This window comes from Podarcis muralis, chromosome 2 (assembly GCF_964188315.1).
Source record: "Podarcis muralis chromosome 2, rPodMur119.hap1.1, whole genome shotgun sequence".
NCBI classification, from domain to species: domain Eukaryota; kingdom Metazoa; phylum Chordata; class Lepidosauria; order Squamata; family Lacertidae; genus Podarcis; species Podarcis muralis.
Genome location: NC_135656.1, coordinates 53623829 through 53735553, shown reverse-complemented (window position 1 = coordinate 53735553; position 111725 = coordinate 53623829). Strand labels below are relative to the sequence as shown.

The 111725-nt window shown below is 42.0% G+C and overlaps 3 protein-coding genes across 10 annotated transcripts; 1 reads left to right on the top strand and 2 right to left on the bottom strand.

Moving 5' to 3' along the window:
* Positions 1 to 6555: 6555 nt before the first annotated feature.
* On the bottom strand, positions 6556 to 18092 carry PLAC8L1 (PLAC8 like 1). The gene is made up of 4 exons (XM_028721134.2): positions 17976 to 18092; positions 12191 to 12327; positions 11081 to 11217; positions 6556 to 6733 (listed from the first exon to the last, which is right to left on the bottom strand). The coding sequence occupies exons 1-4, from the start codon at positions 17981 to 17983 to the stop codon at positions 6581 to 6583; spliced, it is 435 nt and encodes a 144-aa protein (XP_028576967.2). The 5' UTR covers positions 17984 to 18092; the 3' UTR covers positions 6556 to 6580.
* A 9551-nt stretch (positions 18093 to 27643) lies between these two features.
* LARS1 (leucyl-tRNA synthetase 1) lies at positions 27644 to 72514 on the bottom strand. Of its 2 annotated transcripts, none has more exons than XM_028717910.2 (32): positions 72329 to 72514; positions 66052 to 66170; positions 62337 to 62424; positions 61240 to 61320; positions 59952 to 60086; positions 59586 to 59747; positions 58975 to 59087; positions 58166 to 58229; positions 57596 to 57663; positions 57010 to 57235; positions 56398 to 56485; positions 55095 to 55171; positions 54347 to 54400; positions 52810 to 52950; positions 50563 to 50640; positions 49166 to 49251; positions 49019 to 49084; positions 48847 to 48929; positions 48034 to 48172; positions 44484 to 44696; positions 43365 to 43422; positions 43037 to 43100; positions 41916 to 42099; positions 41659 to 41749; positions 40475 to 40615; positions 40116 to 40256; positions 39913 to 40023; positions 37756 to 37866; positions 35043 to 35147; positions 33824 to 33919; positions 32161 to 32293; positions 27644 to 28023 (listed from the first exon to the last, which is right to left on the bottom strand). In XM_028717910.2, exons 1-32 carry the CDS (start codon positions 72329 to 72331, stop codon positions 27818 to 27820), a joined length of 3525 nt encoding a protein of 1174 aa, XP_028573743.2. In that variant the 5' UTR covers positions 72332 to 72514; the 3' UTR covers positions 27644 to 27817. The 2 variants fall into 2 exon arrangements, with proteins under 2 accessions (XP_028573743.2, XP_028573742.2); XM_028717909.2 differs by lacking the exon at positions 72329 to 72514 and adding an exon at positions 69011 to 69154.
* A 263-nt stretch (positions 72515 to 72777) lies between these two features.
* On the top strand, positions 72778 to 107222 carry RBM27 (RNA binding motif protein 27). 7 transcript variants are annotated; one of them, XM_077924478.1, is made up of 21 exons: positions 72778 to 73020; positions 76090 to 76208; positions 77734 to 77858; positions 82173 to 82264; positions 82886 to 83097; positions 83754 to 84014; positions 84236 to 84466; positions 89151 to 89306; positions 90425 to 90574; positions 91911 to 92058; positions 93526 to 93676; positions 95207 to 95470; positions 95587 to 95727; positions 97209 to 97331; positions 98164 to 98238; positions 98414 to 98578; positions 100352 to 100456; positions 100559 to 100750; positions 102082 to 102168; positions 102882 to 102992; positions 103863 to 107222. In XM_077924478.1, the coding sequence occupies exons 1-21, from the start codon at positions 72962 to 72964 to the stop codon at positions 103947 to 103949; spliced, it is 3054 nt and encodes a 1017-aa protein (XP_077780604.1). In that variant the 5' UTR covers positions 72778 to 72961; the 3' UTR covers positions 103950 to 107222. The 7 variants fall into 7 exon arrangements, with proteins under 7 accessions (XP_077780604.1, XP_077780603.1, XP_077780608.1 ...); XM_077924477.1 differs by having other exon boundaries at positions 76075 to 76208; XM_077924479.1 differs by having other exon boundaries at positions 72779 to 73020; positions 76075 to 76208; positions 89172 to 89306.
* The last annotated feature ends 4503 nt before the right edge of the window (positions 107223 to 111725 follow it).

The following is a 111725-nucleotide window of genomic DNA, read 5'->3' as shown; positions in this document are numbered from 1 at the left end:
GCTAGGTTGGCAGGAGCTGGGACAGAGCAACAGGAGCTCACCCCGTCGTAGGGATTTGAACCACCAACCTTCTGATCGACAAGCCCAAGAGACCACAATGCCACCCTAGCAAAATGATAAATGGGGCTGATGATTCTAGCTAAGCAACATTTGTTTCAGGTCTATTTCGCGCACGCCTTTCATATGCAGCTGTGTTTGGCAGGAGAGCGTATATCCCTCTACAGCAGCAGGGAGGTCCTCGAATGCAACCCTCTAAGCCTCTCTATCTAGCCCTTCAGACTCTCCCCACACCACATCTTCTCCTCAGGCCACACCTCTTACCAACTCTGCTTTGCACCCTTGAGTGATTTCTCCTGAGTGGGCTGTGTCCTTGAACTCTGATAATGACTCTTGCTTCTCAGGAGGCTAGAGAGGGGTGTACGTCAGAACTCACCTACTGGGCAAAGTTAAATGGGGATGAGGCTGTAGCTCAGTGGCAGAGCATCTGCTTTGTATGCAAACGGTCCCAGGTTCAATCCCCAGCATCTCTACATAGGGCTGGAAGAGACCCTGAAACCCTAGAGAGCTGCTGCCAGTCAGAGTAGCCAGTACTGAGCTAGGTAGACCAATGGTCTGACTCGGTATAAGGCAGCTTCCAACGTTCTTCATGTACATTTGTTTCCTTGTCCATTTTTGCCTCTGGCCTCACCCAGCACCGGCATGTGGCCTTGGAAGGTTGACCACAAAGGAATACAGCCATCAGGCTTAAGAAGGTTCCCTCATCCCTGCCTTACAGGATCATGTATGAGGAGGAAAGGTCTGTAATCCCCCGCCTACTCACACCAGGATGTGGACTGGGGCCCCCGTCCCTGCCATTTGCTCTTTCAAAAACACACTCACAGACTTGTTAACTGGACAAAGGGTGTCACAGCCCAATTGCTAAGAAATATTTTGGAAGCGGAATGTATCTCGGTCAACCTAATAAGAATAAGAATATATTTCTGCACCAGGGATACTCAGCCTTCACTCTGTGTCCACAAAAGCATCCAACTCTTTCCGAAACCGGGTCTTTGGGAGAGAGGGTCACTTTGAGTTCCTCACTATATATAATGTGCATACACATTCATGAGACTCACTTAGGCCAAAAATATTCACCGCTCAAGAAAAAAATATGCAGATGGAGCCACTGGCAAATGCTCTGCTCACTGAAAATAGTGGTGGGTAGATGCCAGCTGCGGGAAACCAACAAAAATACATGGAAAAGTGGGGCTGGCATTATTATTATTTTTTTTTGGGGGGGGGAGAATCCTCTTTCATCCATTTGCATTAGTGTGCTTGTTTCAAAAGCCAAAGCTGGCTAATTCGGCAATGTCGGGGTTTGCGGAGCTGGAAGGGCAGTTTTGCTGCATCAGATGAGGCCCATGGGCCAAAGATCTGACAGGTCTGATGCAAAACCATGACAACCTTATGATTGCTCGCCTTGAAGCAGCAGGAGCCCTGGCACTGGGAAAGCTTTAGCTTACTATATGCTACTGTAATTATCCGCCAAGAGGAGTCATTTGAAAATAAAGAAAAACCTTTCCAGTTCATCGGAAGCAGCTGCTCAGTGCTGGTGCTGTGGCAGATATGAAAACAAAGCTCATTGCCTTCCCAAATCAAGCTTTCCCCTGAATATAGAGCAGACTAAGGAAAGAGCCGCACCATGTCGATTCAGATTACTGAATTGCTAGAAGAAGAGGAAGAAGAAGAAGAAGAAGAAGAAGAAGAAGAGGAGGAGGAGGAGGAGGAGGAGGAGGAGGAGGAGGAGGAGGAGGAGGAGGAGGAGGAAGAGGAGTAGTAGTAGTAGTAGTTTGGATTTAATATCCCTCCTTTCACTCCCTTTAAGGAGTCTCAAAGCGGCTAACAATCTCCTTTCCCTTCCTCCCCCATAACAAACACTCTGTGAGGTGAGTGGGGCTGAGAGACTTCAGAGAAGTGTGACTGGCCCAAGGTCACCCAGCAGCTGCATGTGGAGGAGCAGAGACGCGAACCCGGTTCCCCAGATTGTGAGACTACCGCTCTTAACCACTACACCACACTGGTGCCATGTATGCCCTGTTTTTCACTCGCATGGTGCTTTACGCTCAGTATCTCACTTTCCCAACACGTAAGTTAACTCATGATTCTTCCCATTTTACAGAATAAGAAGGGAGGATGAGTGTGACTTATCCTAGCAGAGCTATTTTCCATGTTGAGGCAGATCTAGAATTATGAACACAGGTTTCCTAAATCTCAAACCCAGTTCTTGCAACTGGACCTGGATGGCTGCCTTCACAAGAACCCAAGGATGCTGAAAAAGTCAAAGATTAATGGTGCTTAATATATAATTTGGACCAGCAACACCTCCACACATCTTGAATAAGGATGGATGGAGGTGTTGCTGGTCCAAATTATATAGTAAACACCATACATCTTCTACTGATGGGTTACAAGCCACAATTGGGTTGCGCCTTGACCTAGAGTGAGTAAACTAGGGATGAAAGATTGTGTCAGCACATATATAACCAAAAGATCACTGTGGTCTGCAGGTGAGGGCTTCCTGCAGATATCATCTTCTCAATATGTCCCTTCTGCACAGCATAGGAATTGGGGCCTTTAACATAGTAGCACCTACCCTTTAAATTCCCTCCTGTTAAATATTAGGGGCCTCCTCTGTTGATATTTTGGCACCTACTGAATACCTTCTTCTAACAAGCCTTTTAAGCCGAGATTTTCCCCAGTCTGCATCTGTATAAACATAGTTTTTACATGATTTTAGACATGTGTTAATTGTTTTAGCATTTGTGCAGCTGCCACCCTGAGCTCCTTCGGGAGGAAAAGCGGGATACAAACTGAAGAAACAACAACAGGTCAGGGAGGAAAACTGGCAGGGGGTGTTCTTTGGGCTTCTCTTCCAGCAGGAAAATATTTTGGGCTAGTACCGTTTTTTTGCTGGGCAACAACATTCCTGACACTTGTGCAATCCACATACAGGCTGCTCAACTCTGCTCAGTAATATCCATACGATGGAAGCAGCAAGCATGGCTCAAGAACAAGCAACTGGCTGTGTTGCCAAGCCCTGCCTCCCCTCCGTCCCAAGATGGTATCTCTTTCATGTAGTACTTTCCACTGACAATTGGGAGAAGCTAGAGCTGGGGTGATGGACCTGGAGCCATCCAGATGTTGGGTGCTTGATCATTGGTCATGCTGCCTAAGGGGCTGGATGAAAGTTATAGTCCAACAATATTTGGAGGGCCACAGGTTCTCCATCCTGGAAAGGAGAGGGGGAAAGCAGCTTCTAAGGCCGCCAAACAATCCTGAGGGATGTTGTGAGGGACTCAACAGAAAATTTCTTTCCAGTATCTTCAGGCAAGCAATAATAATAATAATTGGAAAAAAGTTAACCTTCAGATTTATCCTCCAGGAAAAGAATCAGGCCAAAAAGGATTATGGGAGTACTTCCTACAGCAACATACTCATTCCAAGGGGTTAAAATAAGATAGCTAAATAGAAATATACTAAGCTCTCTCTCTTTTTCTCAGTTTTAACCACTCCTGCTGAGAGATTTCAAAGAAGCCCCTGAGGACTTAGTTTTCAGAAGTGTTGAGAAACTTCTAAGCTCTCAAGGACAGATATAAGGTTTGCAGGGAACCAGAACTCCTAAAATAGATATCAAATATAAAATCAGAGCATATCCAGCTAAAGCCACACACACCCCAACCCATGAGTTTCATCTTGCTCATCTTTATTGCGCAGACTTGCTAAATCTCAGGTAGCTATTGAACCAGTTCTCAGGACTTCAAGGTCTCTACAAATTCTAGCCTAGGTGTGGGGACCTTTGGCCTTCCAAATATTGCTGAGCTACAACTCCCACAATCCCTAACCCTTGGCTATGCTTGCTAGGGCCGATGAGATTGGAGTTCAGCAACATCTGGGGGGTTAAGGATCCCCATTCCTACTCTAAGCCGACGTGGTGGTCCCCAGCTGTGTTGGATGACAACTCCCATCAGCCACAGTGAACATGGCCAAGGGTCAGAGATTATGGAAGTTCTCATTCACACCATCTGGCAGCTACCCTGCACCTACAGATAATAAGCTACATTAAATCACCAGCAACACCCTAAAGGTGTTCCGGTTCAGGCACAATGTTGCGAATACACAAAGAACATGCCTGCACTGGCGCTGGCTGTTTCTGCCATTGTGATGACACCATCTGCAACAAGAAAACAGGCTACTATGCTGATTACATGGATCAGAAATGCCTGGGGAATTCATTTATGATTCCAGTTTGACCACCACACTTGCACTTAGGAGCACAACCAAGCAAAAAGCTCTTGCACTCCTGGTTCAGCACATTGGGCAGTAACTTTCTGGTGCCTCATTTCAGAACTGCTTCCTGGACCCAAAGGATGCATGAATAGATAGTGCAAGATGAAGTTACAGAGCGTGGGGCTGCGGTCCATAGGGGTGTGGTGTGTGCTGGATGTGTATTGGTTCCTTATCTTGAAACCAGTACACAGATGCACTCTGAAAGATGAGAGACATTTCATACGGCCTATAGGACAAGTGCCACTTTCCGCTGTCAAAAAATTCAACTGGATACTGAAACTTTGATGAGTGCAGTCCAACCGTCACCCATATGATGTGAACGCCATCGAATGTGTTCCCACCCACTGCCTTATGACAGCAGGCAGCAAGAGCAGAATCAGGTGGGAAAGAAAATGCTTGTGGTTTGGGGGGTGTTTGTTTTTTGCTTACATCTAGTCATATGAATTTAAAAGCAGGAAGAAGGGAAGAAAATGATGATGAAATAGCTCCATGCTGTTCTACAAAAAGCATCTATTTTGAGGCAGGGCAGGAGATATCTAAAGCCGACTACATGTGGAGGATGCATCAGCGCTTTGATGCCATGGTGATAGGTTCCTTAGAAAGACCAAAAATAGAGCAAGATGGATGAGAGGAGTTCAGAGAGGGGGTGGACACGTTTTACAGTGATGGATCTTTTTTAAAGACTGCAAAATACACCCACTTTCCTGGTTTAATAACTGCCTTTTCCTCAAAGAAGAGAGAAGAACGAGGAACAGTGACTACTGGACCTTTGGTGGAAAGGAACAGTAATATGTTGAATGAAGGTGCCACCCACTAACCATTTGGGAAGGGCAAAGTCACATAAGCAAGGCCTTGACCTCTGCTGCTCCCCTGCTTGAAATGAAGCTGGTGTTCAAATAATCACTGAAACAGATATAATCAAGCTGGCACAGAATTCCACAAAGCTCAGAGTTAACCCTTAGCTAGGTCATATCCACACATTTTGGGAAGAAGGGTTATGTCAGGGAACTGTCATCAGCTCAGAGGCGAGAGGTGGAAGGGCAGTTGGGTTACAGGGAGCCTCCAAAGATCATGAGAATCAGCACTTCCTCCGTGGAGGAGGGAAGCCACGCCTCCAGTGGGGAAGGGGTCAGTGGCGTAGCGTGGGGGGTGCAGGGGGGCCGGCCGCACCAGGCGCAACATCTGGGGTTAGGGCAAATCCACAGGTTAGGGGGCGCAAATCCACGGGTTAGGGGGCGCAAATTACTTGCCTTGCCCCGGTGCTGACAACCCACGCTACGCCACTGGAAGGGGTGCAGGGCTCGGAGGATGCAATGGAGAGCCACAGCACCGAGCATGAACAAAGCGGGGGGGAGGCAGGTCTCCCTCTGCCCACGCCCTCTTTGCACAGTCAGTTTACGCGCAGAGAGGGGAGGCATAGGATGGGGGTCAAAAGACTACTCTGCTGGGGAAAGTTTAAGGACCGCCCACTCCCAGATTCTGCTAGCGACTGAGCAGACATGGAATTGAGTTGATCTGCATTGTGAACGTTTTGGACAGATAATAAAGCCTTGAAAAGACCAACGGGGAGTCTTGCCTGTTTGCTCTCAAGCAACCATGCCGGCACACATAACAGGTTACAAAACTCTTCATTCTCTCTCTCTGACCATGTGAAACCTACCAGGAAGGAAGTCTAAGCTGGATGCTCCAAGGTTAGACCGCATGGCTTAAGCAAACTATATTGTGTTTCTATACAAATAATTTAGAAATATTTACCATTTTGGAACCTAAGTTATATTGCCTGTTTTTCTTGCTGCTGTATGGAAAAGAACATGAATCAGACCTTTCAAGAGTTTGTAAGTAAACCATTTTTAACTTAGCAAATGCTATGCTACTTTGGAAGCAACTTAGAAGGGGATATTTTAAAGGTCTAACAGCCTATATTTCCACACATTGCTGTGCTGCATGCTTTGTGATATTAATTCTCTGCTGGAGCTCTCTCACCAAAGAATACTTATCCCAAAACTGGATCTTAGGCATCTGGGGAATATTTTATTTTATTTTACCATGTCTAGTATATTTTTCCTTTTCAACCAAATATAAAACAAATTAAGACCAACAGTTGGAAGTGTCTCAGTGTCTCTCTCATGGAAACACAAAGGCGAAAAAACTTGATCTGACACATGAATGCATTATTTATTTAACAATATAACCAATTTTGTCATTGCAAGGGGAAGAGGAAGAAGCATCATGAGCCAATCACCTCTGAAGGTTTTCAAACAAGGGCATCTTCAAATGGAGGAGGAGGAGGAGATGTGTGCATTTCGTAGACCTGGAATGTAGGTCTCCTCTTCATTTCCCGGGCCATTTGACAGACTGCAAAAGGCCAGCAACAATGAACTGCCATCCAGTCTTCACACAGGGTTCCCTGCAGGGGGGGAGAAGAAGAGAACCTTTCCACACAAGGATGACTGAGAAACCATTTTTCCATGTCACTAAGCACTGGTCTCATTAGGCTCTCTGTACACTACCTCATCACCCTGATTCCAACCCTTTTTTAAAAGAGAGAGACAGAAATCATGGGTTTCTTCCACACTAAACAATATCATACATCATCCATTTACTCCATTTATACATAAAATCCAGACCCCAATGTTGCCAACCCATTACATTCCTCTGTGACAATTAAAAACTACAACATTAAACTGCAGAGCCCTCCTGTGAGTGGGGACTAGCAAAGTGCTGTTGAGGCTTCCCAGGGCTACTGGCCTTTTCATTTTCCAGCTTGACACCTGCTTCCCAGCTCCTGACATTTCAACTAGTTGCAGCCTCTTCACTTGAGAAGCACTGGGGATACCGATATCAGCCAATCATTAGCCACATCCTATTCCCTGTGAGGCAAAAATGTTTGTTCATTCATCTCTCTTTTTTATGGTTATAACTATGTGATCTTCCCACACAATAATGTTTTGTCTGATCATGTGCTTTTCCCACCCCAGCTTTTCTTTTCTTTTCTACCTTGGGATCAAGGCTTTCCTCACATTTTCCAGCACTGAAATGAAGATCACACCTGTGTTTTTAATGGTAGTCAACAAGCCATTTCCCTATTTCCCCACACCCTGGCAGCACAGGTTTCTGAACTGCATGATGCTACCCCTGCCCCACAACCAGACACTGTTGACTATAAAAACAGCAACCCTGCAGCACAATTCTGTGTGTGTCTAATTCAGCGCTAAATCCCACTGTGATCAGTGGGGTTTATGCTCAGCCAGGTAAACCTGAAGAAAACTACAGCCCTTGGTCTCACAGACAAACACTTATAGTGTGCCTCCTTTTCAGTGACAGAAAAGTTGAGCTGGTTCTCCCCACCCAGCCTAATGCAGGACAGATTGGTAAGTTAGATTTCCAGCCTCATGCTGCTGGAGAAAAAAGTGTGAGAGAATGTATCTTCTAAACCACAGAGAACATACTGCTGAGGGTGGTGTCGCATAGTATATATCAGGCTTCCTCAGCCTCGGCCCTCCAGATGTTTTTGGCCTACAACTCCCATGATCCCTAGCTAGCAGGACCAGTGGTCAGGTATGAAGGGAATTGTAGTCTCAAAACATCTGGAGGGCCGAGGTTGAGGAGGCCTGGTATATATACGCCAGGGGGTTGCCAAAGCAGGAATGTCTGCTGATTTGGTTGCCATTTGCTGATTACTGGCTGATGGCTAAAGGGGGAAGTGGTTGTGCAGAATCAATGCCATGCCCACATCTACCTAGGAGACATCTTCTGTTCCACACTGCTTTTCTCTCACCACCACAACCCCAATTTCCTGAAATGTACATTGATGGGAAAGAAGAAGAAGAAGAAGAGTTTGGATTTGATATCCCGCCTTTCACTCCCCTTCAGGAGTCTCAAAGCGACTAACATTCTCCTTTCCTTTCCTCCCCCACAACAAACACTCGGTGAGGTGAGTAGGGCTGAGAGACTTCAGAGAAGTGTGACTAGCCCAAGGTCACCCAGCAGCTGCATGTGGAGGAGCGGAGACATAAACCCGGTTCACCAGATTACCAGTCTACCGCTCTTAACCACTACACCACACTGGCTCTCATTTTGATGGAGATATTTCCCTGTGAAAATATGCACAGCGACCTTATCAAGTCCATGGCACAATATGGTGGGTGCTGGTGGTTCTACCTCATTCCCTGGGGTGCAACCTTCTGTTTGCCACATACTCGTTGTTCAGGAGCGCAATGGTGCAGCTCCAGGGTCATTTTTCTTTCAGTGGAGATGTGCTGCTCCTTCATGCAGCACATGTTGCGCCTACATTCCACTACTTCACATGCACTCAGTCCTGGCACTCCAGCCTTTAGCCCAGCCTAAGATACACTGCCAAGGAAATGCTCCTGTTTCATTGGGTAGATAGCCTTTTCTGAACTTCCAAGTTTATTTCGCCAAAGAGTAGAGAATTTCCACTACAGACACATCCTAACTAAAGTATCCCACAAACATCCCAGAACTGGTTTACTTTCAACCTCACAATGCACCCAGTGGAGGCAAATGGAGGCCTGCCCCACCAGCATCAGTCTGCTCTCAGCTAGCCCCCACCTGGCGGCCATCTTGTCAGGGGCTCTGCCTGTCAGTGGCTCTGGCTCCACCTACCCTCCCTATCTTCTGCCCCACCATCCAACAGGCACCAGGCACCACAGAATACACTCCCACAAAATGTTAAATTAATATGACAACGTTTGCCTTTTGCTTATCAGGATAAAAGCTATGTGAGAAAATACACCACGTTTCCTCAATTCCTTCTGGCCTCTTTTCCCTTCCTTCTTCCTGAATATGGGGCAAATGTATATTTCACCCTCAAAGGGATATTTTAAAATGGGTCGTGCAATTTTGAAGCTACAGCAAAGAAAAACAGAGCTGCTCTTCCCCATTACTTTTAAAATATGGGTATTGGCTTGGCATGCCATTATAAACATAAGCACTGCCTTCTCCTTAAGAAAAAAAAGGCTATTCCAAAGGTTTAATGCATTTGCTTGGCTTTAAGGAGGCACCACACCAGCAGAATAAGAGATATTTTCCCCATAAAGAGTGGAACAGTGGTGGTTTTGGAAAGGCGAGGGATGCGTACTATGAGGCACAGAGATTTTATGCTGAACTTTTCACCCTCAAAAATATTTCAAGTCATTCATTAGCAAACTAAAGATCCCCCTGCCATGCCAACAGATTTTAAACTACAGCTATGGCCTCCAACAGTGGGGAGAGGGAGAAGTGTTGATGCCCAGATTTGGCTTTCTTTCAGATTGTGAAAGGTCATAGCTCAGTGATAGAGCATCTGCCTTGCAAGCAGAAGGTCCCAGGTTCAATCCCTGGCATTTCCAGGTAGAGCAGGGAGAGACTTTTGCCTGAAACCCTGGAAAACCATTGCCAGTCAGTGCAGACAAACTGAGCTAGATGGACCAATGGTCTGATCCAGTATAAAACAGTTTTCTGTGCTCCTAGATATTTCTTAGCCGCCTTTCAAGACTAGAACCTTGCCAAGGTGCAGTGGCATTGCATCCTTTACTGGCACCTGGGTACACACACACACACACACACACACACACACACACGGCAAGGCCAGGGTCTGGGAGCAGAAGATGAACAAAACCTGTCGCACCAGCTGAACCCTCACTGCTGCTGGGCAGGCATGGGGCATGGAGGGTTCATGCTGTGCCGCCTACTCACACAGTTGGCCTGGTCAACCAACGTGGCCCTTGGTGGGTGCATCCCCCCAACACTGGGCAGGGGGCCTGGGTGCAGCAGCAAGGCCAGGCTGGGCTCTAGGGCCCAGAGCAATGGTGAAGCTGCATGCTCCGACACTGGGAGCAGAGAGCAGGCAAAGGCGTGGCTGGTGCGTGTCCCATGTGTGTGGCTGGCGTGCGTCCTGGGGGCGTGTCCCAGGGCCGTGGCACGCCGCCCACAGGAGCGTGGTGCCTGGCACAGTAGGGGGGGTGCAGCACATGTCCAGGGGGCAGCTGCAATGGTACCCCCTCCCCGGTGGTGCCGGGGTCGGTGCGCTCCCGCCGCCCCCCCTTTCCTCTGCCAGTGGCCCAGAGACCCTGAGTAGCAGGCAGGGCAGGGATCCCTGCATGGGTGTGCCTGGCTTGTGCCCCCACAAAACCATGCACCTGGGTCTATGGCCCCCCGGCCCTCCCCATGCTACGCCCCTGCCAAGGTGACTTACAATTGTGCATACCTATATATATTTGTGTGTGAACATTCTTATGAACACACACAAGTTCATTCATAATAATTTTTAAAAACAGGAGCGTAGGAAGTTGCCTTATATGTTTGGTCCATCTAGCTCAGTATTGTCAACACTGGGTGGCAGCAACTTTCAAGGGTTTCAGGCAGGGGGCATTCCCAGCCCAACCTGGAGATGGCAGGGATTGAACTGGGGACCTTTTTCATGTATGTACTCTGCCACATGATCCATGGTCCTTTCCACAGTTACAATAAAGCAAGCAGTTTAAGAGAAGCCAGCTATAGGAAAATACAGGTCGGCACACAACAAAACCCAGAAATCTGAGGTAAAACCAACAAGAACCCAGGAGCGGCAAATGTAGCAATACTTTTCAGTGAATATCCAGAGAAAATGGGTTTTCAGAGATGTCTTAAAGGCCATGATTGTTGGAATCAGATACATACACACACACACACACACACACACGGAATTCCATGGGGTAGGAAACACACCACTCCTACACTGTGCATTGTGGGTGCTGGACTTACATGGACTTACACGTATTTTGTGACTCTCCCTGGTGCCGACTCTCAAGGCCAAGGTGGAACCCAGCAGCAGAGGGAAACAAAAGCACTCCCCGAATCGGCTTGCAACACTGCATTCCAGACACAAGCTGCACAGTGAACCACACACACCTGTCATTAAGCACAACCACAGGAAGGATGTGATCACATGACGAAAGCTGTATGCGTTAACTGTATGCTCATACTATGAAGTTAGAAGGGACCCACATGTCACTATGTCCAAATTCCTTGTCTACCATAGGGTGGAATCCTCCATACACCAACCATCTTAGCAACTCCACTCCAGATTTGTGTAGGCTTTACTCCTTAGCCATTTCTTCTCCTGAAGATATCTCGCAAGGCAGCGGAGGTTTAAGATAAGAGTTTTCCTTCTCCTTGATGGGTTACCTTCCCAGGTTGACAAGACCCATCTGCCCCTCATTTCCCTCTACAGCACATGCAGAGACCACCTTCTTGACCATTGGACCCACTATTAGTCTTGTCTGCTCAATCTGCCCGTCTCCACACGCAGGGGAAGTCCCTAACTCACTGAGGGTTTGAGACCCATCAGCTACCCTCACCTAGTTTAGTCAGCTAGTCAAAGCCATTTCCCAGGGTGTAGCCGCTGTCACATGCTGATAGCTCCTAGGAGCCACAGGTGAGAGCTGAGTGCAATGTGTCCCCCACCATTAATCTATGGATAACCCACATGATTTGTACTCCACAATCATTCCCCGGAGTTGCAGATGGTTGTTAAGGAAACCTTAATGTGACCTTCTCTATCTCTCAGAAGCATAGTAGTGAAAATCAGGTTTAATATTAATACAACAATATCTTGATAAGAGAGCAAGCAACCTGCTTCCTGATGGGTAGTTTGTTATAAAACACAGTAGATGAGGATACAGGCAGACCTGGGTCAAGGATCCAAGGACAGCCCTTTACTCTTTTTTCCTCCAATATCATCTCAACTCCATTAGCTCAACCGCAAGTTTTATGGGATGAAGCTCTTCAATCACCAGTCTTGAAGTAAGTCTATTAAAAAGAACCTCATCTCTCCCATGCACACCTGGGATACAGCTTTGAAAAAAGCAATTGAAACTCTTACAGACTCTTTTGTCGCTGCAGACATCAAACAGGCCAGTGGACCAGTTGCCTCCAGTACGCACGATGGTTGTGATGGTGGTTGTGACACCACTAGCGCGAGTTGGTTGTGTTGTCACAGGCCCTCTTGAGTTTTTGTTCCTGATTTTTGAAATAAAGAATAAGATGGATGTATAATATATACACAAATAACAGGGACCCTGGGGTTTAGCAGCAAGGTAGCTCATAAACCTCACCATCTTTAGTCTGAAAGAGGCAGGAGGAAAGAGATTCCTTTTTTTAGTGCTACCCATTTGCTTTGTTTTATAGCAATCACCCCCCTTTTGCGAATTCAATTTCTTCCTGTTTGTGTCAATACTGTTTCCCACCCTCCGCTCACTACAAAAGACAAAAATAAATAAATAAAAGTGCCTGATTGTCGGTGCCCTTTAGTCTCTAGTGAAGAAAGAAATCACCCGTGATCAAAGCACTTGAAGGACAAATATACAAACTAGGTACATTTTTCTGTATTCACCTGCCTAATGGTAATTTTCCTTTTCCATGCTAAAAACAACAGCCAACTGTTCAGAGCACAAATCTAGCAACACAGTGAATGCGCTAAATGATTTATAGTTTTAAAAGGTAGGGGAATGTGAATTGCCCGTGTGGATTTTCTTTCAAAGTTGCATTTTTACCCTTCCCAGCTTATTGGCATCATTCTCTGTCTTTCAAGAAATTCGTTTTAACTAGGATTGAGGACTTAATGGTATTTTGAAAGATGTGTGTGTGTGTGTACACACAGATGTGACTTATCTACTGGGCTTTGTTCTGTTGCTCAGTTTTGCCTCCAAAGAAGGGCCTGGGCATCAGAGAGGAGGGGGGTGCTGACCCCATGGGGCATACCCAGCAGGCCTTTGTAGTTTTGGAGGATTTTTTTTGTCCTAGACAGTAGTCCTCCATGTTACACAATCAATCTATTCTGAAACTCAGGCGTGTATAAAAAGCAATTTGTGATATGTCACATAGATTTGCTGTTAAAATTGACTTATTATTGTGACGCATCCTGGGAATTTACTTGAATGGTACGATTAATATATGTATATATTCCATTCTATATTCCTGAAAGATTGGGGAGTTGGACAGGAGAGGGTGCATGGGCCTGCCAGAATGATTGCAGATGTTCTTCAATTGTCGCTCTAACTGGAATCTTCCATTAGGGAAACAACAGAGAAATGGCTCAAGAAGCGTAGATGATAGCTGAAAATGGCGACTCCTCTTTAATCTTCACTGCAGTCAGAGTGAGGGGACAAGGTAACTAGAAAATAGCAGAAGCAGAGAGCAGAGGGAGCCACCAAATTGGCGCATTTTTAAAAATGGGTGCATTCTTCAACATGTCATTGACACAATAATAGTGCATTGGTGATGGATTTTTACAGGACTGGCCACATATCATTTCAGTTTTGTTCTCCCCAATGTTATAGCATTATTACCACCTGGAGGAGCACCATAGTGTAACAGAAGCAGGACAAAAATTAAACTGGAACATTTGTGGGGCAAGCACGGATTGGAAATGAAGCAGCATGTTCACCCTGAAACCGCTGCAGGTGCAAACAGTATGGAAAGTGGGGTCACATATACCTACCCCAATACTGTCATGAACACAAATCATCACAAATGCACAATATAAATTCTGACAGGGCCCTGAAAAATTGCATTCCCACAGATTGCGTTACCAGTATCTGGAGTTGCATAGGCAAATGTTTTGCCCTCTCTGTGTGTTCCTGCTCAGTGGCTGCCATTAACCTAATGAAATGAAGGCTCCTAGCGCAGAAAACTGCTCCCCACCCAAGATACTGGGGTCAGTAAAGACTACCCCTGCAGTTGCAAACTTTTCCTTCCCAGTAAAATCACCAAAAGCATTTTTTTAAAAAACTGAGGCACCCAAATTCTTTTGTGAGTGGATCGTGGAGGTGCAGAAACTTCAAGGAGGTTAATAAAAATTGAGATTGAACTCCTCTGGCATTCCTGCAAAATGATCTCTCTCTCTCTCTCTTTCTAGTTTCTTCCCCCTGAATTGTCTTTTCTGGCACTTTTGTACAACTGCAGGATCTCTGTAAATCACAATGGTTAAACTGACACTCCAGTGCCCTGCAGGGACTATTTCCCCCACCCTCCCACCACAGCAGAAGAACAGAGTCGTCCCAAAGTAGCACTAAATCAAGGTAGCTGCCTCATGTGCCAATACCAATAGTTTTCAGTCTTAAACTATAACACTCTGGAGGGAAGTCCTGTACACAGACCTTGGTGTTTTTGAACATTAACTTTGTGCAAAACACTGCAGCCTGATAATGACTTGACTTATATCCTGGCCATCTGTGAAAAAATGTGTATGCACTAAGATAAGCAGAGGAATCTTCTGGACAGGGACTTTAAAAGGGTAGCTGGAAAAGTTACAGAGGGCCATATGATGCCACAACAGATGTGCATATGTGGCATGATACATATTACTATCAGCATCCACACAGTCGTCTCAAGGTGACATACCATTAAAAACATCAAAAAATGCATTTTTAAAAATGCATTTAAAACAAAAGTAAAACACTACAAAATAGACCCCCATGGTCAAGTTCCATTTATCCAGTTAGGAAAGCCTGCCAGAAAAAAAATGTTTTCAGTTGTTTCCTGAAAGCGCAGACATTCCATATTTTGACAAGAATGCTATTCCACAGAGCAGGGGCAACTACACTGAAGACCCTGCTCACAGTTACTGCAGAGGGAGCTTCTGGGGTCTTTGCAACTTGCAAGAGAAACTCTCCTGCAAGCCACCATGATCTACCGGGTATACAGCACTGGCACATATTCCCAGTGCTCAGAAACCTGCACTGGTTGCCCGTATACTTTGGAACTCCCTTCCAGTTGAGGTCAGACAACCGCCCTCCCTGTCGAACTTCCGGCACTGACTGAAAACTTCTTTATTCCACTGAAGCCTAGTTTTATGGTTTTCACCAATTATCTTTTCTGTCTTTTATCTCTAGTTATAGAAATTGTTTAAATGAAGGGTGAATACAAGAGAAAAGGTAGTCTCTCAAATAATAAAGAGTTTTTGTCAGAAACCAATTAGCCATTTTCATATTTTTAAGGAAGTGTAGCCTTTTCAGACATTGATAACCCACATAGGGAATGTAAACATGAGCAAAATGCACCACCACTGACTGACCTTGCATGTATCAGCCACTGAGCATTTCACCTCCGAACATCCAACATTGTACAAGGTTTGAATGGGAATTAAAGGTAAAGGGACCCCTGACCATTAAGTCCAGTTGCAGATGACTCTGGGGTTGCGGCGCTCATCTCACTCTATAGGCCGAGGGAGCTGACGTTTGTCCGCAGACAGCTTCCGGGTCATGTGGCCAGCATAACTAAGCCGCTTCTGGCGAACCAGAGCAGCACACGGAAATGCCGTTTACCTTCCCGCCGCAGCGGTACCTATTTATCGACTTGCACTTTGACGTGCTTTCAAACTGCTAGGTTGGCAGGAGCTGGGACTGAACAATGGGAGCTCACCCCGTCACGGGGATTCGAACCCCCGACCTTCCGATCGGCAAGCCCTAGGCTCTGTGGTTTAGACCACAGCGCCATCCATGTCCCTTGAATGGGAATTATAAGTGAATAAATTTACCAGGGTTCTTGATTTAAATTTGTTTGACATCAAGGCTTTCGATTCCATGAAGGCTTCTAAGTGCGTTCAGCTGAATGTGCTCAACATGTGAATGTTGGAGGCTGTCATGGGCCAGGAGTCAGCTTCACCTGCTGAACAGTACCCTGAAGGGGAAGAAGGCGGAATGACTCCACCTGCAGCTGATCAGCATTCAAGGACACAGAGGAGAAGGCACTGATGAGAACCAGCTGGCTCCAGCCTTCTTAAGCAGAGCTTCCAGCAGCAGTCAGATGCTGGAAACAGCACATGTATTTCCTATCTTGCCGCTTCCTGTTCATCTTTACCCTTGATCCGTGAACCTGTGGATTGCAGTCCACCTGACCCTAGGACTGGACTGGACTTTGGATGCTGACTCTACCTCCAGGCAAGTACACCTCAGAGACTCTTCTGATTGGCTGGCCTCCCACTCCACTGAGCTCTGCACATTGTTGCTCAGCAACAAGACTATGGCAAGGATGGAGTATTCAGGGACCAGGCAAGTGTGGCACCTCTACTTGTGCTCAGAGTCCTTGTTCAGGCATAGTTTGTCTAGTGTAAAGATGGACATCCATTGGCCCTCCAGATCTTCTTGGGATGCAACTCACAGCAGCTTCAGCCAGCGTGGTCAACAGTCAGATGATGGGAGCTGTAGTTGTGGAAGGGCCCCTCTTTGGTTTTGTCCTTGAGGAGAAATGGTTGGAGAGGAAGGGGTTGCTTGCGTATTGCAGGTGTTAGAAGGACAAGAGAACCAGGGTGATGCAGGTTCAAATCCACACTCTGCCACAGCGGCGTAGCGTGGGTTATCAGCACCCGGGGCAAGGCAAGTAATTTGCGCCCCCTAACCCGGGGCAAGGCAAGTACAGTAATTTACTCTCCCAAGCAGCAGCAGCGAGGCTTCTCTTTCCCCCACGCTCTCCTGGAGCTGCCTCTTTTCTTTCCTTTTTTCCCTTTCTCCAAGGCTTTTCGCTTTCTCTCCTTAATTGATTCCTCCTCCACACCGCGGCGTTTCCTGGCTGCTCCCCCCCCCCTTCCCCTCTCTCTCCTCCTCGCTCTGCTTGCCTTGCCTTGCCCTGCCCTGCCTGAGGGCGCCCTGAGGAGACTCCGCTCTCCTTTTTGACCAGGTGAGGTGGAAAAAAGGGGGGAAAGTCTCTTCCCGCCCCCTCGCCAGACTCCCTGCTCGGCTCGGCTCACTACCCAGGCAGCCAGTGGAGAGAGAGCTGCAATTACCATAAAGCTCCTCTCCCTCCGCTTCGCCAAGCTGTCAAAGCCCGGCAGCAGCGGCAACGGCAGCAGCAGGCGCAGCCAGACCCCCGCCAGCCCGCCCGCCCGCCCGGCTTCCTCTCCTTTTTTTGCCTGTGGCAGAAGGCTTCGCTCTCCCCCTTCCGCGACCTCCTCGCCAAGCCGAGCGAGCGCGGGCTCCCTAACCCGTGGGTTTTAGTAGGGGCAGAGAGCTGCTAGTGCGAGCGCGCCCCCCGCCCATGTTGCGCCCGGTGCGGCCGGCCCCCCTGGCACCCCCCACGCTACGCCACTGCTCTGCCATGAAGCTCACTGGGGCCATTTGCTCCCTTTTCGGACTAACTTTCCTTAGAGGTCTGCTGTGAATCTAATGCGATTGTGGTGGGAGAATTTTGATGAAAGGTGGCATAAAACTATACCAAATAATCCATTAGGAACCTGACAATATATGATATAACCTAGCATTAATTTGCTTTAAATGCTTTGTGTAAATTAGCCTATTTTTTTTATACAGAATTAAGCATTTTTAAATTTTAAGTTTTGTTTTGAAAAAGCTTTGATTTGTGTTAAAGCTTTGATTTCACAAATAAGAAAAAGCATTTCCATAGTATTATACCAACAGTTTCAATGTACGGTATTTATCTTAAGAACTGCTCGAGCTCAGCAGTAGAGAGGATGGAAAGGAACAGCATAAATGGTTTTAGCCCAAACCAGAACGTTGCTCCGTCTGGTTCAGAATTGTCTACTACACTGGCTGGCAGCAGTTATCCAGGCTTCAGACAGATTTCCACATGTAATAGGGAAACCAGCTGTGACCATCTCAAATGCAGGCCCAACCGTGCTTCCCAAACAAATAAATAGCTAGTTTATTTCTTACGGCATCATATGCAAGGAGCCATTCCAGCTGTCAGATGCTGGCAAAGGAAGAGCCAGTGAGGAGGGTAAAATCTCAGACAATGGGGTTTTGTCAGCTGTAGTAAAGCAGTAGCCTACAAGCTTGTCCATTGGAAATAAGGAAGTAGGCAGTAGCTTTGACTGAACAGTGAAACGGGAGTTTCTAGAATGTTTGCACAAGACTGATGACATCACAGCATTCTTCATTTTAGTGTCACAATAAATTAACTTTTTATAGATTACTGTTGTGAACTGCAAACACCCCAGTAACACCCATTTTACTGCATGCATTTTTTGCTGATTTAAAGATAGATAGACCATCTTTAGAATATTTTAGAAGGATATACATGGGAAATGACGTTCTGTCAAATCTGTTTGGAACAATCGGCTGCAGCAGATAAGAAATAGGGGAGAATGTGGTTTGCTTCACATTAAAATGTGATCATATCTAATTTTCAGTTCCCAAAACAATATATAAACAAATACATCCTCCCAAATTTGTGCTTCTCTAAATTTTGCCATGCAGTTCTCCAACCAAATTATATTTATTGCATGAAAACACAGATCCTAGTAGATTTACATAACACTAAAATATGGAGATGCATGACAGAAGATTGTTTTCAAATAGGGCCCTATCTGCACTATGCATTTAAAGCAGTATCATAACCCTCTAAACAGCCATGGCTTCCCCGAAAGAATCCTGGGAACAGGGGTTTGTTAAGGATGCTGAGAGTTGTTAGGATACCCCTATTGATTGATTGTTAAACCACTCCGACTGCTCAAAGTGGTATGATACTCAGAGCCAGCCCATGACATTTTGGTACCCAAGGCAGACTCCAAAATGGCACCCCGCTCCCTGCCAGGGAAGAAGGGGTTAGGGAAGACCTACAGCAGGAACAAGGTGGGGAAGAAAGGTGAACATTGGGATCTGCTGCCCCAGTGGACCCTGCCGCCTAAGGTGGTCACCTCGTCTTGCCTCATGGGTGGGCCAGCTCTGATGATACTGTCTTTGTCTGTAGTAGAGATGGTGTACATTGTTTGTAGAAATGCTAAATGTTCCTTCTCATGGTGGCAACCACCGCCGGATGAAATTGGATTGATGGCTACTAGAGATTTTCCCCCCAGTGTTGACTCTATATCTACCAGTGCATCTCATCTGCTGCAATCTTAAATATCATTTGGTGCTTCTTGGAGCTATTGTGTCGTTATTCTGTGCTGCTGGTTTCATTTTGTTTTGGGTTTAATTTCCAATCAAAATAGTGCACATACATTCTTCCCGCTCAAGCATTCCAGCCTGCCAGATGGAAGAACCCCCTCTCCTCCCCGCATGTGAGATGCATCTAGAGATTGTCCTGACCCGCACCCCAAAAAGCAATTATGCCAGGGGGTATTGCAGGGGGGTAGAGAGGGAAAGCCCAATTGCTGACATCCTCCTGCAGGGTTTCTGCTGGCAAGACTCCTTAGGCATTTTTTGCTGGTAATCTGCCCAGAGAACATTTGTTCTTGAGCAGCATGGAAATATTGAAAAAAGTATTGCATAAATAAGGGAGATATATATGGCACTGTAGTTAAAGTTTTGTGTTTTATGTTGTTGCTTTACTGGTTTTAGGTTGTGTTTTTGTTTTAAGTGTTTAATAACTCCCACTTGGAGGTTTTTGGAATATTAAAGTTTTTGACACCTGAGCTAAGATTAAAATTCAAGGTAAGACCACGCACTCAGCAAGGTTTATTTATTGTTCTGCCTTCTAATCTTTAAAATATAAAGTTGCAAAATGTTGAAAATCAGGCTTAATATTAAAATGTCAAAATTGTGGAAATGCAACTGTGTGAAGCTTCAGTGTTTGGCTAAATTGAGAAACTTTTTCAATGTGGTGTTTGATCCAATTTTAGGACTTGCAGCTTGTTACCAGCCTTTCAGAAGCCTAATCAGAGAACTCTAGAAAAGCAACATTAGAAAACCAAGTTAACAAAGCCATGAAGACAAGATAAAATTTCATATTAAGGAGGGAGGAATTGAAAATGAAGAAATTAAGGGGGTGTATATTAAGTAGAAATGGCAAGCCAGCTTCTCTTTACAGATGACTCAAAGCTAAACTGCTAGCTCAGGTATCCCTGGAATAACTCCATTCAGTATGCCTGAACCCTTCTATATTAGGAAGAGCTGTGCCCCAACTGGGGAGCCTTAAAAGAGCCCAATGTTCCCATAATAATGTGTCCTACCATTGCATAATTTAAAGGAGAAAATAAGATAATATAATGTAATTACATATCCACTAATGTTTCAAAGATGACAGTAGGGGCATCTCTTTATTTTCTTACTTTATTTCACTGCCTGAACCTGCCCCCATATCATGACTCATTAGCTCTCTTGAATGTATGTGTGGGACATGGAACTTCGTTACTGGGTCCTGCCTCTAATATGATGCATGCACAGCCCCTGTGTCCTCAACCTCTCTCTGTATACAGCTAGCAGACCTTGCAGCTTGGGCGAATTGTATTGGAATCATTTACAATTTATGGAGTTTAAAGGCTTTATGCATGCAGGAACTATTTACAGGTTTAGTGGGGATAAGAGAGAAAATAGCAGACACCTTGTCTGGAGAGGACAACAAACCAAGATGGCCGAGCTGGAATTAACTTAAACAGAGAGGCATAGAAACAAGTGTTGGTTTGATCACTACAGACACAGTGCCCTCATGTGGTCTAAACTGACACATGCATTAACTAGAAGTTCAGGAGAAGGAAATGTACCGGTATTTGTTTTTCTTCAACTTGTACTGCATGCTGTATGCCAAGGGAAACCTGTGCAAGGTTGGCTGAATGCCTTTAGGCACCGCACACAATCAGACTTTCTGTGAGATTGCATGGAACACCTATACACATCCAAATGAACATGCATAAGTGCTGCTTCACAGACATCACACTGAATTGCATAGATATCCAAGAGGAGGGTCAACATGGTCTTCCTCTCTTCTTCACAAATACTTTGTATACATGAGCCCCCTTCAAGTGTTATCACGGTGTACTAATCAAATAAGCAAGGGGAGGCTGCAGAAACAAGCATGCTAGGTCTGACCCCTCCTCATTATTGTCACACTCTATGAATGGGAAAGAGGCTGTCTGTATATGCATGTGCGCTAGAGTCAGTGTTCCTACCTACCATTCAGAAATTTAGGTCACAAGCACACGAGGAGTTAGTGGCAATCAAGTCACATTGAGAGCAGTGGGATGGAAATTAGCCACAACTTACTGAAATCCCATTCATTGCAATGGGGTTTCCCTGCAATTCATTGCTTTGATAGATTGTATTCCTTGTTTATAAAACAAGGCCTAGAAGAGAGGACAGAAACTAGCGCACATGTGCACAATTCTTTTTTTAAATGCAGCCCCCAAAAAAGACAAAAAGAGAAAACAGGAAAAGTACCAGGAAATCGGCACTGTCACTGCCTATTCTTGCCTGCTGCCACTATGTCAGAGCCCATCCCTCTTGCCTCTGGACTTTGGCTGCTTCTTCCCATTCAAATAGTTCTAGAGTATAAAACAAGTTTGTTTCCTCATCCACTTCATTTTACTTTACATCAGTATGTATGTATGTATGTATGCATGCATGCATGCATGCATAGACAGACAGACAGACAGACAGACAGATTGTTGTTGTTGTTGTTTAGTCGTTTAGTCGTGTCCAACTCTTCGTGACCCCATGGACCAGAGCACGCCAGGCACTTCTGTCCTCCACTACCTCTCGCAGTTTGGTCAAACTCATGCTGGTAACCTCGAAAACACTATCCAACCATCTCGTCCTCTGTCGCCCCCTTCTCCTTGTGCCCTCCATCTTTCCCAGCATCAGTGTCTTCTCCAGGGAGTCTTCTCTTCTCATCAGGTGGCCAAAGTACATATTGGAGCCTCAGCTTCAGGATCTGTCCTTCCAGTGAGCACTCAGGGCTGATTTCCTTCAGAATGGAGAGGTTTGATCTTCTTGCAGTCCATGGGACTCTCAAGAGTCTCCTCCAGCACCATAATTCAAAAGCATCAATTCTTTGGCGATCAGCCTTCTTTATGGTCCAGCTCTCACTTCCATACATCACTACTGGGAAAACCATGGCTTTAACTATACGGACCTTTGTTGACAGACAGATTATTCCTTGTTAAAAATGAACCTACTCCAATTTCTTCCGACAGACCAATAGAGTGTCAATGGTTTTGTAAACCGCATGGAGATTTTTATCCCCAATAAATATCGCTCTTCTCTCCCCACCCCCACATCCTTAGATCTTATCAGTTCCAAGGGGCTAAGTTCCTGACTTACAGTGCCACCTCCTGGACATCAATAAAACACACAGAGAGCAGTCCATTTAGCTTCTCAGTCGCTGCTCAAGCATTTCAAGAAATGGTCCATTTCAAATGGGTCTCCCCCCCCCCTTCCCCTGCCTAGCAGCAGACGTGCACAACACGGATTTCTCTTGCTAGGTTGGGTCCAAAATGAACAGAACAGTAGATAACAATCCTTGGAGCCTTTACAACAAGTACTAATTTCCCTTTTTAACATCAATACAAACCCATCCCTTTATTTCTATGTGTTAATCCAAAGACAGGTTCTTCAATGACAAAGATAAAGCAGCCCGCTCTGCTGCCAGACGTTGTCTAGTCTGCCCCTGCTTATCTTGTTGACTCTAGACTTTTTCTTGCTGGATTCCAATTTTCTACAGGAAGCAGACATCAAACAAGGGAAAGTGTTGCTTCTAGGGAGAGGAGAAACTATCTACAAACCTCAACCCATAAACACTACAGCTTAGAATTCAGTTTATTTGTGAATAGATATTGATATTGCTACAAATGTCTATATACTTGCTATGATTCCAAAGTAGAATGAAGCCTGATCCAGTTTCTGGGTCAGGAAATGGTTAAGTAGCAGGAAGCAGAGAGCAGGAATAAATAAATAGTTCTCCCAATGGAAGGATGTAGAAAGAAGATTCCCCAGACTCCGTATTAGGACCTGTGTTTTTAAGTGATCTAGAGTCAGGGGTGAGCAGTGAGGTGACCAAGTTTGCTGTTTACCGTATTTTTCGCCCTATAGGACGCACTTTTTCCCCTCCAAAAATGAAGGGGAAATGTGTGCGTGTCTTATGGGGCGAATGCAGGCTTTCACTGAAGCCAGGAGAGCGAGAGGGGTCGGTGCGCACCGACCCCTCTCGCTCTCCAGGCTTCAGGAGAGCCCCAGCGCCAGCCCCACAAGGTCGGGGGACAGAGGGAGGCGGAACGCCGCCATCCCGCTGTCTCCCGAAGTGGTTTGGAGGCTGGCGGCGGGGAGACCCCGCCGCGAGCCCCGCAAGCTCCGGGGACAGCTGGGAGACGCAGCGCGTCTTCCTGCTGTCCCCGGACATGATCTGAAGGCGGGCGGCAGGGAAAAGAGCGCTTCTCCCCGCTGCCTGCCCCGCAAGCTCCGGGGACAGCAGGGAGACGCAGCGCATCTTCCTGCTGTCCCCAGACCTGATCTGAAGGCGGGCGGCAGGGAGAAGAGCGCTTCTCCCCGCTGCCTGCCCCGCAAGCTCCGGGGACAGCAGGGAGACGCAGCGCGTCTTCCCGCTGTCCCCGGACCTGGTCTGAAGGCGGACTGCGGGGAGAAGAGCGCTTCTCCCCGCTGCCGGCCCCACAAGCGCCTGGGGGGGAAATAATTTTTTTTTCTTTATTTCCCCCCAAAAAAACTTGATGCGTCCTATGGGCCGGTGCGTCCTATGGGGCGAAAAATACGGTATATTAAATTGTTCAGGACTGTTAAAAGAAATTGTGAAGAGTTCCAAAAGGGTGTCTCCCAGCTTGGTGAATGAGCCATAAAATGGCAAATGTTACTCAGAGTAAACAAGTGGTTCATGTTGGGGCACAAGAGACAGGGCCTTCTCTCCAATGAAATGCTTTATTGAAATGTTTTTGTTGCTGCTCATTGCTTTTGCTTTTATATCCTTACTATTTTTATGCCTTGTAATTTTTAATTGCTTTCTTCATTGCCACAGGCTTCATTAAGGAGCAGTGAGAAATGGCAAAAAGCGAGGGCAGGGAACCTCCGGCCAATCTTCCATGGGTCACATGACAATGGTGGACACAGTGAGCCAAGCAAGGATTATAAAATTTACAGGTGAGCTATTTCCTGGCACTCACATGCCCCTCTCCATATTGCATTGAAGCAAGCAAGAGGCATTCTCAAAGATCAAGGGCACATTCTAGACACACAGAATTTACTATTATTCCAACTAAATGTTAGGAAGACATTAAGATCTGTGGAATGAACTACGGCTTTTAAACAGAGGTTGGGTGGCTGTCAGGGATTCTTTAGCTGTGATTCCTGTATTGCAGGGGGGTTGACTCTTGGAGGTCCCTTCTAACTATATAGTTCCATGGAAAACAATTGAGGGCGTGAAATAGGGCTGGTGAGGGATGTGACCAAGGGCCAGGCGGAGAGACCCAGAGGTCCGCACTTGGCCCCTGCTCTAATCATTCACATTTTTAAAAGTTGCAAAGGCCAGTAATTGTTCTGTATGTTAAGGAAAACAAGCAAGCCATTTGGCAGTAGCACATATTGTTTGCTGTAAATATACCATGTCGACTGTTCCCACCGGCCACTGCACACCGCAGCTACACAACAGGAACGCGGTTTGCACTATGACCCGTTAATGACTTACAGAACAGCTCTTGAGCTGGCCTGGCCCCGGAGGAACTGGGAAAGAGAGAATCAGGAGTAACACAGGCTGCGCAGGAATGCTAATGCAAACAGAGAGGGACTGACACCATTCTGACAAGGTCAAACTTCAGAGCATCCAAAGGTGTAGACAGGCAGTAGTGGAGTGGTGGGTGGGGGGCAGAGACAGTGCAGGAGTCTAATTAGATATACTGTATTTTTCTGTGTATGTTTTTTGCTAAAAAAAAATATAGTAAAAAATTGGGGGTCATCTTATACACAGATGGTGAATGCATACGGGTTCAGGTGTGGGTGGCTGGGCTCAGGCTCTTGAAATATGGCAACCCTAAACTTGGCAACCCTATTTTAAAATATTGATTTAATTTTGGGTTCAAAAAAATAGGGTGTCTTATACATGGGGGCATCTTATACACTGAAAAAAGCAGTAATTTTCACAGCCACAATTGTACATATTGTAATACCTGTGGCTACTAGGTTAGCACATTGCCACCCTTTCCCTCCTTTTAAAAGTATTTCCCTCCCTTGCAGACAGCATCATCTGCAAAACAATGGTGCTGCTGCCTGTTGGTTCCCTTGGCTGGGTTGACAATCTGTGCTGCCTTTCTCCGAGTTTTATGTGTGCCAACAGGGGACCTGGGCCAAGGCCACCTCTGTTTCTGCCAGCTCTCTCAAGCCACAGGGCGCAGTTAGCCTTCTGCCCTGGCTGTAATTTGTTCTCCCTCCACAGTTTGGGCTCCTCTTGCCGCAAAGGCAGGCATTCAGCAGACAGCATAATTGCAGAGTTAGAACTGCTCATTTTCGTGCTGGCATGCTATAGTTAGAGAGATGCTGGGAGGCAGCCTGGCTGGCTGCAGAGAGCATGATCAAAGTATTGAAAAGAGGAGAAAAGAGAGGATGTAGCCTTTACCCACTCGTCTCCTTTTTTTTGGAGTAGGAAAAAGGAACTGGTTAGTAAGTAACTTAGATGCCTGCTGCGCTTCTGAGGATGGAAGATCAATGAATCAACAGACCCACAAAGGCAAAGAAGTGGGCTTGCCTTGCAATGGCAAACAATGGGAAAGCATCTTCTGATGGGGTGCACATAATCCTACTTTAACCTTTCCTCCTCTTGGTGTACTATGTTGACTCCCAAGGAGTTGACATAAAAGAAAAGGCAAAGCAAGATTTTCCTAGGTATGAGGAATTTTGTTTTTGTAGGAAGACTGTAGGGTGCGATTCCGAGTATCCACCTTCAAACATTCAAACAATTTCTGGAAGCAGGAAATAAACTCCCAATTCAAGAAGTGTTTGTGAAAAGCATTTTACGTTGATTCCAAATCAGACATTTTGGTAGATGAACATCATGGTTTGTTACACCGGCTTTTATCTGTGATGTTGACTACCACATGCATTTTTTCTTACAAAGGCATTCTTTAGAATGGCTTCTGAGCTTTTGGAGAAAGTTCCAACTTTTGTTTTCAAACCAACTCCGCTTCCCAAGCTGCAGCACACCAGTTGTCACTGTGGTAGAGTTAAAACACCATCAATCAATCATCTTCTTCTAGGTGCTTTTGCCTTGCAAGGTGATGCAGGTGGAATTTAGGGAGAGTAATACCAACCCAGATCAGACCTGGGATTGATAACATTAAGTGCCAGGTTAAAATGAAAGTATGCACCACAATTAGTGTTTTGAGTCTTATTTGTTTTCAGCACAGTTTTTGCCACTGCCGGCGATAAGTATTTTACTTGTACAACTTATTGGTAAAATTGTACGATGCTTTGGAAATAGGAAAAGTACCCCATTTAAGTAAAATAAAACTGAAACATGTTCTTGTGAAATGCCCAACTTTACCTTCATCACCTCCCCTTTCTAACACACTAATATCACAGTACCACCATAGAACCAGGTCAGCACTGTAGACTGAATGCAGTGGAGACCGTGCCTTGCTAGAGTTATCCAGCTATGGAACAGCTTGGTCAGACACAGCTTCCCATCCTCAGTTATAGAGTTGGAAAGAGTAGACAGGTAGTTGATGGGATTTATGGTGCCGTACAGGGATGAGGGGGACGCGGGTGGCGCTGTGGGTAAAAGCCTCAGCGCCTAGGGCTTGCCGATCGAAAGGTCGGCGGTTCGAATCCCCGCGGCGGGGTGCGCTCCCGTTGTTTGGTCCCAGCGCCTGCCAACCTAGCAGTTCGAAAGCACCCCCGGGTGCAAGTAGATAAATAGGGACCGCTTACTAGCGGGAAGGTAAACGGCGTTCCGTGTGCTGCGCTGGCTCGCCAGATGCAGCTTGTCACGCTGGCCACGTGACCCGGAAGTGTCTCCAGACAGCGCTGGCCCCCGGCCTCTTGAGTGAGATGGGCGCACAACCCCAGAGTCTGTCAAGACTGGCCCGTACAGGCAGGGGTACCTTTACCTTTACCTTACAGGGATGAGGAACTGCTGACCCAGGGAGCACAATAGACCCATGGAGCCTTTTCATCTAGCCCATGACTTCCCTTTGATCCCAACTCCTCCTGAGCCTTGCTACAGTTTCCTCTTCTGCCACAGCAGTTGTGCATGCCTCACTTAGTCACCAGAAGGGACTCCCCCCAACCCACCCACTACTGCAAAAAAGGGCCAGAGAACAAGAGAGGGATGGATCTGGTGCAAGAACAAAGTGATGAAGTCAAGGGTGGAAAACACAAGCAGTGGAATGGCTCCTCAGAAATTGCTGCCTCTCCAGACTGCTCTCCTTCCTCTACCTTTTTTTTTTTTTTTAATAAAGTAGGCTGCTGAGGAAATGCAACCACATGCATGTATGGCTCCACCATCTTTCAACTCTGAATATTCCAACGTGAACACCAGAAGTCTATCACAGCCCTAAGATGTTCGTATTGCACACTCTTTTGTGTGTCATTTTTCATGCATTTTTAAAAAGGTGTTTCTGAACTGTCTTGATTTAGGTCAGTGAGATTATTTTCAAAAGAAAGTCACAGGGGATGGAAAATATATTTATTATACCACATTTAAAAATGAAGGACCCTGATCTACATGCAAGATTAAGTTTCCTTCAACTCCCCAAGCAAGAAATTAAATTTGTTGTGGTCCACTAGATCGCTTGAAAGCTGTTCGTGTTGTTTAAAAGATTCATAACCCAGCTCAGTGCAAAAATCTAATTAATGATATAGACTAGCGTATCCCCAATATCTGTTGTTCGTCCATTCTCAGTGAGACGAACCCGCTTTTCAGCAAGGTCTATGTGAAAGACAGCTTGATCTAAAATGGGAGATTTCTCAGCATCTTCTTTACCGAGCACAGGAACACGGCGTGGGCCCAGGAGAGGGTCATCAAAACGCATTAGTTTCACTTTGGAAAGATCTGGAGGGCGGGCGGGAGAGAGAGAATACACTTGTAAGACATGTGCATTTTTATACAACAATACAAATCACAAGGCAGTTCAGGCAAGGTACCTAGCAAGGAGAGAGCATTAGCTTGGGTTGCTGAAACTCTAACTGCCCCAATTGCTTAAATAGCGCCTTGTCAGATGTTTACAAGCTGTTGTGCAGGCCATTTGCCTCAAAGGCTACAGAAGCCCTTAATAACCAAGGCTTAATTAAAAGGCAGTGTGGGTTCAAGAATATCCAACATGAATGCACTGACACTGAGGTATGCCTCAGCATAAAAAGTGAGCAAACACTTCCAACGGAGGGATACATAAAGACCTCCAATTTCCCTCCTGCAACAGCAGGACAGAAACACTGAGAGGTGTGTCTAATTTTATGGGTGTTTTAATATGAGGTTGAATAAATTTACTATGTAAAGTTTTGTGTTTTAACTCGGTACAAAGCAAAATGGCTTACAGAAACTTTTCAGTAGCTTTCCTTCATGCAAATTATGATCCCAGAGAAACATCAGCTACTTCCTTAGCATTGTGCCCTCTATCTATTAATACTGCAGTTTTAAATTAGCTGTTCAGAGACCTGCGGCCATTCACTTGGGCAAGAAAGAGGAAGAATGGCTCTAGAGAAAAAAGCCAAAGGTGTCCTCCCAGTTCACCCTGAACAAATGAACTATGTAATTTCCTCTTTTCTACTGCAATCAGGCCTGATGCCAGTGGTTGACCAGGATGGGTTCTGGCCACGGGCACCAGGGCTCACCAGCCCAACCTGCTGCCCACTCACTCACCCCTGGATCTGTGTGGCAGGCTATGGGCACCATTCACAAACCAACCTTGGCTTCCAGCCAGGGGAGCAGGGGCAGGGAGCCCATTGGAAGTCTGGCAACAGCTCTAACTGCAATTTTAAGTTATACACCCTTGCAGTTTCCAGTTATACGCCATTCTTTTTCAGGCATGACTAACAGCCAAAGAGGCATAGAAGTAAAAAAAAGGGGTGGTGGTCAAGAGGACGTTAATAAAATCCAGAGGAATTAAATAAAAAATGTATGGAGATGTTTCCCCGGAGAACCAAGTAGTTTACAGTATACTCTCCATCTCATATCTTACTTCCTCCCCAACAACCCTTCTTTATCGCTCATTCCTCTCTTTTATGTCAGAAATATTCAACATAAAAGGGAGGGAGGAACATCGCCTGCACAGAATTGTGAGAGGAAAGATGGTTAAAACTAGAAAATGTTTTAATACAAGCAGAAATGTTGTCTCGGTTTTGTTATTAGAGGCAACTGCTTTTTAAAAAAGAAGTCCTTTAAATAAGTTCAAACGATTTCTCAGTAAGAACTGCGAAGCAGAACTTTCCTAATGAGCCAGCTATTTTAGTCTGCCTAAGTTGCTGCTCTTTCACCACTAGCTTTTATCAGATAATCTTTTCAAGTGCCTGCCTAACAGTGACATCTTCTGGAAACAACGATTTGGAAGAATTACTGATTTACTCTCAATTGCTTTTCATTCACTTCAAACAATCAGGTTGTGCATCTCTAGTAATTGCCTGCCCGAGCCTGAAATGTGCAGTACTCCATTTTTGCTTTGCAAGACAAGTTATAGACTTCTTCCTCTCAGCTCTTTTCTGAAAACACAACTTCACACTGTAATATAAAAATTGTCTCTCTTCCTAGGATCAAAACACACAAGCCGCCAAAGTGATGAGGAAATAAATTATACGACGTGAAAAGTTTGGACCAAGACATAATTCCCTCACAATTGCTGGAATCAGCAAAGCCAGCAAGCAAACAGGAAATTGTCTCTGCTTTTTAAAGAAATTCTGTCAGTTCTGTTCAGCAGAGCAACCTGAACTTCAGGCTTAATGCCTTGCTTTCCTCTAAACAGTTTAATTAGAAGGGCGGAATGCCTGCAAAATAAGGCCATTAGCAACTGGATAACAGGAAGGAACTCAACGTGTTCTAATTTGAGGACACACTTGAGAATGTAAACAGAAGTCACCTCAAAGTACACCTTCTGTAAAAGCTGCTCACTCCTGGGGTTGTATCTAAAGTGCAGCTGAGTAACGCATTCCATCAGTACAAGGATTTCCACTTTTGCTGCAGGCTTCTCCCCAAATCTGTTCTAGGTGCTTCTCCAACACTCTGGAGCAGATTTGGGGAAGGTGCAGGGTGCATGCAGGGAAGGAGGGGGAAAGCCCTGCTGTGCACTGACACCTTAACTGGATAACGCCCCCGGTTAGCAACTAAGCTTGCTAGAAAACCATTTAGACAAGAGGTACAGGGGGTGAGGAGGAATGCACAAACGTTGCTCATCCACACAGTTTTTTACCACCTCTAATCACTCAGGAGGGCAAGGTTGGCCCTGGAGACCACAGCTGCAGAACCCTGTTAACATTTACTCCCCACCCCCAGCAACTCCCATTGCAAACAAAAATAATCCTTGAGTCACCAAACTCTTTCTCCCAGGAGGTTTGTCAAAGCCCGAGCATCTTTCAGAAACAATGGAAAACAATTTTGTTTTGGTCAACAGCATTTGATGGCGCAGACTGAAGCCAGCATGCGGGTTTTCTGTGAGCATATTAGTTAGATCTGACAATTAAGATTTTCAGTCTGAATTTTAAAACAAAGTCACCAAATTTAAGGTTTAGAATTAAAGAAGGTTATAGTGAAAATTGAAAATGGCACCAAAGGAACATCAAGAGTAAATAATCTCAGGAACTTTGAGACACAGAATTTGTAACATTTTATATTTTTAAACACAAACAATTTTTACAAATTTGTTTTCAGCCTTAACTGACAAATAAATAATTTGTTGAAGCTAACTTCTATATCACAAGAAAGAGAGAGATATTTTTTCACAGCAGCTATGGATGTCAAATCTGGCTCTTGAGTGAGAATGTGCATTTGCTTTAATGCCTTTATGCTACAAGTCATTACTGCTGGTGAACCCTAAGTGCTTTCAGGGAGATGGAGCTAATACTTACCACCTCTAACACTGTATAGTTTGAAATTTAAGACTTGAAAATAATGTGGCTCATGCATTAAGAAAGTGTGAGTTGAGTGGGAGTGGGTGGCTCAGGGGACTTGAAATGGATTAATGCATCTTTCACATTTAAGTTGCAGGATCAGGCCTGCAATAAGCGAACATTAGCTGGTGGAGAGGGGGCTGACTTCAGATCTGGAGGGAGGGAGGGAGGGATAAGTAGGCTCAGAAATCCCCAGGTGAGCACAATTGTCCTGTGAAGTTCTGGCTCAGGCTCATAATGGCCTTGGCTGTGGCTCCAACCCTATCCCAGAAATTCTGGGTTCCTGCTGCAGCAGCATTCCAGAGCAAAATGGGGGCTCTGGTACCAGATGCATATACCTGCTCCCCAACATGAAGCTCCTCCTGCTGCAACAGACACTGTGAGGCTAGTTTCACGAAAAGGGATAAAGATGATCATGGTGGGCTATGCTAAGGCTGTGCTGCCAGTGAGGTTACTTAAGAGTATGAGGGGGCCAGAGTCTTGGCATGAGCTCAAAAATAATACAATTTAGTCTCTTTTTAGTTAGAAAATCATTGCCGAGTCCATCCTGATTCAACATCTTCACTAACAGTAATTGATCATTGCTATCAACAGGCATATCTACAAGAAATGAATCTTGGGCTCTGCTCCAGATTCCGGACAACTCCAAGAGGAAGGAATGACTCAAGGCAAGCTGATCCCACAGGGATCTTCTCACCACAGGGGGACGCAGCTAACAATCTGGTCATTGTTCAAACCATTACTGATACCATAATAAAGGTAGCGTCTATAAAATCATGTACAGTGTATACACAATTGGTGCTCTTTTCTAACCAGCAAACCTCCTGTAAGAATCACTGTATCAAAGGCCTCTTTTGGTAGCATCTGACAAATCTTAGATTGACAAGATTGTAAAGTGTGTTGCACACAAACAGTGCCACAGAAAACCAATACAAATAGTAGCAAGTGAACAGAGGCCTGATTTTATACTTAGAACCATGTGAGACATCCAGTGAGTAAGAAAACACATTTTTGACAATCAGCATTTACTGGATAAGCTGCTTTGTAGGAGTTTTAACATCTAGCTGGCTGAATTATTTGACCTAAATTTTACCTTTGATTCCTCTGTCCATCTTCATCAAGCGCCTGATTATTGCATCTCGGCCATCTCCTTGCCTGACCTCTATTTTTGTAGAAAAGTGGCCATTTGCTGGTTGAGGATTCACCAGAAAAACAGACACACCAGGCTATAAGAAAAACAAGAGGTAGAAGGTGGGAAAATGTCAAATATCCAACCTGATGGTAGAGACTTGTTACCATGTATCTTGGATCACAACTTGCCAATATGGCTTACTTCCACCTGTACAAAATGATATATAGAAGCCTAAGCATTTCAGCTGCAGTTGATACTCTTATGTATACAGATGTCTCCCCACTTACATAGGGGTTACGTTCCAGGGTACCACACATTTATGTGAAATTGCATATGGTGGAGGAAACCATCTAAAAAGTCTGTAAACACCCTCTAAACCTCATAGAATTGCAGCTGTAAAGGCTCCTGGGATTGCTAGCCATTTTCCCACTCTTTTCATGCCATTTTTGCGGTTTCCCCACTCTTTTCAGGCCGTTTTTGTCCCTCTGTGCCTTTTTGAAGTTTAAGTCTTTTTAAAAATTATATCCGGAAGTCGCACATATACATGGTGGCACGAGAGTTGAATATGCGCAAGTAGGGGGATTCATTTGTGTGTGTTTTAATGTATTTGTTACATTTTTATCCCACTTTTTCTCCAAGAATCTCAGAGTAGAATTCATTGTTCTCCTCCACACATTTTATCCTCATGATCAGCTTGTGAAGTCACTAAAGCAATAGCGACTGGCCAAAAATCACCTCCCGTTACCTTAGGGAGCTGAGCTTGGAGCCCTGTCCATTTGCTGAAGGGCTACACCTCAGTGGCAGAGAATCTGCCTTGAATGCAGAAGGCCCTGGATTCAATCGTTTGTACGTTCCCACCAGGGAAAAGGAAAATATTTCTACACACACTCCCCTCTCCATCCCCCAGCCCAAGGGCATATTCCAGCCAGCCAAAGGCACCCAGGGAGGCTGCTGCCTGTGGATGGGAGTGTGGCCTGGGAAGAGTCTCAAGGACTAAACCAAAAGGCCTGGCAGGCTGCACTCACTCACTGCATGTCAAAATAGCAGGCTTTTCATGCATCAAGCTATGCATAAAACAGTCCCCAGTCTAGCATCAAGAAATGGAATCCAAGGATTGGAGCTTAGTCTCAGTGGTTCCTAATGAGTTCTATGGGTAGAATTAACAGGGTGCAACCTTAGATACCACTGAGAAGTGGAGAAAGGACTGGTGCTCTTACCAGACATTACTGGCAGGTCTAGCCCCCATCCTTCAGTGATGCATCTTAGACTTTTCTCTCAGATACATGGACAGTTTCCAATGCCTCATGCAGGGCACAATAAAGTACAGTGGTACCTCGAGCTACAAACACCTCAGGTTACAAACGCTTCAGGTTACAAACTCCGCTAACCTGGAAGAGTTACCTCAAGTTGAGAACTTTGGCCCAGGATGAGAACGGAAATTGTTTGCCAGCGGCACAGTGGCAACAAGAGGTCCCATTAGTGAAAGCACGCCTCTAGTTAAGAACAGTTTCAGGTTAAGAAAGGACCTCCAGAACGAATTAAGTTCGTAACTAGAGGTACCACTGTAGTTAAGTGGGGAACAAAGTCTCAGAAATCAGTGAAGGAAGTAGGCTTGCAAACTTACTTCTACTCTGAATGCGCAGAATGGTTTTCCAGGACAACAATCTTCTTTGATTTTCTCATCTCCCTCAGAAGAAAACTTCAATTCTATATGTTCCAGCTATGGAGGAAGAAGGAGGAAAGTTCAAAACATTGGTGGTGCAGGGGGTGATAGTACAGCAATCACAGGAGTATGCCAACATATAATTCTCTTGAAGCACATTCATGTATTTCTTTGTAGCAATGAAGATTCTAAAGAAAGATACTGCTGACGGCAAGTTGTGCCCAAGACTGGCCCAAATCAGGCACTTCCCATTACACAAATTTATCTCCAAGCAACTGACAGCAGCTCTGACTTACAGCTAGATGCTGTTAGATATACCCTAAAAGGTTGGCTACAAATCCATTCAATGATGATGATGGTGTTTAGAGGATATATCTTGAATAAATTCTCCACTAAAATGGTCGAGAATTTCCAAACCATCTTCCTACCTTAAGAGAAAATCGAGCTAACTGGGGACAATAGTAAAAAGTAGTAAGATGTTAAGACAGAGAGAGAGAGAGAGAGAGAGAGAGAGAGAGAGAGAAGCTGGCTACATTTGATAAAAGCTCTCCTTTCCACTGAAGGTCAATAATACTGAATATAGAAATCCAATTTAGGGTGCTCTTGGTCACTAAAATCTGGAGAGCCTCTTGGCACCTTAAAGACCAAAAAATAAATATTATGGCATATGTCTGTACAGGTTTATGCCATAATAAATTTGTTATCTTTGAAGTGCCACAAAACTTTAGGTTCTTTTTTTACTGAATACTTCCAACATTCAAACTATCAAGCAGGATTGGACTCAGATACAAAAAATGATTACCAACGTAATCTCATAATTCTATTAGGGACTTCCCACCCCACACACGACTTGTAAGCTAATCCACTGATAAATAATTTCTGCAAGCTTAACAATTAAATGTGCATGAGCAACCTTACACCAAAAAAGACATATACAGTGGTACCTCGGGTTACATCCGCTTCAGGTTACATACGCTTCAGGTTAAGAACAGAAATCGTGCTCCGGCGGCAGCAGGAGGCCCCATTAGCTAAAGTGGTGCTTCAGGTTAAGAACAGTTTCAGGTTAAGTACGGACCTCCAGAACGAATTAAGTACTTAACCCGAGGTACCACTGTATAGACATTCAGTGTGTATTCAAGCTCTTTTGACTTGAGCCATTAACTCCTTGACAAATGCTCACCTCCAAGGAATTTGTCAGGTAGACTATATTCTCCAGGAGTACAGCCCGTTCATCAAACTCCAGCTCCAGATCAAGAACACGTGGCCCTTTCTTCTCCAGATTCTCCTGTGATGCCAAAAATATGGAAAGCATATATTTTAAATTGGGTCATCTCTGTGAAACCTGAATAGTGCAGCTGAGCAAGCCCAAGACAGAAAACATCTGACAAAAATTCATTGCATACAGCAAATGGGTCTAAAGCTCCTAGCAAAATTTACAGTTTTTAATTAATTAAATACAGTTCCCGCCTCTAAACAGGAAAGAATCTAAAGCTTTAGCATTTAAATGACAATAGTAGTTTTATGTCAGAAATTTTGAAACATACGTAACAATCTTGTCTTCTTGCACACCCAGGCTGTGTGTATTCAGCAAGCTGCCATTCTATTCCTTTACACCAAGATGTCCAACAGGACTGAGCTTGAAGGCCAAATTGCAGGCCATAGAATCTTTTGTCCCCTGTGCAGGCAGAATGCACCCACTGTGAGCCAACTGTACAAAGAGGTTGCCACAAAAAGCAACATCACTAAAATGTGGCTCATGAGCTATGTGAGAACATCTGGAGGTGACTGCATGTATCACTGCTCTCCTCCTCACGTCTGTGATTTGGGCAGCCAATAAACATTGTGGAGCAACTGACCCCCCCAAAACACACACACACACACACACACACACACACACACAATATCTAGCCTGGCAAGAAACAAAGATCTACACTGTCCAAGAAATCGCCCAAAGAGCAGTCACAAATCTGTATGTTGTCCAATAACAATGCCAAAGAGTCCTGCACTATGCTTTGAAGCAACTGATTGTCAGCACCGCAGAAGTCCGGCAGGTGTGCAGGTCTTAAGAAGCACTTGTGAAGCATCCCTGATTATTGGGACTTCAGAAGCCTCTTTTTACCTGCCCACCTGATGTCATATAAGATGTCAGGTGATTGGGCAGGTGGGTGAAGCTTGACCAAAATTGCAAGGCGAGTCAAATGGGAAGGCTTGCAGGCTAGAGGCAACTGAGATAGAAACCTCCACATATAATCTCGTCTCAGTCCAAACACTACAGCTCTCGCAAAATTCCAGAAATGCATACCAAGAACAATCTGCTGGAGTTAGATTACTGCTACATCAAGTATGCAGAGTATTCTTTCTGCTACTACCAATGTGTTTGACAGGAAGGTGTACATGAGAAAGCAATTTTGTTGAATTGGAACAGTGTGCTGGATTTGTTACCTTGGCTAAAGAAAGCACACATTGATAAAGAGAATAAGCAACAGCTGTCTTCCCTTTCTACTGTCGTTCTGCAAGCTAGGTGCTTCAGCAAAAAAAAAAAAAAATGTGCCTAGCATTTATTTAGCGTGGCAAGGCTGACTGTGCCTCTAAACAAACCTACCAAACACACACACACACACACACACACGGAGAGAGAGAGAGAGAGAGAGAGAGAGAGAGAGAGAGAGAAACCAAAGTACCATTGGGGCTACAATTTAAGTAGTAAAAAACCCCACCCCACTCTTTTCTAAAAGTCATGACACATTCTTCTTTTTGATCACTACCCCATATATATATATATATATATATATATATATATATGGTTAATCATACTTCTGTGAATTTAGTACTCATTAAATTCAGTATCCTTACATCACCCTATGAACCATCTTCTCATTCTAATTTTGTTCTACAGCCATGGGCCACAGGAATTGACATTATTGATTTACATAAACCTATACACCACCTTCTAGTCAGAGCATTTTTAGGTGGTTTACAAAAAAGCTATTAAAGCAATTGCATTAAACCATCATGACTGTTTTAAAGTAACAATATAACAACACCCACTGCAGCCAGCAACAATTATCAGCACAATATCAAGGCTCAGAAAATGCTTGGGCAATGACCATGTGTGTCATTATTACTTAACAGTTGTTATTTAAGTGCATCAGTTAAATCCTCCTGGCATTTTAGTCTACTCTGACTAACTGATAATGCAGGGAGATTTTAAATGTGGCCAATAAGCTCTGTTTTTAAAGTCATGCTTTCTCCTCCAGTTATCAAATGTATTTCTTAATGTCTCTCTCTTTTTCTTTTCTCAGGAGAAATCTTGCTGCATTCAAGTTGTGATCCCAAGCTACAGAACAAAATGCAAGTCTTTGCTATAACCAGGAGCCCAAGGTAGTTACTTCCAAATTTAACTGGTAACAATGAAGTGGGTTTTTAAGTCCTAGGCTCTTTGTTCCAGCTTCCATGAACAGGAGAGGGAGGCATATTTTTTTCCCTTAAACCCTCCTCCCTTTGTACACCCCAGCAATCCTTGTGCACAAAACATGCTCAAGAGGGCTGGGGCACCCTATGGAAGGAGAGAATTTGCTAAAATTGCCCCCCCCCCCCTTTCTATTCGCAGAACCCTCCCCTGGAATGAAGAGCCTTCTGTGAGTGAAGGAACATAATTGGACACAAGCCAATGTGACCACCAATTTCATTACCCTTTTTGGTTCAAATTTTCAAGGGATGAAATTTTACTACTATTAAATTTATATACTGCCCTTCATCCATAGATCTCAGGGCAGTTCACAACAGAAAAATACAAAATAAAAACAAGATTTAAAAAAGATAAAATACACAATAAAAACAAAAAACAGAAACAAACCAATAACCCCCCTCCCATAAGCTGCAGGAAGACTGACCTTGATCATAGCAACAAAAGGCATAACCCTTTTCATGTATTTCTTCAGTTCTGTCAAGGAGTTGAGTTCAGTGGCAATTATTTTATTGTCTGGTAGTTGTCCTCCATTGGTCTATAACAAAAACACATACGAGATCCTTTTTTAAAAAATAAAATAAAATCCAATTAAACCACTGCATGGCAGTTCTCGTTTATGTAGCAAGCACATATAGCCTTCATTTAAGTTTACCCCAGATGCCTAAAACTTTCCCTCCTTGAAGATCTTAATACTGTGATACATTCCCATGGAGGTGGGGGAGAATTTTTTTCTCTTCAGCATCCTTCTAACTTCCCTTTCAAAAACTGCTTTTTAGAAAGTTATTCTAATCAATAGAGAAAACAACACAGCCGCAAATCTTTATTTGGCAAGTCTTTCTTTGTATGTGTGGCTTCACCCTAAACATCATGCCCAGCCCAAATCATTTAGAAAAATCTATGAGCTCAGTCCTTCACAAGCTGCAATCTACCACGCAGCACACAGCAGTGCCGTCGTGTCGTGGCCCACAAAGAGCACAGTAAGCCTCTTGTTTGTACTGGCTTCTAGAACTATAAAAACAGGATCAAGAGAGAGGCAGGTTTATTGAGCAACCTGATAGCTCCTAATACATGGGCTTCTTTGGGCTTGGCGGGCCCTAAGGTATGCTAGGATCCATGCTTGGAGATATGTCTGCTTCCACTGCAGGAGAAAGGAATTTCAGGCATCTGTTTCTCTCACTTTCTCTGCTACCACTTTCACACCACTGCATTTTTCATGTGCCACATGCAAAGAACTGCAGGGTGGTGTCGTGGTTACAGCATTGGACCAGGGAAACCCTTGGGCAAACTTCCATGGAGCCACAAAGCTGCTGGGTGGCCATAGATCATTTTCTCTGACCCTAACCTATCTCACAGGGTTATTAAAAGAATAAAGAAGGGTGGGGTGGAGAGAGAAACATTACATGCTGTCAGCACCAGTGTCCCAACCTCTCCCCAAGTTCACACTACAATTTAACTTCATCGATAGGAGCCCCAAAGTAAATGGGAAAGTACAATTCATTCTGCCTTGTTAGTAAGATCCATATTCTTTCTGTTCAATATGGATTGATGGCAGTGGACACCAAGTTACAAAGACATGCTTGTTCCTAATTAGAAGGAAATTAATTTAACCACATTACTGCAGTTTGAAAAGACACAGCGAATCCACAAATCAACTCTGATACTTAGCTGTTCTGCTTGAGTGCTGCTGTTGTTCTTGTGCCACAAGAGTTAAAGGATCAGTTCCAGAAGCTTAAGAATTCAGGGACTGCAGCTTTTCAAGTCGGATTTCTTAGTGTTATGCAAGTTTTAAGGCAGAAGAATTTATTGTGCTCTAGTATATTTCTTACAAAGCCAGAGAATTATCATACTCACCAAAGACTAGAGTGGAGCTCAAAGCTCCTTGCCTAACAAGGAAGTTACACTCGTCTGAACACAGCCAGTATTGCTGCAGCAGAACAGGCACTTAAATAAGCAGCTAACTAAGCTTTGCATTTGGCAAAAGATTAAGGATAACAAAGCTGAGCCCATTTTCAAATGAACTCCATTTCCAAAACATCACTAGAAATGATATCATACAGCAAACATAATCACGCACCCAAAAAGGACATTACGACCAAACTGCAATACCTGCAAAATCTTATTAAAACACTGGAAACGCTTATTTCCCCCTTAGATTCAATAACTTGATACCAAGTTAGTTTTATTTTCAGGAGAGACAGAGAGAAGAAAGTGACGAGAGAAGCAAATAGTAAAGTAAAATGGGGAGATAGCTGAGATTCTTGTTTTCTTTCTTACTGGCTTTAACAAATTACTGTTACTGTGTACTGTTTCTTATATTGCTCTGCTGGGTTTACTACAGTTATTATTGGAATGTAAGCCACCTTGCAGACCAGGCATAGGCAGATGTTTTGGGACTACAACTCCCATCATCCCTAGCTAACAGGACCAGTGGTCAGGGATGATGGGAGTTGTAGTCCCAAAACATCTGGAGGGTCGAGTTTGCCTATGCCTGTTGCAGACAGTCTGGTGGAATGGCAGGATGGAAAACCGTTCAATAAGCCAACAAGCAAGCAATGGGAGGGCATTTAGGTAGGATGATCACCTGATAATGCTTGCGCAGAACAGACAACGTAGTGTGCTGCCATGGGGGGTAGTTCTTGGCCACGTAAATGGTACAGTGGGATGGTTTCTGGGGTGCTTCTTTGTTGCCTTTCTAGAAAACAAAAGGAGACCTTTCTCATCAGACGGAATGATTCTTCATAACCATGTAGGAACAGCCGGGGCGGGGGAGGCATAGGCCTTTACCTTTCCTTTAGCTGGTGCCATGTAGTTTTTGAGGCGCAGACGGAGTTCGTGAGCTACTTCTGTGAGGTACTGGGAAGAACGGATCAGGATTTCATCCACAGGGCCAGGTACAGGCCAGGAAGCTTTCATGATGGAGTCAGTCTTTAAATTTGAGTTAACAACAGACACTGGGATTAGAAGAGAGGAACAGTTCTTACCTTCCTTGTTCCAACATAATGACGAAGTCTAACAGGGCCATACAAAGGCTATGGATTGTGCTTGGTTTGCAGAACTGCTGATATTTAGCTGAGATACAATCACAAAGAGGGAAAATGTGACGACTGCAAAGCGGTTCCCTAGAGATAAATAAACAGCCATACCTTGCCCAGCAATGCCCAAATATGTTCACACACATGAGGGCAGACTGGAGCCAACAGGAGAGTCTGAGATTCGATAAACTGGAGCACCAAGTCCCTGTGCATTCCTTCGATAGCTAGTTCACGGTACTTGTCTTTTGCTGCCTGAAAGAGAGCCAGCACAAGCACCGTAAAAACAGTCTAACTGTCATGGAAAAGCATTGCATAAAAGCCAATCTCCTTGCTTTAATATGTCCTTAAAACATAAACTACTTATAATCCTATAATGGATTATTAAAAGGACCATATTTTTTATTTTAAAAAAAACCTGCTGGGATTAGGACCAAATGAAATTCTGCCAGTGGGACATTATATAGCTTTACATTATTATGGCTCTTAAAAAAGACATCTATCGGCACAGACATAAAAGTCAAGGATAACTGTAACTGTATATTAGGCACTATCATTCTGAATGGCCCACATAAAAAGCTACCATTAAGTAGTAAGGAAAAAAAGAGGCAATAAATATGATAGATTATTATGCACATAGTTCAGCCAGCCGAACCACACTCCTGAAAGTCAGCTGCGTAAAGGAGTCAGAGCAATTCATTATTAAGCAAAGCAATATGCTGCTGCAGATATTTTGGAGAGTTGCTGACACCTTATGGACTAAAGTGAAAAACATCCTGCTTTTTAATGGCAGAAGGAATACATTTTCTGATCCATCCATCCTTGATTAAAATTAAGTTTGCTAAAAGAAGAGAGAGATAAAGGAAACAATTTTTTCTTTAATTATTGGCCCTCCCGCTTTACTGCCTGCCAATGACTGTAAATCTCTGGTTGTCAGAAGGGAAATAACATCCTGTGGAAGTATAATGCTTAACAAAGACTATTGGCTACAGGAATATGAATTTTATGTCTTTCTACCTACCCTTCTAGCATAATGCTAAATCTGTGCTGCACAACATAGCAAAAGCAGACCGGCCACTGTGGGAGAGGTCTTAGTATAGTGTTGAATTGTGTGCAGGTTAAATCCCTGGCATCTCCCACTAAAGGGTCAGAAGGAGCAGAGCCAAGTAAAACTATTATTCTAGCAGGCAGCAAAATTTCAAACCAACTGCTTTACCACCAACTGTTATTGCATTCTTTAAATGTATTTTAAGTTTCAAACTTTTAAAATCCTGTGCTACAGAAAGTGGACAGCCTACCTGAAATTCAAAAAAGCCTGTTTTCAGAGCTTCCTTAAACATCATCTTCTCATAGTTTTGATCTGTTTTCATGATGCCTGCACTCATTTCACTGGGCAGGGCATGGAGGAAGAGAAGAACAGAGAAAGTTATAGTTAGATCGAAATAAAAGAGAAGTGCCAACATGCATGAATCTGTGATTTAACATGATTATACAGAACAGTCCCGGGGAATCCACATTTTTTTCTGAGCTAGAAAGTTGGTCTTGTTCATGGTACCTGGCAAAAACTCTGTCGTTGAAGGTGGTGGCAGGCCCACTTCTCAAACTGTCCCAGTTAGCAAGTATTTCCTTCACCCACTCGACCCAGTTGTACAGGCGGAGGATGCCAGCATCTGCCATGGCTTCCACAAAGTTTGCATCTTCAACAGTATCACCTGCATCAGCCAATGCCAGCCGCATGCCTAGAAGGAAACCAAGTCAGTGTTAGAACATCAGGTGCCCTGTAAAAAGGACAGTACAGCCTGACTCCCAACTACTTTTCCACATCAATATCTGAGAACATTGTTAAAAACATCATAGACAGCATCACTGCAACTCTTCATTGAAATTACATTTCAGAAGGCAACTACAACAGTTAGAAAGATTTTCAGTGGGGAAGAACATGCTTAAAGAATAGCACTGACAAACTTTTTGAAGTTCTCATGCATTGGCATGTCCTTCCTGTCATGACCTCCCAATATGCAACCTGAAAAGGTTGATCAGCTGGAGCTCCTGTTTTCCATGGACAGCAGGGGTGAGGAACTGGATCTAGCTGGCGGGCCAGATCAAAAGCTCCTCCCTGCCATGCCACTTTGACAGGTGGGTGGAGCTGGGCACCTATTAATCAGTCCATTTATTAATGGGCAGTCAATTTCAAAGGAAAAATCAAGAGCACACTCTTAATTGTGCTTCCAATTCCTGCTCCGGTTTGTAATCCAGCTTGAATTCAAACTCCTTCTGTAGCCACAGCTCCAAATATCACTAGTTGCATTTCTGATTCTTTCTTTCCAGACGCAATCTGGCTCATTTTGAATTTGGTGCCTTTTTCAATAGCTCTGGGTTGACACAAAAAAAGGTTAAATTAAAAATTTACACTAGTAGCTGGAAATGAAGAACCAGTGTGCCCCCTATCCTTGTTTTCCAATTTGGCTGAGGCTTACCAGCCCCACATCTAGTGTCATATGATGTCATGTGATGGACAGATGGGTGTGGTTTGGGCCAAATGGGGAGGATGTCTGACACACATTTATGTGCTTCATTTTAAACCATAAGATGATTATTATGCCACTGGTTATAGTATAACCTGGCCAATAGTTTTAGCAGATTTTTTTTCAATGACAAGCTAATATGCCTTCTTACCATCAGCAGAAAACTTATCCAGAGCTTCGCACAGAGTGAGGAAGTTGCCTGTAGATTTAGACATCTGTGGGATAGGAATGTCAAACAGAGGCGGGTTACAGGAAATCTATCCACTGCCTGATGAGAAAAGTTAAGCAATGTGCTATCCATGAGAACAATAATAAAACTGAACTCCCCTAAAACACACACCAACACTCACACGTAGACATTTTTATATTCATTTCATTCTAACCCTCATTCACTCTACCCAAATAAAGATTTCTGCCTGGTTTTCAGTGTTGAGATCTGTCAGTCCTAACCATCACAAAAGTATAAACAAATAAAGTACCTTCTCTGAATTTAGGAGGAGATGCCCGTTTGCTCTTACAGATACTGGCCATTTTTCTCTGCATTAGAAGACATACATGAAAAAGATTCTTTTATTTTTCTTAAACTTTTAAAGGCCCTCCCAGAAGCAGAGCCACAGGGATGACAAGATTCTTCAAGGGAAAAGAAATGCAGGACATGCACTATGTCTTTGCTCAAAGGCAATGGATGTGTTAAGGTGCAAAAAGCAAATACAGCATGCATATATGTCAATGAAATGCAATGTTAACAGAACCAATGGAATGTAAGAACCAGCTCCTGTCTCCTAGATCACATGGATTCAACTATCCTGGTTAATAGGACTGACACTGAAACCCTTGGTTGTTCTGGAGGCTTCCTTCATTCCACCCAGGGAAACTACAAAAATTAGAATAAAGCTTTGCTGTGGTTTGTATGATGCTTGTTCTTAAAACTTTGACTGCATATCCTCCAAGATGGAAGGGCCAGAAAACATTTATTTATTTTTATATATGTGTCCAGTTCACAACATACATATTCTGCAACACACTCTGAACACTGAGCTCTTGAAAATAGTGTAAGACGGTGAGCATCCCAAGGCACCCAGGTAGTGAAGTGAGGCTTATCCAAATCAATCAAGGCACACTGTCTGGAGGGCACCTGGGAAACCAAATTCCTTGAGGCCTAGCAATCTTTTGACCCTGAAGACATTCAGGCTTGTGGACAAGCAACTATGACAGGCCCTCCTCGGTGCACATTGAAGGCTGTTGGCAATGAACAGTGCAAGACACACTACTCTTCTTAGGCTTGGAGCCAGAGTGAGGACAACCCATCTGGGAGGCAGCAGGAGATAGCCATTCCCAAAGCCTCAATTAAGTGTTAGTTAATCTGCATTGTATAACTGGAGGGAAGAATGATCAAATCGAGGCTCAGGTGCCTATTAGCTGTTGAATAAAGTTATAGCCATGTTTTAATCCCACACAGATCTTGCAAATGTCTCTTCCTCTGTACAGGAGCAATTCACTTTCAGGCCTCAGATGAACTCAAAAGAGGTCTGCAATGAAGACTTATTGTGACTGTGTGTCTGGCTGCAGCTAAAGATTTGAAAGTACTTCAAACCAACCTCTGATCTGGCCACATGGCCACATGATTATAAAGGTAGTATGACAAGTGATTCGGAACAAGGTCCTTGCCCGAAGCACGCAGATCCACTGGATACCAATACTCAAACTCCTGCTTCAGTTTATCCAAAGCTGCTTTGGGGATCTTTGTTGCTGGGAATGGCGCTGTCTTAAAGAAGATGTAGTCCCAAACCTCTTTGGACATCTGGTTTGCCCTGCATAGATTAGGACAAAAGTTATGCAGGGGAGAAATAGTGACAGTTATCTTAAGCATCTATTATGCTGCTAAGTATAAGTACTACAGTGTATACAGAACAAAGTATACAGTGGTACCTTAGTTCTCAAACGCCTTGGTACTCAAACAACTTGGAACCCAAACACTGCAAACCCGGAAGTAAATGTTCCGGTTTGCAAACCTTTTTCAGAAGCCGAACGTGCTCCGTTTTGAGTGTTACACTTCTGATTTGAGTGTTACGCTGAAGTCTGTATATTTTTGCTATTTATTTTGCATTTTTGTTTTTGCGGCTCTTTTTTGTTGTTTTTGCTGACTGTGTGGAACCCAGTTCAGCTACTGATTGATTGCGTGACTGCAGTACAGTGGTACCTCGGGTTAAATACTTATTTCATTCCAGAGGTCCGCTCTTAACCTGAAACTGTTCTTAACCTGAAGCACCACTTTAGCTAATGGGGCCTCCTGCTGCCGCCGCGTCACCACCGTGCAATTTCTATTCTCATCCTGAAGCAAAGTTCTTAACCAGAGGTACTATTTCTGGATTAGCGGAGTCTGTAACCTGAAGCGTATGTAACCTGAAGCGTATGTAACCTGAAGCGTATGTAACCTGAAGCGTATGTAACCCGAGGTACCACTGTACATTATTTATTGCTTTCATTTTATGGATCAATGGTCTCATTAGATAGTAAAATTCACGTTAAATTGCATGTTTGAGGGGTTGTTTCTAAAAGTCTGGAATGGATTAATCCATTCTGCATTACTTTCTATGGGAAAGCATGCCTTGGTTTTGGAACGCTTTGGTTTTGGAATGGACTTCCAGAATGAATTAAGTTTGAGAACCAGGGTACCACTGCACAAAGCTCTGCATCTACATTCTACTAGGCTGCTCAGTTACACATAGTATGACATAAGCCTTCTACATTCATGAACCACCACAGGGCTGAGGAAGCTGTGGCTGTGCAGATGTCTCAGTCTAGTCTACAACTCCCATCATCCTTGGCCACTGGCCATGCTGGTTGGGCCTGAGGGGAGCTGGAGTCCACAATACTTGGAGGGCCACAGGTTTCACAAACCAGCACTACCTTGACAATACATTTTTCCTGTCCTCGTTCTTTTTTTAAAAGTAATACTGACAGGAGAAAACAAGTTAAAGGTTGTAATCCAGAAAAAAGCCAGTTTAGCATTTCTCATCAAGCTCCTAAATGAACCAGTTATAGCTAGGCTGATTGATGGGTTTAAGACAGACGTTGCCAAGTTAGAGTATGGATCAGAATCGAGAGATTACCCCCTTGACTCCACAAACTAGAAATAGTGGGTGAACATTTCAACTAGTAACAAATCTCATTAATGTGCCATCAATATAGCACACATTGGGTTGACTGTAGAGACAAAGTACTACCTGCAAACCAAGACTCCTATTCATTTTTATTTATTTGTTAAATATTTACACCGCTTTTCATCTGAATATCTCAGGGTAGTTCAAAGCATAAAAATACAGAATACATTTTGAACCTGGGCTGCAGCCACACTAGACCTGATGCCAAGATCTGCCATTGAGAATAGAGTTCACACATGTGGGAACACTCGGTTACCATTCCAGGTTTGCACCTCATTAATAGTAAAAGTTATTGGTTTTATTTATTTTTTCAAAGCCATATTTGAAAATGTTTGTTTTTTTTCCAGTTTGAGGTATGAAAATACCTGCCCCCCCATTCCAAGTATAATGTATATGGGGAAAATATACAACTGTAAATTTCCTTGTGTCCAGAATTAAGAGTCACATACAGATTGAGTGGTGACTCATATGGGCAAGTTTCACAAGAGCCTCTGCCTGTTCAAGGGGCTTTGCCCTGTCTCCTCCCCCTATGTGCCACCCCAAATTGGCTTGGGGCAGTTCAAGAGAACCCCCAGAATAGTGCACATGGGGGTTAGGGGGAATCATTCTGTCTGGCAAGCTCACACGCTTTCGCAGATGCTAAATTCAATAGAGCCACACTGAATTCCACCCTATGTCTTGACTTGAGCCATACGTACATTCTTTGAAAATGTTATTAAAGAAGTTGCTTGGATTAACCTTAACTCAATTTTCTATTTCCCTTTAGAAATTTAATCAGCAAATTTGAATTAAGACATCAAATGCAATGGAAGGGTTTGCATAATGACTTCTTAGATAGCCACAAACTTTGACTAGAGCAATGGGAGCAAAGGGCAGTGCTCCTGTGAAGCTAAAATTCTGTTCATTTCACTCTGCTATTTCTAATGAGAGAAAAAGTGAGCCAGACAACTGCTATGCAGTCCAATTAAGAGTTCAGAGGAAAGACTCACCAGACACTACGCTGCCTTAAAAAGATTATTCCTATGAAAAATAGCGCTCATTTGAACCAATCCTCCTGTCTTCAGTTACCTTCAGGTTTAAAAAAGGAAGGAGGGTGCTGGAATATTGCTAGGATTTCCATTTCTAAAGCATTCATCTGTGGCTTCACCCAGAGAAGATATGCTCCACCTTCATCTAGTTAACTTCCCAATTTAAAAGTGCAATTGACCACAGCAGTAACCACTGCATAATCGACCACAGCAGTAACCTCATTAGAAAGAGACATTTTGAAGCAGGAAGACAGGAGCTAGTTAACATTCTATACTGAATACAAAACTATAATCCTTCATCTTGTATGCCACAGAAGACTAACCTTAAGTTTAAGAGAAGCAATAATGCTGGAAGGTCAAATTAGACAATTTGGTATTGAGAAAATTGCTTGAAGAAAGAGTTTTGATCATAGAACAAGGATGGGGAACCTGTGCCCTTTCAGAGGTTGATGAACTCCCAAATCTCATCATCCCCATCCAACATAACCAATAGTCAAGGACTATGGGAGTTGTGGTCCAGCAACATATGAAGGACCACAGGTTCCCCATGCCTTTGCTAGAGGTTCTATAATAGCCTTTATATCTGAAGATATATCTACCGTACTGAATGCATAGTGGTGGACTACATAAGCAGTTAACGGGATAGTTAACCTCAACTATTTATGATTGCAGACAGATTGCCAGGAAGGTGAAGATTAGCCATCTGGTTCTCTTTTCAGACACTTTTTTCATTTCCTGGGGAAACAGAACTAACATTAAAAATCAGGGTGGTTTCTGATAACCATTTTTTCTAACTATGTGGCAGTTTACAGTTGTCCTGCAAAGAATCAAATTCATACCAGACTCCTCACCTGGTACACAGTGTGAATCAACAAGAAGACGCTATAATTATGGCAGGGATTTATCTATAATTTTATTATATAAAACACTATACCCTGAGAAACTTTCCTTCTCACCTGATCCCTAATGGAGACTGTCCTTGTCCACGGAGATTACCCTGTTGGAGGAGATGAGCAACCGTATAGTAAGCCATGTAGATAGTGGAATCGGAGAGAGATTCGATCAACCATTGCTCATCCCAAGGCAAACGTGTGCCTAAAAATATAACAAAATAAATTATTTGTGTTGTAGTCAGCACATTCCTTAGTTGTCAACAAAAACATGCTTAAGAGCCTTTTTACATTTTATATTAAAGCAATTCATATTTATCAGCTTGTCTCTGTAGGCAGCCATTAGTATGGTAAACTGTGACTCACTCAACATCTTAGAAATTGAGGTACACCTGCAAGGAGCATCCTTGAGTTTTTCAGGGAGTGACACTTGGGGGCCCTATCCCAAGCTACTTCTGAATCAATACAGTGGACGCTTGGATTGTGACCGTGATCCGTGTGGGATGCACGTTCGCAACCCACAGAGTTCGCAACCCGCATCTGCACATCTGCACACGCACGGGTTACAATTCGGAGCTTCCTGTTCCGGTACTTCCGGGTTTCGGCAGTCCGCAACCCGAAAAAATGCAACCTGAAGCAGCTGTAACCTGAGCTATGACTGTACTCCTCACTGGAGTTATATGAATCTCTAGAATATGCATCTACGTGGAAAAGTGAGGTGCGCCTTGATTTCAACTCATCGCAGATGTTAATTTTTCTGAGTATGTTGTCTCTATGGGAATCAGCTGTTGCAGATATGCTTTAAAAAACATTTAGAATATTAAATTGCTCCCATAGCCAAGAGTTCCCAATTAAACAACAGGAAAAGTTTTATCCTACCTAATCCATATGTCCTTGAACAGGCATGTTCTTGCAACCAATCTAGGGTGGCTTCAAAATTTCTTCGTGTCTCATCACCAAACCTGAAAAAAGCAAGATAATTAACCCTTGCTGTCTCTTCCTGGGTTTATGTCAGCCCACATCTACCTTGCCCCTATCCCCGACAACTTACGTCTCAAGGTTTTTCAAACATTCAAAAGTTTGTCGCTTCCAGTTTTCTTCACCATAGTCCAAGTACCTAAAAATCAGACAAAATGACTTAGAATGAAGGGCAGTGAGGGATACAACTAACTTGGCTCCATCTTTCCTTTCAACTCACCATTGGTCACAAAGAGCCACCACACACTCATCTGCAGATCTAGATATGACTTGTTTCTCTGGCTCCATATAAACCATTGCTTCATGCTAAATAAAGAAAAGGGTGGGATTACAATGCTGGGACAAAAAAAGGAAATATTTATGAAATAGGGAAGTAGCTTTAGCCGTGCAACTATCCTGAATTCCATTTGACTAATAATAGCAATTTAATAATCCAAACCTATGCTCACCAGTTCTGTTGGAAGAGCAGACAGGGACAGAGTTTATTTAATTTCTGTGGCACAAGAGTGGGAATATGCTCAGCAATAGTTAGGGCAGTTCAAGGAAGCAGCTACCTAACTGTGGCAACTCAATTGTCCCATGTGCATGGCTTTCAACTCATGCTTGACTGTTCCTTTGTCTATACAATGGGACTCATTGTCATTACATGACTATATTATGGAGCTTTATTTTCTACAACCTGGACCATCCAGAGCAAACGCTTTACTGATGCAATAAAAATAATTCCACAATCAAGAAAATCTCAAAAAGATGGACAGCATCAAGCCAATGGAACAAAAGTCATGATTCTCCGTACTTCAGCTGCCCCCTTGTGAAAGAACTGTGCAAGTACACGAAATTTAACCACTGTATGGTACGATAGGAAGAATTCAAAATTGCAGAGCAATCTAAAGCCCAAGTGAAGCAACAATAGGGCATGATGGAGCAGTGGAACCAACAGAGCATCCCCAGCCCCTTTGCTCACACTAGATGGGACAGAAGGCAGGGGCGTAGGCAAAAGCTTGTTCCAGGTTATGCCAGCATGTCTCTGGCACAGATATTGGGCCTAGATCAGGCCTGAAACTGTGGGGGGTAGCTCAGAGGCCTAAGGATCCCAAGCTAGCCCAACACCCTGTTTGGGGGCTTTCTACCCATCTGCACTTTTGGTGGGTAGAAATGGGGAGTTCTGTGCTGACATAGGCCAGTGGACTGCAGGAAGGAAGACCTCCACCCCATCAGTTCCCTGCCCCCATGGTCTTTCCTTTTCAAAACTTTATAGGGACAGAAATGTCACCACGCCACAGTCCGCTCTTCTCCAATACGCCTAAACAGTTACTTTCAAAGCCACAAATCTTGCCTTTAGTAAACAGATAAGGATTAGTTCACTAAAGAAAATAGCAAGCTCTGCAGGATTCAAAGCACCCATCTAAATAAAGCAGCTATTTCTATTTGACAGGTCAAGCATAATAATTTCTCTTTTGCAACAAAACCAAAACACTTGACTTAGTGCTGCTTAGTTTCACGTGGCTACGATTGTGTTTCAAAAAATCAAGCTGTGCTCTGTAGAGACAAGCAAGCAAAAACTGTGTTGTGGAAGCCACTGTATAATCTTAAAATACAATACAAACCACTACACACATTGTCTACCATCTTCCTCTGAATAAGCTTCTTGACATCCTGCACCTTCTGGCCTTTGAATCCCTCCACGAGCATTATCTGAAAAGGGAAGTCATTGCAGAGATTACAAACTGCTTTAGAAGTTCAGCTTATATGTGAGGAAGGTGGTCACCATCCCTTTTCCTCCTAGAGGATGCCTGCAAGAAACCCACATAAATCCAATAATTGTAAATGAATCGGTGGTTTTAATCCTAGAAATTTTATCTCCTGACCTCAAAAGCGAAATAACTCTTCAAAACAGAGTACATCAAAGGAGATAGATAGATAGATAGATAGATAGATAGATAGATAGATAGATAGATAGATGTGTGTGTGCAAAATGGCAGCAAAATTTTTTTCATTCATTCATTCATTCATAAAGCACCTCTGATATGTGGATAACACTTCACAAAGAACAGATATGACCGGTCCTTACCCCAAGAGGCCTGCAATCTAGAACAGACACAGAGAAACAACAGAAGAAGGGGACAAGGTGTGGACAGGCAGTAGAGGACCACAGAATTTCAATTAAGCTGCCTGTAATAAGGAATTTCAATTTTTTAATTTTTAGAATACCCGTGTGCAATTTTTTTAAAAAACACACACACTTGATAAATTTTCCCATGAGTAAATCAGAGTTTAGCTTTATAGCCTTAAATGTGAATGGACAAAGCTATTCTAAGAACAGAGTCAAATGTATACAGGGATGTCTAATTTACATGTCTGATGAAAGCAAGCCATTACTCTTCAAGAAGACACATCTGTTTACGATACTTGAAAACCCCCTGGGTAAATCAATCTCTAGTAGTCTTGAATATCTAGCCTCTTTTAATAAGAAGACAAAAGGTGTTGGACATACTTTGTTATGGAAAAGTAATAGGAGTTTAAAAAGGAGCTTCAGTGGGAGAGCACATGCCTTGCGGGCATAAGAGGTTTGGTTACAGAGTTGGCATCTCTGGTTAAAAGGTTGACTACCTGAAATACAGCTGCCACTCCTCATGTGAAAATAATCTTTCACTCACATACAAGTGTTTGTCGTACATAACTCTAGGGCACTGAGCAAGAAAAGTTAAAAGAAATGCTTTAGTTGCACTTACACATTTGTAAGCATGAGAACTGCCATAAAACCTATCTATATAGTACTTCATGAATCTTTTGCTAGTGCTTGTGTTTGCAAATCACTAGGATTTTTTCCCCCTTCCACTAAGTTTTCTGGATCCAACCTTCCCTTAGATTCAACAGAAGGCAATTTTTGAGAAGTATCCCTAAATCCAAACAGGTCAAAGTCTGAAAATCGCCTAAAATGAATGAAGCCTAGCCAGTCCATACATACCAAATACAGTGGTACCTCAGAAGTTGAACGGAATCCATTCCGGAAGTCTGTTCGAGTTCCAAAACATTCAGAAACCAAGGCACGACTTCCAATTGACTGCAGGAAGCTCCTGCAGCCAATTGGAAGCTGTGAAAGTCACGTTGGACATTTGGGTTCCAAAGAATGTTCGCAACGCAGAACACTCACTTCTAGGTTTGTGGCGTTTGGGAGTCAAAACGTTAGACTCGCAAGGCGTTCAGGATCCAAGGTATGGACTGTACCAGTTACAGATTAGTTATGTATCCAAAGGAACAGACAGAGACCAAAAGAGAACAGGACAAGTCTTGCATTCAGTGAAACAAACCATAAAGTGAATTAGCTTTCCCAACCTGGTGCCCTTCCAGATGCTTTGGACTAGAACTCCCAGCGCCCTGACCATTGCCTAGCTGAGGCGAGTCCAAAACAAGTTGGGAAAGGCTGTAGTAAATAAAGAAAATGGTGTGTTCAAATCCACTGAGTCACCAAGCAATCAGAGTTGGGATGAATTCCTTTTCACCCTTATACAGTGGTACCTCAGGTTACATATGCTTCAGGTTACAGACGCTTCAGGTTACAGACTCTGCTAACCCAGAAATAGTACCTCGGGTTAAGAACTTTGCTTCAGGATGAGAACAGAAATCGTGCGGCGGCGGCGCAGCGGCAGCAGGAGGCCCCATTAGCTAAAGTGGTGCTTCAGGTTAATAACAGTTTCAGGTTAAGAATAGACCTCCAGAACGAATTAAGTTCCTAACCTGATGTACCACTGTATTTTAAAAAGCAGAGGTGGTGACATACAAACATCTCTACAAAAAAAAAAGAAAAAAAATTCACTTCTGTAACACACACACCCTCTTGTGAAATCTTAATTTTTTACTTACTCCTTCATAAAATCCTTTCAGGTATAATCTTTCCTTGGCTTCTGCAAGTTTCTCTCTGTCATTTTGACTCTGGATTTTCAGCTCGTCACAGATCAACGGAGCAGAAAGGTTGCCATAGCCAGGGATCTCAATGATGGGCACCTGGGAATAGCACATAGCATTGTAAAATAGTTGTTTTCAATCATGCAAGTAAATCAAAGAGTTTTGCAGGGGATTCAACCGTGACTCCAAAAGCCTCCAAAGAAAAGGGATCTTCATTTTATGGTTTTTCAACAGTATGTGCATTGTTTACTGTCTGAAGGGCAGGGAATGTAAACTATGTGGAGTGGGGAGAGAGAAAATAAAGTGAAGCCTGTTTAATTCCATCTATATGCAAGGTTCTCACACCTATATGACAGATGGGCAGAATATTATATGCTGAATTTCGGGTTTGTCTGCTATACCAAAGTTGGGTTTTGCTTCTTAAACCTGTTGCTCCTCAGTGATCAAAGGTTCACTGGACTTATTGAGGCAATTAATTTTACATGCATTGGCTTCAAAAGTTATCCAATAGGCACCCAGTTCTCAATTTTGCATCAAAAGCACAGCTGCCTGGCCTGTGCCTGCAACATGCAAGTAACAACAAAATACATAATCAAAGCGAAGCCAAAGATCAGACAGCCGGATCTGACTTTCAGATGGAGTCACACAGCTGTGCATTTCTCCTTAAAGAATTAACAGGGCTGACTCAGGCCTCCCGATAAGACTAGAAGGCAAGTCTATGGGATTCTCAAGGAGTCTCACAGCACCCCTGGCTGTGCAGTACTTTAGCAGGGCTAGAGCTATGACGTACGTAAAAGAAAAAGCAGACCAACACAAACACATAATTCCCTCAGATAACACAGGTGACCAACATGAACACCCAACTATGGGTGAGGTCAGTTTTTGGTTTGTTTTGCATTAAAAAACCTGCCAGATTTGCACTCCCCCCTAAAAAAAACCCCACAAACTGAAATAAATTTGTATTCTTCCAAATTTTGGAATCAAGTTCAAGTTCTCTGACCAAATACGGAATGTGTATACTAGAGGAAAGTGTACATTAAAATGAATATACTAATTTAAATTATATTAGGGGGAATAGCCTATAATACTGTGCATATCAGGCAAAATTGCAAAATTAGAATGTGTACAGAATTTGTACATTAGGAGAAATGCACACTAAAATGCTTCTCTTTTAAAATAATGCACACTGATGTGGAAATGTGTAAAACTCATATCTTTAGGCTCCAGGAAAAACATTCCTCTTCTCCCAGGCCTTTGGTTAATTAAATTATCTATGGCCTTTTAAATTATGTGTTGAGAGTTTCTTGTTTTTCTTTGTTGCTGTGGTATATTTTGTGTTTTTATATTGTAAACCTCCCTGTGATCCTCGAATAAAGGGAGATATAAAATTTTTAATAATAATAATAAACTGAACTAGAAAAATAAACAGAGAGAATATAAAGTGACAGCTTTGTCCATTCCAACACCCAACACAATCCTTCTCTGCTGCACTTACTGGTTCAAATGGCAGGACCATTTCATCTTTAATACCATACTTTGTTCGAAGTGCCTATGAAGAAATTGAAAACAAATATGAAAATCAAATCTACAAAATCCTGACAAACAGGTCTTGGCCCTTACTGCAAAATTTAATCAAGTCAATAATTTCATTAATGAACTGAACTTCTGATCAACTAAAAAAGTGCCTTGATTAACTAGAAAGCACATTACATTTAATGCAAGCAATTTAAAAAATTGCAGCTGCCAAGCACCATTTTAAAAGCAGGCATTTCCTCTCACACACACAGAGGGGAAAAAACCTATTTTAGTATAATGTCTGCCCCAAAACAAGCATGCATTATAAAGGAGCATATGCTTTTGTGCCTCCAAATAATTCTTTTTACTGTCATGCAGATGTATCAGAAATTAACTGATTCATCTTTTCATTAAAGAAATCTTAATTGATGCATTTACAGGTTTTATGAAGAGCTCGATTTTGCCCATTTTCATCGCCTTCTGATACCCTACACCAGCCTTTTCTTTCCAGTTATTGTTAGATTCCAACTCCCATTGACTCCAGATAGCATAATCAGAGATTATGGCAGTTGTACTCCAACAACACTTGGAGGGCACCAGGTTGCAGAAGGCTGTCATACCCAAATACATCTATTGTGTCTGCAAGAAACAGCTTGTGCTATCGCCTGTAGAAACTGTGGCCATCAGTTGCCAGCAAATTGAGGTTTTCCCAGGCTTAACCAGTTCACCTGTTTTTTCTTTAAGTCTCTCAGGGCTGCAATGTCATCTGGGGAATCGGACGGGACACTTGTGACAACTCCAGTGCCTTAGAAGCAGGAAACACATATTATCCCATTTGCATTTTTATGGCAAAATTCAGAATAAAAATGCAAAGTTAATTGCAAATATTCCAAAAGGTTTCTATGTGCATGTACCTCGCAAAAACAAATGCGTAAATCCAGTTAATGCTAATTAAAAATTAGCCACATCCTTTGACTAGAGCAGCAAGGGTGGGATTATTCCCATATTTCAGTCATACGGCTGAGTTAGCTTTTTAAAAGCAACTACAGCTCTTGCTTTAAGTTTACTTGGTGGTTTTCTGGCAGAATAAGTGGGCCAGCCTACAGCAGGTTAATTGTCTCTTCCACTCACCAAGGCAGGAACCACGTGATATGAATTTCATCGCTTCCTCCACTCATTCTTCCTTTTGTTAGTTATGTCTCCCTTGTTTACCTGTAGCCTTTAAAGTTACTTCTTTCACTTTACTGTTTTTTTTAATAAGTAATTTTCTCTGCAAGATACTATCTTTTCTCTAATGGGCTCTGTCATGGAAGTAAACGAATGGGAGAGGGAGGAGGAGTGGAGGAATTTACAAAATTATTGTTGCATGGTTCTTGCCTGGGTGAGTTGAAGAGCACAATTAACCTACCACAGGTTTCTCACATTCTGCCAGGAACAAGCATGGTTAACATTAACTATAGTTTGTTTGAAACAATCTGACTTGAAAATAAACTGCATTTAATGTCAACAACACAGCGCTGGTTTACACAAAACACTAAACCACAGTTAAGCAAAACTGAAAGCAAAAACTTCTGAACTCCTTTTTCCAGAAGTGTAGAAGGACGGGAAGGGAGAGGCATGTGAACCAGAAACCTGCCAATCTGGTACGCATCACGCTAAATGTTGGTTTAGTGCAGATGGAGAATTTCATTTGGTCTGCATTTTTCAGCAACCTGACCTAATTTGCACCTCCCAAACCCTTCAATTTCACACCTCTCCAGTTTTTGTGCTATAGTTCACAGCTTTAAAAAACATTACAAGGAATTTGAAAATTTCATATTTGAGGATAGAATACATTTAGAAATGTGTGTGAAATACATATTTAAATGTGTATCTTGTTATTAAACATGTGTTTAAATATGAATTTTCATACTGATTTTTTTAAAAAAAGAATTAATGCAGAAATGGGATAGAATGGGCTTACACCATGAGAAAATAATTATTTCTGCAAACAATATGCAACTGATGCAGAAGAAGGTGCAGCAACCTTACCTTTATCTTCTTTAATAGTCAACATAGGAAGAGTGTAGATAACTTTATAGGATGTTAGAGGGGCAGAGAGGGCAGCTCCAAGGATCTCCTACTCAAAAAAAGAAATATTTTTAAAGATGAGGTGACTCCCACATTATGGCCATAGGATCACTTACAAATGAAACATCCTAGTGCCTTCATTTACACAGAGTTTCTCTGAAACCAAGTCACAATATTTTACTTTTTGTGCTTACAAAAAGGTCAAATGCAGCAGAGAAATGCTAGGGAAGGCACGGAAACCAGACCACAACAGCTGAGTAAGGCATTAAGTAGCAGATTTCTGTTATATATGTATGCATACAAAACATACATTTTTGCAGTGCTATGCTTTTGTATGAGAATTTGCCCTTTAGCACGGTATCATTTTAACCACATGGTTCTGAAGATGACTCCACTTTTATTTTCAAGATTACGTGGAGATTCCAACAACATCTGGAGGGCTTGCTTAGCCATTTCTGCACTAGTGGAATTTGCAAGTTCCAAGTTAAACATTTCTCAAAGTTCGCCTGCCCGTATAAGGGCACATCCTCTGCCTCATGAATCACATTAACAATAGATGACACCATTGCTCACCTCTCCCATCAGCTCCTTCACGACTGGAACTACACCATTAGTTTTTGTAAAGCCCTGGTAGGACATATTCCTGGCAGCTCTCTGTGTGCAAATAAAAATATCCCCATTCAGGGTCTCAAAGCCAATATACTTCATATCAGGGCGAACCCAGCAATTAGTCTGCCCAAACATGGTCTCCGGTCTCAGAGTTGCAGCTACTAGGAAGATATTCTTTCCTTTAAGGCCACTGTGAAAAGAAAGGAGAAGTTGTCTAATAATAATAATAATAATAATAATAATAATAATAATAATTTAATAATAATTTATTATTTATACCCCGCCCATCTGGCTGAGTTTCCCCAGCCACTCCGGGCGGCTTCCAATCAAGTGTTAAAAACAATACAGCATTAAGAAAAGTATTTGAGGATATGACAATTCCCAAGGAAGTCCCCCAAGGGAAAACGTGTGAGGAGTTAAAACTATGTATTAGAAATTCTACCCCTTTATTTCTGACAGTTTCTATATAATAAATATAATCTATGAGATTCCTAATCAAATTAACCTCGCAATGCAAAAAAGACTTATTAGCCAAGATGCGGATAATTACCTTAGCTTTACAGGATAAGGTTCGACCACCTTCATTTTGATTAGTGTGTATTCTTGAGGTCCGACACCCTAAGAGACAATACATGAACAATAATGAGCACGCCACTTCCACTATTCAGTCTGATCAGATGCCCAGCGGCAAACTAGAATGGACTGCATGTCAGCAACTATCCCTATTAATTGACAGCAGTTAAGATAACCCATGATGTATCCTTTCTAAGATAAAACTTTCAGAAAGCTAAAATAAATAAGTGGGGATTGTGTGGAAAAATCTAACATAAAAATGCAAGCTTCCAGTTAAACAAATGCACTGGTCAAGATCTAAATAGATTGACCAATGGAATTTCTTATTTTTGTCCTTTTTTGCTCTCAATAAAAAACTTATTCCTGCTTCCATATCAAACTATTTCTACAAGACTTCTGTGCAGAATTTACCTAAACCCCTTTAGGTTCTCATTTAGATATTTAAATTAATTAAGTGAGGATTCAAATAGACTGTAAATGCTTTATTTTCTTCAGTCCAAATGCAGTATATCATTAGCAGTCAAATGAATCAAACATCCTTTGTTACCTCCCCGGTTTGCCTGTCATGATCCATGCATGGTTGTCCATCTTTTGGAGAATAAATGGTGTATCTAAAAGACAAATTAAATACATTATTTAGATAAGTGCAAGAGAGAATGAACAGGAAATCCTTTGTGTTTAGGTCACAATGCCAGCTTAAAATGAAATTCAGACGCTCTCAATGGTTTCCTCATAGCTGAATAATTTCAAGGAGAAAGCTACTATCTAGACAGGACTGAAGAGGGCACTGTTTCTTGTTTTCTATTTGGCTTTCACTTCCCACAGAAGATCCTCAATCTAAGTCAAAATACTTGGCTAACATAGGCTCTCTTTATTACTTTACTGAAATAGAATGCCATCTATCTAGTCAGTATAGAAGCAGGTGTATATCACATGACCACTCTGGTTCTCGTGGTGCAAAACAACAGCACCTGTACCAATATAATTAATGATCTACTCATTTACAAAATGCAGGATAATAATTTGCCATTTTGACAATTGCTTTTATTAATTTGATCATTTATTTTACTTCATTTGAAAAGGAAACTACTGATCATGTCAATAATTCTCATTTCATAAATGGGATAATTCAGTCAAAGTTTAAAGGTGCACATGTACTCTCCAACATTTGACAGAATTATCCACAAGCACTCACACCAAAGAAGCTATTGGCTATTGGACTGGTGAGCTCAGAAAGCCTATAATCAAAGAATTCCCCAGGCCACGTTTATGAAATGGTACACACTGCTAAGCAAGAGGATACGTCAATCAATTCTTCAAGTTTTATAGAACGAATATATTAAAGGACTATCTTACCGTTTCCCAAATTTAACTTTATTTCTTTCCCTCAGAGTTAGAAATTGCCATCGTACAAAAGAATCGTAATAGGGGTTGACATCAGTGGTGACAAAGGAGCGTCTCCAGTCTACCTAGAAGTTCATAAAAATGAGGAGTTGCATGATGTTCCAAAAGTTTATATGGAAACTCTGCGTCACCATCAAGAGTTCTCACAAATTGTGAAACTAATTCCAAGAGGACTTTAGAACCGCATCGCCTCCATTCTATGTGGCATGGCAAGATGAATATAAAAGCTAGGGGACTTTCAAAAACAAAAAGTCATATGCCATAGACATTAGTCGTTCAAAACGGAAAAAGTAAACGTTTCCAACTTCAGAATTCCTGCAACAATAACTGCTGATGTAACTCAATATTTCAAGGCTATTTCCCCTCTAAATAAGAACAACCAAAACATTTGCTATAAGTAGGCAGTTGTTTATGAAACACTGTTACAGCTGATGTCAAACTTTGTGACTCAACATTTTCTTTCTAAAAGATCTACAGCATAACATCACAGGGTCACTCAGAGGAAATAAATTAACCTAAGAGAAAGACTTTTTAAAAGTTATACTTTTAGAATAAACAAGTACCTTCAGTCCCATGCTCTTTAAATCTTGAATAGCCTGGGGTGGGAAATAATCAATCCAATGTTCAGCCTCTGAAAATTTCACTATTTCTTCATCAGAGAGACCTAAAGATTTCATGATCCCCCATTGATACTTTGAAGAGCCAGTCTTGGCAGCAGCCTTACTCTTCAAAGAAAATAAGAAAGCAAAGTAAATAGACAAAGTAAAGCAGACGAACTATGTCAGTTTTATTATATTCATAAGTGTAGCATGAACATGCCCATTAATTTTTTGCACATTTATGGGCGATATATGCAAGTCTACATCGGTACCCCGAGATGCAAACAATCTTACAACTGCACCATAAAGCATTTATATTTTAAATTATACCTTTTTGCCTTTAGCTTTGTCTTTGATGACCACTTCTTCCCCCTTTGGCACTTCCTCTTCCTCCTCCTCTTCATCGGGGAATTCTGGTGGACAGCCATACAGCTCCATTTCTCTTTTCAACTTATCAGCACATGCCTATGGGAAAATCCAGAGTGACTCAGTTAGTATAGATGGATCAATGATTCAACCATGCAAGGCTTGGGATAAAATATTTTGGCAATTCCAAACTTGCTGCCAAAAAGAAAAGCCAGGTGTCAGGATGCTGATTAATATTTATTGGTGGTCCAATATGCTTATTTGCTTGTGCAGATTCCAGATATCTGTGCAAGTATATAAAGCCCCTAAAGGCAGACTTTTGGCTGAAACACGCCAGGCTACCAATAAATATTCATTTAACAATAAATATTCATCAGCATTCTGGCACTTGGTCTCTCGTTTTGACGGTTCATTTTGTGGATGCTTCCTGGTGTTTTTTCCTCTGCAATTCCAAACCTGGCATCACATCTTCAATTGAAGTTGACAGCGTAGTAAGTGATCTGCCATGCCAGTCCCTCAAAGGGCTGGCTGGCTGGCTCAGTTATGGTGTGCAAAAATTTTAAAGAACGAGTCTCTTCATTTTTGCTTCAAAATGAAATGATGAAAAGAAATGCTCTGCATCAGCAATTAGAGCTAACTTACTAGAAGCTATAGAAATAAACAAGCTGTTGCTCTACTACATTTTCTTCATGATACCAGAAACACGGGAGATACTAGGACATTATGGTCAGGGATCCAAAGGACCATGTAACTACTTTCATGTAACAGAGACTTGGAATGAGTGGTCGAACATCTGCTTGCTATTCCTAGCAAACTGTTTTTGAAGCAGAGGGGAAACAGAATGTGACATGTTCAAAGGGGGGGGGGGAGAGAGAATTAAAAATCCCACTAGGTGCCCAAACCCTTCAGCACACCTAACAGATCTGCAGGTCCTGAGAAAATTTTAAACCCATATATGGAAGCAACTGCTATGCCACTCACATGAGTACTGATTACTATGACAAAGAACTCATTCAAACAGCTATGCTAAACCAGAATTTTTTACCACAACACACCTATGTGCATGTTTTATACCTACTGATCTCCAAATCTAAAACATGTCACACACACACCACTTTGTTTCTAAACTCAGAATCTGTGTACCCCTGCTACAAAGATGGAATGGTTTAAAAAAATATATTTTATTTTTAGAAAAAGTCATATAGCATAAGAGCCAAAAAGCAAGAAGAAGAAAACAAAACCCCAATTTTACCTTAATAGGCATGCCTGTACAATGTAGTCCAAAAGGGAACAAGCAGCTTTTTCCTTTTAGTTTCTGGTACCCAACTGCAAACTGTGGGAAACAGGATCACAATGACAATAATATAGCATATATCAAGTAAGCTTCCGAGTTTCAAGAAAAATAAAGGGAGGGGGAGAGCATGCAGGACTGGAAAAATGGGTGGGATCAAACACAAATAGGTGGTTTAGAAGTATTAAGAAGTGCTTGCATTTAGTTGTAAACATTGGAAATGCTTTTAAGACACACACTTTCCTTCTGCTATTTGTGGTACTACAACTGCTACAACACACAATTTGAAAGGAACAGAAAAAGCAAAGTTATTAATTCCCAGCTAAGTTACTGAGTTCATAGAACGACTTCTGCTCATGCTATGGAATTTCCTCTCCCTCTCTTCCCTACTCCACCCCCTGCAATCTGCCCCAGGGCAAATCATTGCCTGAGCTCAATGACTTTGTTGGATACAGCCTGATGTCTTCACAACGGAGATTTTAGAGAGCTTCTACTCCCTAGAGCAAAGAAAAATTCTACAGTGATTTAAATTTTTTGTTTGCTCCATCTCAAAATCTCCGCACTGGGAACAATACATATTTTTAAGTTAATATAAAACACGTTATCTGACCAGGTTACGAGAAATAAAACTTTAACAACTGCTAAAACCTCCATTTACCCCCCAGTCAGGATAAGCACAAATAAAAACATCTTGCAAATATTTGAAAACTGTGTTGTGTAAGCGGATCTCTGAAGAGTGTCAACAGTGATATAAATCACTGAGGACGCCCCTCTATATATGTGTCTCAGAGCACTTCTTGCTCTGAGACACAGATAATATGCAAGAGTGAGCTTTCTAGGCCAGTCTACAGCAGCCTTCCCCAACCTGGTGCCCTCCAGATGTTTTGCACTCTTTTAACCCTCAGACTTAGCCAAATGGCCAATAGGCAGGGAGAATGGCAGGTGTGCTCCAACAACATCTGGAGGTCACCAGGCTAGAAAAAGTTGGCCTACATTTAAATGGCTCAAGGACTTATTTTCCCTGGTGAGGCTTGTTGCTAACAAGGAAAATTTCTTACCTCACATTTGGATACGGAAAACGTGTGTCCTAGATGAAGCCGGCCATTCATGTATGGATACGGAAAGGTGGCAAAGTACTTGCCATTGCTGAATGGAGATTGCAAAACAAAAAAATGTGCATCAAATGATCTGCAGAAACTAAACTAAAAAATTACAAATACTACAATTCTATATTCCCTTATTCAGGGATGTGTGATATAGAAATGTTTAAGAAAGATGTTGCATACAACCACAGTACCTGCTAAAGGGCATTTCACTTGTGGCAAATGCACTGACTCCAGTATGAACACTAAAAATGTCATAAATTGGGTCTGCCGTCCAACTAAAGATTCAGTTTTAAACTACACTTCTAAACACACTCACCAGGGAATAAATCATATTGCACTCAGCAGAACTTCTGAGTATGAATGCATAGGATTGCACTGTCATCAATTAAATATGAGTTTTCTTGAAATGAGTGATTAAATGTCCATCCAAGCAAATAAAAACTCCAGAGGAAGATGACAAAGATGTGTAGAATAGCAGGAATCATATTTGAAAAAGTCTTCCCTCTTATGTGATAGAAATGTTCTTTGAAGGTAATATCTAGTTGCTACACCTATCACAAGCCACTACTGGCACTTTCTTTAAATATGTTCTTCTGATAATCACCTAAAATCTTTTAAGTTGCATAGAAAAAAACCCTAACTCCTTCTGGGTACATAATCAATTAACAAAATTTTAAAAAAATATTTATGTCCTGCTTTTCAAACCATTTTTCCCATGTGACATGTTTAAAAAAATAAAATAGAGCACTAAAAATTTCATTGCAGCATTAAAAACCAGAAAAGTAGCATAAATCACAACAAAACTTTAGCCTTCCAAAGTAAAAATGTTTTGAGCATTTTATCATTATAATGTTCACACATGCACATCAACAATCATAAAAGTCCTCTCCAAATAACTGTTGGGGTTGAGGTGAACCCCATTAAACCAATTTCCGTCTTCTGCTCCTGTTCTTCACTATCTCCGCCTACAGGGTCATCCACAGCTTCCCCCACTTGTGGGATAATTAGAATTCTTTTTGTGTGCAGTTAACTAGAACCTAATTTATTCATGATCACCTTTGGTTACTGTCCAAATTAAAACTGACATGGAATGTTATAAAGAGGGTTGTATTCAGTAGTGACTTTGCACCAGCAAAAAGCACAGGGGCTGTGTAATTTTTGCAAACACCCCGCTTCCCACTGCTGTTCTCTGTGCTATATCATATACTGTTCTAAAGGGTATTCCAATCCACAGGAGCAGCGTCTCAGGGGTGCCAGCCATTGCAATGGACAGGGGGTGCTGAAGAAGATTGGATGCACCGCTTTATATGCACTTTCCACCACTGCATACAACTCAGAAAGTGATTTAAAAGGAAAAGCTACCAGCTGAGCATCAAGTTTTAGTTTCTTTCATAAATGCACAACAATCTCCTTACACCTTCTTCCATTCACAGTTAAAATTTAATCTTACGTCATTCAGGCTACAATCCCATGCATATTTATTCAGTTCACTGAATGCAAACTAAATGAGATGGTTTCCTACCCCCACCCCCAACTCCCCCACACAACAGAATGGTCCCAATCGGGATGGGGGTGGTGATAGATACCGTATTTTTCGCTCTATAACACACACCAGACCATAACACGCACATAGTTTTTAGAGGAGGAAAACAAGAAAAAAAAAATTCTAAATGAAACAGTGGATGTATGATTTTTGTGGTTCATGCTGTGGCCACAGACATGTGATCTGACAGTGAGTTTGGAGTAGCCCAATGCAAAAATCCTGAGGATCCATGTGGATCCATGCTTTGTAACCACGTTTTTGCACCACTGCGACCCTAGGCAACAGTGGGTGCGTGATTTTTTTGGTGCAGGCTGTAGCCATGGACATGCTATGTTATCTGATGGTGAATTTGGGGTGACCCAATGCAAAGATCCTGTGGATCCATGCTTATAAAAGTCCCTATTAAGGATAAAACAGACAGGATATACGAAGTATGATTTCTTTTTTATTTACGGTATTTCTTTTTTGGCCACCTCTGTCACTGCAACCTTTGCTCTGTGCTTGCACACTTTTGGGCAATAGGGCATGTAACACAGTTTTTTTCATCTGCCAAGATGTAGAAAATCAATTTTAATGTCCCTATATAAAATGCCTAGTGAAGCAGAAGGGTATTACATCAGCCACTGTATTAAGGCTAAACGTTTGAAGAACAGCTCTCTATGGGGGGGGGGGGGGACTAAATTCCATTTTCAATCAATTGTTATTGTGGCAGCAATTATCAGTGTATAGCGCACAATGAGGAAATGAACTTTAAAAAATATATATAAAAAACATTCTCACGTTATACTTCTTCAAAGAAGAGTATTAGGCTTTTAATGAAGGGGAGAGGAGAGATGCTGTAATCCTCCTGGCTCAGGAGATTCTGATTTACCTGCCGCGTTAGAAAGTATAGATTAAGATATTTGATATACAGCATATAAATCCAGAGATTTCCATGTCTCACTCTGCAATCCAGCCTGCTGTTACTTACGAGCAGGGAAGCAGGGTTTATCTTCCAAACAAGCATACTGTCTCCCTCCAGCAGTACATTGCTTGGAGAAGCTGTAATTTGGAGGGGGCCTGGGGGCAGGGCTCTCTGCTTTTGGAAAAGAAATGAGAAACCTACCATTGTAAAGCAAAAGTCCCCTTCACCCCACCCAAGCCAGCCCTCTCTCTCTCTCTCTCTCTCTCCCACTTGCGTGTTTTTCGGCTGCCTGCGAGTCCCTAGAGCACGGAGAGGAGGAGGTGGTGGGCTGGAGCCTGCACGGAAGGACTCGATCATTTCCTTAACCCTCTGCTTGCCAGGAGGGCAGGGGATTCCCTGCTCTTTGTTGAGTTTGAGCAAACGCAGCAACAGAAGCGGGTGGGCAGTAAGACCCTGAGGCAGAATGCAGGAAAGCAACAGCTTCCGCCTTCCCTCCGCCCGCCCGCCGCCCGATCTTATTTTTGCCTTATTTTTGCCTATTTTGCCCCTTAGCGCCGGAGAGTCAGATCCAGGGACCACACATTCGCTCTATAACACGCACAGACATTTCACCTTACTTTTTAGGAGAAAAAATCTGCGTGTTATAGAGCGAAATTTACGGTAAGTAGATGATAGATAGGTAGATCATTCACAAAATTGCTATTTGCATGAATGGCATCTTCCCCAGTTTTTCCCTCACTGAGACTTCTGAATCGTGTTGATGCTGGAGACACACAATTTCTACAAAAAACAGGTTAAACACTTCCTAAAGTAATATCAAAATTGTGGACAACATTTACTAATATTCTAGAACTATACCAAGTCTATAGTGTTACAATAAAATTCTTTTATAGACTGCATAGCTCTTTAAGAACACAATGCAACTGTTGATACAAATGTACAAATAGCTCAAGTTTTCATGCTAGAGAAAAAAACTGACATTAAAAAAAACTGGTTGGAATCTCCTCAGTGGCTGTTCAGGTATTTTAATGGTGCTAATTGCCATAGTTATCCAAATGTGAACTCACAATGGCATGCAAAGTCAACCAAACAGGTACAACTGAGACTCAAGACACCGATTCCAATTCAGGCTCCTCAAAAGCCACAGTGAACCAAACCTTCAATATTCTGCACATTCCCCCCTCTAGTTTTTGTCATAATTCTGGAAAGAGTATCCCCACCTTTTGTGGTTTGCAGCATCTGCTGCGTTAACTTCAAATGCTCCCTCATCATGCCACTTCTTTTGGATTTCCTTTTCAATTGCCTTCAAGAAGTCCACTTTAGCTGTCCCCTTCCGTTCCTTAAGGAAGAAAACAAATCTATTAGAGCAAGTGATTAGTTTAAAAGTCAATAAACGCCTACACAGAATCTCACTGGAATATTACAATCCACTATGTACAGAACCTATCACACACCCTCCACAACATTCATCAAGTAAGATGTTTCCTATACATTGTTCAAGGTTACTGCATTAAAAAGTAGTTATGAGCATTTACAGGAAAATACTTTAAATTTCTATCCTTGCTTCCATATTAGCTTAGATCCTAGTGTATGTTTTTTGGAATGATCAATTCTGCAAGATGTCAAGGTCAGTTTGCCAGAAAACTCATTTATTAGTTGCTGCCACGCATTAAAAACCTTCATCTTGACATCTTTAATAAGCAAAATGTCTGGCATTATTATGTATATCACCTTGAGACATATGCAAAAGGAAAATAATAAATAAACACATTTTAAAATTTATTATTATTATCGGCAGTGTGCAATATGAGGCTCTCTTCAGAGTTTATTATGTGATCTTCAGAGTCTGATGCATTTCTGCACACTCTGGACAGAAAAGGCACTGGACCACATTGAGGTACTGAGCTATCCCATTTCAGAGAAGTAATGTAGGCGTTGCCCTTATCAAAACATTGTGCCTAGTTTAGAACTTTAACCCTACCTATCCCCTTAAACAATGCACTCATGTCTGCAGGAGGAAATAAATGGGGACAGTTAGGGACTCAGTTACAAGGATGACTAAACAAGGTGTCTGTCAAAAGTGTGACAAAATTTTAGAGCTTTCTTAGTCTGGTTAATTAGCCCGTAATTACATCACTGTCTCAAATATGGTTTGGGGTTGCTTTTAAATAAAAAAGTATAACTGAAAAGGTTTTCTCTTGGAAAAAGATACAATTTAAGAATTAAAGTAATGCCCAGGCACAGAAAGTGTGAAAGCAAGTGACTTTTACAATGCAGATACTTTTGCTTGAAGCTCTAGAAGAAATACACACACAGGTAACATCTAATTACAAAATGCTCATCTGCACAAAACTATTTTGCAACGTATTAACTGACAGCACTGAAACGAAATTAATTTTAATCTGTCATACTCTAACTACATTTCATCAGCTGGATAGTCTTGGTGGCTTTAAATTGGAGACTGAGGTGCTATGCAAGCTCAAGCACAATCGGACAATTCTTCCTGACTAGAAGAGCATGAAAAATTTGAGCCCAGCCTGTCATATTATTGGTTAATGAGGCAAAGAGCAGTCGGACTAGTGTTACCACAAACACATCAGATTTATTACATTTGAAGCAATTAGCACATTATATAGATGAACCAGGGGTAGAAAGCATTCAGAAGTTGTCATCGTCACTGCCATCACCACCACCCGCCTTGCATCCTCACTAATGCTTGATTTCTTACTGTGTTTTAATTTGTTGGAAACCACCCAGAGTGGTTGGGGTAACCCAGTCTGATGGGTGGCATATAAAAAATAAATTATTATTATCCTGAAAATATAATATGATCTCTACATTGACCATAATATGTGGGCAGATTCAGGCTGGAGAAGGCAGTTTTGCAGATCCTAAAACATATGGAACTTTCAAAGCAATAACTAGCACTTTAAGTTGGGGCCACAAACATACTAGAAGCCAATGTAGATGCAGCTAATATAGCAATACAAAAAGACCCAACTCGCCTATTTCCATGATCATTAATCTAGTTTGAAAACAGGCATCTTACATTTAAAATGAAAGCTCCTTGACACAGACTCACAACTTTTGATGCAATGTATTATACCTCAGAAATGAATTTATGATGTTCACTTTCAGCAGATCAGCCACATCAATAATGTAGAGGGGCTGTCCCACCCCAAAAGGCTCAAGACCACTGGCCTTTCTCAGGAAAGAAACTCTAATGTTGCTAATAAGGGGCCAGTAAAATAAGGCAAGACACCATAAGGTATCTATAAAATACTGTGCATAAGACTTAATACAAATTGTCCATCAATACAACCTTTAGACAAAGCTGTGGCAACAAATTTTGTCTGAAGACCCTAACAAGCATGCCATCTTTTGTTAAATGGCTTACACAACTGTCACTTTCCCCATAAAAAGCAGAGCTCAGAGATGATGAAGGAGATGAACCAGGATGGGATTTTATATCTTTAACAGTTGCATAAAATATATAACTTCAATAAATACAGCTTTTATCATCTCTAAATGGCAAGCTGTATTCGCCATGGTTCTCTCATCTACTTTACTATTAAAGGCGCAACGTTCAGCCACGAAACTATGCTGACATGATACCGTTCAGGAAGGAAAAGGAGTTTCCAGCATAAAATCTCAACCCTTCTCCACAGCACTACTGCTGAGGATTTTTAACAATGACTTTAGGATTCTTTTAAAATCGTGAGACCTTCTATAATACAGTATGTCCAACTATTCTAAACAATAAATAATGGGATACCTCAGGGTAAGAGGTAAAAGACACTTGAAGGGAAACTTCGCAGATTAATATCTACTGTTTCTTGAATTTGAGTCAATCTAATGGAGCCCACCGCATAACGGGAATACTAGACCCAATCACAACCCCGACAAATAAGCTATTTTCTATTATGTATCTTAAAATAAGCATATGCAACTTGCTTGCCTGGCGTGAAACACATTTAGCGATTTGACATGGAAATGCTAACGGAGCTGTCACTGCAATAGGAAGCCCATAGGAAGGGAGGGGGGTCGGTGGCTGGTCGGCCTTCCTCCATTCCCTTCTGCTTGCAGGAGAGGGGTCCATTTTCTGGTCCAAGCCGGACCCCCCCCCCAAACTACTGCCCCCCTCATCCGCGACCACCCAAAATCAACTGCCGTATTCACCGTCATCGCTCCCGAGCTTCTTCAGCCAACAGCTGCTCTCACGGCTCGAGCCTCCTCCACTCCACGCTGCCGGTTCCCCCACAATGCAACGGGAGCGCGGATGTCATCAGCTCCCTTCGCAAAGGCTCCCGGGAGCTGGAGTCCACACGCCGCGAAAGCAAACGTTGACAAGGCTGTAGAACTGCGACTCCCGAAAGGCATCGCGCTCGCCGGGTGGTTCTTCACGAGCCGAGCTTTCCTAGAACGGAATACTACGATTCCCCTAATGCACAGGGGCTGAGAGCCGCACCAATGTCTAAAAACAGGGGTGTCCGAACCTTTAATTTTCTTGTTCCGATTCCGCAGGGGGAGGGCGCTAAAGCGGCCCTTTTCGTTGTTGTTTCCTCCACCCTCCCGCTTTGTCCATGTGACAACGAAGAATTGACAGCTTGGGAATATCCTTTGATTCCTCCTTCTCGCTTAAAAAAGAGCCCGTTTTGGCTATGCGATAGTATTGCAGGAGTCCTGCCCTAAGAGCTTTAACAGGAGTAGAGACTATGTATTTTGACAGTACAGTTTTCTGCATAGTTCTCTCATAAGCATTCAAAGTCCCTGAAAGTTGTAGAAAAACCTTAAAAAGCGGGAAACAGGTTCTGCACCTTCAAAGTCACATGCAGTCAGTGTGCAGAGGATGGTAGACACCCAAAGCAATCTTTATTGTGTGTGTTTTCAAATACGAATCCCACCAAATTCACTATGTCAACTACTTCCAACTAACTGGGGTTAGTGTTCCCGTTTACCCATTCACCTGGGATTGTCCCACTGTATTCTGTGTGGAAATGTATAATAAATAAAATATGCTGTAAAATAAATGTGCTGAAACCATGAGAAGCCTTTGTCAAAGCCTGTGTTTCAAAAATAGAAAGGTATGAAGGAATGATCAGAAGCTTTAACATGATGAAACTATATTAGCCCCAAGACACTGGTTCAGTTTGCAGATTATACATGGTATTCATTTATACAGATCCATTGACAAAACCAAAGGTCCACTTAAAAACATGATAGAATACAGTAATGTTAAAATTAAACAAATTTATTGTGCATTCTATACCTTTGTTCTTCAGCAGGGTGTGAAACTAATATACAGCACTTACAGAACATAAGCTTTAGTACCTCAAATAGCTATGGTGTTATGCTGTTGTTCTTTAACCACGTGAAGCTAATATACAGTACTGTTTTAACACACAACATCACTGAGTGATTTCAAAATGGCTGCCATTTCAAATCTGCTGTTTACTCATTGTTCTTAATATAGCTATGTATCTTTGCCTGCTATCAGAAAGCAAAATAATATTTACTATGGTATGCTCATGTACATAATAAATTGGAATGACACACTACTAAAAGTTTAGTTAAACCAACTGGGTTCAGGCCTTGAACCTTCTATCCATAGGCTTGAGCCAGCTGAAAATTAGAGAGGCCCATCAGTCATAAAATGGTAGTGTAAGGGCAGTGTCAGCCACAAAATGGTGGCAGATGGCGGCAGAGTGTGTCATAATTTTATTTACTTCATTAAACGTATATAACTGCTTGGTTGTTAAAGACAACAACCACTTCCAAGTAGTTTACAGAAAACAAAACCCGTCAAAGGTGTTTACAATTGGGAATTACTTTCTCTTTCTACTAATATCTAATCCGTCTTCGGAAATTACTAAATTCTTTGCCACAGCATTTTTTTGTGCCAAGGAATTCCATAGCTCAGTGTTTCTCAAGATAAGTAAAGACATTTACTCTCAATGTATTGTAACTCAGCCTCCCCATTTTGGGTAGAATTTCCTGATCCAGAGGCTCTAAGCGGAGAATGCTTTTTCTTTTACATTTCCCCCTTCCCACTCTCAGAAAACTTTCAAAGTATTTTTATCAATCTGTGATTTCTTCTCCCATTTTCCTTTCAAACTCCACCTGTACTTTATTTCCTTCCATTCCAGGCTACCAGTTTATTTAATAACTTCTTACAGCTTTCTACTCTTATGACCTTCCTTTAAGTTCCAAATTTATTAATAATTATTATTCAGAGTTTATTTCTTCTTATTATTAATATTAACAATTATGATAATTAGCCTTTTATCTCCCTTTCTACTTTCTTTCAACAGGTCTTGTGGCTCTTTTCTTTCAGAGGAAGAACTTCCTTCCCTTCATCTGTCTCCTTTACTCAGCAAGCAAGGAGTTTCTCATATGGACACTGGTCTAACCATAAGGCTATGGAATGGCTATGGAGCAGGGCAGACAAGCGAAGAGGCCCTGGACAGCCTCTGGCACTGAGGCCCACCTGAAATGGTCTGAGGACGGTCATGTGCCCAGCTTCACAATGTCTAGAGCTTTCAGACAACCTTATAATAGATGCATGTACATAAGTGTATCATAAGTGTCATAAGTCCTAGAATTCAAAGAAACTTCCTATCAGTAGGAATGATTCAACTTTATGTTTGCTGCTTTCCTTTCACAGTACAGTAAGCCCGCAACTTACATGCATTTAACTTGTGCTTATTCAGCTTTATGCACACTGCAAAAGAAAAAATAAAGAGGGAGAAAGGTTCTGGAAAATGTACAGTAACTATGGCAATATTCACCCACCATTTAACCCAATGGGTTTTCACTATACACAATTTTAGTTTTAGGTGCAATCCCCAGAACATAACCGTCACTTAAGTTGTGGACTTAATGTATGTCAAGTGATTTCTCCCTCCCCCCCCCCAAAAAAAACCCAACAACCCAGTAATGCACTTTGCTATCATATCCTTTGTTTCAGACATCATCAATCTCAACTGGAACTGGTTGTTCCTTGCTTTGTTGAGTGCACTGCCGCACGATCCAATACTTTGCAAAACAAAGCAGCATCGCACCTTGCAAGCACATCTCTAGAAATAGAGATGCACAGATCAGACCAATTTCCTACTGAGAAAAGACGAGTTCTGTACTGCACAATCCAAACCGTAAGTCCAGATCACTGACACTGTTCCAGTCACAGCGGGGCCAGGGGGCAACCCCTTATAGCTAACACCGGGAGATTGGCTAAAATCTCTACGTACCAAGGGGGTGGGGTTTAGATTCCATGAGGGCCCCACCCCCATTGGAGAACACGCAAGCTCAGAACTTTCTAGTACGCGTGTTTAGAATTGCAGTTTACAGAGAAATGTCTCTAAGAAAGATTCCTATGTACGTTGACTCCTAATACGTATTCCACTGAGCTCGGAACCAATAATTCGCAAGCGACCTTCCACTTGCTAGAAATAAAATGGAAACTATGCTTCCATGCTTTGGAAAACGCAGAGGGCATACCATACTTTATTTGGTTGCAGTCCCATCCACTGGTTGTGTGTGTGCGTGTGTATGTCTGTGTCTGTTGGGGGCGGGATTGGACTCTGCACGCGCTCAGAGACAACCCCTTCCTTCGCAGTCACTGCGCACGTTCCCGAGCGCCGTCTATACGGCGTGCCGAGGCCTGGCTCGAAGCCACCTGGCCCTCGGGAGCGGTGACGACCCTTGTTATTTCCCCCCTCCTCTCCCCCGCTCACGTTGCTCGCGCGCCCGCAAAGGGTTTCACGCGTGCTGCCTCGACCTAGCCTGCTGCGGCCTTTCACCACTCACCCCCCTCCCACACCCGCTCGCCCACTACCTCCCGCGGCCGCGGATTGGCTCGCTCGACTCGGGGCCTCGCCGTGCGATTGGCTCCGCCGGGAGACCGGGTCCCCGCCCTCCCCCCTCTCCGGCACCCAGCAGGTTCGGCTGCGCTCTCGGCTCAGCTAGTTCCTGGTCTGACTCTTAGGCCCTGCCTGGGCGACAGGACAGCGGGGGAGCTGCCGCGGGCGAGTAACTGCTCGCGGGGGAGCGGCGGGTGGGGGAAGGGAGCCGGAGAGATGCTGCCCGGAGTGTAGCCGCCGCCGCAGCAGCAGCGCCGCCGCCGCCACCATCATGATCATAGAGAACGTGGACGCGCTCAAATCCTGGCTGGCCAAGTTGCTGGAGCCAATGTGAGTGCGGCGGGGGCTGGTTGTGGGGAGTGGAGGAAGAGGGCGAGGGGCAGCGGTGGAGGCCTTCCCATGTGGGAGAAGGGAGCCGAGGGGTGAGAGGCAACCGAGGGAAGGGGGGGGGCGAGCTGGGGAAGAGGAGTTACGTGTATGTGGGGGCTCCTTGCTAAAGAGTCAGTGGGGTGAATGAATAGGTGAGGGGGGGGTCGGTACTGGTAAAATGCCTCAAGTCCTGGGGTACATGTGCGGGGATAGGCTTCGTACCAGGAGGCGGCGGCAAGAGGGGATTCGTGAAGAGCTGCTGTGGGTCGGCAGGGGGTGCGGGGCAACTGGCGTCAACTAGGGGTGTGCCTCAGGAATGAGATTAAGGTTATAAGTGGTTATGGGGCGGGGAGGCCGCTGAGGGGCCGCGTGAGGAAGTTGGTTGTTTGGGTGGGACACACACACACACACACACACACACACACGGAAAGAGTAGGTGCTGAGGTTATTGGGCTATGCAGGGTGCTGCTTTCTGTCTTCTGCAATTGCTCGTAGTTCTTCCAAACTGTAATCTGGTGACTAATTGTTTTATAATGCATAGCTACCACACTATATATCACTTTAACAAAACCAGGGGAACTACTCTTCAGAGCAGCTCCTTGAAAATCAAAACATGCAGCATTAGGCCAAGTGTGCCTTACTGCAGGAGTGCGACAGTGGAGACAAAATGTTGCCCCGTTCTGTGTTCATCCCTTTGTCATAACATCTGAAATGTTGGGGGTTGATAAGTTGTTTGTTAGGGCAGTTAAAAAGAGCACTTCAGACGGAAGAGGGCAATCTTGATTGTGTTTTTATTTTTAGTTGCAAGCTTTTGGTCATAAGTTGCTTTGGGTTTCCTTGGGCTGCTTACCCAGGGTCTGTGTTTACTTTTTGGAAATGAGGCACAGTGGAGACTGTAGTGTCTTTATAATATATGTGAGCCTCCATTTGGAGGGGTTCACAGCAACCCTCCACAAAAGCCTTGCTATCTCCCATATCTGCAGTTGTCAAAGTGGCCCATGGGAGTAGGGGAGTTTTGGACCACTGTTAAGATACAGTTCCCCATCCTGGATATATACTGAGAGTTTGCCATTGTTGCTTAATAAGCTGGTGTTTTGTCAAGCTGACACTTAAATTCTGAGTGTATATCACTGCATCAGTGATAAGCAGGCAGAGACAGTAGACGGAAATCTTATATTATATATATTTTTGCAGTTGGTCTGTTAATTGTCTTTTTGGCCCAGGAGCTAACATGTCAACTTCCCTGCACTTAACTTTGGGAGCAAGTACTCTACACTAAACTATTAGCTTGAATTGATATGTGACTTCAGTTTAAAGTTCTGAACAGAGAGTTAAGACTACAGACACTCTTGAATATGCCAAGAGTGAGTTAAAACTAAACTTGAACTACCTTGTTGTAAATAGACAACATTTCTGTCTCATTTGTATAATCTTAATGTGTACTTCTCTGCTGCATAGAGTTGTGAAGCATTAATTTTAAAATTCCTGCCCAGTTCCTTGAAGACATTTCAAGTGCTAATTATACTGCCTTTGTGTTTTTGTTGCTTTAATATGCATTTCCTATTTCAACTACTACAAAATTCTGATTTATTATTAAACAATAAAGAAGTAGCAATTTCACATTTGCATTTCTGGGCAATTTTGGCATTTAATCCATAATTACAGACTTGCATAATTATGACCATGAAAAGTTCCTAAATTCTTTACTGTGGGTGGGATTCACCTAGCAAACTCTATGAGTGAAAGTCCTAGGCAAGGGCTTCTGTTTGTGCAATGGGGCTTCCCCACTCTCCTCCCCCTGCTTGCCCCCTGAAATTGGCTCAGGAGGGTTAGGAGTACCCCTAGTACAGGGGTGGGGGGGTAGAATAAATCGTTCCTTCTGGCTACTGGATAAGCTTGTGCAGATTGAATGTTTATCATAGCACAACATTAAATTTCACCCAGTATATTTAGTTGTGCATAGTAGTTTCTGGGCAAACCATTTTGGTTAATCTGCTAAATTACATATTTGGTTAATATTGATAGTTGTTGGAGTTATGCTTGCAGTCACAGCTGTATGTAAATACAGTTGCTGAAGCCTAGTTTTGAATATTATGTCCTTGTTAGATCAACATGCATTTTTTCAGCCCTGGTTTCAGAACTGGTCACAAAAACATGCTTCATTTAACATACGAAAAGTAGAAAAATGTCTCTAACTTACCGTATGTTTTAGATTTCTTGAATATCTACAGCTACCTTATACTGAGCCAGATCCTTTGGTCCATCTCACATTATTGTTGAGTTGGCTGTCTTGAGTCTCATGCCGGGGTCCCATCTAGACTTTAACTGGAGTCTCCAGGCATTAAACTGATACTCTTTGCATGCCAATCATATGTCGTACCATTTTGCTATGGCCCAGTTGCCCAGGTAATTAAGCCATTTGTGGTTCAGCATCCAGGAGCAAAGAGGAAGTGTTTAATTCAGCTGAATTAAAAACCTCAGAAAGGACATTTTGAGGGTAGAATATTGATTATTTGCTCAACTGTGGAAATCAGAATTGGGGAGAGCCCTGCTGCAGTCATGCCCTGCTTGCTTCTCATAGGTTGGCCATGGTGAAAACAGGGAATTGGACTAGATGGACCTTTGGCATGATCAAGCAGGGCTCTTTTATGTTCTTAGTTCTTCCACAGAGCTGTCAAAATCATACCAAGTAGTAGGTTTGCTTGTTTGTTTGTATAGCATTTGTTCAACATAATTTCTATTTTTGTATCAATTCTATTTTTGTATCGAGCACTAGTTAAATTAAAACAATAGCAAGATGTTCTATCCACCCTTGAATTAGAAGACTTCATTCTAAGGCTCTGAGCCTAAGCATATGTACTTGGAAGCATGGCCCACTAAAATTTGTGGGACATGCTACTTAATAATGAGGGGAGATATTCATGCTTAATGACATGTTTTCACTGAAGAGGAATCCATTGTAATGCTTCATTGTGTATTAGACTCATAATGCTGTAAGTTACATAACGATAGCAGTATTTTTTTCCTTAGATGTGATGCCGATCCATCAGCCTTGGCTAACTATGTTGTGGCATTGGTCAAAAAAGATAAACCAGAAAAAGAACTGAAGGCTTTCTGCGCTGATCAGCTAGATGTCTTTCTGCAAAAAGGTACTGCTGTGATTTTTATTTTATTTTATTTCTTGCTAATGGCAGGATTTTGTGAATATGGTGGTAGGAAACTTTAGGTAGGAGACCTGGAGATAGAATCATAGATTTGTAGAGTCTGAAGGGACCCCAAGGGTCACCTAGATGGAGCTTAATTATATGATAGCAGCTCCAACTGTATAAACTTCTCAGTAAAACAATTGTACTGTACTCATAAAGGAACTTTGCCTATTTACAATTAAGCAGTATATAAGAGTGTGAAACATTCCCCCCCGCCCCGTCACAGATAGTTTTAACTTCTGTGCACAATTACTGGAGAAATACATCTTTACATTGGCCAAAAAGTATCCATATTAACTTATGAAGACAAAAAAATAGAAGTAACTAGAGCACAATTTTATTATGGCACAAACCAGTTCATCTCTAAGTTAGTGTAGCATGTGTTAGCTATGAAATACAAATATGAATCACAAAGTGTTTGAACATAAGCCGCAAAACATTGGCTGCATTTCAGGGTAATACTAAACCATAGTTTAAGGTACCCCTGCCCGTACGGGCCAGTCTTGACAGACTCTAGGGTTGTGTGCCCATCTCACTCAAGAGGCCGGGGGCCAGCGCTGTCCGGAGACACTTCCGGGTCACGTGGCCAGCATGACATCGCTGCTCTGGCGAGTAAGCGGTCCCTATTTATCTACTTGCACCCGGGGGTGCTTTCAAACTGCTAGGTTGGCAGGCGCTGGGACCGAGCAACGGGAGCGCACTCCACCGCGGGGATTCAAACCGCCGACCTTTCGGTCAGCAAGCCCTAGGCGCTGAGGCTTTTACCCACAGCGCCACCCACGTCCCAAAACCATAGTTTAGCACTGACTAAAATGTAATTAGATTAATTACAGTTTAGTGAGTTGTCTGAACCGTAGACTGGTTGATCTTAACTATGGTGAAAGCTCACAAACTATAGTTGGCTCGCTTCCAAGAAGGTTGTAGAGGATGCTTATGATCCTGTTCTTGGGCCTGGCAGGTGCAAAGCCAAAATAAATTATATGCACCTAACTATGGGGCTGATGAGGAGGCAGCATTCATCTTCACCGCTGCTTTGGAACTCCAGGATTGGAAGGAATCGTCAAGCTCCATTTGCTTACACCAACACTTACACCATCATTTTCTGTACACAAAATGATTAACCAATAGGTTTTAATGCATTTTTGAGAACATATGGCATAGATCCAATGGGCTAGTTTAGGTAGAGGACAACACCATACAAGAGTGTACTTTTGTGGAACATTTCATTTCCTTCAAATGGTAGACCTCCGTGTCACTTGGCAAATTAATTTTTAAATACTCCTTACTTTTAAAGAGACTTGCAGTGTAGCATGGCAGACTTTTTGCTAATGAGAAAACTAGACCAGCGCTCTTTCAGGCACAAGGAATTCAACTGGCCTGGATCAAAAGAGCAGAAGTGTGATTAATATAAAACTAGGGAGTAGGATCTCTTTTGGAATGATTCCTTTTTTCTGTATGTCTCTTCCAGAAACCTCAGGCTTTGTTGATAAACTCTTCGAGAGCCTATACACCAAGGATTACCTAGCTCCCAATGAACCAGCAAAGCCAGAGTTGAAGCCTGTGTGTCAGGTCAAGGAAGAAATCAAAGAGGAGGTAATGTTAAATTTCTTTGTCACTTGCTTGTGTCTCTTGGTGCAATCCTGTGCATGTTTGTTCAGATGTGTGTCCCAGTGTGTGCATAGGATTGAAGCCATGCAGTATAGTCTTATACATATCTACTCAATAGCAAGCACCCTTGAGTTCAATGTGACTTAAGGTAAAGGTAAAGGTACCCCTGCCCGTACGGGCCAGTCTTGCCAGACTCTAGGGTTGTGCGCTCATCTCACTCTATAGGCCGGGAGCCAGCGCTGTCCGCAGACACTTCCGGGTCACGTGGCCAGCGTGACAAGCTGCATCTGGCGAGCCAGCGCAGCACACGGAACGCCGTTTACCTTCCCGCTGGTAAGCGGTCCCTATTTATCTACTTGCACCCGAAGGTGCTTTCGAACTGCTAGGTTGGCAGGCGCTGGGACCGAACGATGGGAGCGCACCCCGCCACGGGGATTCGAACCGCCGACCTTTCGATCGGCAAGCCCTAGGCGCTGAGGCTTTAACCCACAGCGCCACCCGCGTCCCGCGTCAATGTGACTTATTGACAGGCAATTATAGGATTGCAGCCTTAGTCTAGCTTTATTAGAAACATGAGAAGTTTTCCCCCCTTTAATATCCAAAGGCAGCAGATAAGCTGGTGTGTGTACGTACATGTGTAGACACACACATGCAGGTGACAGTTTCACTATCTTTTATAGTGCAGATCCATTGTTAATAGTTATGCACGTCATTTTGAAAAGCTATGTATGGCAGTTAGCAAAGTGAAAATTTCTTTCATAGTTCAGCCCTTTTAGATGATGAATGGCTTGGTAAACTTGAGGTGTCAACACTGTGCTTTTACATTTATTTATAGCCTACTCTGTAACAAGGTTCTTCAGGCAGCTTACTACATAAAAGAAAGCAAATTAAAATTGATTAAGTAGTGAAATAAAAAGTATCAGTTAAAAACAATGCAACCCAAAATACAAGGAGATGAGAATAAAATAATAAGGTTGAAACAGTTTAAAGCTATAAAAGACTTTGAAAGTCCTGGATTATTATTATTTTTTAAATTGTTTTTATTAAAAGATTTTCTTGGGTAACAAAAGAGGTATTCATGTGGTACCAAAAATTATAATACCATGCTCTCTGCAGTCACCTGGTGGAAGCACCCAGTGATGGGTCTCCCAAAGACTTGTAGGTGCATATAGAATGAAGCAATCCTCCAGGTACCCTGTCCCGCAGCCATAAAAGACTGAAGGTCAATATCAGCATTTTGAATTGGGCCTGGAAACAGATTTGAAGCCAGTGAAGGTGATGAGCACTGGTGCAATGTTCTCATCTCTCTCACTTAGTAACCTTGCAGCCATATTCTGACTGAGGTTTCTGGACAATTTTCAGAGACAGGCCCACACACAACATCTTGCATAATCCAGACAGGTGGTTACCATGGTGTGGATAACAAGTTAAACTATCTGTCCAGTTACAGTTGTCCTTGATGGGGCTTGTCAACCTGGGAGGGTAGCCCATCTAGGAGAAGGAAAACACTGATCCTAAACCGTCTCTACCTTGCAGCTATACTTATTTGTATGAAAGGCTTCAGGAGTAAACCCTGAGGAACAATCTATGCACACTGATTTGCAGGACATAATTAGGAGTATAAAAGTCTTAAGGAGCAAACTCTACACAAATCCAGAGTGGGGTGCCTAAGGCAGTTGGATGGTGTCTTGTATGCCTCCTCCTAGTAACTCCTGCAGCCAAACAGGTGCCCAATGTATTGCTCTGCTTTCTTTTGGACAACATCGGCGAGACCGAGAGGGAAGTCTTGTCGTATGGCAGCCCAGGACCTCCATACACCCTACCCAGGCTTGTGCCCCTGGGAGGTCACATCGGTGCTGCAAGTGCAGCAAAGTTGCAGTTGTAACTGTTGTACCAATCTAAACTGGTAGAAGGTTCTCCATGCTACACTTGTCCTTCTAATGATGAAGCTGAATCAGTCAGCACACCCAGTGCCTAAACCTATTAAATCTAATGTCACTCCTATTAAGGGAGTGCAACCAGGCTTTAAAGTTGATTCTGAAGCCAGATAACCAGACCTCTGCAACCTTCTGCTTTTTGAGAAAGTTTACTTGAAAAGAGAGGCGCTCTGCCAGAGTCCACAACTTCAAGTACCCCTGCATGCTGTTATGTATCCTGAATCCTGACTTCATACATTGCTTGCTAAAATCCTACAACCTTGGCTGTTCTAAGATTGTACAGTTCATAGTACTAGGGGTGTCTTGTTTAAGAGTAAGTAGTGGAGGAAATAAACCAGTTAAAGTGTAATGTGTTCATAGCTCAGACGGGCTGATCTGATGTAAGTGGTGGACATATTACAGCAAAGTATTTGGCTATACTTAGATAAGGTCAAATGAGACATGATATCCCCACACCACACAGTCCCGCTCCTCCCCCATCTCATATGCCTGTATTTCATGTAATGTTAGAGGTGATTTTTATTTCTAATTCTAAATTCTCTTAGATATCAAAAGATTGTTGTCTTTCTTCCACAAACTTTTTTAGAAAGTATGAATTGCATCATGTAATGAAAGCTAATGGCTTTGAGATTACAGAGTTAGACTGTTGCAAACTTTTTGCAGAGCTCCTCTCAGTGACTGTTTAGAGATTTCAGCTCTTCTGCTTATGAAAACTAATAACCCAGAAATAGCTCCAATAACTCTTGGATGAGACTGATTTTTCATTTCAGTTGGCATTCAGGCCTGCCTTTGTTGCTGAGACTGCCTTTGTTGGCCTGGTGTCAGGAAAGGGACAGGGAGGATGTGGCCATATTGATTTTTTCTTGACCTCCCTGCACTTTTTGATACCATTGACCATAATATTCTTACAGAGAGGCTGTCAGAGTTGAGAATAGGCTTTGTTCCTACTTGGTTTGTTCTCTCCAGAAGGTAGTGCTTCGAAGATATTGTTCAGCTGCATGAAGCTTCCAAAGCACAGAGTTCAAATTTATCTCCCATTCTTTTTAACAACTGCATGGAACTCTGGGCTAGATGAGGGCCAACAAATTGAAGCTTAATCCAAATAAGACTTAAGACACTGGTAATGTGCAGGTCCTCTGTCTGCATGAGTAGAATGCATCTTCTTTTTGAAGGTGTTGCACTCCCTTTGAAGAAGCAGGTGCGCAGCTTGATGGTACTCTTGGATCCAACTTGGTCATTGAAAGCATAGGTTGCCTCAGTGGCATGGAGTGCCTTCTGCCAGCTAGCTCAGCTGTGTTCCTATCCAGCTAGACATGAGCGTGGTTTCAGTTGTCTGTGCTCTGGTAACCTTCACATTAGACTACTGCAATGTGTCATACATTGAGCTGACTTTGAATACAGTTTCCAAATTACAGTTATTTCAGAACATGGCAGCTAGATTGTTAACTAGAACAAGGAAGCATGAACATATAACACACACCAATTCTGGCCCGACTGCTCTGGTTGCCAGTTTGTTTCAGGCCCCAATTTGAAATTCTAGTTTTGACATTTTAAAGCCTTGAAATGTCTTCATGGACTTCTCCCCATAGACCCAATGAAAGTAATAAAACAGCATATTAGTTGTGACACCACCGCCCCGCCCAGTTTGTGGAAGTCTTCTGAGTCCAAGTAGTAATCCAGCCTTGTTGAACACAAGGAATATTGCAACAAATTATGAGTGCTTCCACAGTTATACTGTAAAGGCAATCTTTTTAAACCTAAATTGTAGCAGTTTCAAAATTAAAATAATTTTTTTTAAAGGTAACAATTATTAAAAAAAATGATGATGGACTTTTGTTTGTTTGTTGAATATTTATACCACCCTTCACCCTAGGATTACAGGGCAGTTTATAATAACAGAAAAATAAATACCATAGTAACAAACCAAAGCAGGCCACCTACCCCATTTAAAAGACGATATATTGTTTAATTAGGCAAAGGCCTGAGAGAAGAGGAGTGTTTTTGCCTAGCGCCTACAAATAGGTGCCAGGCAAGCCTCCCTGGGGGGAGGGGGGAGCCACCACAGAACAGACCCATTCTTACGTTGTCACCCTCCAGACCTCTTGTGGAGGAAGCATATGATGAAGAGCCTCAGGTGATGATTGCAGGGTCCAGGTTGGTTCATATGGGGAGAGATGGTTGTTTTGTAGTTGTCCTCTTCATTACAATTCACACTAGAAGCAAATTTAAAATGTGTATACAGTGACTTGTCTCGAGCCTTGCTCTCTTATTGCTTAAATGGGTTTTTATATTCTTTGGGGTCTTCCCCCTCGCCCCTGGGAGTGAGCTTTGTGTGAGGTGATGTTTTGCTTTTTGTCTTTAGCCATTTCAGGAGACTTTTGAAGATGAGCGAGAGGGTAAAAAGAAGAAATATACTAGCCCACAGAAAAATCGTTCAGATTCTAATGAGCAAAGGTTAGTACCTGAAGTATTCTTCTTTAACACTTGTTAGCAATTGTTGGCCTCCTAATCAATTAAACTTCTCTGTTTCAGACATCATAATAAGTTTTGTGATAAATTTAGTAATGTATGTGTCCCCTCCTTTTGTATTATGATCAGGAAGTTTTACAGATTCTCACATAATCCATTAACAGGTCACCTTGAGGGCCAGACAATCACTTTTAGCCTAACTTACCTCACAGGGTTATTGTGAGGGTAAAATGGGTGGAGGAGAACTATGTACCCCACCTTGAGCTTGCTGCAGGAAAGATGGGATATAAATGAAAGAATTGAATCTTCTGTGCCCATGGATGCAAATAATTGTTTTCTGCAGGAGGGGGGCCATATTAATATGATTTTATTTTTATGCAATACTAGCATCCTTAATAAGACAAACAATTTGGAGTTTATTTTCTTTAAGGCTATTACACCTAACATTTTTTGTAGTTTTTTCCAATGTCGACGTCACTTGGATATAATTACGTTTAGTTCTTCATACAAACTTCCGTCTGTCAAAACTGTTGTTCTGTTTTGATGCCATAAGCATTTTCAGCTTTTCTAAATCCACCTGTTTGCATGTGTTGTTTTTCTTAATAGAACTAGAGAGAGAAAAAGAGATGATGGCAAGTGGAGAGATTATGATAGATACTACGAACGGAATGATTTGTATAGAGACAAATACGATTGGCGAAGGGGAAGAAGTAAGAGTCGCAGCAAAAGTAGAGGACTTAGCCGAAGTCGTAGCCGCAGCAGAGGTAGAAGCAAAGACCAGGAGGCAAACAAAGAAAGGGATACAAACAGAAATGTTGGTGAGTCGTTTAAGTATTATAGCCAAGTAACGTCTAACCTGAGTTTCATGGGAGTTAATGAAATGTCATACTTCTTAATGAACGTTTTATCCTGAATTTCTGGCAAATTCAACAAATAGAATTGCATTTGAGAAGAAGTGATTGCTGACCTGTTATAAAGCTGGCTAAAAGCTGTGATCTGAGAGCAACCTAATCTAGGGATATATTCTCAGGTGTATTCTGGTAGAGCAGTACCTTCTGTTATACTTTCCCTGTTGGTAAAAGCTGCTGCTTTATATTGTTAGGTTTCTTTTGGCAAGGAAGAAATGTTGGATTTTCTTAACTTTTAATGGATCCCTGCCCCTAAATAACTGAGGTCTTGTGTTGCTATAACCTTTCAAGAAAAAAGAAAGTAATTGAAATTATTTGAAAAATACAGTTTACTTTTTATTTCTAAAGGAAATCAGTTTAGTTAGTGCATATGTTGCAGGACAAATATTCACATTGTCTTGCAAGAACGAGCTTAAGTACACTGTTAAGACATTAACCAGGCTGTACTTATACTTTTTTTCTCGCATTTGTTATGGTGTTAAATTTTCTGTATGCTGTCAGAGAATCTCCAAGCACGAAGGACGAACATAGAAACTTACCTAATCTATTACATTTTTTTTTTTCAGATCACAGAGATCGAGCCAAATTTAAATGTGAAAGGAGTGATATGGAGAGCTCATATAACCCAGTGGCTTTGTCTTCCGTTAACTCTACTGAACAGTATTCCTCTGGAGCACAGTGTATTCCCAGTGCTGTTACTGTGATTGCACCTGCTCACCATCCTGAAAACACAACAGAAAGCTGGTCGAATTACTACAACAATCATTCTGCTCCTAATTCGTTTGGCAGAAACGCTCCACCAAAAAGACGCTGTCGAGATTACGACGGTAAGTGTTACTCCTGGTTGTTCTACTTAGATTTTGCAATTAAGAATGCTGTTTTGAACTATTTTGTTGTTGTTGCCAGCCACACAGTATAAGTGAGACTTTGACTTAAAATCTATATGTAATCTATTTTAATTCATTCATATGTAATCTATATAATCAATCAGATAAAGGCAAGCTACCATTAATGATGGTTTATATTGTGATTTATTTTTCTTTTACAGAGAGAGGATTTTGTGTACTTGGTGACCTCTGTCAATATGATCACGGAAATGACCCCTTGGTTGTGGATGAGGTATCTTTGCCAAGCATGATTCCATTTCCTCCACCACCCCCAGGACTTCCTCCTCCTGGAATGCTTATGCCTCCTGCGCAAGGCCCAACTCACAACATGAGAATGCCAGGGCCACATGTACATCCTCGGCCGCCGCCACCTGTTAGAATTCCTATACCAAGTAAGATTTCCTCCTTAAAATAGCACTTTAAAATACTGCAGTCGGCACAGTAGCTGAGAACATTTCATAAATGGTGCTTTATTTCTCTAACGTAGCATTACAGGAATCTGGGGTTTGAGCACATTTAAGGGTGGGTGAGGGAGCTGCAGGGGGAATAACTGAAAACTGCTTTCTTCCTGCCCAGACCCTCTAGTAGATCCAGTGCTTGGACTCCTAGCTAGGTTTTTGCCAAAGGCTTTAATGTGAAGATCAGTTTGATATATCTATATATAAGTCAGGTTATGACGCTTTCAGGTTAACGGGTGCAGCAGTGGTCTAGGTATATGGCTAAACAGAAACTAAGATTTTGTCTCAACACTTGACACACCCTAAATGGGTTGAGCCATGGGGCTGGGCAAACAAGATGGCTGTCCTCTGAATAGGCTGGGCCTGCTGAGTGTTTGCGCCCATGCAGCCATCTCCACTTCCTTGGTGATGGAGGCAGAGTCAACGGGGTTGGCCCACTGTCTCATTTTTCCCAGGCAGCACCCCAGGAGGGTTCATCCCTGACAGTAGACAGGGCCAGGGTCACATCAGTCTGCTGTGATGTGGTGCTTGGGGTGTCCAAGGCACTCTGCTGTCAGTCCACACAGCCACTGTCCTGGAACTGGATGGACACCTAAGCTGCTAAACCTCTTCCAGGGATCCAGTTCCTCTAATGCCCTGTCCTTGTCCCATGCCTCCTTCCCTTTTGACCACTTCCACCAGGATGTCTCCATGGGGCTCGTGTCACCCCCATTCTGCTTAGTGATACCATTGGATACAAGCATGGGTATATAACTGCAGCATAATGGTGCAGGATTGCAGCTTAAATGTATAATGTGTAATGTATCTTGGACCTTAAGACATGCAAACAGTTGTTGACTGGTGGAGACAGTAATGTTGAGGATGTGTAAGGTTTTTTCCTGCCAGGGCAAATAGAAGCATGTGCTTGTGTTGGCAGTTGGCGGATAGATCAGGTGCCAGATCACACATTTGCATCAAGCTGGAGCTCTTTTCCCAGGCAGTAAGGGGAGGTTTGTCTCTTTTTAAGAATATCTGGTATATGCCAAGGTATGTGTTTTCTGTCAGGTTAATCGAAGTCCTCTGCCTTGCATAGGCACTTATAGAGCAGTGCTAAAGGAGGTGAAGAGTTAAGGGCCACGCTCCAGATGTCAGACAGACTGGGCACCTAGGTAACAGTAATGTCAAAGCATTTCCCTATTTACTTCATTGTATAAAGGCAATTATTTTTGGACTTGCCTGAACTAGCAGCCCTCTTCAGGAGTTGGGCCTTTTTTCAAACCTTTGGATAATGAAAAAGCTTTTCCTTTTTTTCTCTCTCTAAAACATTGGAGATGGTAGAAAGAACTGGCTCGATTAAATTTAGTTTCAGACCAAAAATAGAGAACATGCCACTGCGTGCATGTGTTTTTAAGGGGAAGTCCACTAATGCTGTGTTTTAATTATTTAAAAAAAATCATTCACAGTAATCACTTATTACTAATCCTGAGATAAATTGGGTCAGGGGAGTAAATTAAGGTCTTTGAATTATTTACTGGTTATTTACTGGTTTGGAGATTTGAGCAAAGTACAAGCTCATCATAAGAGGTCAGCTAGATATACAAAGTATCATACTTGAAAAATATCTCTCTCTCTCTGTGTGTGTGTGTGTGTAGGATTATAATTTAGGGCATTCACTAGAACAGATGAATAATTAAAAATTTAGAAGAATTTAGATTCCATTTCCAAGAGTAGCCAGTCAGATGCTCCTGAAAACCCACAAATAGCAAACCCAATCAAGCATTTGGGAACCTGTTTCTTAATGTATTGCTTCTATGGCCATAGTGCTGCTGTACCTGCCTTAGATAAGTGAAGCAGTAGTGGGGCCTGACACACACATACACACACTTGAAGACCAAAGATATAGATAATGCTGAGCTAGAAAGGCCAGTGGTTTGAGTCAGTGTAAGACAGCTTCCCATATTCCTTTATATTCAGAGGCATTATTTAACATAGAAAGTCCACTTTAGCTATTGTGGAAAAAATTGTGTGAGAGAAATTTGGCTAGAATTTGAAGTGGACTTGATTTGGCTCTTCCTTGACACTGGAAAGAATGGGCTCGTTTTCTGTGTGCACCCTCACTGAAGCTGTGACCAGCTTGGGTATTTGTTCAGCAGCTGCAGATCCTCTGCAGACAAAAGTGCGAGAGCTGTTGGATGCAGGAAAATAAGATTGTTCAGAGATTGGTTATAATGCAAAACAAAATCAGTTTGGGATTATTTCAAAGACCGTTTATTTCAATGGACCATTATAAGAAAAGAACCCAGCAGTTTAAACAAGCAGCAGATGTGTATATGACTTGTTCAAAGCCTGTCCTTGCACAGCAAAGGATGAGCCCCTTATTTTGGATCAGTCAGCAAGGATAATGTGTTTTCTTTCTTCAGTCCTACCCTTTTTGCAACATTTCTATTGAGGTTGATGAAATAATAAGCAAAAATTCTGAATTGTTGTAATCGGACAGGTGGAAAATATTTAGTAGATGTGGTTTGCTGTCAGGAAGGTCAGAATGACCACACCGTTGTTGTTGTTGTTGTTGTTGTTGTTGTTGTTGTTGTTGTTGTTGTTGCTGCTGCTGCTGTTTGTGTTGTTGTTTTAGTTGTTACTATTGTTATTGTTATGCCACTGGCTCTTCCTGTTTCTAGCTCACACAGAAAGTTCATTACAACAGAAAAATAATTTCTCCAGTTTATTGAAAAGTACAGTGGTACCTCGCAAGACGAATGCCTCGCAAGACGGAAAACTCGCAAGACGAAAGGGTTTTTGGTTTTTTGAGTTGCTTCGCAAGACGAATTTCCCTATGGGCTTGCTTCGCAAGACGAAAACGTCTTGCAAGTTTGTTTCCTTTTACTTAAAACCGTTAATACAGTTGCGACTTGACTTCGAGGAGCAACTCATAGCAACTGGTAGCCTTTTTTGAAGACTTTGGTATTTTTGAAGCTTTTCCAAAACTTTTCCGAAACCATGCTTCGCAAGACGAAAAAACTCGCGGAATGAATTAATTTCGTCTTGCGAGGCACCACTGTAGCTTTAACCAAGGCTTGGTGCCATTCACTATAAATGAATGAATCAATTTATTATGGTCACAGACCAGAACATATACAGCATATACAGCAATAGAGATCATGTAAATATACATAGGTTAAAATTAAACACTCGCAGTAAATAATGCAAATATAAAACAATTAAAATATGTAGGTTAAGACTATGATACCACGTTGCTTAACTGTCTGTAATCAAGCCTATACTTCTATGTGGCCTCAGTGCTCCACTACCTGTCCATATTGTAGCCTTGTGGTTGGGCCCTCCTAACACCAGCAACTTTGCATGCTGAGTAAAGGTGGCCAGGAGACAGAGAGCTTACTGGGGCGGAAGTCCTTTTCCGAAGGTGAAAGAGCCAAAGGAGTCTTTTAGGAAAACTGGAGACATAAAAGGTTAATAATAATAATAATAATAATAATAATAATAATATCATCTGGAAAGAGAAGGAAGCAGTCATATGAGAAAAAGGTGAATGGAGAAAGATAAAGGAATGAAAGAAATCAGTTTTTTTGGAATGGAAAGGCATAAGTTTTAAATAAAGTGTGGAAAGAGAAAAGAAGAAGAAAATGCAGGAGATGAGTAAAAATATTTTGAGAGGTGTTGAGGGCAGGAATAAAAATATAAAGTTTAGTCTGTTTCACCTAGAGCTTCTGAATCAACAAATTCTGCCTTAAATGGGAAGACACAGTAATCTCCAAGGCCAATGTGTGTACCTGGCTTTAAGAAATAGAATTGTAACACTCCATGCCACAAGGAAATCACAGTGGCAAAGAGTTTAGCAATTTCTAAATAGGATTAAGTATTAATAAAAAATGCTATTGTTAATTGCAGCTAATCATGTCCAACTCTACCTCCATCTGCTACCATTTTGTGACTAGTGGGCCTCAGCAATTGTCAGTCCTCTCCAGCCCTAGTAGTAGAAAATTGGAGAACCCCAGTGTCCTAAGCCTATGGTGGCAAACCTTTTTAAGCCTCAGCTGCATTTCTTTATTGCCAGCCCATCTGGGGACTTCATACCAGCAGGAGGTGGTACCAAAACAAAGCTGGGTTGGGCCAGAACCAACGGAGGATGGGACCATCCTACACTCACATGAATTCACACAGCTGTTTTGAGAGAGAGAGTCTTGTTCATAGGAGACAGAGAGAGGGTGAGGTCATTAAAGAGAGATTAATTTAGCCCAGCTGAGGCTGGTGAAGCTGAAATCATGAAAGTTGTTGGTAGGGTTGCATTAGTATATTATGAACAAATAGATTGTGGCAAAACTCTTTTGGAACACACTGCAGGCAAAAAGTCAGAGGGCTTTGAGGCTAAGAATGAGGAGCTTATGCTGGAGACGGGAGCAGACAGAAAGCCAGTTATAGGGATGTAAGGAGGCCCACCACATGGTCAGAGCAGCTGAATGAATGAATGAAGTTGGCAGCAAAGTGCTGGCCAGAGGTAAGGGAACCAAGGTCAGACAATATAAAATCAGGACACAAATTAGTATTTAGCTTTGAGCTCCTCAAAAGAAGAGCCATATTTTGTAATGTGGTAAAGCATGAAAAAACATAATTAGCTTTTTAGAATGTTTATGTTTCATTCCAGGGCCACCTTTATCACAGGCAAGTTTGATTAACAGCCGTGACCAGCCAGGAACAACTACAGTGCCCAGCCTTGCACCAGTGGGAGCTAGACTACCTCCTCCACTACCCCAAAACCTACTATATTCAGTATCAGAACGTAAGGAAATAAAGATTTCCACTTCTCTTGTGTTCTACCAGTACTTGTGATGTTGTTTACACTGCACATCTGAAATAGTGGGGTCTCATTTCTTTAATAAGCATCATTTTTTTATTAAAAAAAAAGACAACAATTTTTATTGGTTTTTATCCAGCAGTACATCAAATGGTGGTGGTTCTATCCATTGATTTTAGACATAAGCTTACACATTAAATGTTCAAACATATAACTTAACGTAACCTCTCCCCTGAGAAGGTTGAGCAGTTGATTTTGGTTAAATAAAGAGGTCCACTTTTCTTGGAAGGTATCTCTTTGTTATGCCTTTAATTGCCCTCCTGCGTCTGGTGAGCTGCCCAGACATTGCTGTATCCCAGATATTATTTTCCCATGTGTTCATGGGTATTTCAGCCTGGTTCTTCCATTTTCTTAATCATGCTGCAGTCACTAAGAAGCCTATTAGTTCTCTCTGGTGCAGGGTAGAGCCCGTCTATTTTCCAAAGATAGCAGGGCTAAGGCTGGATTTGGAGAATAAGGTTGGCTTGTAATTGCGGATATAATGAAGAATACTCTGTTCCAAAATTTTTCAATATAGGGGCGTTCTCACCAAACATGAATAAATGAACCAAGTTTTCCACAATCCTTCCAACATAAAGGGGAAAGGGGTGGGATTAATTTTTGCAAGCCTGACTGGTGTCTAATTAGTGTCTTGTTATACTGTGTTGTAAGTCCCTTTGGGTCACCTTTGTGAGTAAAGCAACAAAACAGTAATAATAATATTTTAAAATTGTGTTATGACATGCATGTTGCAGGGTTCCTGCCATATTTACATAGCTCAAATTGAACACGTTTCTATATAAATATATTGTACATGTGAATTATGTGCAATTTTTTTTATTTCATAAAAATTACACACTGCTTGAATGTAAAAAAAAATCTCAATGTTGTTTACACAAGACAAAACAGTAAAATCAAGAAAGTTTTACAACCCTACTTTAAAACAAACAGATGTTAAAAATATTAAAATGTGAAAAAGCACTTCTGCTTGAGCAAATGCATAATATTGCTCACATAAGATTTTTAAAAATGAATCAGAAATCTATATTTTTCTTTCACAAAAGATACGTATGAACCAGATGGCTACAATCCAGAGGCTCCTAGTATTACCAGTACTGGTAGATCTCAGTATCGACAGTTCTTTTCAAGGACACCAATGCAGCGTCCAAATCTTATTGGCCTAACATCTGGTGAGATGGATACAAATCCAAGAGGTGAGATGTTGTTTCCTGAAACCCAAACCCTCAAAGTCTGAATACTTAGCAAGGGAGCATTACAGACTTTGGCATTCATAGCAAATGAACCCAGTGCTGATGACAGTGCTGTCTTTTTCTGTGTGCAGTGATTTCTTTCCCTCATGTCTAATTTGTATTTTCCTTCCCTTTCTTTAATGTACAATTTGAAGAGTGGCAAGCAAACAATGATCACTAGCATCTTTACAACTTAATAATAATAATAATAATAATAATAATAATAATAATAATATATCTTTATTGTCATTACCCCCTCTCGGGGACAACGAAATTACTTTCGTAGTGCTGTTCAGTGTGTTGTAGTCTGGACTCAGATCCAGATTCTCCTGCATGAGTTTTTCCATATTTGCACTAAAATGCAGTTTGTGCCTAATAATAGATATATCTTCCCTGAGATCCCTTCATAAGAAAGTGCTATAATTGTATGTAAAATAAGCCCGAGAAACCCAAATCCCCACAGTGGTTCGTATTATGTTAATATCCAATGTACACTTTTCATATGCATACTTAGAAGAAGGTTGGTAGCTTAGTGGTAGAGCACCTGCTCTGTATCCCCAGTTCACTCTCTGGCACTGGACCTTGCTGCCAATCAGTATAGACAATACAGAGCCAGGTGGACAAATGGTCTGGTTTTGGTATAAGGCATCTTCCTGTGTTCCTGATTTTTGAATTGTACCCAACTTAATGTGCAGGTGGTACTTGGTCTGAGCATCTTTAAGGGGTAAAGGGGACCTCTGACCATTAGGTCCAGTCGTGACCGACTCTGGGGTTGCGGCACTCATCTTGCTTTATTGGCTGAGGGAGCCGGCGTACAGCATGTGGCCAGCATGACTAAGCCGCTTCTGGCGAACCAGAGCAGCACATGGAAACGCTGTTTACCTTCCCGCTGGATTGGTACCTATTTATCTACTTGCACTTTGACATGCTTTCAAACTGCTAGGTTGGCAGGAGCAAGGACTGAGCAACAGGAGCTCACCCCGTCGCGGGGATTCGAACCGCCGACCTTCTGATTGACAAGTCCTAGGCTCTGTGGTTTAACCCACAGCGCCACCTGCATCCCTGAGCATCTTTAATTTTGTCCAATTTATTTGCATTTTTTGTTCTCAGAAACCCTGAACTTGCAGCATCCTATATATTTCAGCATTGTGTATATTTCTTAGGAAAGTCTATGCATTGTAGACAGTATAGCTATGAGCCCTTTGGGAAAATGTTTTATACATGTTTGCACTTCACCATTTTATAAATACAATTTGCTCCCACTTCATTGCAAGCATACAATCCTTTGCTTTCTTTCCAGGTGCTAATATTATCATCCAGACTGAACCTCCAATTGGCATTGCAAGTAACAGCAGTAATGTATCTAGAGTGGTGCTTGAGCCAGACAACAGGAAGCGGGTTTCAAACACTGTAGAAGGGCCATCTCCAAAGAAACCCTGGATTGGAAAGTAAGAATTTTCTGTGTCTATAGAGAACAGGCAGAATGAAAATGAGCCCCATTCAGTTCATTTGAAAATTATTTGGTTTGACTTATGAGACTCTTTTATGAGAATTGGTGAATAATTCCTCTTGTGTGTTGCAAAGAATACATTGCAAAGATAATGTTGCAAAGAATAGATTGTGTTTGTTAGTCACTATACAAAAAAGTCTCACTGCAATTTAACAGCAATCAATAATATGGCAAAGGGCTTGGAATTTTACACCTTATTTTCTGGAATGTCAGTCTTCCCCAACCTGGTGTCCTCCAGACATTATGACTGTAGCTCTCACCAAACCTGCCCATTGTTAATGGTGGTTGAAACTGATAGGTGTTGAAGGGCACCATGCTGAGGAAGGCTTCCAGTGATAAGCTCTTTGACTTCCATGTCCAGATATTGACAACGTAGTTGAGTCATTTTCATTTCATTCCCCAGAGTCAGGACAGGCTGCTGTAAATTTAAAATCTTACTTATTTTATTCCCAAAACAGCATTGTGAGGCAGGTTAGAGGAACATCTGCTTCACCTTCGTCATCTTTGTTAACGGCTTGTTCATCGTGTCAGTACAGTGAATGCCACAGCATTTGAAGTCCAAATGCTTGTCGGCAAACCCATGTAACAGTGAGCCTGTATCCTCGTGTGATTAGAAGTCCTCCTTGGTGGTTAGACACAACTCTGTAGATGTAATGGTTTCCTTAAAACATGTGAATTTAGTCTGACAATAAAATGGAGTGTGCTTCAAAGTGCTTCAAAGATAGTGATTTGACCAGAACTATCTAATGATCTATCTAGTGTCTAATGAATTTATCTAGTGTTGGTCAAGGAATTAAGCATACAGTGGTGCCTCGCAAGACGAAATTAATCCGTTCCACGAGTCTCTTCGTCTTGCGGTTTTTTCTTCTTGCGAAGCACGGCTATTAGCGGCTTAGCGGCTATTAACGGCTTAGCGGCTTTAAGAAAAAGGAAACAAACTCGCAAGAACTCGCAAGACGTTTTCGTCTTGCGAAGCAAGCCCATGGGGAAATTCGTCTTGCGAAGCACCTCAAAAAACGAAAAACCCTTTCGTCTAGCGAGTTTTTCATCTTGCGAGGCATTCGTCTTGCGGGGCACCACTATATTTCTTTGCATCCCAATGTAACCCTCTGTCATTGTGTGAAATGACTGGAACTTAATATGGATATTAGTTGAAATACTTTAATGAAAACCTGATAGTTAGAGAATTACTTGAAGCTGGGAACACCGTGCTAGATTACTTGGCTTCTGAGCTTCCTGGGGTATCTGACGGGTCTTTTTTAAAGACAGTGCTTGGCTTAGTGGGTATTGGTTTAGCACAGCAAGGTAGCCATTATGGTTATAGGCAATAAAAGGGAATCGTTGTATTTACATTTAAATGTAATTTTGTTAATGTTAAGAGTCAATCCATCTTTTTTCTCTTCAGACAAACTAATAACCAGAATAAGCCAGGATTCCTGAAGAAGAACCAGTATACAAACACCAAATTGGAAGTTCGTAAAATACCACCAGAGCTAAACAATATTACTCAACTTAATGAACATTTCAGCAAATTTGGAACAATTGTCAACATTCAGGTAAAACCAATAATATGCCACTTGTGGTTAGTAATACAGCAATGTAAAGAGGGACAGGAAGTTTCTGGGACTAGTCTATATATTCCACTTTGTTCTATACTGCATTATTCTCTGGTAGAGTAAATAAATCTAACTTAGAGTCTTGCTTGAAGAACCACTTGGCAATGATACAGTCATGAGAAAAAGAAAGTGCACCCTCTTTGAATTCTTTGGTTTTACATATGAAGACCTAATAACAGTCATCTATTCCTTAGAAGGTCTTAAAATTAGGTAAATACAACCTCAGATGAACAACAACACATGACATACTACACTGTGTCATGATTCATTTTACAGAAATAAAGCCAAAATGGAAAAGTCATGTGTGAAAAACAAAGTACACCTTACAATTCAATAGCTTGTGGAACCATATTTAATAATAATAATAATAGTAATAGTAATAAATATTTATACCCCGCCCATTTGGATGGGTTTCCCCAGCCATACTGGGCGGCTTACAGCACATATAAAAATTGTAAAACATCAGACATTAAAAATTTCCTGATACAGGGCTGTCTTCAGATGTCTTCTAAAAGTCAGATAGTTGTTTACAGTGGTACCTCTGGTTAAGTACTTAATTCCTTCCGGAGGTCCGTACTTAACCTGAAACTGTTCTTAACTTGAAGCACCACTTTAGCTAATGGGGCCTCCTGCTGCTGCTGCGCCGCCGGAACACGATTTCTGTTCTCATCCTGAAGCAAAGTTCTTAACCCGAGGTACTATTTCTGGGTTAGCGGAGTGTGTACCCTGAAGCATATGTAACCTGAAGCATATGTAACCCGAGGTACCACTGTATTTCCTTGACATCTGATGGGAGGGTGTTCCTACCCAGAAGGCCCTCTGCCTGGTTCCCTGTAACCTCACTTCTCAGTGAAGTGAAGGAACCGCCAGAAGGCCCTCGGAGCTAGACCTCCGTGTCCGGACTGAACAATGGGGTGGAGACACTCCTTCAGGTATACTGGACCGAAACCGTTCTGGGCTTTAAAGGTCAGCACCAACACTTTGAATTGTGCTCAGAAACATACTGGGAGCCAATGTAGGCCCTTCAGGACTGTTGTTATATGGTCTTGGTGGCGACTTCCAGTCACTAGTCTAGCTGCTGCATTCTGAATTAGTTGTAGTTTCCGGGTCACCTTCAAAGGTAGTCCCACATAGAGCGCATTGTGGTAGTCCAAGCGGGAGATAACTAGAGCATGCACCACTCTGGCGAGACAGTCCGCAGGCAGGTAGGATCTCAGCCTGTGTACCAGATGGAGCTGGTAGACAGCTGCCCTGGACACAGAATTGACCTGTGCCTCCATGGACAGCTGTGAGTCCAAAATGGTTTGATTGGCAACTTCCATAGAAGGGACTCAGATACATACTATATATACACAGTTCACTATCCATCTCTTTGGATTAGGGAGTAAAACCTTTTAAACTGAAGCATTATACCTTGGGTGCTTTTTAAAATGTAGTATTGTTATGTAATGTTGCCTCATGTTTTCTTAGGTTGCCTTCAAGAGTGATCCTGAAGCTGCTCTAATTCAGTACTTAACAAATGATGAAGCGAGAAAAGCTATTTCTAGCACAGAGGCCGTGTTGAACAATCGGTTTATACGAGTGCTATGGCACCGAGAAAACAATGAGCAGCAGCCATTGCCACTATCCCAGCAGCAGCAGCAGGCGCCACCACCTCTTCATCACCCGCTTCACCTGCAGCAACAAATGCTGCCACAGCCTCCAGCCGTAACAATGCACAGCAGTATGGCAAAGGTATAGTGCCATTGTATAAACCTGATCACTTTTCTTTTTCCTTAGCTCTTTAGAAAACTGTGGGTCTGTTTTCAAAATTAAAAAGCTCATTTTTCAATGTTATATGCACAATGCAGGTAACAAAGCCACTGACATCAGGTGCTTACGTCATCAATAAGGCCCCAGTTAAACATCGTCTTGGAGCACCTGGTGGAAATCAGCCAGACGCTCAACATTTATTGCTTAACCAGTCTAGTGCTTCTGCAGAAGATGCTCAGGTAAAGGAGAGTGTGTATTATGAATCATAAATTCATACATCTTTTCTTTAACATGGTTAGGATGTTAAGGTTTGCCTGGTTCTGTCAAGGGTGTTCACCTTGCTGTATTGAACTTAATCATGATTCAGCATCCAACAGGGAAATGAATAAACTGTGTCCTTTGAAACCCAATGCACCACCACTGTATGCCCACCACCCTACTATCAGTGGATATGGCTAGGCCAGATGATGTGCCTTAGTGAAATCTGCCTCGCAGGTTTCAAGCTCACCAACGCTCTCTCCCAGAACTAAGAATCACAGGGTGGTATTTAACTAAATAATATAATTGCATGAGCACAGCAATTTTTGTTTCCTGGGGGGAAATCCAGAGCAGATAGGGGTCATGTTTGAAACAATCATAACTGTCTTCCTCCAGCTACTTCTTTAGATAAATCTCCAGCTATTGAGCAGGGTTCTCTGTCTAGTCCAAGATTTTATGCTGTGTCCAACAGAGCCCAAATTGTACCATTTCCTGCTAGGGCCAACACATTAAGAAGTCTTACTACAGCTTTCAGAGAAGCCCTCAAATCCACTAGTCCACTCTTTCTGCAGAATCACTAGTGATATTTGGGGGGGTATCCCATGCCATCCCCCACCTAAAAAAAAGGACTAGAAACTTCTCACCCACCTGCTGTGTCAAGGCAGGTGTTTTGTGGGCCGCAGAGTGGTCGCAGGTTGATCAAGAAAATCAGATTCACAGAGATAATCTGGCTCAGTGCTAACTCAAGAAACAGCCCCAATTTTTTCACCCGCATTAAAAGATTTCAGCTTTCATGCCTTAAAGACATGATGGGTTTGGGGGGCCTTCCAGGTGACAACAGAGTTAGAAAAAAAGGCAGGAGAGAAGAGTGAAAGCTCAGTTCAGTAGTTGTAGACTGATCTGTAACATCTGAAGAAACAGAATAGTGAAGGCATAATCATATCGGCAAAATTGAGAAAATTCTCAACTATTGCCAGGAAAATTTTAAAGTACATTTTCTTTAAACTATAGTAAGTATTTTATAAAATGAAACTCTAATTCTTGTTAACTCTACCTATTTAATATGTAATCAGTACAATTAAGGAGCAGATACTGCAATTAAGAGAGTTGGGGGAAATTCCCATTCAAAAGATCTTACATATCCCCTTTCTCTTTAGAGTGATGTTGTGTGGAGTCTTCCCCTTCATAATGATAGGGTTAGTTTTGAAAGTTGTATCTGCCAGGTTAGTTCCAGATCTTTGAAACCCTAAGGACAAAATTCTCCTACTATCCTTCAGTCTGTTTGTTACTGGTAAGAGTCTTTACTTCATCCCCACACAATCCTTAAAATATCATAGAGAGATAGCTTATAGTTTGGTTTCATCTATGAACAGATGGTTTCTAAGCAGCATAAGTAAGTTGCTTGCACAAAGCTTCATCTTGCCACAGCACATGTCATCATAAAATATATTGCTGCTTTCAGATGTTTCCCACTTCAATTGGCCATTCAAAGATGGTTTACAGTTCCTCCAATTTGAAGACGTCTATAAAGCCTGGTACAGGAAATAAATCTCATGATGTCCAAGAAGTTTTTAAAAAGAAACAGGTAACTGTTTGCATATTATTTCAATATATTTCATAGCCATGAGTTTTTAAAATGGGGTTCAGTGTGTGACATGTTTTCCTGTTAGTCCTACCCCTAGTTCTGATTGGAATTCAGGAGATGGGAAATTCCTCTTCTTTGACGATTCAGACCTGAGTGTGATGAGCCTTGGCTTTTGAAATGTAATTCAATATTTTTGTGTTAAAGGGATACTCATTTTTGAGCTAATAGCCAAACTTTTGGTTGGCAAGGGGGGGGGTCTTCAGTGAACCTTGAATTGTTACATGTTAGTTGGTTTGTCTGAACTCTACAGCAGCTATCCAAGATTTGTGCATGCACAGCAAGACTTTCATTGCTTTTTTTATCTTCCCCAATCCCACATGAGATTACACATTTTACAAGAACAAAACAAGCTTTCAGCCTTCCGCAAGTCAAAAGCATCATGTAATTCAGCATAGAATAGCTGCAGTTGGGGTGCTGTGTGAAAGAATAGAAACTCTAGGCATAGTGATAGGACTAATAGTCTGAATATGTAACATAATCTGAATTTTGACCAAAGACATTTATTTGATATTGCTTATTGCAACAGCTTTCCAGGAGCCATGAATGCTGTCAGGATCTGTCCACTCTGCTAACTACCAACAGCACAACTTGCATCTGTAACTGAAGATAGCTATGTTCGCTTGTAAACTCTAATGCTGCAGTTGGTGGAATCATGTTTACATTTAAATTGTTCATGATATTGCCTAACATTGTGGTTTAAATCCATTTTTTTCTAGCCGTTGTTATTAGGATGTGCCATATAGCTCACTAAAAGCATTTTATTCTTGATTAGGAGGCAATGAAGCTGCAGCAAGACATGAGGAAGAAAAAGCAAGAAATGTTAGAGAAACAAATAGAATGTCAGAAGGTATGCTTGGCTTTTTTTCCATTTAACTTCGCCATTAACTTTGGTTCTGTCTAATTTTAATTTTTAGTAGCAGAGTATCCCCTAGTAAGCATTTTAAGGGTGCATGCTTTTCTATCTAGTGTGGAGGATGAAGTATTTTCAATCTTGCATCACCTCTTTATTTTAACTTCCATAGATGTTAATATCAAAATTGGAAAAGAATAAGGCCACAAAACCAGAGGAAAGAGCAGATATAATGAAGACACTGAAAGAGCTAACAGGAAAAATCTCTCAGTTGAAAGATGAGTTGAAAACTTCATCTACCAGTTCTACAGCATCAAAACAGAAGTCAAAAACAGAGGTAGGTCCTCTTTACACACAGCTGTTTTCATTTCAGAAGCTACTACAGTGGTACCTCAGGTTAAGAACTTAATTTGTTCTGGAGGTCTGTTCTTAACCTGAAACTGTTCTTAACCTAAAGCACCACTTTAGCTAATGGGGCCTCCTGCTGCCGCTGCGCCACCGCTGCACGATTTCTGTTCTCATCCTGAAGCAAAGTTCTTAACCCGAGGTAATATTTCTGGGTTAGCGGAGTCTGTAACCTGAAGCGTATGTAACCTGAAGCTTATGTAACCCGAGGTACCACTGTACTAATTTGTACCTCCGGGAAACTTATCTCCCTATATTAAAGCCAGCATGAGGGTCTTTGTTAAGCATTGATCATACAACCTTTTCATGCATTATCCTCATAAAGAGACATCCAGGTGTTGAAGGGGCAACTGGCTGCGTCTGTGCCTTGACAGGTTTCTGGTCATGCTCCCTTACGTGTTGAGAAGGCCTCCACCAGCATACAATCATGAACCATGCATGTCCTGCCAACAGCCCCTTCAAAATGTGGAACCCCTTCCATGCAATATATCACTTCTATCTTCTATCTATATGTGAAATTATACCACTTCTATTAATCCTCACAGGGAACCACAGTAGATGGTTTCAGTCACCTCCTTCTGTCTGGTTTCTCATCCCTGACTCCTATTAAAGCTGTAAGATGACCCCAGAAACTTAGTGTATAATGAAATTGGCCTGCCTCTCGCGCACAGATACTCTACCCAACACTCTTCCCTTCCCCTCACTCAGAGAAGAGGATCCATAACTAATAAAAACAAAGAGTGCCCACACTTCCCCTAAAGGGATGTTCACCTTAAATGTTGTCCCGTTGCCCACAGTGCTTTTATTTCTGAGCAAAGGCCAGCAAGAGCCTGCACACACACACACACACACACACACAGACACGCACAGACACGCACAGACACAAAGGAAGTTCCCAGAGCTGGCTTAGTCGTTGCTGGTCAGGAAATTGGGATTTAATGGCACATCGATGCTAATCAATGTATCTGCAATACGCTTTTGGGCAGCATCCCATGAAGTTATTGCTCTGCGAAAGCATGGCGTGTTCATCGTTGAGATGAACAATGGAAGTACCCCATGACCAAGAATGTGCATTTTTGGTGCTTTTAACTTGCACCTCCTTTCCATTTTCATAGCAAGTGGCAAGCTGTATTGATTAACTTGTTGAAGTTTTTAATTCTGTAGCTGTTAACATAAAAGGCCTGATTCAGCCAGCCCATGGGAAAATGTTGATATTTATTCATCAGGAGCAATGTAAACACAGTGAAATTGAAATTTTACAAATCTGTTCAGTTTTGTTTCTAAAACTTTGCTTTTTTATTCCGCTATCAACTTCTCAAACCTGTTTCTGCAGCCATAAGTGCTCGGGATCTGCAGATTTTCTAATGAGAGTCTGCAGTTTGCCCAATCACCTCTAGGGGTCACATGCTACTCACAGCTAGTGTCAATGCTGGGTAATAAGAGTTTTATAACTGTCAAAGCCTACCTTTAAATATTTTATTTATCACATTTTATATCCCTCGCTTGTAGTTCCAAAAAGATGCCCAAGGGAGCTTGCAAGTATTTGTTTTTACCCAGAAGGCTCTAAGCCCTTAAATACTGGGTGAGAAGAATTAAAACCCAAGAGGTAGCATCTTAACACACCTTGGTATGGAGATAAATGGAATAAAATGCAAACAAACTTGCTTTTTGCTCTCCCCACCCCATCCCCAATTCCCTTTTAAAGGCACAGAAGGAACTTTTGGATGCAGAGCTAGACTTTCATAAAAGGCTGTCTTCCGGGGAAGATACAACAGAATTAAGGAAAAAGCTCACCCAGTTACAGGTGGAGGTAAGTTTTCAAAGTTATATACTATCTTAATTGTGCTGTATATTATACATGAAACCTGTTACAATGTTCATGGAAGATAAAGTGTATTCCTTTTGTCTGTAGGCTGCCCGTTTAGGTATCTTGCCCGCTGGTCGTGGAAAATCGATGCCTTCTCAAAGCAGAGGACGAGGACGAGGTCGGGGAGGGAGAGGGAGAGGTACAGTGAATCATATGGTGGTAGACCACCGTCCCAAAGCAATAACCATTGGTGGCTTTGTGGAAGAGGAGAAAGATGAGTTGCTGCAGCACTTTGCGGTAAGTCAGCAATTTGTAACTAAAATTAGATTAAATTGTTCTGGTTTCTGTACTGTATTCTAGAATAGTATAAAGCTATGATTGTCCTAAAACATGGGTAGGCAAACTAAGGCCCGGGGACCAGATCTGGCCCAATCACCTTCTAAATCTGGCCTGTGGACGGTCTGGGAATCAGCCTGTTTTTACATGAGTAGAATGTGCCCTTTTATTTAAAATGCGGTTTTATTTAAAATGGGTTATTTGTGGGGCATAGGAATTTGTTCATTTCCCCCCCCCAAAAAAAATATAGTCCGCCGCCCCCCAAGGTCTGAGGGACAGTGGACCGGCCCCCTGCTGAAAAAGTTTGCTGATCCCTGCCCTAAAACATAGCTTCCTTCATTTTGAGTATAGTGTTAGTTGCTTTTGTGGTTAATCTTGTCTGCTTCCTAGTTGAAATTAGAAATGGAATGGCGTCATATATCCACCTGCATTTAGCTTTCTTCTGAAGGAAATCAACCCTCTCAAGGAATATCTAGCTGTAACTTCCACTTCCACCTCCTCCTTCTAAGATTTCTGATCTTTGGGAAGCTACTTACGCAGACAAGTCACGACATGGTCCAAGACATGTTTTTAATGCCTTTTAGTGGAACTGTCATGGGTCTAAAGCTGTTTTGGATGACCTTTATATATTAGTCAACCTTTGAGTCACTTGAGGTTAACTTATTTTTTACTCCTGAAGCAAACTGGTCCAGCCAGTTTTCATGTGAGAGCCCAATACCATTGAACTGCCACAATTTTAACCCTTTCTTTACATATAGACAGGTAAGCGTTTTTGAAGATCTACAGACAATAAGCAGAAACACTGGTCTCTGCTTCCTTTTCTTCTATTTCACTCTGGGTATCCAATACACCATTGTCTTCTTGTCTGTAAACATAATGTAGGTGGAGCATAAGCCTTTTTGATGGCAAGAATATGGGCGATATCCAATTAGCACTGTTGGAGCAGCAGGAAGCATATATGCTTAGAAGGAGAGGGAGAGCAATTTCTGCCTCCCCTGGAAATTTGTTCTGTCACTAATAAAATACACACACAGGCATACACAAATATACCTGAGCTCATATTCCCACTTTTTGTATTCTGCCTCTCCTCCCAAGTATGTGTGATCTTCACATATGAAGTAGACTGAGGCTAAGAGATTAAATGGTCCAAGGAGCAGGAATTTGAACCTGCAAACTCCCTGATTCTACTCCATCACTATTACTATTGCACTGGCTTTAAATAAGTTAGGGTTCATTAACATGCAGCCCTAGAAGAGCATGCATAGATCTTATTCATAGTATGTGTTTTACAGAAATTTGGAGATATTGAAGGCCTTCAAGAGGAGGATTCTCCTTTAAGTGTTGTTCTAACATTTAAATCCCGTTCTGAAGCTGAAAATGTAAGTAATTATAAGCTAACATTACGGTACTCCTCTAAGATACACTAAAATATCTGCTTGAATGGAAAGTGGTTCATTAATATATTTTGGAGGGTGCTACTTTTATAAAGGCATTGAATATTTGATCACTGGTTTATAATTCAGCCAATGAATAAGCTTGTTTAAATTATGATTCAGATAAATGCTTGTAGTAGAGAGTATAAACTCTGATTATTTGGGCCGTGCAACCGATTTAGCCAAACCCTGAACAAAATCTGGTTAAGGCAACTCTAAATCAAGGCAAATCAATTCAGAGCTCAAAACAGGGAGACAGACAGAGCCCATTTCAGAGCTCAGACAGAAAATGTTGCAACACAACATTGTATGAGGTGGGAGGGGAGCTAGACTTCGCTCATTGACCACTATAACTTTGAAGCCAGGGATTTAAAAAATAAAAAAAAGCTTTGTGTCTTAGTGTTGCAGTTAGTTACAACACCAGTAGCACTGCAATTTGGATTCAGGGTCCAAACCAGGTCAGAGCAGGTCCAGGTCACCAAATCTAACCCCACATTAAATCAGGAGTCCTTGCATAGGCATGATTATTACACTTCTTGGAAGTGCACATGGTGATCCTTCTGCTATAACAGCAAATAGCCTCTGCTTCTTAGCACATAATTTGTATTATTGTCTTCTCTTCCCACCCCTCCCACCCCCCAAAAAAATTCCTACTCTAGGCGGCCAACCAAGGATTAAAGTTCAAAGACCGACGGCTACAGATATCATGGCATAAACCCAAGGTACCCTCTGTGTCCACAGAAACGGAGGAAGAGGAACCCAAGGAAGAGGTACTGGAATTATGTTTAAGCACAGCTTGTCTATCAAAGCCTCTCTCAAACACTATTTTTTGTTTGCTTCTTACTGTTTTGAGCTCATTATAGGAACTGTCCTGGAAAGGCATTTCTGAATGCTTAAGATATTTTTAGGAGAACCTTAAGGTTGTTTGCATTCTCGCCGTTTTGTGACTAAATCCTCCTGTTCTTTAATTTGGTTCATAACTGCACAGCATGAATCAGATGGTGGACAGTTGGTTGTTTTTAATTCTTTAGCAATTTATACACCACCTTTCTGGACCAAGTCCACCCAAGGTGCCAAGCAAACTACAAGCATAAAACACAAGAATATATTATAATTATATTAGATTAATTTGATCTTTATACCTTGCTTTTTCTGTTAAAATAATACTCAAAGCTGTATTACTTTATAGTTTATTATGATGCTATATAATCAAAAAATAGAGTATATTTTAGCAAATACAAAAGTCATTTCCAGAGCCACAAAACAATTGCATGACCAATAAGACACATAAAGGCTATTTGAAATGTGTTTTTTTAAGCTGAAGTGGCCACCACATCCCTTGAGAAGGCGTTTCATAAGGTAGGGGCCGCAGCTGAGAAAGCCCTGTCCATTATGCTCTCTAATCACTTCAGAGCACTCAGATTCAGTTGTCACATTTCACCACCCAGCTCCATTTTTGCTGTGTTTTCTCTGCATGTTTAACCCTGGCATGTAGCGTATACAGAGGAATATCCAATGGAAAATTTTGCCCACATTTTTCAAGTCAAGTAGAATCACTGATATGGACCAAAAGGTTGCAACTGACTATTGTGGTATCGTACATTAAAAAAATAAGCATATTATATTTTGTCTTTATTCAGGAGACAGAAGCTTCAGATTTATTTTTGCCTGAAGATGATGACGACGAAGACGAAGACGAAGATGAATCTCGTTCCTGGAGAAGATGAAACTTGAAATGGAATCAATAGTTTTAGAATTGTTGAACTAAAACTTTTTAAAAAATATTTAAAGGAAGTCAATGAGCCAAAAATTGTTTTCGTTTTTTGTTTTTATTTTCATACACACAAGAAAGCAAGTGTGAGTTTGAGATATTAAACTTAACAAATAAGTAGCCACGATCAGCCGAAGGCTAAGTGTTGCAAAGGTGGTTGTGATCCTCTGAAGATGGAATGTATCAATCTTTCAAGCCCAACTTGTGTTTATTTTGTTTTTAAAATATGGACCTTTTTCAAGCTATCAATGGCTTTATAGGCTTTATTTAGTAATGTAGAGTGTGAGATGAGAGCTTTCTGTGAAGTTCATTTATACGTCAACATTTCCTGGAATTTGGTAATTCAAAAGTCGACTCCTTAGTTAGGTGGCAGACAAGTTATCCAGTTTGAGTTTCACTCCTGTCTAGAATTGCTCCGAATCTTACTGTGGATTATACCATTCAGCTATCTAGCAGAATTACAGGGCAATGCTGCCAATTTCCACATTCAAACAAGTCCACATCAATGACAGCTGCTCTTGTCTAATATGGCAGTTCTTCTCAATCTAATCTTCAGACATAGCCCAGCCTTACTACTTTTTGGGTGCAGCTTACCACTGCTCTGTGAATTCCACATTTACTTTCATGGAGCATCCATGGACCTCCTGCATGAATCCTATTAAAATGAACAGAGCAGTTAGTGCTTGATGAATAGCTGGTATGAGTAAATGCATCTAAGTGCTTTTAAAAGTGTCCAGCCATTTGAGTTCATTTTTTGTCCTTTGTAGCTAAATAAGCTGCTTCTTTTTTTTTTTTTAACCTTTTTAGGTCAAGCCTCCACAGTATTCAAAGCAACTTGTTCTTTTTTTAAAGACAGAAAGCCCTAGGTCTTTTTTAGAAAAATCATTAAAATGATATGAGACCATCACTTCTAATAATATTGTGCTTAACTCTAAAGAGAGCAACTTTGGTAAAAGAAATGTTGAAAAGAGACTGATTAACTTAGATGCTTTTTATTTCCATGCTGTTTGGTTATGTTTTCCCTCCCTTCCCCAACACCACTTTTTTTATAGCACCTAACAGTAGCTGGGGTAGATTGTGGTAGAAACCGTATTAAACTTTTTTGTCTTTCCAGGGCAATTGATCTTCATACTCAATTCATGTGTCACTTGCTTCTGTTAAGCCTAAGCACATTGTCCTGTAGATTCCCCCCCCCCACACACACACACTCTTGGTGCCTCTGTACTATGCCAGTACACAGTAGGGCCATTTTATATAGGAAAGTATGTTTTGCCACAGCGTTCTGAATGTTAGAGTCAAAGAAGCAGAGCAAACAGTACTGTTCTCAACTCCTGTGGTACTGGAACACTAATGCAAGCAAGTTAAAAAAACAACTATTATTTTTGAAGTTTTCTATTAAAATGTATTACTGCAAATGGTACTTTACCCTCTCTTAAGTATCAGAAGTACTACATTAGATCTCGGCTAGCCACATAAAGTCAAGCACTCTGTTCTTCCTATTCTTTTGGGTACTGTTGTGTGTGTTGTGGTATGTAAAGTCCAAAGTAGTATCAATTTAAATTCCAAGTCATACTTGGAGAGGAGTGTAATTTGTCAGCAGTTTTTTGCCCTTTACACAAAGACCTTTGTTTTCTAGATTATTGCTACATTCCGACTAATGTTTAATCTCAGTGAATTACGTTAGAAGAAGAAAGCACGAATATTGCACACCGTAACAGGCAAAGCCTTGCTCTTCCCCCCATTGCCTGCAATGTCTTTGGAATGCCTGTGACTCAGTATGTGGCCATCACATATACTGACCCATTGCAGCAAAATGCTTGAATCTGAACAGTTTAATCAAATGATAGAGGGAACAAAGGATTTATATATGTGTATATATATATTGTACAGGGTTTTCTTAAAACTGTATAATTGTGTAAATATTTTGCTTTTTTTGTGTACTAAAACTACCAGCATCTAGATTTCCATAAGAATTCTTGTATTTTTGTATCCGGAAGATTACAGTGAGTGAATGAAGCTGTAAGAGAAATTTCAATAGCCTTTGGCACAGGTAGACCGGATAGGATTCCTTTTCATATGGTTTTAAAATAACATTTTGTTAGCACACTGTTCAGAACAGGATGGATGTCCTTGCTCAGAGTGTTGGCTTTTTTTTCATGGGGAGCGAGAAAGATTAGGGGCCATGGGGAAAATATTTATTTAATGGGGATTTTTCCCCCCTTCTCTTTTCTTTTAAAATATTTGTTGGCTTACATAAATCCTCTGGTGACATCTTAAATGTGATTTCTCAGGCCAGAAGCACAAAAATGAGTTGTGCCCCTGAACCCATGTATTGAAAGCATACTATTACGTTACTGAGAATGTAAGTGATGGGCAGCATAGTAGTAACTCACTTAATACAAAGGAGAAAGGAAAACTAGTTCAAAGTGACCTTCATTTTGACATAGCTATGGATCTCCCTGTGTTGTGTATTAGAACTTAGTAGGATACCATTTGTGTTTCTAGGTAGGTAACTTCTGGTAACACTTCATTTTTTACTGCTGTGGAATTGTCACTTCTGCATTCATAAGCTATGATGGAGAGCATAATATAATACCTACTAAGTGACTTGAGAATGATAAATCAATCTGAAATAAAAGGCTACTACACAAGGAGTACCACTTCACTGACCACTTAGTGTGTAATCCCATTGCAATCCAGACGAATGCCACAATGTAAATGGTCAGTGAATCACCCCCCTCAACCTTTACAGATATTAATGCTTCTACTATATAAGCTGTCAATTAAACTGTGGTATAAAAATTTTGGTTGGTTTGTTTTAAATCCTTGAGCATAAAAAAGCCTAGCATCTGAAAACTGATTTGAAAAATATATGCCCACATACAGTGGAGATGCTTCAACAGTTTTTAACAAAATCATGTGAAAAGGAATGGTAAATTCCTCTCAATGTATAGTAAACTTGTATTATAGTTTTTACAAGATTGTGAACTTGTGTAATAGTATATTAGGAGATATTGTTGGATTTCTAACTGTTTATACATTTAAATTCATACATGTAATGTTTGTTTTATTGATTACACTCTGAATTTCTAAGATGCATGTTGACTTTTTTGCAATAAAGAAAGAATATGGAATGGCATAAAACTACAAATGAAAAAGGCATAAAACAGATTGAATTGAATTGAAATTTGGAAAAATAGCCATTCCCAAAAAATTATAATCAGAAAAAGAGCTGTATTGCTTCATTTCTTCCGAGATATACTCGCGTGAGTGCTTGGTGCAGAGTGTGTGTTAATAAATACATACGTATACATATTCATACGCATAGACATAAGCAGTTGGAGAGAAGGTGCAGTTCTTTTGTGGTAAAATGTTGGGTATCTTTATTGAAGTAATACAGGTTGGTTAAGCCTGTGACAGATGTGAATGCTTACCTCAGAATTTTGCTATTTCCTCTCAGGAAGGGCAGTTTGAGATAAACAGCAGATTTGTGACAGAACCTTCAGGAAAATTCTTGGACAACTTAACTGCCCTGCCCCAACTTAACTATTCTGATCTGGAAAACTATTTTACCTCACCTTTCCAATGAATTTGTGTTGTTTGGGAGGCAGCTTACTAATAATAATCATCATCATCATCTATAAAATTAATACAGCCGTAAAGCTCACTTTTTATTACATGGATAAAATGAATAGTATGCTTTTTAATCTTGTTTGCCTCCAACTTAACTCTAATAAAATGGGTAGTGGAGTTCTCTTGATGACGATGGTAAAGAGGGAGGGATAGTAAGATATCAAGTATTAGGACAATAGTAACTGAAGGATATTGTTCACTATTCTGAAATTCACGTCATGGCAAAAGCAGGAAAACATCAGTAATTTATGAAAACAGATTTGCCTGTATATCTTTGAACTCAAGGTAAGGTACATTTTCTAGACAATTCTGCATCTAGGCAACCTAGATCTGCTAGGTTGCGTAATATTTGCTTCCTCTGTTTTTAGGCCATACCTTTTAAGAGCTAAGACACGGAAGAACAGTAATTCCTAAATTAGGCTGGCCCATGCTAGCGCACTATCAGGGAGCCATTGTTAGGCTCTGAGAAATTAAATTCTCCGAGGTTGCCCACTGTGCTTGTGAATGATTTACCATTCTGGTCTTGAAGCAGCTTGTGAGCTTTTGTGATAATGTGTTTTCTTTTGCTCTAAAAATTCACCTTTACATGTATAAAGATCCCCCACCACCACCATTTTATTTCTGAAAAACTGCCCTGGCAGTTGGGAACACTTTTAGAAGTTCGATGCAGCCTAGATCTTTCTGTGTAGAAGATTAATGAGAAATACGTACATGTTAAATTTGCTCTAATCCACCACCGCAAATGGCCTTTATTTCTAATCTTCAGTACTTCGATACCTGCATAACAGTGGTAAAGAATTCCTTAATTTTTTGTTACTGGGAGCAGAAAGACTTTAACTACATCACTGAATCTGTAATCTGAGGGCATGATGTGTCTTCATGCTCTCTATAAAACTGAGGGAAATTCTGAAAGGCTTTTACAAACCCCAACATGGCATGGAATCATTGAATTGTAGAGTTGGAAGGGACCCTGAGGGTCATCTAGCCTAACCTGCAATGCAGGAATCTCAGCCAGATCATACATGACAGATGACCATCCAACCTCTGCTGAAAAGCCTTCAAGGCTTGCTTGTAGTCAGGCTGCCTCTGGGTGCTATCTGGGTCCTACCTCATCCCTGCTTTGAGCAGCAAAAGATCTCAGGTCAGCATTGTGTGTCTGTTGGCTCTCGGGCCTTGTCTGTACAAGAGCTCGCCATCCTCACGAGCAAGACCCAAAAGTATTGGAAGAAGCAATACATGAGAAAAGAAGGTACAAAAATGGTGAATGGTTTTATGTGACGGCCATGCTCTTTCTCCCATGTGGATTGTGGGGGTAATAATCTTCCATACAGGGTTATTATGAAGATAACTAAGATAATGATGTGAACCTCTCTGAGTGAGCACTTGGAAAAAGGCTATCCATTCCTAACTGTATCCCACCTCCCCTGAAAGGAGGTGCACCTAGCTATGGTACAGTGTTACTTCTAGCAGGCTGCATTATTTATGTCTGTCAGACTTAACTTCATCCATCTTCATCTGCAAGCTGAATCTGAGCTCAGATCCCCTGGGAGGAGGGCAACGCAGAAAACAAATCCCATTTATTGGAGACTCTACAGAACAGTCTTTATGTTAATCTGCAGATAAACATATTTAAAAGCAATATCTGTTGTGACCCTAGCTATGTCCGCCCAAGAAATGTGATGCACTTCATAATATTTTTGGCCATTTTATTTTGTTTTCAATATAAACTGAAATGCGCCTTTGCAGCAGCAAGACAGATTATGATGATCTTTCAGTTTTTTAGACATTGCTCATACTGGTTTGCATTATTTTCCTTCAGCTAGCCATTTAGACGTACTGTAAAATAAACATTCATAAATTTCTTTCAGTTATTGAGAATTTCAATTTTATATCTTTGTAGCAGTGTTTTGATAGAAAAGGCTGATGTTGCATGTTGAGCTGGGCTGCCTTGAGACAGTGTTCAGAACACAGGATCCTCCCGCCAACAATACTCCATGCTTTCAGCATCGATAGGCAAGTGCCTCAATCTTTTCTTTTTTCTTTTTTGTGTAATTTTGGGGAACTACTAGATCAATGTCACGGCCAGGTTGCTTAGCAAGAGCCTTGTGTATTTGTGGGCACGTTTGCATAAAGATTAAAAAGGAGCATTTATGATACACCCGCACCTAGGCCATACTGGAATCCCAACATATTATGAAATACGTAGCTTTTGAAGGTTCAGAATGCTGCATAAAGAGGCTTATGTCACTTTAACAGTCACAGATGCCATCAAAGGATCCTGGGAACTGTAGTTTATCCCCCCACAGAGCTTTGTTTCCCAGTACTCTTAACAAACTACACTTCCCAGGATTCTTTGGGGGAAGCCACGACTGTTAAAAGTAGTGTAGGAGTGAATTAAAAGTATGGTGTGGACGTTACTTAAGTTGTGCAATTGGCCACAATTATTTGAAAGCTCTCATCAGCATGGCACTTCTCAAGACAGACAGTGTATTCTAGGGATGTGCATCGGCTCTTTGTGTATTCCAGATAACCAGGTAAATTGGGATGATTCAAGGCAGACTCTCACATTCCCAAATTGGATTGTGAACAAGGCACATCAGGGTGAATCAGGGAATCCTCAACTTTGGAGTAGCTCTGTTGCTTCAGCATTTCCAAAATGTCAAGCACAAAATGTCAAGCCCCCATCCCTCTCTTCTTTTCTGAGAAATTAGTCAGGAGACGTGGGGTGAAAGAATTGGGGCAGGGTCTTTAGTTTTGATGGACAGGTCCAGTTTTTAATCACAGTGATTAAAAGTGGGTGGGGGTTGTTGGTGTTGTTGACGTTAATTTTTCGTATCTTTATTTTGAATCTCATGATTCATCGTTCAAATTGGTTGTGTATTTTTTGATGTTTCAATTATTGTTTATGACTACTTTAGTTATGGTTGTAGTTATGTAATTTTTTTACATGTTGCAAGCTGCCTCGAGCATAGTTTTAACTTTAAAAAGGCAGCAAACAAATGCAATGATTGATTGATTGATTGATTGATTGATTGATTGAATAATCTTCCCAGTGCACTCCAACCACAGTGATTTGAAGGAAGGATGTCAAAGTGAATAAACTAAGTTGCTCTTCACATGGGTCATTTTTGTCCTTTGAGTTTTGGCTGTGAAAACGGGGTAAGCGACAGAATTAGACTAGGTGGATTGCGTCTTTCCCAGTTGTTTTTTTCCTAGCAAGATAAAGCAATAGCTCATTTTCTCACACACACCCCTCAGGTGACCACTCAGTAGGGAATGTCTAGGTGATGTTGAGCTGCAACTCCAATAATCCCTGACCATTGGTCGTGCTGGCTGGGATGAAAGAAAAGTGGAGCCCAACAACAACTCTGGAGGGCCGCAAGTTCTTTCCCCGCCCTGGTCTACAATTACTTAACTTAACTGCAGCACTGGCAGCTTGTAGTGAGTGAACCACCTTCCAGAGAAGTTTGCCTGCCATGACCTTATCTGCTCACTGAATATCTCCCAATAAACTTTATCAAGGCTTCTCCAGAGCACAGTCTGAAAATGGCTATGATCATCTTGGTGCTTAACTCTGCTCATCTTGTTTTGAACATGCAATATAGTACACATGAGGTTATTGTACTGAAGAACCTTTTTTAAGTAATTATAATTTGGTATTCTGTGCATCTTTATGCTGATAACTTTAAAGCACTCATGGTCTCTGTGATTTATTTAAATGCTAATAAATTATACATTTATGGCACTTTAGTAATTCATGTGAAAATTATTTGGAGTCGAGCCACTATAATGTACTCCTGGTATGGTCTCCTGTGGCCAAAAATATGTCAAACAACAGTTCCATCCACTTTCTGGATTCACATTTTAGAGTGACTTTGGGTTATTCACAGGTCAGGGAAAGATAAGGAACAGTTTTTGAAGAGAGCAGGCCTTGAACATTTGAAATCCATTTCATAAGCAGCGAGGGTTATACTCTGTGCCGATGCTACTCTTCTTGTGCTCAAAGTACACCTTTTGTTTGAAAGGCTTTCCCGAATTCTTTCCTTCATTACTTAGTCATAGGCTGTATATGTATGCATGTTTGTTTGTTTGTTTGTTT

Excerpts from the sequence above, each read along its gene's own strand:
- LARS1 (XM_028717909.2), bottom strand. Across the intron at positions 57,236-57,595 it reads CCTTATCCTGTAAAGCTAAG|TGGCCTTAAAGGAAAGAATA; the intron begins GTAATTATCCGC and ends TTCTTTTCACAG. Across the intron at positions 33,920-35,042 it reads ACCTGACAAATTCCTTGGAG|CTGGAACATATAGAATTGAA; the intron begins GTGAGCATTTGT and ends CTTCCTCCATAG.
- PLAC8L1 (XM_028721134.2), bottom strand. Across the intron at positions 11,218-12,190 it reads CTGCAGCGACAAAAGAGTCT|GTGTGTGTGGTTCACTGTGC; the intron begins GTAAGAGTTTCA and ends GCTTAATGACAG. Across the intron at positions 6,734-11,080 it reads GGGAGAGTCACAAAATACGT|GGAACCCTGTGTGAAGACTG; the intron begins GTAAGTCCATGT and ends CCCCCCCTGCAG.
- RBM27 (XM_077924477.1), top strand. The coding sequence starts at position 72,962 with ATGATCATAGAGAACGTGGACGCGCTCAAATCCTGGCTGGCCAAGTTG. Across the intron at positions 90,575-91,910 it reads GATGGATACAAATCCAAGAG|GTGCTAATATTATCATCCAG; the intron begins GTGAGATGTTGT and ends CTTTCTTTCCAG. Across the intron at positions 95,471-95,586 it reads TGCACAGCAGTATGGCAAAG|GTAACAAAGCCACTGACATC; the intron begins GTATAGTGCCAT and ends TGCACAATGCAG.